We start from the raw sequence: 144179 nt of genomic DNA, 5'->3' as shown, positions 1-144179 counted from the left end.
CATTTGAAATAATTATAGTACAATAAACAGTGTTCTGGGGAGATTGATCATGTTCAATTTCCAGGTAGAAGAGAGTGTAAATATTAAATGGCACTTTGAAGGGTTTGTTACCATTAAAATATTTCAAATTCCTGTGGAAAAAAATAGTGAGTGAAAGCGCCCAAAATCTATTAATACTGTGAGTAATTATAGTTGGTCCTGTGGCACCCTGAATAGTCATTATTCTTTTTTCTCTCAGTGGACAAAGGAGATTACCGCACTAGGGTAAAAGCGTTCCCCAATGCGTTCTCACGGGCACGAGCCTGGAACGTGATGAGGACCAGAACGCTAGTTTACTGCACAGCGGAATGCCGCCGTCGCTGCCGGGCGTTCCAAATGTGTTCCCAATGTGTTCCAGAGAGGCCATTTCTGGGAATGGTAAACCGTTCCCAGAAATGGCCTCCCTGGAACATATTTGGAACACATTTGGAACGCCCGGCGGCGACGGCGGCGTTCCGCTGTGCGGTAAACTAGCGTTCTGGCCCTCATCACGTTCCAGGCTCGCGCCCGTGAGAACGCATTGGGGAACGCTTTTACCCTAGTGCGGTAATCTCCAAAGTGTTCTACAATGCTAATTCCACTTTATCTTCACAAATCGGTAAACTACATAAAGCTGAGCAATTGCCATTTGCCTATAGTTACCCAGTAAGATGCAACACTGAGCTTCAAGCAGGGCTGGGGAGTAGTAGTAAGGAGTAAGAGGTTTTTACAGGAGTAGGAATAAGGAGTAACAAAATATATTTGTTACTCCTTATTCCTGTTATTATATTGTACATGCAAACACAAAAAAACAAATTTATTATATTGCACTGGGGAAAGGACTGGGAGGCAAAGAGAGACGCTTACACTACACACACCAGCCTTGCAAAGCAAATATAGCTTTTCCTCAGGGCTAGGGAGTAGGAGTAGAAGTAAGGAGTAAAGGAATAAGAGTTTTTTACAGGTGTAGGAGTGGGAGTTACAAGAAGAAAAAATATCGTATTCTGGATTAACACAAGGAGTAACCCCAAAATCACCACTACTCCCCAGCCCTGGCTTCAAGGCCATTTAACATCAAAAACAAGCTATGCAGTTGCTGGCTGCTTTGAATGCAAACAAGGACTCTCCTGTTTTCAGCATCTGGGATGCAGAAAGCTCTTTGAAGAATGAAAGGAAGAGATATGAAGATAAGGAGCTGCTGTAGGCCTTGTCATACTGGTTCTGCCCAGTGCTCTACACTGTCTGTCCTGACTGAATAGCAATAGCTTTCTGGAGCACAGGTCAGAGATCTTTTGTTGCTATAGATGCTCTGGAGATGTCAGCCACTGAGTCTGTGTCTTTTTGCATCAAGAGAACAACATTAAAAGGAGACTTAAATGGACATGTGTTTAAAACACAGAGCACATAGTCTCCTCCCAAAATGCCCATTTCATTATTCTCTGCATAATACTCTCTGTCCCTACAGTTTAAGGGATGCATATGTTAATCTCCAAAACATTCTGTTTAGTGAACTTTTCATGCCTGATTTGACTGACTTAATAATTTGAAAGGAATGAGCTCATCATGACAGTGCCCATAACCACACTGCCACGGAGAATCCAAAAATGCAGATGGCAATGCCAGGATTCTTACCAACAAACCAGTTCTAAAAGATTTCATACCACTTAATTATTACCCAAGGTGGCTAACAACAAGAGTTTTATAAAGCTAAAAGGTCTTTGTAGAACTCTTTTCTGGCAGCTGTTGTGTGCCATCAAGTCATTTCTGATTTATTGCAACACTAAGGTAAATTTATTATTGAGTTTTCTTGGCAAGATTTATTCAAATGAGGTTTGCCATTACTTTTCCCTGAGGTTGAGAAAGTGTGACTTGCCCAAGGTCATCCAGTGGGTTTCATGACTGAGCTGGGAATCAAATCCTGGTCTCCAGAGTTATAGTCCAACACGCAAATTACTATGTCATGAATAGTCCCTTATTAGTTATGAGGACTGCAGCTAAGCTCAGAGGGGAGAGGGAAGTCTTGCAAGGACACCAACTCTGCTCATCCAGAAGTCTCTGGAGTTTATCAGCCAAGGGGAATTGGAAGTATAATCCGATGGCAATCTGAACACAATCATGGGGTTTACCATTATTGCATGATAACCCACTACACACAAATTCGGGCAATGGGAAGTCAGTCCAAATGCAATCATGTGGTTTCATGTTATTGCGTGATAGACTGCCACATGCAAATTCAGGCATTGGCATGCTATTTTCAGGCAATGGGAAGCCAGTTCAAATGCAATGTGTATTCACGTAATTGCACGAAACTAGCGACTTTAAGTGAATGTGTTCTGGCCCCACTTTCTTTTCATTCGAATTTAAGAGAAATTCCTCCTGTTTGATAAACTCCTCTGTGATCCCACCTTGAATCCTGGTGCCATTACCCCACTGTCAACATTACATGACATAGAAAGTTGATTTTAAGGCAGTTGTGAGCAAGCTCTGGGACAATTTTTAGCCCCTTTCATAGGATGCCCCAGCCTGCTAAAACAAAGCCAGAAAGGAACAAGGGGACAACACTCAGCATTGTTTTAAAGGGAAATTGTTTGAGGTGATTTTTTTTCTTTATTTCTTGTGGGGGAGAGATATCAGCCACACTGAATGGTCAAATGAGTGGGGCCACATGAGACTCATGATCCACAGAGGATATGCAATGTTTGGTCACTCAGTTGACTGAATGCTTTTAGGTCAATAAAAGAGCACCTTTCTCTTTCTGTGCATCCTGTCATCTCTTTTCCAACAAACAAGAGCTTATCTTCAACAAATGGAACTGGGGATGAGCAATTGAATTTCCTTTCATTTATTCTGCTCACTCTTTCAGAAATTATATTCTTTGACATGAGAGCTACATCCATGCTCATATTTTGTTAAAATACAGGACAACTTCCTTAAAGAATGACATATTCCTGTAAGTGGATAGATTGAAATGCACAGCTGATAACAAACTGGGTTCCATTTTTCTCTCCAGCTTTGTGCATAGTAACATTGAAGTGCTTCTTAAGAACTCTTTTCTGGCAGTTCATTAAAGTTGATGCCAGGGCAGCAAATCATTGTCAATTGTCCTTTAAGCTTGTTACAAATCACCCGGTTAAATAATACTGAGATTTATTAGAATACCCAGGGGAATAAAAAAGGAAAGATTAAACAGACCATAAAGGACAGTTTGCTTTCATATCCCTCCCTCATTGCCCCAAGCCTATCCCTTTGAGAATATTATGCACTATTTATGTGCTCTTGGAAAACAAATGATTAACAGGTTTATGTCAGAAGGTCACTTGCCTCAAAGTGCCCAGCTGAGTGACCAGACCTGGTAAAAGTTACAGAAAAAGGGCACAGGGAGAGAGCAGATTGTCATCTACTGTGATAAAACCTTATCCAAATCAAGAATTATGGGTCCTCATCAGTACTTATGTGGGAGACTTATGACCTTCTCCTCCATACCACTTAATCCCGTATAGTCATAACAAACTCTTTATCTTGGAGCCCTTTTACATTCACAAATATAGTGCTTTGATTCCATTTCGACTACTATGGCTGCAGCTCATAAAATCATGGGACTTCTGGTTTGGGGAGGCAATAGAGTTCTCCACCTGAGAATTCAAAATTCTCCTCCGTAAATTACAAATGCCGGAAATCCATTGAATGTAGCCACGGTAGTTGCAGTGGAACCACCACACTATAAAGATATAGTGCGAAGGGCCCTGGGTGCTGCTCAGAGATTGCCAAATTAGTACCACTCACATTTAAGAGGGAAATATCAGTAACTTTAGGAGAAACCTTGTATGTCCCACTTCCCATGGTAGAATTTGCTTCTGACTAGACATTAATAGGATTAAATTCCATAATGTAGTGTAGTGTATCTGGACAGAGATTTGAAGTAATATGTTACAAGTGATGACATGACTTGTAATGCATTTTTTAAACTAGTGAGGTTTCCCCAACTGTGCTTTCACAAACAACATTATGGCCAAGATTTAACATCAATTTAGTGTACAGTGGGCCCTTGGTATCCACTTGGGTTTGGTTCCAGGACCCCCCATGGATATCAAAATCCTTGGATGCTCAAGTCCCATTAAATACACTGATATAGTAAAATGGTGTCCCTTATATAAAATGGAAAAACCAAGGTTTGCTTATTGAAATTTATATATAATCTCATATATATCAGTGCCCTGACGATGCACTGCTTAAATGCCAATACTGAAGCCAATATTACAGCCAGGGTTGATTCAGGCTTGCATCCTTCCATAGGTCACTAAAATGAGTACCCACCTTGTTGGGTGCAATTAGCTTACACGTTGTAAACCACTTAGAGACTTCTGAGTTCTATATTATGTGGTATAGAAATGTAAATGCTATTGCTATTTGGTGGTCTTGGCAAAAATAGCATTTTGTTCCTCTCAAGATTTGTGGTGGGAAAATATACACCATACCTCATGCTTGTGTACCTTTGCAAAATTCACAGCTCAGTTCTAATATGTGTACAAGACAACATACATATTTTAAAAGATAAGTAGAAATGTAATTCTTCATTTTCCATTGAAATATTCCACTGGAATAATGCATATATTTTACTGTTCATATTTGTCCCTCCATTATCTGAGTAACAGAGAGTACAGCTGATCCCCTGAAGGTAATTTTCAACCAAAAATAATAAAATAAATTTTTTAAAGGAAAGGAATTTTATACTATGTGCTTTTTTTATATGTATGTTGAACTCTTTGTAATGAGCAAAAATGTAGTGCTAATGGCCTCAAACAATGAATAAAGAGTTATTGCTGCTTGAGGTACATCCCCCAAGTCCTAGAATCCTGTGTGAACCAGTGTTTCAATACTTATAGAAATGAATCATATTCATTTATGGCAGATTGCCCACAAAGTCTGAAAAAGAAGCCACAGGTAATACTGTTCTTCAAGGTTTTGCTGCTACTAAGTATGGAGATACATGCTTATCCAAATCGTCTCTGGAGAGGTACTGCAAAAAAAGCTTTTATCATGAAAATGTGATACTGCTCCTGCTATTACTACTACTAGTAGTAGTACTACTACTACCACAACCACCTCTTCTTCCTCCTCTTCTCCTCCTCTCCCACCCTTTTCTCACTTCAGGACTAAATGCTGTTTACAAAAATTAAAACAACTCTAGCTACACATACTTATCATACAAAAGTTTAAAATATCAATAACGTTAAAAACCTGTTTAAAGCATAACCCCTAAAACAAAACTTTGTTGTTGCTGTTGTTATGTGCCTCTAAATCATTTTGGAGGCACATAACAAGGTGACCCTAAGGCAAACCTATCATGGGATTTTCTTGGCAAGTTTCTTCAGAGAAGGTTTGCCATTGCCTTCCCCTGAGTCTGAGAGAATGTGATTTGCCTAAGGGCACCCAGTGTGCTTTAAAGCTCAAGTGGGGAATTGAACCCTGAGAATCACAGTCATAGTCCAGCACTCAAACTGCTATACCAAACTCTATTCCAAAACAGAAAACTACAGATAGATAATATAGCACATCTCACATGGGTATGAAATGAAATACCTGCATTTTTAGTTTTTTGTGGGTTTTTTTCGGGCTATGTGGACATTTTCTAGAAGAGTTTATTCCTGATGTTTCGCCAGTTTAATAAACTCTTCTAGAATATGGCCACATAGCCAGAAAAACCCACAAAAAACTATGGATGCCAACCATGAAAGCCTTTGACTTCACCTGCATTTTTATTTGGGTTTATGAACACAACTTTTTCACACAATTCTACAGAATAAAAACTGAACAGGGTGGATTGGGGAAAATATTATTAAATTTTAAATCCTGAAGAGATTGCTTTTGGTTTTAAATTATATAAGTTATAATAAAAACTAAATCAAATGTTCTGATCAGTTAAGAGGGACTAAAAAGGGATGGGTTCTATAATCAGTCTTCCTGTATCATCTTTCAGGAGCCAAAAATAATAACTTTAGATAGTTTGTTACATGCTTAATTCTCAGAGCTATCTCTCCCTGCTCACATTCAGGTTTTGTCACCAATTAGACAGGAGTAGAAATTCTGAATACCAAAACTTATTACCTATTTAATTGACTCACCCACTTTGCATGCAGAAAATAGTGCTGGAAACTGCAGAACAGCATGAGGTTTTAAATGACTTCATTACAACATTCAAAAGGCAATGCTCTTTCTCTTTAGTCCCAGATTCAGTCTGTTTTAACTGCTAAGGATAAAACCAGTAAGAACATGTATGTATGGAGAGAGGCATGGGGAAGGCTAGTTTGAACACTTCATGCTTTGGCAGTGTTAAGAGTGAGTTAAGTTTGCTAACATCTTTCCAGGAGCATTAACGATGTCACAGGCTAAGATGTTTATATAGTAATCATTAGGGAAAAGATTAGATAACAATGGCTATCATCCTCTTAGTGACATACATAGGCATAAGTAGCATTATGCATGCATATTGTTTTTATCGAATATTGTACAATGGCCATATCCAGCTGGCTGAGACAGAACCAGACATCTGCTAGTGGAACAGGTACTACATGGAGTAGAGTGTAGGTGATCTTAACTGGTTTCTTTTAATTCCGCAATGAGACCTGAGACCCACTGCAGAGTGTGCAGATACTTATTGTGGAACTTGTACTAATACACATTGCATTATGCTTACTACTGTGAAATGGGAAATCAGCCATATACATTTAGCAGTGATTCATATGCATTGCACTATCTTGATATTCATATAAGGATGGCACAATGTAACTCTGTTGGCACTTATTCATACTATGCTGTAGCAATGTAGGATCTCAGCCATGACCTCCAAATTATATTCTTGGCTCTTGCTGACTTCTCTTGTGACCTTCTGGGCAAGGATGTCTCATTTGTGAATATGCTATCAACATGTTTAGCAGTGAGTTTATGAATAGAAGCCTGTTACAGGTTATGCATGTTTATGTAAATGTGTAGTGTACCCTCAGGGGAAAGGTTTCAGGATAAAGGCCCTAGGACAGACCAAAACTGAGCCTCCTTGAATTAAACCCTGAGATCACACCACAGAAGAACACCCAAACAGCAAATCTGAAGAACTGAGGGGATTGATGCACATCTGTTGGACTCACTTTCTGACCCCACAACCCAGTTATCACACCTGGGATTTTAGTACCAAGAGATGTCAAAAAGCTTGAGCCAGAGTTCAGAACAGTGGAAAGATGAGACATTCAGTGTGAGATATGTGGAGGCTGAAGGACCTTTAACTTAAGAAGTGTATCAAGAATGATGGGAGGCCCAGGTTATTAACAAGAACCATCAATTCTGATCTATATTTATAAGTGCAACAAGTAGATGGACTAGCTCCTGGTTCTAAGAGTCTCCTGGACAGCTCCTCTATTATTGGTCCTTTGACTTGCCTATACTTCTGGACAGCTCCCTTACGTTATCTAGAAAATTAGGTAATTTGAAGGAAAGCATTGACGTAAATAAATAAATAAATGCATTCTTGGATTAAACTATCAGTACCTCCTCCTGAGACACGTTTTGAGACAAAGTGCATTTTGCTTTAGGAATTTTGCAAGCTTTGCAGTGTGTAATTTAGAGAAACAAAATACATACAAAGCCATGGTTTGTTTTCCAAATGAGAATGGCCTAAAATACTTACATTTGGAAACTTGTAGAGACATGCTTTAGCCAATGGGAAAATATATACCAAAATGTCTACACTAGGGAAAATTTTTATGTGAGAAGGAAAAAGTGAAGTGTTGTGACCTGATATAAAGAAAGGATAAGATCAGAATTGTTCTATATATTTCAGTTATATTCCACCTTTTCTCAAACACTGCATCCCAAAGTGGTTCACAATGGGATAAAAACACCAAATACAATTCAAAGCACAATAAATTACAGTCCAGGATCTTGTTTGAATCCAGTAGGGCAAAACATTCTACCAGGCATAATTCTACTCTGCTCACCCCCTTCCCAGGTGTGCCACCTAGCTCTATGCTGCCTGGACACCCACCTCAGCCATTAAGTGGCCAGTGATAGGCAGCTGTGTTACCGTGATTGGGTCCTTTAAGATTAAATCTTCCTCCTGGATCTCCTAAGCCTTTGTGGGAAAAGGTGCTTGATGTCCCCATCGAAAACAACCAAAAAAGGACATAGGTGAACATAATTTGGAATTTGGAATTATACTGATGTATATAAGGAATAAATTGTTCCAAAACACAGCTACACAGCACAAAAAAACACAGAAAACTATGAATGATGGCCATGAAAGCCTTTCAACTAGTTCAAATACTTACTCAGCAAAGTCGGCTCCCCAGTGAAGCTTACAGAACTGAAACTTAACATATTTTAAGATTTATTTAGGGTTCATACTTTGGAAAAGATGGAAGTCAGAAACCAAAACAGTGTATTTCCTGTGGAAAACAAGCAGGAAGGGGGACAGGGGAAGAAGTGGAGTTGAGTGAATAGCAAGTCCAGCTTCTAATCCTAGGGCTTGTTTTATGAGAGGCTCACTGTACTTTGAGGATGTGTCTTTATCAAAATATGTTTTTTGTGGGTTTTTCCGGCTATGTGGCCATGTTCTAGAGAATTTTCTTCCTGACGTTTCACCAGCATCTGTGGCTGGTGAAATGTCAGGAAGAAAATTCTCTAGAACATGGCCACATAGCCCGAATAACCCACAAAAAACCACGGATGCTGGCCATGAAAGCCTTCGACTTCACATTTATCAAAATAGCTAGAACTTCCTTTATCTCATGAGTTCACTCCTGTGTTCCATAGTAGTGACAAATGCTTCCTCTTAGTTTGGGTTTTGTGGTGTTGTATGATGGAGCTTCAAGTTCTGACTTTTCTTTGTTAATTAATCTCCTATTTTCATTCAGTCACTCCTGCTGGGGTCCTTACTTTTTTTTTGGTATAGCCTGGGGATCTGGACTGGTTAGATAAATGATAACTACCACATATATGCTAGATCCTTCCCCTTCTTGGCTTTTTAAATGGGCCAGTAGGGAACTAGTCAGTGGGATGAAGAGAATTATCAGACCTCCTTAGAAAAGGACAGGGATCCAGCATGCCTAAACAAGACAATTGTTGTAGTGAATTGTTATAATAAAAGCTATAGAAAGATGGAATCACTTTGGGTAAAAGAAAAATAGTTTTTAAAATGAGGTTTGAAAGCTAGAAAAGAACTAGAGCAAAGTAATAGGAAGGGCATCTTGACCTGAGAGAACAGCTGGCACCAGCAAGCACTAGCTAACAGACATAACATTCACACAACTTAGATAAGGAGATGCAACTGTGAAGGCTAGAAGGTTAGAAGAAAAGCTACTAAATTCCTGAAGGAGGGGTGAGGAGTGATGATGCAGTTATTAATGTATGCATATATTCCTGTCCTGATTGTAAGAATTCTGTATGTTTAAATTCTAATTAGCCACTCAGATGTATTGAATAAGCTTCTTTGTCTAAAATAATATAAAAAGAGCCATTTTGTATTATTTGGGGGCCTCAGCTTTTTGGAACTGGGATTCCACTGAGTTCATTATTCTTTGCCGGTTTAAAGAATAAAACTTTGAATTTTCAACTTTCTGGGTCCTTTGCCAATTCCTGGTTTCGTCACAGACCTGAGGCTTTATGAGAGAAGGCCCCAGGTTCCTAGGTTCCCATGGTTTTATTATCAAATTGAGAGTTATCTATAACATTGTAAGGGCTCTGTTGAAAAAAATCTTCCCTGTATCCCTCTGTACTATATAACTATTGGCCAGTGTCCAACATTCCATTTCTGGACAAGGTACTGGAACATGTGATAGCCTCCTAGTTCTTTCTTTCTTTCAATCTGGTTTCTTGACTGGTGATAGGACAGATATAGCTCTGGTCAGTTTGGTGGATACATACACTGAAAACTGGACAGGGAGAATGTGTTCCTGTTGCCCTGCTGGGTTTCCTAGTGGTTTTTGATGCTATTGATCTTGGTAACCTTCTGGGACACCTTGCTAGGATGAGACTTGGTTGCACCAGTTTACAGTGGCTTTGATCCATCCTGGAGGGATAACTCCAGCAGGTGGTGCTGGGTAATTCCTGTTTGACTCTTTGGGGGTGTTCTCACTTGCTTATACTCCATGTTACAAATTGAATCCAAGGTACATCGTTCCTATTAGAAACCGAATTAAATCTAGAACAGTTCTAGAGCAACCCGCAATCGTCCCCACTAGAAATCGAATCATACAGCGGTTTATAAATTTTATTCGTGTTTTCGTCATATAACGCTGTTTAAAAAAATAGAAGGGTCTAACCTACATTTTCCCCTTGAATCGGGATAGGAACCGGAACATTTAAATAGGAACGACAGCCTTTGAAATCGGGTTAGCTGGATGGGAGGAGCGGAGTGTGATGGGGCTGGCCTTGGGGGAGTTGCCCTTTCTGTCCCCATCCATCGTGGCTGTCGCCATTTTTGCTACCCTCACCCCTTTGTCCGCTGTGGTCTTTCAATAAGAGATAAGGATTTTTTTTTAATTTTATTTTAATGGTTTACAGGCGCTTAATCTCTTCAGCGCTTTAAGCGCCTGAAGTCCTGGCTGCTCAAGCACCTGCATCTGCCAAAGGACTACAAGGCTTCCCCCGGTGGATTGCAACCTCCCCTCTGTGTGGGGACAGCCCATTTCTAACGGAGGAGAGGCAGGAAGGGAAGCCTCCTCTTGAAGAGGCATTCCCTGCCCACTTGGGCACTGATCTCGCCCAGGCAGGGAAGGGAAGCCTCCTCACGAGGAGGCATCTGATCTCACCCAGGCAGGGAAGGGAAGCCTCCTCACGAGGAGGCATCTGATCTCGCCCAGGCAGGGAAGGGCTCTGATCAATGGGGGGGGGGGGGGAATAGAACCTTTCTCCCTCTCTTTCTCAAACGGAATCTGCCTCCTCCTCCAACCCTGGAAAGAGAATCTTTGGGAAGAGTGCTCCCTCCCTGCTTTTCCAGCAGCCTCCTTCATTGATCCCTGGGCTCTCTGAAGGGATTCTACCTGGCTGTCTTGGGAGACATGAAGAGGGGATGCTGTCCTGCAAAACCCATGCCCATAGTTTCTCTGGAAACAGCTTGGGCTCCCCAAATTTGCTTTGCCAGAAGCCTCTTCCATTGATCTCTGGGCTCTCTGAAGGGATTCTCCCTGGCTGTCTTGGGAGACATGAAGAGGGGATGCTGTCCTGCAAAACCCATGCCCATAGTTTCTCTGGAAACAGCTTGGGCTCCCCAAATTCGCTTTGCCAGCAGCTTCCTTCATTGATCTCTGGGCTCTCTGAAGGGATTCTCCCTGGCTGTCTTGGGAGACATGAAGAGAGGATGCTGTCCTGCAAAACCCATCCCCATAGTTTCTCTGGAAACAGCTTGGGCTCCCCAAATTCGCTTTGCCAGAAGCCTCCCCCAGCCTGGGGTCTTTCTTCCAAGGCAGCAAAAGTGCTTTGGGCAGTTTTCTCTCCCTCAACCATCCTTCCCCACGAATAATTGCAGGCATTTTAAGCGCCTCCTCATTGGTTCTTCTATAACAAACCGCAAAATTTAAAAGTGACGTTATGATGACGTTACTTTGATTGACAGCCCCAAAATGGTGAGTGGGAACGAAATAAGGCTAAAACTGATTTATATATACACCGTTTTATTTGAATAGGAACGAAAGCGGATCACTTAAAGCGAATCAATTGGTAAATGAGAACGAAGAAAAAAAAGCGATTTGGAACGTGGGATAAGACCAGGGTTATTTTGAATCGATTTAACTGATACCGGTGTATTTTAAAGCATTGTAAATCGCAAGTGGGAACAGGCTCTTTGCCTGCTGGCCTGTGGAATCCTTAGAGCTCTGTTTTGTCTTCTGTGCTTTCAACATGCACATAAAACCATTAGGAATGGTTATCTACAGGTCTGGGATTTATTGCCATCAATAAAATAGGTAAATTTATTTTTATGAACCAGTGTCTGGCATTAGAAATAGACTGGATAAAGTGAAGAAACAGAAGCTGAATCCAGAAAAGAAAAAGAGAGAGAGAAACGAAAAAGAGGTTCATTTTAAGGGTATATTTTTCAGACGTCAAAGCTGTTACTGGTCTGTAACAACACATAAATGTTAATATAGCAAATTCTTATTGATTCAATAACTCTACTCTTGTTAGGATTGTATTTAGGCCTGAAAGTTCTTTATCTCTCCTATGGAGTGGTCATTTCTAGTGAGGCTTTGTTATGGCCATATTTGCAGGGGGAGGAGTATTTTTGTTTTTGTTTTGTTTTTATAAAATAGACATTAATAGGCCACAAAACTGCTTTTTTGTCCAAGACACCCTGGAATGTAGAATGCCTGAAACCAGCAAGGGGCATAATTTATGTGCACGAAAAACCAAATGCTACCACCTTGAGATACATTTAGATTGCAGTCCATCAGCAATGGGTTGACTAGAGATAATTGTTTCCTGGCTCACTACACAGATTTCAACACTATCTAACCCCCATCCTAATGAGACCAGTTCATCACATCCCCTCCCTGTTTCCCACACCACATTCCAATACTCATTCATATGGTTATCTACTCTCTTTGGCTTTATGCAATAGCCTTCTTTTTGCCTCCCCCCCCCCCCGCCAAAAATGGCTATCCGTAGTTGAAACTGAACCTATCACCTCATCTCCATACCCACAAGTTTTTTTAATTTGAATTGACATTTTCATGTACAACCAGCTTATATAGGTCTGTCTCTGGATTCTCCACTCCCAACATGCATCTGAGGAAGGAGGTTCAAGTCTATGAAAACTCATGCTACCAGCTTCTTTCTTTCAGTTAGGAGTAAAGCAGATTGGTAGGAGAAAGTGGTTCAAAGCTGCTTTTTCTGAAAGCAAGTTAAAACCTAGCTGACCACACCACCCACTCCTAAGGTGGCCTCAATGCACATGGCCTGACTGAACAGCACAGAGTCAAGTCACACTGCTGGATAATTTTTTCTTGTATTTTTTTTCCTCACCATCCACTCAAAACCCCTTACAATCACACCACCAGTGACTGTCTGCTGCCTAGATGCCATCCCATTAGATGGCTGCCCCTTTGATCGCCCACACATTCACACCTTCAATCCTCCACTAGGACAAAGCATCAGAGCAGAGATGTGCTCAGTAAAACACTGGCAATGTATAACAGTGCCCTTCCCCACATGTCCCCTTCACTCCATGCTCCCTCTAGGACTCTCTGGTTTCTGTATGTTGTAATTATATCCATAGGAGATGTCACACTTTTACTTTTTTGCATTGCCACCCTGGCCACTTGGGTACGGCAACTCTGCCTTTTTTAAATTTGCACCCACATTGGTGCATTTATATGCAGCTTTAAGGTTAGGGTCAGGATATATCACTCCTTTAAAACCACTCCGGTGCTGGTATGTTTATATGCAGGGTCAAAGGTGTGCACTTTCAGGGCTAGGTTGGATTATTCTGGGTTCTTTTTAGTCTGGCTTTTTTGTGCTTAGTGAGGGTGCAGTGTAGTTTCTGGCCCCTTTGGGGGAATGTGTCATGTAAATGCCACATCCCCAAAGTGGCTGGAAACCACTTTATTTGGGCCTTAGTCTGTTTTGGGCCTTAGTCTCAAAGGTAATACAAGATCCCTTTACATACTGATTTAACTTGTAGAGTTGCTAAGATGTATTGTTGTTGATGCTGCTGTTTTAAAATGGGAGAATGGAAAAATACAATGGGCCCTTGTTATCCACTGGGGTTTGGTTCCAGGATTCCTGTGGATAACAAGATCTGTGGATGCTCAAGTCCCATTAAATACAATTGCATAGCAAAATGGTGTCTCTTGTATAAAAATGGGAAATCAAGGTTTGCTATTTGTAATTTATACTTTTTCAAATATTGTCAAGCCATGGATGCTTGAATCTGTGGATAAAAAATCTGTGGATAAGGAGGTCTGACTGTATATGCATTTCTGTGCACATACCACTTAATACTTTCCTTGCATATGCACAGATAAACAGATTAATTGCAAGGTATCAGAACTATCTAATTCCCACTGCTCCTGAAGAAAATCTGCAATACAGAGGGTGCTTCAAGATTTCAACAACCCAGGCAAGGTCACTGCAAAGCAATAGAAATTAATCAATTTAAACACAAAAGGAAACAGAAGTTTTGCAACACTTTGAGAGTCAGGGCACTACATGGGGAAATTACTGAACAATATAAGCATAAAAAGTATATCCATTACTTGTAATAATGTAAGCTGCTAAACAAATACCCTTAAATGGATGCTTCAAGCACAGGAGACCAGGAGAAGTCACTTCAGGATTCCAATCAGCAGAGAGAAAAGCTGTCTGGCAAAATCAGTAGGCCAGCTATTACAGCATCTCTGTTCTATTTATAGAAAGCTGTTCAAAGCAGGCTCTACTGCTGCCTATATTGAGTAGCAAAATTACAACTCCAGAACAAGCATTTTGTAGTATCTATGGCACTTGGCAGGAAGTGAGAATTGATTCCATGCCAAGGAGACAAAAGGAGAGAGATGGCTGCTGATGACTGAGGAGGCTGAAGAGGGGGGAAAAGGTATTAACTAGAGCTACCTCAGAATGAATGTGAAGTGAAGACTAATTACAATCCCTGAAACATGCTAGAGGCTAAGATGAGCATGACTTTATGCAGATTTTATAGGAAAGCTACTAGGTACACCATTATGTCTGTTCTATTTGTGACATATCAAGCTGAATGCAGACCCATCATATTTTGTGGCCTGTTGGAAGTTTAACAACCGCCAGGTTTTCAGAATGAAAAGCAAATGCCACAAACCTGGTACATTAGAGATTTTATGGACCATCCTTGGTAGTTACAGCCTTGGGATATAAAAAACATGCATCACTGTGAACAGATCTGACCACAGCCTAAATCCATTTGTTAGTTCCAACTAAAGTTCCAACTAAAGAATCCACAGAATTTAAGTGTTTGCCTTCTAGCCTCCCATTGATTTAGTGTTCTTCTCTAGTGTGGGTCTACTCAGTTACAAAACTGAGAAGGCTCCAGGGGACATAATTGGCCATTGTGGGCCATTTTCACCTGCCCCATACTTGTTTTATCTCCAGAGTGCTTCCCCATGCTCAAAAAACAGAAGTGACCATCTAGTTTCTTGTGGAATGCACAGATACAAACACAAAAACTCAGACTTTCTGAATTAGCCACTCTGAAGTAACCATTCTCATCTCCTAGATTAGAACATGATGGGAAAAGAGGGAGCATAAGTAGCATGTGGACCCTAGACCCCCACTTTTTTGGCCCATGAAACCCCACCAGTTCCCCAAAGTCTACCATACATCCTATTTTTTAAAACAAAATTACCCCCCCCCCCCATCACTCAAAAGCATGAAAACATACGGAAGTATCACCATTCCATCCCCACAAGCACCTCAGAACCACATACAACTCTTAAATACCCCTGTTTCCCTCTACAGTTCATCTCAAAATGGTGAGAAGAAGTGGCATCCTGGCACTCCCTTTGGTCATTTTGAGAGGGACTCAAGATGAAAATGGAAATATTTAAGTTTGGTGTGGGGGGAGACTGCAGGCTGCAGGGAGTTCGGAGGGTTATAATTGAGTCTCGGCTCCCACACAATAGCCTCCTCTACTCTATATGCATCTGAGTGTGATTTTAGTCCAAACGTTTTTTCAGAGGATTTTGCTTAGGGATTGCAAAAATGTCCTTTGGGACTGTATGCACCCCAAGGCCCCCACTTTTGTCCATGCTGAGGTAGAAGATTTTTAAAGTTTCATATTTAGTATGCATGTAAATGTAGTTTGTAGAAATAAAGGTACATGACATGCACTGAAAGGAATTTGAGAGGCCCAGGAATGTAAACAAAAGAGTAAGACTTCAGGCCTGAGAGATCAAAAGTGACCAAGGGCTCCAACCGGAGATCTGGAGTTTGTGGGCCATGAACAGAGGGCCATAAACCCTGGAGAAGAGATATCTCAGCAAGGACTAGAAGGGGGGCAAAGACAGATGAGGCTAAAGATAAGGCTAATGGGCTAGTGGGACGTGACCAAAATATATCTTTAATATATTCATGTTATCTGCACTCTGTATGAAAATCCTATATGTTAACTTTTGCCATGTCCAATGGGATATGCCAACTGGAGTCCTTTGTTTCAATGCTATATAAAGAAGCCATTTTCCTTGTTCTTGGTCCTGGGAACTTTGTTGGAATGTGAATTCCTCCCAGGGTGACAGCTGTCTTAAATAAATCTGTATTTGGCAAATTCATCTTTGGTCCCCTCCTATCTGATTCTGTCAGACCGAGGCTTGTTGTGAGGAAGGTGTGAGAACCTGCAGCATGTTGGCAGTTTCTTCTACAACAATGCCTGCATTAGAATGAATGCATATGCCTTATGTGAATTCTAGGGTATGTTCTTATCCCAGCAAGAATTCCAGTGGAGTTTCCTCCCTCACCCCATTGCCAAAGGAATTCTGTATATGAAAAATGAAGTGTGTTCTACTGAAAACACTTAGAAAAAAAGAAACAAAATTGACATAAAGAAAATTAAAAATGGAATAAAATATATCCTTTGCATACTATGCACTGTTTCCTGATTCCAATGAATTCTAAAGCCCCCATTCAGTGGAAGAAAATTAAATTTCTTCTGAATGGAATGAAACTACTACCAACCAAAGCATGCCACATCTATTATGTTGCATCATGGTTTGCCTTCAAATGGCATGGGACTTTCTCTCTTGCATTGATTAACGCTGGCTGGCAAAAAAAAGGACCTCAATGGCAAAAAATATTACTTGGGATTTGTTTTCCCAGCTGTTTTGTTTCTTTATAGAAAAAAAATGCATACATGGCAAGTGGCTGGAATTTGGTTTTTATTTACTATTGTGCAGGTGATTTATTTCTGTTGTACATTCTGCAAGACAAAAATATTTCAGAGACCAAAATGCCCCAGAGTAGTGCACTGTTATTGTCATATGTCTCCAACTCTGTCAAAAGGAAAATGTACTCAGTGTCTTTGCCTTTTTCTGAGGGTGAGACCGTGACTTACTCAAGGTCACTTAGTGGACTTCCATGGGTGAGCAGGGATTCAAACCCCAATCTCAGATAGTCCTAGTCCAATATTCAAACAAATACATGAATGAAGGTTAATCATTATTAGCTGCTTAAGTGAAATCGACAGTAAGTATTAGAAGGGCAGGCTATGTGTGTACATATAAATAAATGCATGCTCTCAGCAGGAGCATTCCTTGCTGAACAGTTGCATCAAACAGAGAACTGATATTTTAAAATGCAGGAGAATCCAACTTTCTTGCAGTCAATTTGACATTTAGCCTCCCAGGAAAAACAGGAGAGGGCTGGAGAATTGCCAGTAAGAATTGTCAGTTCTTAAGAAAAGACATATGGGCAAATTTGTAAGTCTAAGGCTTACTGCAGCTGGACTTCATACCTCCAAATAAACAGTGCTCATTACAGTGCTCTGTAGTGGGTATCTTTTTTTAAATGCCAATTTGTAGTTAACCTATCATTAGCTAAAATGAGCAAGAGAGTTGTTATAAAGGCCAGGTTCTTTGTCTCACTTTTCAGACCTCTTAATCAGGGACAGCTAAGAGGATAAAAGTTCAGAGGTGGTTGCCCCTGGCCAAAAGGGCAATTGTATAAGAGGCCACTGGACACAAGTAAATGGTGAATTACGGGAGTAAAATATTCAGTTGCAGTTTCATTGCAGATAGGTCAAGTGGAGAATCAAGATAATTTATAGTTGTGGGGAAAGGAGTAGAGGGACATTTTATTTTGCTTGGCTGGTGAGGAAATCTTGTGGCAAGGTTTAAAAAGGTCAGGTCTCAGAGATATAAATGTATACTCATAGGTACAGTGCTGGAGATGCCAATCTAGCAAAAGGGATTTGTTTTTATTTTTAGAGTATTCTTTAAAGTGTTTTGCTTATTGCCTCTCAGCCCATGAGCTTGTAGCTCCTAAAGTAATGCATAACAGAAGAAACAGTATTCAAAAACAGATTAAAACTTTTTTTAAAATCCCAGTTTTAAAATGTAAAATAATGTAAAATCCAAACAATATATGATATTAAGCCTTACTGGATATGCATTTGTAATTAAATAAATCTCCAGAGAAGTGAGGAAAATATTTTGCAGCAATCATGGGGCTTCTTAAATATCCTGGACTCACCCCAGTTTGGCTGAAGCTAAAACTGGTCTGACTTGGCCAATTAAGAGGAGAACGATAGGATAAAAGTAATAAAGAGTGAGTTATGGAAATCATAGCAATCTGATTTAGTGGGGAAATTACTGTCAGTGTCTTCATAAATGAGTAATATGGGCAGGGCCATAGGTCTGTTGGGCATGATTTAACAGCAGTGTTTTGCATAGATGGAAAGGAGAAATGTATGTCAAAGAGTTCATCAGCAGTACCTCGACTTTCTTTGTATTGTGCATAACAGTCTCCATATCTGCAGTGTGAGATCAGAGTGTTGCCATAGCAACAGATATAACAGAACACACAAAAACAGGTGAATAAAATCTAAATTATGAATGTAGCCAAACAGCTAATCACTTGCAGAATCTTATGTTCAAATGTAATGCATTTCTAATATATGTCATTTTCAGGAATAAGGAGCAAGCTGCACCCCTAAATATACTGACTTTGGAAATACCTGTTATTCTTATGTGACTAGTCTTGAGTATCTGGTCTAAGACTGGGCAATGGGGTTACAATTTTCTCTGTTCCAGTTTGCTAACCTCAATAGGCTCGAGAAACATTTACTCTGGAGAGTATTCTCCTGACCTCGAAAAACACATCTGTCATCCTTATCATTTCTACACCCTTTAGGCTTGGTAGGGTATCAGTCATTTTTCTTTGGAGGATTTCAGGGTTGCTTGTGTTGCCAAATGGGACATGACAGAGAAAATATCTTGTGAATCACATTACAAAAATTGCCATGTTGACACTGTCAGGGTCTAAGGGAATGTGACATAAATTTTATTCATAGATAGGAAGTTTGAATCAAAACTGATTCTGTTCTTAAAATATTGGCAGCATTGTTCAAAGAATCTAGCAAATCACTTGTTATCCTGTCAAGTGAATGAATGAGAGTGGGGGAAGAAGCCTCTAATTGTAATGTATGCTATAAATAAAGACAAATATCCCACCCTCTGGAAAGTATTAAAATATAATGCATAGGCCTTGCACTCAGAATAATATAGATGGAGGTTTAGGCAACATGCACTGGGTACATACTGTAATTTGATCTCAGACTTGACTTAACAGGGAATTGTCTCACTAATGTAAAAACAATGGCTAGCATTCTGTACTGCAGTTACGGATTTGTAAGCTAAAGTTACTATGTAGTAATTTTAGTAATACTAATACTTACAGCCTAAATACCCTAAAGGCCTCAGGTCCCATCTGATCTTGGAAACTAAGTAGGGCCAAACCTGGTTAGTACATAGATGGAAGACCACCAATGTATACCGGGTGCTGCAGGCTATATTTCAGAAGATGAAACTAGAGAAAAACCTCACCTCTGAGTATTCCTTACTTGGAAAACCCTATTATATTAATGGGCCATAAGTCAACAGGCAACTTGAAGGCACATTCATTAAAACTATGTAGTCATGACTGTGGCAATATTGCCACAATGGTATATATCCCCTTCCCCACCCTGTAATCCTGCTTTACTAGGCAACTGCTTCACTGAGAAAATGAGGTTAGTTCTACTGGCGATAGGGGCATGTGTGGTAATCATTTCTTCCTGCTTCCAACCCTGAGGGAGGTTGCAAGAATCAGAAGTAGGGTCCTTGCAATTCCTTGTTGTAGCCTCACTCATTTGGGGGGAGGGAGTAAAAATATCATTCTCCTGAACCCCAATTGCCAACTGAATGGATCTCCATCTCTTGGTGCAGATGCAGCCTGGTAAAGTAAGTGAGTGAGGAGTCAGGCCAGGAGACACTACTTAGTTTCACATACTTAACTAAGTAGATAGTGTAGAACAGTGGTCCTCAAACTTTGGTCCTCCAGATGGTTTGGACTTCAGCTCCCAGAATTCTTGAGAGTGGGCCAAGCTGGCTGGGGCTTCTGGGAATTGGAGTCCAAAACACCTGGAGGTCTGCCTGACAGTCTGACCCACTATGCATGGGAGGAACCTTCTAAAGTTTTTCCAAAGCTTTAGAAGGATCCTTCTGCCTCAAGTCCATTGCCTAATACATTTGCTATTCTTCTCCAAAAAGTGTGCTCCATGCTCTCGGGGCAGGCCTTGCCTGCTGCTTTAACTGAATAATGCCCACAAGTCAGTGGTTAAAAATATACAAGTCACAAGTCAAGTCAGTGCACCATTAATTGCTGAGTTGAGTCCAAGTGGAGTCACTGAAATGGCTTGAGTCTGATTTGAATCAGAGTCAATCAACTCAAGTATACATCACTGTTAAAATAAACACTGTTAAAAAACTATTTTAAATATCAATTATAGTGGGCCCTTGGTATCTAACTGCATTTGGTTCTTACTGGCCAGGCAGTTTCATACAAATAATTGTAGTGTCTATGAAACTAACAAGTTCTTGTACTTTGCAAGCCATTCCATTAAAAAGTAAAGTAAAGGTTTCCCTTTTCACAAGGTTGTCAAGTTGTGTCTGATGGTAGATAGGGGTGTTCATTTCTGTTACTAAGCCAAAGAGCCAACATTGTCAAAAACAACTCTGTGATCATGTGTCCAGCTTGACTGCACAGAACGCTGTTACCTTCCCACCGAAATGGTATTTATCTACTTGCACTTTTACATGCTTTCAAACTGCTAGGTTGACAGAAGCTGGAACTAGTGATTGGAGCTCACTCCATCACACAGCACTTGAGCCTCGACCTACCAAACTTGCAGTCATCAGAGCTGGCATCTTAACCACTGAGCCTCTTTGTCCTTTCCATTATTGACCCTCAAATTGAGATTAACTGTTTATTTATATTTTAACCCCATGTTCACTTACTAGGAGGAAATGCTAAAGTAATACCCCAGTCAGAACTCAGATTGCATCATCTTTATCTATATGCATCCCTTTATCTGTGCAGATGTGCTTTTGGGGTACTTTAGAGGTTGGTATTCCCATTCTTGCTGTGTAATGCCCAAAGTGCATCACCTGATCTATTTTAAAGCCCTGATGCTGCATCATGCAGGCATTCTGTGCCTCACAGGTAAGACTGGAGCAGCATCTGACAATTCTCCTCCCACCAGCCAAACACACAATGATTACATAAGTGCTGGGTCCTCGAGAGGACCCCTATCAATCTCAGTCCTGATGTCATCATTGTACATTAGGCTATGTGTGTGGGGGGGGGAGGGGTAACTTGACCTTCACTAATCCTGCCTGCACACCTGAAGCACAGAATGCCTGTAAATGGTAGTTTCATGGCTTTAAAGTAATTGGGGGGAAGGTATATGAGTCAACATAGTGTAAGACTCACATAAGGATATATATGTTACATGGGGCGAACCAGCATGGTATAGTGGTTTGAGAGTTAGAATACAACTCTGGAGACCAGGGTTTGATTCCCTGCTCAGCCATAAAAACTTTGGGCAAGTCATACTCTCTCAGCCACAGAGGAAGACAAAGCTAAGCCTCATTCAAAATAGATTTTGCAAAGAAAATCCCATAATAGGTTCACCTCAAGGTCTCCAAGGTGGAGGCACAAAACAACAATAGGGGATATTGAACTGAAGCCAATACCTATAAAACAAAATAAGGTGATCTAGGACATTATACACATGCCGTTTGAACTGCAATTACACCTGGAAAGAAGCGGTATTGGCTATATCCAGTGGTATCCACTGGTGTCCAATGCCTGTGGACCTCCTGTTTCTCTATTGTATTGGAACTCTCTGTAACACCAACTGTGTGTTCCAGTTAGTTTCCTAGCTCTCTTGAGCAGATGCTTAAGGTGCACAGAGAGCCTGTAGGAGGGAAGGGGATTAACTATGTTAATTAATTTTCCATTGACACAAGGCAGACCTGAGAAATATTATGCCATTACTTTTCAGCTGATGAGTGGCTAAAACCTATGGAGTTGCTGATTTACAATGAAAGACATGGAAACAGGAGTCCCACAAAGAGGCCTACACTTTCCTTTCAAAGAAGGAAACATGAGACAGAATATTTCCTGCCAAGGATTAATGACTACATTAGCATTCACTTAGGTGCTCTTAGACATTCCCCCTGTGGGTGCATCAAAGAGAGGGAAATGGTAGGTAAGATGGCTTGCAAAGCCAAAAGCTATCTCTGTGTTTGAAGCCTTCTGTAATAAAGATTTCTGAGCATGCTCATGCTTTTCATTGCCCAATGTAACTAGAATTTCATTTTTTATATATAAAAAACTTTATGTACTTGTGTATAAGTCAACCTAATATATACATCAAGAGTAGATTTGGGGGCCAAAATTAGGGCTTTTGTTATAATGCATGGATATAATCCATGGACAAGTTGAAGATAAAACTTAGGGACATATAACAAAGGATGTGAAATATGAAGCAAAGGAAGATGATGCCAGAGAACAGGTATAACTTTGTGTGACCTCTAAAGAGTGGATGAATGAGGAGGGAACTACAGTAAATGGTGGCTGTGCCATGTGTGGAAAAGGCAACCATGCATGGAAGGGGGAGCTAAAAAAACACACACATAAAAAGGAATTCAAAGATATAGCCATGTTAGTCTGTAGAATCAGTATGTAGAGATAACGTATAGCACTTTTGAGGCTAACTGAAATATGCATCTAGGGAAGTAGGCTGAAATTTACGAAAGCTCATGCTGCCACCTTCTTCATGTCAGTTAGTTTCAAAGGTGCTACAAGATCTCTCTGCATAATGATCAAAAAGAACACAAAGGCAAAGCAAACTGACTACCTTAGCAGTGATTACAGTCTTTAACTTTAAGGTGTAACTTTGCCTGATTTTAACTAAGAAAAGCTGACAAACATTCACAATGTCTTATTCAAATCCTTCAGAGCTCGATTCCTCTCAGAGCACCTTTGAGGGGAAGCACCAAAGAGCCACCGCCACCACCATTTTCTCACCCAGGCTTTCAAAAAGGCTAAAAGTAATGGGTTATTGGTGGGTCTTTTACATTCTCCCAGGACAAACAAACCTCTTGCCTTTTGCCACTTTTACCATTCTACTCAGATAAGAGGGTGGTTATTTTTTATAAGAGTTAGGGTACAGTACTTACACTAGTGGAAAATCCAACATTTTTTTTTACATTGGTTGTTTTACTAAAATTTCTATATGTACTCCTAATATATGAAGTAGGAAGAGGAATATAAAATTGCATTCCCCCAAATCCGCAATACAGGTTCCGGACATATTAAAAAATCATAGTTGCAGCACGAGTAATGGTTTGAATCTTAAAGAATTGTTAAAGTAACTGTTCCCACCCTCTGGAGTGCCCTTCCATGGGAGACTAGCCTGGCCCCCGCCCTCTTTCCTTTTGCCAGCAGTCAAAAACATTTTATTCAAGCATGCTTTTAATATAGAACCATATCAGAGAGGCTTTTGTATGGGATGTGTGCTCTAGTTATGCTTTTTAACTTTTCTATGGACTTTATCACACAGAACGCTTACTGTGGGCAAAATATTCCTGAAGCGTTTCTGAAGTGTGAAGGTGCGATCGTATGTTGTGCTTCTAAAACATCACTGGGGCATTGCGCTTCTATCCCGGTGATGAAGCATTTACAGAGAAGCCATTTTTTGAATAATAAGATTTGAGTTTTGCCCAAAATAGATAAACTCATTTGGAGTCTCCATCTCATGTCTGAGGTGTGATTTTTCAAGGAGGTTGGAGCATTTGCTAGACCATAAACCACATGTACAACCAATCTGTTATTTTCAAGTAGAATGAAGAGATGGACACATCCACAGTCTGCATTCTTGATACTAAATACACAACCAAATCTATGCCTCTTTGATGGTGATGCAAACTGGAATCATCTCTAGTCAAATGCATATCCATAGTTCCTGCTAGAAATAGGAGGAAGAGGTGTGATCTTCATCCCCTTCTATTATTTTCTTAACTGAAACAAAAAAAAGTTAATAACTAACTTTTTTATATAAAAAAGGTCTTCGTTGTCATTTATTTATAAAGCACCTAGCTCAGTGTCTATTATGAGTTTGGGTGACACATTCCATTTTTGTGTCCTTCACCCATTAGACATACTTTTTCAGAACTTTGTGGAATCTCTGTGCCTATTGTGTGGCTTTTAGTACTTCTGTCGTTGTCATGGCATTGCAAATGCATTACGCGCGCCAAACTAAATCTGGTCGCACAATATCTCTCAGGCTCCTTTTATAACCATTATAATGCTTGACTTCAATTTGCACTTCCATGGCAGAGGAAGAATATCTTGATATTTCATTGTCCTGAGAAACCTTTGCAAAGCTTCATTGTGTTAAAATTACAAGCTTGAGACCTTGAGATAAAAGAAGAACAGAATAGTGCTTCCATCCAACAAAAACACACAGCCATGTTCTCTGAATCTTGTGACTTAATTGAAATGTAGTAGTTTATAACCCAGCAACCCATCCTTACCCACCCCCTTAGAAAACTTTTCTGTTAGCCTTTGAATTTTTCAGCCTATTTGAGCTTTGCTTACAAATATATTTGATCACTTTCTAACCATAATAGTAACATTCTCAGTTGTAAGTGCTGGTCTTAAGCAGGACACACTTCACAAATGCTCCTGAATACTGTACAGTCCAAGTAGCAATGACTTCTCTGACAGTCATTGTCAAGTGGGTGTTACAATTCAAAATGTTCAATTTCTTGAGGAACAAAGCAGTTTGCATCCCACCTTTTTTAAGAGAAGAGAAAGCTATCAGTATGGATGGGATGGAGATACAGTGCATGATTGAACAAGAAAAGCAAAGTAGTGAAGCTAATAGGGAGCACAGAGGCAGAAAGGATAAAGGAAAAGTGCAGACAGAAGAATGAGAAGATAACAATATGTATAAAGCAAGGAAATGAGGCAAGAATGCTCCAATCAGAAGAGGATGTCAAGGAAGTTTCACAGTGTTTAAAACTGAAGGCTGTTTACTATTTATAGACGGGAAAGAGATGTGTTGAAGATGTTGTTCAGGGTAACTAAATGACGTAGAACATAAGCAATGGCTTCTAGGTTTTACAGCTATTGTAACTAGGTTATAATTACTGGAATTCCATTACCTGGGAACTTTAAGGGTACAATGAATGCCAAAGACATTTTGGCAGTACAGTTAAGGTTCATATGCTGATTTGATACTAATCAGCCAATATCTGAAATGAAGGCTCCTATGATGTGCTTATCAAATTTGCTCCTATGCTTATCAGATTAGGAAAAGTAGCTAATACGCCAGAGGACAGGATCAGAATTCAAAATGACCTTCACAGTTTAGAGAGCTGGGCCAAAACTAATAAAATGAACTTCAACATGCAGTTCTAGGTAGTAAAATCAATAATAATAATAAAAATAACAACAATAATAATTTATTTATATTTTCCCACCTCTCCCAATAGATCGGGGCGGGATTACAGCTCACTAAAATATACATAAAAACACATAAATAAATAGAATAACAGTTAATATTGAAACTAACTCATCATCAGGTGGAAATGTGATAGAGTTATATAATAGTGCAGAGGATAGGAAATATCTCTTACACAAGGTCAGGTGGATAAGCTCGCCAGAAGAGATCTGTCTTAAGTGCCCTCTTAAATGCCTCCAAGGAGGCAATAAGAAGGATCTCTTCAGGAAGACCATTCCAGTTTTGGAGCAGCTACAGTAAAGGCTCTTTGGGAAGTCAACCTGAGCCTAGTTCAGGGGTAGGCAACCTGCGACCCGCTGGCCGGATGCGGCCCGACGAGGCCTTGGGACCGGCCCCAGCCCAGTCCTGCCGCTGATTGCCACCAGGGCCTTTGGGGGGCAATTGTCTATAGAAGCCTCAGAAACATGCATTTATATTAACATTTTTTAAAAAATCAGCAAATTTTTTCAGGTGTCCTCCATTTTTTTAAAAAAAGTTTCTTCCATTTGGAAATTTTGTCCTACATTTGTCCTGGTTTATTTATATATTTAATTTTTTTTAAAAAAAATATTTAATTATTTATTTTTTTACTTTGCCCCGCCCAGCTGTCTGAGGGACAGCAACCTGGCCCCCGGCTCAAAAAGATTGCCTACCCCTGGCCTAGTTGATTGGTGTTCTAATACGTTCTTCCCAGTTATTCTGTGAGTGCGGGACAGATTATGTAGGGAGGGGCGTTCCCGCAAGTAACTCAGGCCCAAGCCTTATAGCCTCCAGACCAAGGGAAGCAATAGTACCACTCCATTCTGTTTTCTCAGACCCCACCTGGAATACTGTGTTCAGTTCTGGGTACCAACTTTTAAGGATATTGACAGACTGGAATGTGTTCACATAATGGTGTCTGAGATAGTAAAAAAAAAAAAATGGAAATCTAGCCCTATGGGGAATGGCTTAGGAAACTGGGTATGTTTAAACTGTAGAAGAAAATATTGAAATATGAAATGATAGCCACCTTTAAAAATCTGAATACAGGTCATGTAGATGATTGGGTAAATGTTTTTCTGCAGCTCCAGAGACTAGAAACAAACAATAGAATCAAATTATAAGAAATGAGATTCCACCTAAACATGACGAAGAACGGCTTGACTGCAAGAGCTATTTGACAGAGGAAGAGATTTCCTTGGAGTGATTTGCCTTAGGGTTGCCATGTGTTGGAAACAACTTGAAGGCACGTAGTAGCTGATTTACTAAATGAAATGGGGGAGGGGGAATCTTGCCATTGCTACAAGCTGGGATCCAAGAATCATATACTGTAGACATAGCATTTTACCAAACACTGCAGACATCTGTGGAAGCTTACCTCCAAATAACCCTGCAATGGGTAGTTAGTAATGTGGTTACCAAAGAAAGAGCATTTTCAGCTGTCGATGCCCACCTGTGAATTTTTCTCCCCAGAGAGATTCAGCTGATATATCTGATATCATAATACTCTTAAGAGTTCAGGGAAAGCCTTGTCATTCTATGGAGCCTGCTGCCACTTTTCAGAATTAATGGAGTCTGACACTGTTTTAATTGTCCTATGGAATTCTGGGATTTATAGTTTGTTTGGTATTAGAGCTCTCTAACTAAGAAGGCTAAGGCGGGTTACAGACCAGCAGAAAGTATGCGACGAGCGCGTACTAGGATTAGGAAGGGGCAGTGCTTCCGCACCCCCCTAACCCTAGTACGCGCTCTGCGCTTAGAAAATGGCGGTGGCCATTCCACACGGCCGCCGCCATCACTACGTCACGACCGCGCCACCTCCAAACGAGACGGTGCGGTTGTGACGTATTGGGGCCGCGCAAGGGCGCCTAGGGCGCCCTTTCCGTGACCATGGAAGGAGCTCCGTTTCGGAGCTCCTTCTGGGTTTGCATCGCTGGGCACAGCCTTTAGAAGGCTGTGCCAGCGACGCAGAAGAGAAAGGTCCTCTTCCCTGCCGTTGCCGGGTGTCCTTGGGGCTTGAATGGGATGGCATCTCTCCTCTAATGCCTGTCTGGAGTCAGTAATAGGCTGGATGAGGGAAAACAGACTCAGGCTGAATCCAGAGAAAACGGAAGTGCTTGTGATAGGTTCCCCGGGCCCAGGGATGGAGATTTGTCCACGTGTCCTGAATGGGGTCATGCTTCCCCTGAAGGACTCTGTTCACAGCCTGGGGGTGCTCCTGGACTTGTCGCTCCATCTCACATCTCAGATGGATGCGACAGTCAGGAGTACCTGTTATCAGCTTCGGTTGATACGCCAGCTGTGACCCTACCTGGGCTGGGGGGACCTTGAAACAGTGGTACATGTTCTGGTAACCTCTCGGTCGGACTTCTGTAACGCGCTCTACATGGGGCAACCCTTGTACCAAACCCGGAAGCTTCAATTAGTGCAGAACATGACAGCCAGGCTGGTCACTGGATGTTCCAAGACCAGCCATATAACACCTGTTCTGCATGATCTACATTGGCTGCCTATTCGCTTCCGGGCGCAATACAAGGTGTTGGTTATAACCTATAAAGCCCTAAATGACTTGGGCCCAGGGTACTTGGAGGACCGCCTCTCCCCATATAATCTGCCCCGCACACTCAGGACAGCTGGGAAGCAACTTTTGGTGGTTCCACCTTCGAAACACTCTGCGACTGGACAGAGGGCGTTTTCAGTCTCAGTCCCGCAGTCATGGAACTTGCTTCCCAAAGAGCTCCGCTCGACCCCCTCCCTTGACCTTTTTAGGAAGAGACTCAAAATCTTTCTCTTCAAACAAGCTTTCCCCCAGCTGTCGTAGCGCTTCCCTTCCCCCCTCCTTTGCACTTGCACTTTGGCTAGTTTTTGTATGGTTTTTAATTTGTGTTTTTAATTCTTGTTTTTAATGTTGAATTGCTGTACATTGATGTTTATACTTATCGTTTGTTGTTATTAAGATGTTGTAACCCACCTTGATCTCAAGGAAAGGCGGGCTATAAATAAACGATTTATTTATTATTATTATTTATTTGAAGCCCCAAGGACATCCCTTTCCAGGCCGTGGGGAAGCGGCCTTTTGCAGCTTCCCTGCAGTCTGGAAAGTGGTGGATCGGGGCCTCGGAGGCTGCCGGTCTGGCAGCTGAGGCCCCGATACAGTGGGGAAAGGGGCGGGTGCACGCCGCCCCAAACGGGCGGTCTGTAATCCGCCTAAATATCACATAAAACTATAAATCCCAGCATTCCATAGAATTGAACCATGGCAGTTAAAGCAGTGTCAAACCACATTAATTCTGCAGTATAGATGCAAGATATGTCTTTTGAATATTGTAAATATTTTAAATATTTTTGTAAAAAGTGGAATGTAATAGGAAAAGAGGGAGGCCCCATTACATATGGATTGCTTCAGCCAATAAAGCCAGACCCTTCAGTTTGTAAGACCTGAGCAGGGCTGTTGATGGCCTCTTGGAGGTCTCTCATTCATAAGATCACCCTGTCTCAAAGCCACCTTGATTGCAAATAATACCACTGCCAATCTGGTGTTATTGTTGATGTCTTGATTTCTTATTATATATGGTATGTGTGTTTTAATACAATGGCCAAAATTAAAGAAGGTTGTTAGAACTGTTTTCATCAGGGAGCTGGAAAACGGGATGATATAGCTTCTCCATTGTGCTGTAGTCCACAGATCTTCCCCCAAAATCTGCTTTAGAATCTGAGTAACTCAATGGAACAGGTTTTCAGGCTTTGTGGAAGACTACAGAGGAGAGAAAAGGAAGAAAATGGTTTTGCATGCATGGACAGCTGCTAGCACAATGATAGATCTGGGAACTTTATCGCACAGGCTCCAGGAACAGGATGAGAACGGAAGAAAAAGGGGTCTGGAAGGGAATGGAACGAGTGGGGGAAAGCATTTTACTGCACACAGGAAGTCCCTCACTTGTTCCGTTCCCTTCCCTTCTGTTCCCAATCTGTCCCCAGAGGAGGAGATTTTCGAGAACTGTTTTGAACAGTTCTCAAAAATCTCCCTCTCTGGAACGGATGGGGAATGAATGGGGAATGGAACGGAACGAGGGACTTTGCGTGCAGTAAAATGCATCCCCCACTCATTCTACACTCATTCCTGTCCCCTTCCGTACCGTTCTCGTCCCGTGCCAGCAGCCTGTGGTGCAATAAAGTTCTGGGTCTCTGTAAACACTTCACAATATTTGATCAGTGAAAGTTGGAAAATATGAACGTCATTTACAGTTCTCAAGAAACAGCTAGCAAAACTTTGGTCAGAGTTCACTGAGCTCACAGGGGTGCAGGCTTCCAATGCCTTTACAAATATGGAGGTGGTTGAAATGATTGCTGAAACGACCTTGTTTTTATGTTTAGAATAAAATTGATGGAGAAAAGAGTGGAGAAGGAGAATACTCTATCACATGAGAAATAAAGGGCTGTTTCAGCCACAAAAGCAAACATTAAGTTTCAGGCTATAAATACACATAATTGTGCCCAATAAAAATAAGAAAAGGGTAAAATAGTCTTTACTCATATTATCATCTCTTCTTCTTTAGCAGATGGTATTGCAATTACCCGACATTTATGTGTCATACTTGGCCAACCAGAAAAATTTTGTAACAATAGAAATGTTTGATAGTAGTAGAGTGATTAAAAAAACAATTTTCAGTTCACAAATTATTATATTATTGCAACTGTAGTGCAGCTGTAAAAAAATTAATTTTTTGAAGAACCTTTCACTAAAATTCCATTAGCAATAACATTTTATGAAACAGAATAAATGTATTTTCATACACTTTACCATACTTTCCTGATTAATAAGTATGTTATCCTAACTGATTTGTATACTCATCGATCTCATTATAATTTTCCCTGTTGCCATTATCAACATCTTTTGGCCTGGAGGGAGTGAGAGGACAGGTCCAACGCCATTGGGCCTGAAGAAGAAGGCCCTCTCTCCTTGCCAACTGTCATCTTCTAGCCTGGAAGGAGTGAAAGGACAGGCCCAACACCATCGGGTCTGAAGAAGAAGGCCCTCCTTCCTTGCCAACTGTCATATTCTGGCCTGGAGAGAGTGAAAAGACAGGCCCAGCTCCATTGGGCCCGCCCTAAATTAAGAAGAGCCCTCCCTCCAGTCCATCTGCCTTGGTCCAGACCTCAGCAGGACAGAAGAACCTGATCCCCTTTCCCACCACCATTCCCTTCTCCTTCTGTGTCGTGTCTTTTTAGATTGTAAGCCGAAGGGCAGGGAGCCATCTAATTAAAATAATAATTGTAAAATAATAATTGTAAGCCACTCTGATAGAGTTGCCATATCCTGCCTGTGGGTGGGACTTTCCCGGTTTTGGGTGGGTCCACACGGTCCCGCCCCGGGATTTCCCCCGCCCCCTGGATTTCCCCCGCCCCCAGGCTTTGTTGCAAAGTCTGCAACAGCGGGGGCGGGGGAAAGAGAGAGGCCTGTGTAGGCCTCTCTCCTTTGGCGGGGGGGGGGGGGGGCTTCCCTCTCTTCTTTGGTTCTGCTGGAGCCAAGGGAGGGAAAGAAGCCTCGCCGAGGCCAGACTTCTTTCCCCACCTGGGCTCCGCCGCTGAGAACGGAGCCCAGGCGGGGAAAGAAAGCCTGCCTGAGGGGAGGATTCCTTCCCTGCCTGTTCCCTTCCGCATTTATATTAACATTTTTTAAAAAATCACCCATTTTTTTCATGTTTCCTACATTTTAAAATTTTGTCCTACATTTGCTGGCATTGTCTTAGGGGCTGAGCAGACAATCTCAAAGGGGTGGCCTCCAGCTGCCCCCTTTACAGCCAGATTAACTGTTAACTGTTACAAGTGTAGCTTACACCTGCATATGTCTTCTGTTATTGTTTGAGGGGTTGGTATTCCTTTCCATTCTCTGCAGTAATCCAGTAATTCTAGGTGAGGCCTGACCAAAGAAGAGAGTGGCACTATTACTTCCCTTGATCTAGACACTATACATCTATTGATGCACCCTAGAATTGTATTGGCCTTTTTAGCTGCTCCATCTTACTGGAGCAGCAGAGACTCAGGAGACTCTTTCTGCAGAAAACAAGCTTGCTCCTTCTTCTATATGATATACTTTCATATATTTTACCATGGCTGTCACCTCTTCATCTTCTCTTACCAGGCTAAACATATCAAGCTCGCTAAGCCCCACCTCATAGGGCATGGGTCCCAGTTGTTGTTGTTAACTACACATGAGTCGATCTTGACTCATGGCAACCCTTTGTAATGAGACATCTAAAAGACTCCCTATCTTTTTACTACTTTACTTAGGGGTGAAACAGCCACAAAGACCATGCAGTCCAACCCTGTTATGTAGGAATACGCCATTACAGCACTCCTGAAATATGCCCGTCCAATCTAAAGACCACCAAAGAAGGAAAGTCCATCATTCTCTTTGCATGGAAATGCCAGTTAATGGCTGTAAACCTGTCAGTGGCATAAACTCCCATTACACCTGTGTATGTCATTTTGAGGTAACTGTACAAAGAGAAATTCAGTACACCTTTATACAATGAGCCTCCACACATTCAGTTTATGTTCCAATTCTGGAGCATACCCAATGCCATTTAGTGGCCAGAGAAGACTGAGGATATCCAGGCAATGGCTGGCTATGCTTCAACAGGTGATTCAGAAGATGACTCCTTCCAGCTGCAGAAACTCTATCAAATACTTCCTGGGTGTTCCCTGAAATCCCCTACCCATTCAATGGTTATCCGGACATGTTCCAGAGGATGAAAGGTCTCGAAAGGAGAGGGAGAGACAGTACAATATTTGGAATTTTATGCTCTATCAGGCTGCTTGTAGGATCATGGCCAATACATTCTACAGTTGAATTATGAATTGTCTCCATTTGGAGAGCCATTCCAGATGCTTAATTGAATTTGGTTGGCCCTGCTTTGATCGTTACCTTTAAAAATGAAAGTGAAAGAGCCCTGCTTATGAGATAATTGTGTATATGGCACCGTAACTATGGCCCGTTACAAACGGGCCATATAGTACTCACAGAGCACGTACTAGGGTTAGGAAGGGGCGGTGCTTCTGCACCCCCCTAACCCTAGTATGCGCTCCACACACACAAAATGGTGGCGGCCGTTCCAAACGAGGCAGCGCGGTTGTGACGTATTGGGGCAGCGCCACGGCGCCTATGGCGCCCTTTGCGCAACCCTGGAAGGAGCTCCGTTTTGGAGCTCCTTCCTGCTTTGCATCACTGGGTGCAGCCGTCAGATGGCTGCGCCCAGTGACACAAGGGAGAAAGGGGCCAAGCGGCCCCTTTCTCCTCCTCCCCACCGTTGCAGCGTGTCCTTGGGGCTTGAAGCCCCAAGGACACCCCTTTCCTTTTGCCACTTCCCTGCAGCCTGCAAAGTGGCAGATCGGGGCCTCAGCGGCTGCCGTTGTGGCAGCTGAGGCCCCGATACACCGGGGAAAGCAGCACCTACAGGCCGCCTCAAAGGGGCGGTCTGTAACGCGCCTATGTTTCACAAAATGGTGATATTACATGTTTACACCTTACAGAAGTTTTCTAATATTTGAGATGGATTCCTAACATATTTTAAGATATCACTGAGTAATGCATTTAAACACTCAGATGATTTCAAAAGAAAAAAATGAAAATAGCCTGCATTCAACATACAGATCAAGCTATAACTGTTTTGCTGGTTTCCTCCCAAAGGTCACTTGATGCTCACTGTTTTTTGCTGTACAGCTCAAGGGGAAATAAAAGCTTAAATGTGAAAAGCCAAAATGACTAATTTGCAATTGTTAGAGGCATTGCTTCACAGATTGCCTAAATTCACTCTCACCCAACATTTATTTCAATGTCTATACTATGCATTATTAACTCAAGGAAGAATATCCACTTTATGTGGGAAATGAATGGTCGTATTGCATTATTTTGTAAATGAGAAAGAAAAATCTGTTTGTTTGTTTGGAATCTACAATTACATAGGCTGCATCTACATTATAGAAATAATGCAGTTCTACACTATTTTAATTGCCATGGCTTCATGCTTTGAAATTCTGGAATTTGTTGTTTTGTGAAATGTTCAGCTTTCTCTGTCAGAGATCTCTGGTGCCACAGATCCGAGTGTCAAACTGCATTCCTTCTGTAATATGGGTGCAGCCTATGTAATTGTAGATTTCAAAAGAAAAGAAAAAGATTTTATCTTTCTCATTTAAAAATATATTAACAAATACAGTATTTTAAATGGAATCATTAAATGGATGATTTCTGTTAAGCTGATAGTAGTAGGAATAGAAGAACTTAACAAAGGTTCATTGACTCAAAGAAGCCATAGCTCTGAGTTTCCAAGATCTGATCTATTGCAGAGGTCTCCTATTGACAGGGTCATCATATAGCAAAGCCGACTTGAGAGCAATCAGCAACAATATATTCAGAAGGTTCAATGTTGTGTTCTGTTTTTGAAAAAAAAAGGTTAAAATATGAGTGCTTAGTGTCTTTTTTAAAAGTGTGTAAATATTGTTAGTGTCTAAAAGATACTTTAAAAGAAGCTGTTTTTATACTTATACTAAAATGTATAAGAATTTAAGTTGGTGATTACTTGCTTACAGACATGGATTTGTCATGCAAAGAATTTAATCAATGCAATTTTCAGATGTGATTCTCCCTTTGTTTTGTCTCTTCCATTAAGATAGTAACTGAACTCCATCCCTCATTGGCATTTGGATTGTGAAGCATTTCAGATTTTTTTAAAAAAAAACATTCTGTTTTCAATACTGTCATTTCACTGTTAGACATGTTTTCAGCCACTATGGAATCTTGCAGCAGTTTTACTTCAGTAGTTTCTGTTCTCACAGTCTATATTACTGCAACTTAAAAAAAAACACCTCACTTCAGTTAAGACAGGCAGCCTTTCAGAAGAAAGCAATAAAAGATATGCACTTCTTTAGTCCTGTATCAACCAAAAGGAAATGTGCCTTCTCACAGTGTTGAAAAGTCACCAAAGCAGCAGAGATTCTGCAGTTACAAAGGAACACAAAGCATCACTTTTTTTTTCATCCTGAGCAAATAAAGACATCATAAACATGTAAGCAATTGATGTTACTACTTTCTTTAGACTAAAAAAGAGGAAGGGAGAAGGAGGGGGGAGAGAAATGAAATGTGACAGCCCCTTTAAGACTAGCTGGTTTTTATTTGGAATGATATTTTGTGGATATAAACAATTGCAATACTGAGTGGTATTAAGGCCTCAGGTGTAAAGCATATTTATACAGTTGTGGGAGTGAGTTGGATTGCAATATGATCCAGAAAGATGCAAATCATGTCTGTTGTCCTAAATTTGAAAGGGCTAGGACATGATTTGCATCTTTTTGGAACCTATTAGGGGCAACCCTTGTACCAAACCCAGAAGCTACAGTTGGTGCAGAATATGGCAGCGAGGTTGGTCGCTGGTTGTTCCAGATCTGACCATATAACTCCCATCTTGAAAGATCTTCATTGGCTGCCTATTCGCTTCCGAGCTCAATACAAGGTGTTAGTAATGACCTATAAAATGGCTTGGAGGACCACCTCTCCCCATATAATCCGCCCCGCACACTCCGGTCAACAGGAATGAAATTGTTGGAGGTCCCAGCGACACACTATGTGAGGACCTCACAGAGGGCATTTTCTGTCATGGCCCCAAAATTCTGGAATAGTCTCCCAGACGAGCTCTGCTCCACCACATCTTTAGGTCTTTTTAAAAAGAACTTGAAGACATATTTCTTTTCTCAAGCCTTCCCACCATGAAAAATCATTCTTTTCCTTACCCCTTTTCATTGACGACCCTGGATTGTATATATTGACTTCCCCCTTTTCTCTGGCCCTTTGCTGTTAGTGTTGTTGTATTGTTTTTAATACTGTTTTTAACTGATTTTATTGGAATGTTTTTATATGCTGTTGTTCGCCACTTTGATCAGGTTTTGGAAAAGTGGGATACAAATAAACTATATTATTATTATTATTATTATTATTATTATTATTATTATTATTATTACATTCTGTTCCACTCCCACAACTGTATTTGAATGGGGAAAGGATTTACACATGCTATGAGTAGGCTGGCCATCCTCTGTTATTGAGGATCCCCCCACCCTAGCAAGACAGTGAGTCTTAGTGCTATAATACTTAGGAGAATCAACTCATATTACTGCTCTTTATAAGGTCAAATTGCTCCTCACTTTAAACCTTTTTTAAGGCTGATGGAAACACTATGGATCAAAGCAGATGATATATTTATCATGTTTTTTTCAATGTAAGACCTACCCCAAGTAGTGAAAGATCTATATTAGTCATAATGCATGATTTCCTTGTCCATATTAACATGTTTGCTTGGGGGTTGGTGATTGACTGAAAAACTATTTGCAAGTCTGGTTGCTGAGACATTATTCCCGAGGAAGTCTTGTTGTGAGGGGAAACATGTTACATGTAGGGAATACAAATTCTCCTTATTATCTGTTTTGATGCATATAAAAGGGTTACTTGTCTAAAAGCAGCACTATGACTACAATTCTTCCACATGTAAAATTCACCCATCATGGAAACAGCAGGAAACACTTAAGAAGACAACTCTGGCAAATTTAAACTACTCAGTACCATATTTATTTGAATGAGTTTAAGAGCATTAAGCACTTGAACTATAAAAATGCTTTATTTTGATTGATTGTGCAGCTGAAGAGATTGTTTGTGTGACCACAACCAGAAATGTGACTATGGATGAAACACATGGATGTTGTATTTTGCTTATTTAATCAATTTAAAAACTCTTCTGCTTTTTTGATCAATGATCAATAAAGATGTACAAGGTATTACCAAAAAATGGTGGATTGGTTTAAAGTATTACTGGGACTTGGGAGATCCGGATTCTCTTCCCACTGAGTCACAAACCTCAGTGGTCTTGGGCCAGTCAGTATCTCTCAATCTGACTTATTTATATGGTTGTTATGATGATAAAGAGGGGGTGAGGAGAGCCGCCTCTGCTACCAAAGGCTCACTGAAATAAAAATGGGATAACAAAGTTACTGAAAGATAATAAATAGCATACTAAACTATGGGAATAGAGTGAGCTGCCTTGGGAGAAAAGGTGGGATATAAAACTGCTGCTTGATTTTTCTATTTTTGCTTCAGCTCTCTTTAACTGAAATTGAAGCATTGAAACTTAGTATAAATGTTGTGCTGTAGTCAATAGAATTGGTTGTGTTGAATTGATTGCCAAAGACAATTGTGAGGACAAAGGGGAGTTGCCATTTCCATGAAGTTACAGGCTGAGATTCCCTTTTCTGGAATTCTGATATCTGAATTAACCCAAAGTCCAAAATTGTCCACATAGGTGACTGTGATAGTGATACTTTGCTTCTGATAGTTCAACGTACACAAAGTTTGTATCATGCACAAGACTATTAAAAATACTGTGTGTACAATTACCTTCAGTCAATGTGTATAAGGTGTATATGAGACATAAATGCCCCTGAATTTTTTTATTAAGGGAGTCCCAGGGAATACAATGGAACAGAATTGGGGTTTATAACAGGGCTGGAGAACATGTTGCTAGACTGGTACTCCCATCAGTCCATGCCAGCACAGATAATTGTGAGGCATGATATGAGATGCAGGCTGACAACATCTGAAGGGCCACATATTCCTGGTATATAAGGCTGCAGTATAAGCCTCTTATGAGAGCAGTCTAAGTTAATTAAACTGTGTTATGTAAAAGCAGATTAATTAACCCAGCAAAAAGTGGTGTTATGAAATGCTTATCATGCTAGTCTAGGCATACCTACTTGTCCCAGAAAATTACAGTAATTAGCATCTCCATACTCAGATTATGATACAAAAAAACCATTATGTAGGGGGAGGGGAAACTGAAAGAAAAAGAAACACCTGCTTTGTGTAACTCTCATGGCAGAGTTGCCTGGAAAATATCTAAGAACTGTCCAAGCTTGAATTAATCATGAGTATAAATTCACATGAGGAAGTTAGTGTGATATAAATGTGCTCAAGCATTCCTGAACAAATTACAGGGAGTGGGGGACAAAAGAGAATGTCATACACCCCACTCACACCTTTAAAATCAATTATCGTATTCCATTAGCCATTAACCAGGAACATTTGAAGAATAGGTCCTTACCTACCTCTTTTTCTAGAGGACAACATTGATTACAGTAATGATATGACAATGTGTCATTGTATCAAACCCCTCATGACCTTTTGGAAGAGATTCCATGTGCTTTGTTAAATTACTGACATCTAGTTCTGTCGATTCATGTTGGGCAGCATCTGACTAGGCCAAATATCCTAAAGGCAACAGAACCAATCTGATCTTGGAAGCTGAGCAGGCCCAAGCCTGGTTAGTACTTGAATGGGGGACTGCCAATAATACCAAATGTTGTAGGTGGTATTTCAGAGGAAAGCACCACTGACGATTGCAAGTTGACAGGTGACTTGAAGGCACACATTCACAGCATCTGCCTACAAAGCCATAGAAAATCCATTAGTTCAAACACTGCAGAGAAATAAATGTATACCACCTCCTCACAGATAGTTTTCAGTCTGCAAGATGAGTCACAGTAAAAGTTACATTCTTATTTAAATAGTTTCAGGTCTATGACCTCCACCCAAAAGTAGATTTCAGGTTTATTTTTTGTTTTCAGGAAGTTAAAATTACTAAGCATAACTAAATTAGATAGCTGTCGGGAATAGGAGAAAGAGCTTGGGTGTGATGAAATCTCAAGGGTACACAGTCCTCTGTGCCCCAAACTCACAACTCTCCCCTCCCCTCCCCTCCTTCCTTCAGTCAGTGGTGATGGAGCAGCACTAAACATGGCAGATGAGGTATGTTTTTCTCTTCTTTCTCTTCATACTGACATATTGGTGGCTGGTAGTCTGATCTCAGTAGGGTAGTGAATCAGCTCCAGGGTTAAGACTGAATTTTAAAGGAGTTGTCCAAGAGAGCTCATAGCACCTTTGAAACTAAGGAGCTTATCACACGAACCCTGGAGAACGGGCCTGGCATGGAATGGGAGGGGGTGGGAAGGGAACAGAATGGGGATATCACATATTTTACCACTCAGGGGAATGCTGCTGATGCTGCTGGAAGACCCCGTTCCATTCCCCATCCATCCCACAGAGGCCAATTTTCAAGAACTGTTCAGAACACATTGTGTTAGTGTCCAACCAATAATGAGTTGGACTTTTTTCCCTTCCTTCCTTCAGCCCATTATGCCACCTGAAAACATACTTTTCTTTCCTACAAAAAGGTTTGGAGGTTGCAAGGAGGTTTGCAGGGAGGAAGGGGAGTTTCTGCTTTCTAATTCTGCCGATGGAACAACCCCCATATTCATCAGTTGAATAACCCCATTGAATCCGGGGCACTATGCTAAAATAAATTTAGTGTAAGTGCCAAAATGGATCATTATGTGGTGTAATTTACAGCTAAACTGTAATTTAATAATTGCAAAAAGTGTAATTATACATAAATTCTACAGGAAGGAGATCCATTTGAAATTCCTGAATTGTTTTCATTTTAGAGCAGTTTTGTTAAACTAGTGACCATCAGAGCAAATGCAGTCCACAACCCATCTATGGTAGGAAGTCAAAGGCTTAACCAGCCTTTCAGCCTGGTTGCCTTCTGAGGACATCCAAGATATGAAGCATGGTGTTTTTAGACTGCTTTGAAAGAGTATTTTAATATTTTTTTAAACAATATTTTTATCTTTGTATTGTTTTAATTGGTTTCCATTTCTTCATTGCCTCGGAGGCTTTTGCGGACTTGAAGGTGATAGAGAAATACTTAATTAAATAAATAAAAATAAATACAGTGGTCCCCCGGGTTACGAAATTAATTCGTTCCGCTGCCCTTTTCGTAACCCGGAAGACTTTCGCAAGCCGAATTGCCATAGGCGCTAATGGGGAAAAGCCGCGATTTGGTGTGAAATCGCGCCGAAAAGCACCAAAAGTTTTTTCGTAACCCGAAAAAACTTTCGTAACGCGGAACAGTTTTTTTAAATAATTTTTTTTCGTAACCCGGGAATTTCGTAAGGCGACGCATTCGTATCCCGGGGTACCACTGTACTCCATGACTAATCAGCTGAATTGATTTTGGCAAGTGACATGTTTTTTTCCAGTTTGGTTTATATTGTTGGGAGTTTTCATCCATATTGTGCCCTGTATGACACACATTATAGTTTTATATTACACACATACATTTCCAGAATTAGTATTAAAATCACTCCATTGGCTGCCAATTAGTTTCTGGGAAAGGTACAAAGTGCTGGGTATTACCTTTAAAGCCCTACATGGTTTGAGTCCAGGTTACCTACAGGATCGCCTCCTCCCATATAATCAACCCTTTAAACTCAGATCTTCTGGAGGCCATTTATTCCAGTCAGCCATTTATTCCAAAGGATTAGGCTGGCAACTATCAGCCAGAGGACCTTTTTGTCAGCTGCCCCTAAACTGTGGAATGGTCTGCCGGAACAGATTTAACAGCTGAATACACTATTTGCATTTAAAAGAGTATTAAAGACCAATCTCTTCCAGCAGGCTTGCCCAGATGATTTTTATTGCTCCCATCCTTATCCCATCCTCTTTGCACAATCACGCAAAAGACTATCACACACATCGCACTTATCCCATCATTATCCTGTCAATGGAATGTAATTGTCCTGTCACTTTTCAATAACAGAAACTTTCATGAATGAAAAATGACAGGATAATTCCACTTCACCAATGGGATAATGACAGGAGAAGAGTGATGTTGTCTGATAATATTTTGTGTGATATGCGATAATTCCATTTGACAGACAAGTGCAATATCATCCGATAATCTCCATGTGATTACATGATAAGGACAGGAAAAGGACTGGAAAAGGATATCCTTTTCCTTGTGTGATAATCCCCACAGACACATAACGCAAAATGGAAGGCCACCCTACAGGTGAATTGATTCAATCATGAAAACTAAGGCTGCCCTGAGTTTGAAATACCTGATGACCTGGCAATTTGGAAGTGTCTCATTCATAGGGCTTCCACAAGCTGAAGTCGACCTGACAATGAATAACAACAAAACCTAATCAGAAGATGCATCAAAATTAGCAAGCATAACATTTTTTTTAAAAAAAATACTATTTTATATATGATAGATTCTATTTTCTATTCTTCCAAAATGCACTGTTCCCCATAACAACTTCGGAGTTATTCCTTACCCTCCTCACCAACAAGAAACTTGTTCTAAAATATATATCTCCATATTTTCATTCAATCTTTCTCTATTTGCTTTTCTCTCTAACTACCCTTGCTTTGCTGTCTCCACACTGCACCACAACACACACCATTGTCAGAATTCAGATGATCAAGTCTTTTGGAGAAGGACAGCAGACAAGACCAATTATAAAGCAATTATATACATTAATAATACTCCTCCTAATTTTTAAGACTTAGCTCATTACATGCACAGTGTAGCCATTAGTAATATAATGCTATAGTATTTCAGGGACAGCATATACATAGTTCATTATCACATTGTGCTGGCTCCTAGCATAAAGCCATTTTCTTTTTTTAGTTTGGTGACTGTCTGCCTACTCTCCTTCCGAAATGGGGTATAATTATTATTATTATTACTATTATTATTTCCTGAAGTGTGGCTAGAAGGGTATTGTGTCCTTGAAAATCAGGCCAACTAGTTGGGGCTTATTCTTTGTTCCTTATGGCTGATGATTTCAGCTGTGTGACACATTGTGCCCGCTTAAGTCACTGAGCAATGTGACTGATGGGAGTAGGCAGAACTATCATGGCAGCAACTAGCTAGCATGAGAATATAAAGAGCACAAAAACCTCAGTGCCACTGCTGGCTGAAGCTCAAAAAAAGCTGGATTGCTAACTTAAAAAATAGAAAGATCCCAGAGGACATCTCCTTCAGGCCATAGTGGTTCACATTTCTTTCCTTCCTAGACATAAAAACAAACACTGAAAAAGCTTTTTAAAATAAAGATTCTGGGAACTGTATTCCAGAACCATAACTTTTCCAAACTGCGGAAAATATATTGGTCTAATCACATTTCTCTTCTCTAAATGGTATGAAAACAGCTTGTGTTTTTCTTTGATTACCTGTTAAGCTGTAGTGATAACAGGATAAATAGGCATTGATTATCCTTCCAAATAAATAAATCAGTGCATATTCCCATCCTTCATAATGGGTTTGGTTTACAAATGTCTGAAATTGTACACATAAATGCTGAAAAGTGACACGAATAGTCTATTCAACAGAGGGTGTAACAGGTGAAACTTCAGTCACTTTCCTGTATAGCAAGACCAAATTAAAATGTAGTTCAGATAAATTATACCCCCTCCTCCTATTGATCATCTGCTCATGGGTATTAGTATAATACTAGTAAAGAAGAAGGGAACAGATATTGTGCTGCAAAAAGATTATTAGCATACATCATAAATAATACAAGAAGACACAAATTACAGACTAAAAGGCAAAACAAAGCATATAAATTAAAAGCACCCATCTGGATATAACAGGATGAACTGGAAAACAAAACAAATCTACACAATTTAGAATATGCCTGATATACACAGGCTGATCCATACCCTCCTATTAAAGGTAAAGGTATTTCCCATCAACAAGATTGTCAAATCATGTTTGTGCTCTGAAAAACCCTGGTTTCTGTTGCTACCTATTTTGGTTTGTAAGAACAGAGGAATTATCAAATTCCCGGCTGCATAATAGCATAGCTGGTCACTTGCTGTACAAGGCTGATCTATCAAGAGAATCCAGGACATTTAAAACAGTTTGCCAATCCAACACAGGGCAATTATTCAATGCAGAAAACCTTCCCTCCATTCCCAACACAGAATAGGCTTCATGTGCACGATGACCATAAGCATAAGTTCAGTAACTTGGGGGTGCACCAGAATGTGGGATATTCCTTCCCTATCCCACTGCTGAGAAATAAAAATTCACAGGCTAGGGTCACCATGTGAAAAAGAAAATGTGTTATCCTGACTAGAGGAATTTTCAGCAGGTGAAGCCTATTGGGGAAACTATTCCTGCTGAAATCCTACCTTCTATAGAATCATTAAAAGTGCAGGAGCCTTCACCTCCTTTTCATGTAGTCGTCCTAGTATAAGCACACCCTTCCTGCCATAGTTTTATTACTTAAATTTGATTTTTAAAAGTATAATTACAAAGAGAAAAAAAGAAGGAAAGGAAAAGGAAAAGGAAAAGGAAAGGTGAGTACATAGAATACTTAGAATATGAGTACTTGCTAGACCTGGACAGCAATATAAGCTAATTATATTTCCAAAAATATATTTTCTTGAAGTTGGCATTCATACAATACATGTCCATGCACAGCTAAAGAATTATGAACTTCTGATCACTAAATGATAAATGTGGAATGTTTATCTTTCCAGTCATGAAGTATAGGTCTTTTAGCAACAGTTAAAACATGTAGCATCCCACTACAATGACTATTGGTTAAATTCCACCTTGCAGGGATATAATTTAAAATAACACGTGGATCTATAAATACTAAAGATATTTCTAATACAGAAACAATACATCCCAATATATCTAACCTCTGAACACGCCCATGTTCAGGCCTGCATCACAAATACTGAGTTGAAATACTTTGCTTCCTATAAGAAAGTATGTGACAACCAGAAAGTCAACTGGTGAACCTTGTCCAAATAAAGATAAATGTATTAAAGATAAGATTTCTGTTGTTAACCAAAATAAAATCTGTAAAGGTTTTTTTTCCACTTTAAAATTGAAAGTTTTGTCCGGCTTACAAAGCGTTGTAATTTCATCTCACCTTCTTCATCAGCTAAGAACGGGTCTGGTTTTCATGTGATGCTACTTTGCTGCAGAGTGACTCCATGTTAAAGAAATCAGTTTTTAAATAGAAAAGTTGTAACTACAGAATCCTAATTTCCTGTGTGATACAATACCTATATGATTAACTCTGCAGTATATTTAAAAAAGAGAGATGATAAATTTAATACTGCAACCTCCACTCATTGATAGGTCAGGATCAATTATTTTCCCATTATACTGGGACCATTTAAAAACAAAAAGAATGTTCTGCTGGAACCACTTAGTTATAACTTGGAGTGCTGAAACAAAAATGATCAGTGAGCATTTCCAGAGGTTTAAATATTTAATTCCTTGTTTAAAATTAAGAAGTACCTTTAGCAAAGTTATAAATGCATCTTGTCAAAACCAGCTTCCCACATCAACTATATCCAGCTCTCCCAGTGTTGTTGGAATGCAGCTCCCAACAGCCATAGCAAGAATTGCCCATGAGGAAGAATGCTGGTAAATGTAATCTAACAACACTGGACTTTTGCTGGTGGAACAGATGAATCCTTGTGCAGCCCTAAAACCTGTTCCAGATCTGAGGAATGCTGCAGATCCAGTTTTCAAGCATGACCTTTCTCCAAGGCTTGAACAGCAAGTTTCGTCTTGCCTCACAGCTGTCTCGCAGTGGATGCGCCATCGGTGTTTGAAGCTCAACATGTCCAAGACGGAGCTTCTTGTCTTTCCTCCTAAGCCCGTCCTTCAACACTCCTTTTCTGTCTCTGTGGACAACATTTCTATTCAACCAGTCCAGCAAGCCCGCAGTCTTGGTTTTATCTTTGACTCTTCTCTGTCGTGTATCCCTCAGATCCAGACCACAGCCAAGGCTTGTAGATTCTTTTTGTACAATATTGCCAAAATCCGACCTTATCTCTCCGCCTCTTCTGCCAAGATCCTGGTCCATGCCCTAGTGGTCTCACGACTGGATTACTGTAATGTCCTCCTGGCTGGGCTTTCTCTTTCTCACCTCCGTCCTTTAATCTCTGTTCAGCATTCAGCTGCACGCATTATCACTTCCACCCACCGCTCTGACCACATCTCTCCTGTGTTGGCATCCCTTCACTGGCTCCCCCTCCCTTTCCGCATTCAGTATAAGCTCCTGCTGTCCACGTTTAAAGCCCTCCACGGACTGGCCCCTCCCTACTTATCAGACCTTCTTTCTCCTCACCTTTCCACTAGGGCCCTCCGTTCTAGTAGTCAAGGTCTGCTGTCTCAGCCCAGGATTTCCTCTGCCCCTTCCCGGATTCGCCCCTTTTCACTTGCTGCCCCTCACTCCTGGAACCTTCTTCCCCCACAAGCAAGAGCCATCACTTCTTTAACCAGCTTCAAAACGGAGTTGAAAACCATCCTGTTCAGAGAAGCGTTCCCAGGCATTGCATAATTGTCGCTCACTATTTGATGTTCTTGTGGTGCCTGTTTATTAAACCCTTTCCTGTATTGCTATGTACTGTATATGTATTATCCTACTTGTGAGTATGTATTTTCCCTGGAAAATGATTAACCATCCATTATGAAGCCTCCCCCTCCCTCCAGTCCATCTGCCTTGGTCCAGGCCTTGGAGGTAGAGAGGAACTGCTGGACCTCTTACCCTTTCCCTCCACCACTCCCTCCTCCTTCTGTATCATGTCTTTTTAGATTGTAAGCCTGAGGGCAGGGAATCGTCTAACTAAAAGATTGTATGTACAGCGCTGTGTAAATTTACAGCGCTTCATAAATAAAGGTTAATAATAATAATAATCTCTGAAAGATGGAGTGGGGGAAGCAGAGAGGAGAGGGAAAGGAAAGGATCTGGCATTGCAGTGCAGTTCCATTCTGGCCCTTAGTTCTGTCTACTTGTAATCATTATCTGTTACACAGAATAGCAACTTTCTGTCCTGAGGAAATCAAAGAACTAACTGTCTTAACGTCAAGATTAAATTCTTCACAGTTTGGGAAGTGGGGTAAAAAAAAGAAAGAAAGAAAGACTCGGCCATTCTGATAATCAGCTATATCTGGCTCTTCCATTGATAATCAATTATATCCAGCTCATAGCCCTTGAAGTGTGAAATCTAAGCCTAAACAAATATATAGATTTGTGAATAATAATGTTAGTTAAGGGATCCTTGTGTTCAGACTAATCGTGCAGGGCTAACTCAAGACACTATACTGCCTAAAATGAATGACATTCCCGTTCAACTTCAACTCTATGTCCATCAGCAGATGAAGCTGGCCACTGAGTCTTGTTTGAATACAGTGGCTATCATTTTCTGGTGCAAGGTAAGCTGAGGAGGGAAGAGGGCATGTGAAACACACAGCTCTGTTCCCCATAATCTGCCACAGGCATTCACTCCATTCTGTCTAGTAGTAGGCAGTGACATCCCTAAGGGGATGTGGGGGGTACAGACTGCACCAAGTGAGTGGGGGTAACACTACTGCTCTTCAAACATCTGCCTTTGGGTAGATATGGGCTATGGTGTTTGCCTATGTCCCTTTAAAATGCTGAAGAGATGGTGTGAGTGGGGTGACGCTCAGTGGGAGGAAGAAGGAGAGGCCCAGATTTTTTATTTTTTAAAAATGAAATACCTAATTTAAATTTAATTTTTTTTAAAAAAATAAAATTTAATTTTTTTAACATTTTCATTAAAAACATCACATTTTGCCAATTTTTCGCTTTAATCACATGAAACTATATATATGTAAACACATTTATTCTGTGTGTATGATATCATAATTTAAAGGAATAAATTTAATTTTGCTAGTTGTTTATGTCACAACTATTACCATTACATGCAGTGATATATATCAATTTTGATTCATAAGTAAATTAGTACAAAAATAATTCCTAAGGATTCTGTATGGCTGTGATATGGGAGGAGGTCATTGGGGCGGGGGAATGACACCATGAGTTACTGCACCAGGTGACACGAACCGTAGAGATGCCAGTGGTAGTATCTTCCCTTAGAGCAGTGCTTCTCAATTATTTTCTGTCATGCCCCCCCTAGGAAGAAGAAAACATTTCGCGCCACCCGCGCGACTGTAAATAGTATCATTTGTCTATATTTGCCGAGGTCAAACTAGCCCCCCTTTACGGAGCCTCACACCACCCTTTACGGAGCCTCGGGCCCCCCCTGGGGGGCGCGCCCCACTATTTGAGAAGTACTGCCTTAGAGGTACAATTGGTGCCAATGCTGGCACCATTCTGGAGCCAAGTAAAATATGATGTTTGCTAAAGTTTCAGGTGCATGATTGATTTTGTCCAAATCTGGACACATTTTTTGTTTTAATTTTTCTTAAATTATTCACCTGCTTTTCAATTCATTTGTTTTAACTTGTCAGGCTGTTTAATTTTTTAGGCTATTTAAATTGCTGCTCATGTTTTGAATGATTTTAAATTGTGAATACTGATTATATTTTATATGCTGAGATCCCCAGATACAGGATGAGAGAGAAGTATTTAAACAAGCAAATAAATAAATAGTTTCCTTAAAACAGTTTTCATAAAAAGAGATAGCAGCCCAGTCAAGTCAAAGGAATTAATATATTTTTAGGTTTATAAAGCAGAAGGTCAATATTTATCATTCTTTTTTTTCCCTATCCATTTAAAAAATCCACAGAAACTTTAACTTTTTTATTGCACATTTAAGAGGTACATTATAGTAAAAGCTCCTAATCTATGCTGTTGATACTAATGCAGATGTGAAGCAACTTGCAGACATAAATCTTCTAAGATTTTGGAACTAAGCATTTAGAAAACATTTCAACACTACTGTAGTCAGAATGACTGAATTCTACATTCATCAGATCTTTGTGCCAAACACGCTCTAAGGAAGGGAACAGCACAATAGGCAGAATTATAATTCTGTTTTCTAGAGAATGTCTCCTAATGTATATGAATTTGTTCTGAATATGGATGGTTTGTCATATTTTTTCACCATGCTTTTAACTTGCATTGAGATGCTGAGATCAGGGAAAGATGCTAGATTTTATAACAAATGCCTTGTCACTAAAGTTAAAGGTTTCCCCTTTGACATGATAGTCAGCTTAGCCAAGGGATCCAAGATTGTCAAAGATGGCTCCATGATCATGTGGCCAGCATGACTGCATGGAATGCTGTTACCTTCCCACCAAAGTGGTACCTATTTATGTACTAGAACTTTTTACATGCTTTCAAACTGCTGTGGTGGCAAAAGCTAGAGCTAGTGATGGGCGCTCACTCCATCATGTGGTACTTGGGTCTCAAACCACCAGCCTGCTGACCTTGTGATCATCATGAGTCAGTGTCTTAACCACTGAGCCACTGGTAGGGTTAAAATTCAGTTATTAACTTCAGCAGATAAATACTAAACAGCAGATAGTTGTATGAATATGAATATATGAAAATAAGTTTATTAATGTCATAGTTTTCCCCCCCCCCAGGATTGCCTGTTTTCATTAGCAACAGATCTCAAAGTCTCAGGTAAAAATCTTTCCTGAGTCTGAATTCTTTTTCACTTCTGCTGTTTTGAGATCCTTTTTTTAACTGGAGGTGCCAAGGATTGAATTGGATCATTATGCATCCCCAACAGTGTAATTATGTATGGGCCACTACAGGGAACAATGACATTTACTGCACAGTGTAGTAGCAATGTGCTGGATGGAGGAATAAAAGTTGTTACACAGAGAAGATATTGATAGCTTTTTTTTTTAAAGATCAGAGATAGAAAACAGAATATTTTGATGTGAACCTTCAACAGCCTTGCTTAACCAAGTTAATAAAATTTGTGAGAAGACAAATGGTTAAAAATATGCAATTTTGGTGTATTTCTAAGCAGAGAGCATCTAAAGCATATAAAGAATGTTTAGAGTACATAATTATCCTTAGGAAATTGATAAAGAACAGATTCGTAGTTTAAAACATTGACATTATAGTTATTTTCTCAATTAATCTGATATGATATTGGAGAGATAGCACCAAGCTCAGATATTTTGATTAACATATCTACTTATGTATAAATTGGCCTCATGTATAGATCAAGGGCAGGTTTTGATATGACCCTTGGGTACATCAAAGGTGAACTTTAAGGGCATATAACAAAGAATGTAAAGGATAAAGCAAAGGAAATGATGCCAAAGAACTTACAAAATTCAGGGGGGCATAATGGTGTTCATCCTAAGAGTGGATAGTTGATGAGAGAACTACGGTAAATGGTGGCTGTGCAATGTATGGGGGAGGCAACCAGGCAGATGGGGCTAAGAAAATGCATACATGTCATAAAGAATGTGAAGGCAAAGCAGAACAAAGCAAAGCATATGGTAGCTACCTTAGTTGTGTTTAAAGCAGGGACGTAGCTAGGATTTTAGGAAAGGGGGGGGGGGTCCAGACTAAGTGCCACCATTATAATGGGGCTTGGGTGCGGTGGTGCAGCAGCACACACCATTCATTTTTCTAATGGAAGGGGTCCGGACCCCAAGACACCCCCCCTTGGCTACGTCCCTGTTTAAAGCCTTTAAGGTATAATGTAATAATTTTGCCTGTTGCTAATCCAGAAAAGTTGACAAAGGCCTGAAGCAAATGGGCGAAATAAAGCAGCTTCTGGCCACTTCGGGGGCATGGCATTTATAAGATGCATGCCCCTAAAGTGACTGGAAGCCGCTCTGAGGCTGGCTAATGTGACTTGAAGCTGCTGGAAAAAGGAGCAGCAAAAAATTGCTCCTACTGGTGGCCCATTCAGAACTGTGACAATGGCTGGCCACAGGACCTTGGCATCCAGTTGCCATGGTCCTGGAGTGATTGGGGCAGGAGTGGCCCCTGACCACTCCTTTTGCCCTATCTGCTTTACCGCAAACATACATAAAAATCTTATTTAAGTTTTTCAATCTTGGTGCTTGTTTGCAAGGAAGCACCAAAGGAGAGAAGAACTACCGCCACCATTTTCCCATCCAGGCATTCAAAATGGCTAGAAGCAGCAGTGCAGTGGAGAGAGTACAGGCAAGTCAGTGCTTCTTTTAGGTTCTTTAAGGACAGACAAACAGCCTCAACAGACCAGTGATAAATGCCGGTCTCAGGGCAGAGTGGGGCTGTGGCGTCCACACGATGCACACCCTGACACTGCCCTGATACCACTGTCATGCTGTGCACCTGACCACATGGCGGGCGTGTCATGGTGCTCCTCTGAAGCTGCATCCAGATGATGAAGCACCAAAGGAGTGCCGAAACGCCGCAGCTATGGGTAGTAGTGTGTAGTTGCCACAGCCTCAATCCAGCAAAGAAAAAGGCAGCTGCAGGCTGCCCCTTAGGGGTGGTCTGTTCATCCCCTAAGCTCTCATCCTTAACCACTCGACACAGAGAAGGAGTTGGTTACTCTCTCTATAGATAGATAGATAGATAGATAGATAGATAGATAAGAGTTAAGGTACAGTACTTACTTTGATCCATGTATAAGTTGACCCAGGTTTTTTGGGTTGGTTTTTTGATAAAAATATAATAATAATAATAATAATAATAATAATAATAATAGATTTATTTATGGTCCACCCAATCACAAGGAATCCAGGTGGGTTGCAACAATAAAAATACATAGAAAATACAATAAAATTAAAAATTAGTCCCTTCCCAACCCCCCATCCAATAAATTTATACATGAATATGTACAGTACCTGTACATCAATGTAATGAATACTTTTCTGGTTAGGTGTATTGTTTTTCAATTGTTTTATGGTGCTATGTTTGAGATGTATATGATTTATATAAAATGATGTATTTAGATGTTATTAAAGGAGCATATTAAACACAGAGATTTAAAACACAAGTATTTTACAGAGTGCGGGTCTCTTTCCCTTTTCTTGTGATAGCATCTTGTCTGTTGTTGACTTTAAATTCTTCTGTACCAGCTATCATGCAAACCATATACAGGCAATGAAAAGCAAACCTCAATGCAAGTATAGAAATATCTAATACAATATACTGTTAAAGGGTTAAAGTCAGCACACTGGGAAATGCTTAGATGTGTGTGTGTCTGACCATGAGCATCTAGCACTGAGAAGGACAAGGCTGATCAAGCACAGCTGATGCTCATAGGCTCAAGGACAGCCTGGTGCCTGTGTGCACCCATGCCTGGATGATGAAACATCTGTCTGGATTGCACAGGAGGACACTTTACAGTGTGACACAGGAAGTCACTGGGTTTGGGAGACCGCATGGTCTGAAGGGTATATAAACCTAGGAGCTTCCAGTAATTACTTGTGGGTTGTAGTAGGACAGTTGGTATTCGTTTGTGATCTGTATTATAGCACTGTAAATAAAGCACTTCGGGAGACTTGGCTTGTCTGGTCGTTTATCAGCTGAAGCCTGGCATCGGTTGCTAAGAGTCCCCGGAGGTTCCTGCATTTCTTCAGTTCCTGGAAGACATCCAGCTGCTGTTATCTCAACTGAGGACTGAGAACCACGTTTCTGAATTTGCCAGTTTACTCTGCCATATGCCAGCATTGGCTACAGGGCTCAGACGAGTTGCTGCCATATGCAATATAACTAAAACATAGAACAATGTTTAACATAATTTCAGGTAACCAGGAAAATGCAAAGTGAGATGATGTAATTTGAACTATGGAAAGGGAGAAAGAGAAAATGAGTGTCACTTGATTTTTTTATCTTTCATTTCATATAAACATGTTCAAACAAATTCAGGTTTCTCTTTGTGAATTCCTGTGAGGCTCTGAACAATAATTCCATGAAGTTGTTCAAAAGCTTTCTACTTCATACTTCTACTTCATAACAGTCTTTCTTAATGGACTACAAAAACAGATTGGAACAATAAATTAATGTTGAGAAACATACTTCTGGGATTAGGACCTAAAATTTCCTTAACAGCTCTAGCCTGTGGAGATGTCAAGAAGTCAATTGAATCAGATTTCCTTGTATAGTTTAGCAACTATGGAAGGATTAGAGAGGGATTCCCAAAGTCCAGTTAAGCCCCAAGGCACAGTTTAGCCTGTGCTCCATTGATGTCTTCATCCTCCCCTCAGCCAATGGAAAGGAGAGGGTATGCCAAATTTTAGATACTCCAAATGCTAATACCAGCAAGACTGCTTAGTAGCTGAGCTAGGTCAGAGGTAGATTCAGTGGGTGCATTTGAGACTTCTGAGTTTATGGTATAGCCTCTTGAATCCCAGCAGTACGTAATCCCACCACTGAAAAAAGATAGTGTCATGGTGAGTCTCTATTAGTATTGTTGTTGTTGTGTGCCTTCAAGTCATTTCTGACTTACGGTGACCCTAAGGCAAACCTATCACTATGCTTTCTCAGCAAGATTTGTGCAGAGGAGGTTTGCCATTGCCTTCCTCTGAGGCTGAGAGCATGTAACTTGCCCAAAGTCACTCAGTGGGTTTCATGGAAAAGCAGGGATTTGAACCTTGATTCTCCAGAATTATATTACAGTACTCTAACCGGTACAACACACTGACTACTCTGTTAGTAAACAAGATGATCAATAACCCATAAATAAATCCCTTGGACTTAATTGTATTCTCTTTCCAGTCATAGCCTAACATACAGATCATGGCCTAGTCTACAGATGTTCATTACCTCATGTTTGATTTCATTTCTATAGTTTTAATGCTATCACTAGACCTAATTAGTAACAACAATGAAGCCAATTGACACGTAGTTTTATATTTTGGCTAGAAAATACTCTTCTTGTCAGATAATTAAAATGGGAGGATGTGTTTATCTGATTCTAATGTTCATGGGTATATGCTTTATTGCTTAATTAATGGTGTTAAGTGTCTGAACAGATGAAATTGTTCCCCCAGTACAAAGTAAACAGAATTTTAGTGTGTCATAAATTAGGAAATTAAAAACATTCAGACAGAATGAGAGAAGAATTGTAGGGGCTGCTATGAAGCAAATCCATCCATGAAATACATTCATATTTACTGGAAATGGGGATGGGGGAAAGTGCTTTATTATTCTCTTGCCTGTTTCAGAATGCGCTCACTTTTTTACCATGCAACCAGAAAATAATAATAATCTTCTTTTGGTAGTGTTGCAGTTGTCTGACAAGCTCCTCTATGAATAAGATTCATTTCTCCAGGACATTAACAAACACCTAAAGACAATTCAGACATTCACTCCGAGAATATTTGTTGTTGCCGAGTTGCATCAATTAGAAAACAGCAGGTGTTCGTCCCATTGGATGCTAACAGATGCAAAGATATGAGCATTTCACTGTGGCCATAAAATAAAACAAGCTCCATGGAATGGAAAAGAACTCTCTCGAAAATCAGCCCATTAAGCCTGACTTCACTTATTAAGGATGATTTCTGAGGACAGCCTGGGAATATCTCCTTTAACCTAGATCAAATAGGCAATTTGCTCTTTTAACTTCCCCCCTCTCTCTTTAACACAAGCTCTTTCTGCCCAGTGAGCATACATGTAACACAGCAAACATGTATTTCTGTTGCTTTAGAATTGTAAAATGTGACAGGTAATAGCCTAGCCCTCAGGCAAAAAGAAAAAGAAAACCTTTCTGCTTCTTGAAATCCTTTTCTCTCTACAAGACTGTATGAAGAGCCTTGGTGAATTAGCCAAAAGAATTGGGGCAGCTGATGTCCCAGATGTCAGTGGGCCAGTGAATTCACTGCAGTAGGCCAGTGAGTTCACTTCACTTTAGGAGGATGATTTCTGAAGATAGCTTGGGAGTATCTGAGTATGCTGAAACATTCTAATTTTGGGAAGGACAGCATGTAAAATGTTTTAAATGGAACCCCCTAATGCACCCTCTTTTTCCTCCTCCATCATTTTATCACCATGAATGCTGTCCATTCTCTTGCAATTCATATCCTTCTAATCCAACATCTTGTCCAAAAGGAATCTTCCGGATGGCCAAAAAGCATGTTCTGAAGACAATAGCCATCTCCTGTTATTTCTCCCTGTAAGTGGTATTCAGTGGTATACTGCCAATAAAAATGGAGGATCATCCAGAGTCTGGAAAATGCTTTTTTGGACTAGAACTCCCAGATCCAAGATTTCTGGTAATATGAAAAAACAATTGCTGCAGATCCCTCAACCTGCTTGTCCATGGGTCATGCTGGACAGAATATTCTGGGAGCTGCAGTCAAAAACAGTAATATGTTCAAGATCTGCAATGAACGTAGAGACTCCATCATAAGTGACAGCCTGTTTTCCAAAATTTTGCCAAATGCCCTGTTTAAAAATCAACCAAAGCTGGAGTTTTAGTCAAGGCACCTTGAGACATGGCTTGGGGTGAAAGGTGGGATAGAAATAAAAATAATTCATATGCCATCCCTGTGTTGCAGTTGAATCTATTATTGTCCTCTCTTCTTGTTCTGGTGCTTCTTTCATGTTGTGATTAAATTATATAATATTTTCCTAGTTTTCTATCCAGCTATTCATGATGAGCCCTACTAAGTGGTATAATACACAAGCTCGTAATCATACCTTCCTTAGTCTTGTTTCTGAGGAGAACCTAACAATGCATACAACAATATTGATCCATATGCACATATGTGAGCATACATGCATTATATTTGTTTTTCCCAAATTTTCAGTAAAGCTAATAAATTGAAATTCAGTGCCAAACCATCCTCAAAATACTTCTTCATTACAGCAGAAAGAGCTCAAAATTACATCTTATTGCTGGGGAAATCTATTTGGTTCCCTTACCTGCTACATTGAAAATATCAGATAACCTACGAAGTAAGGATGTTCCATTTTCACCACTTCAGAGATATCAGAAGTCCAAAATGTACTGCTGCCATTTGGGGTAACTGGAAGTGACATTTCATCATTAGAAATGGCCCTAGGGATGGCCCTTGGTAATGCCAAGGAGGAATGGCCTGGTGATATCATGAAGCACTAAGCAGCAAATATAGTTGCTCTCAAGTCACTATTCAAACACACATGCACATAGAAAGACCAATATTTTCTGGGTTTGAAACTTTGGCCTGGTACACATGGGCAAAATGTGGCGTGGTGGCGGCGGTACTAGGGTTAGGGAGTATGCACCATGCAGACACTCCCTAACCCAGGTACGTATTGGCAGCGTCAAAATAGTGGCATCCTGTCTACACGGGCACCGCCATTTTGACGTGATGAATGCTCAGCGTCCGCACATCGCAGCGCACTTGTAACATCACAAGTGCACCATTGGCGCACTTGGGTATCACAAGTGTGCCAGAAAAAGAACTCGTTCTTTTTTTGCGGGCGGGAAACTGCACGGTTTATCTGCTGTGGCTTCCCGCCGGCAGAAAAGGAGAAGCTGGCAGACCGCCCTTTTTGGGCGGTCTGTATCCCGCCTAAGTGTATTTGCAAATTGCAACATTTGATTTATATCTATTAACTTTTACAAAGCGCAGCAAACTGCACAATTAGAAAGCTCTCTAGACTAGAATTCTGCATGTAGGCTTGATTCTTGCCTGGAGCTAACCCTACAAAAACAAGAGAATTTGAACTCCCTAAAGGTGATCTATGAAAATCAGGACTCAAGGCAATGCCCTGAAAAGGACACTCAAAGCAGTGGCCTGATACCTGACAAATGTAGTGCTGTGGGAGGTAGAAAGTATTGACAAAGTGTTACAGAACTGTCTGGCTTTCCCTACATTTGCGTACTTCCTTCAGATTTGATATGGAACACTATTCCATTGTCATCACAGTTTCCACTTCTCTGTCAGTTTACTATTGCTGTTCCAACCTCACCACTCCTTTTTCAAGCTGTGCTTTGCCCTACCAATTTTAATTCAGATGTGCTCCTTGAAATAAGAATGTTATCACATTTATACTCTAAATGTAACCATTATAACCTAAATGGAAATTAGCTTCAGTTGTTAAACTCCAGATGATTCACAACAAAGCCAGAATCTACCTGAGCACAAACACTAAACCAAATTCCACAAAACAGTGATATGTTTATGGGACCAACCAAAATGCATAAAATACTAAATGTTAAACATTATGCAGCCATATATCTTGAAAATGCAGGAGCCCTCAGAATGTCTGGGTCTACATGCTGTACAAGTTGTAACACAAAGTGCACTGTGACAGAAATGTTCATGTAAGACTAATGCAGTCACAGCTATGAATGCCAAGAGAAAAAACACATCAATCATTCCATTCAGGTTAAGCCAGGCCTGCAAGCCTGCATTTTGTGACAGTTATGTATTTATTGTAAAGCAATAATTTTCTCACCGAGAACACAGCATGATTTAGATCTGTAGCTCTCTGGGTGTTTTCTTGGTATTTCATAAAGCACCACCTAAATACACATGCAATTTTCTGCAGCTCCCTCTGTGGGATCAAGTCTATCACTTAGCAACGTTTGCTAAGAAATGCATTGCAAAGGTAGCTTTGGTTTACCCTTCTTCTCTTGCTGTGAATGACGTCATTCACTTGTGGGAAATATAGCCAGCTAGACTATCATCACACGGCTGCAAAACAGTGCAAGAAATCAGTGAGGAAATGGCTTGTTACCACCAAGCTGCTACTGTGAACATGATTCTGACAGAAAACCTGCTGAATCACATAAAGCAGGTTATGCACTGTGATTGGGTTTAGCAGATCCCAAACTTGGGAAATAGTCCAATTCCAGTTATATCCACCTCAAGGTCACTTGATTCGACTGTGATCTGAATCCAAATCTCTGTGCCCCACAGTGACTATTATTGACTATTATTTTGCTTACTATCTTTGATTTCTGGTGTTGTTGTTTTTTTAAGGAATCTGAGGCCTGTTACAGACTGCCAAAATAAAGCTGCTTAGGGTCTCTTTGGAGGCATGCTTTTTAAATGATGCATGCATCCTAAGAATCTGGAAGCTGCACCAAAGCTGCACTCCAGTGCTTAGGAATGGAGTGTGGCTTTGGCGCGACCTCTGGACTCTTAGGACCCATGCATCATTTAAATAGCATGCCTCCAAAGAGACCTGAAGCAGCTTTATTTTGGCAGTCTGTAACAGGCCTGACTTTTTTTTTTTAATTTCTTGGCAGAATTGGATGAGGTGCATAGTTGCCCTGTTTGTTGAGTGGACCAGGAAGAGGTTTGCAAAATCTGTGAAAAAACTGCATTTATAGTTGAGTGTTTTCTTTAAAAGGGACACAATAATGCTATCATCTCAGGAATTTTGTAGGTGGTTGTTAGGAAAATGACATTCACAATAAAGATGGCCCCAGTTAGGTAACCTGAAAATGTTAGAAGCATTAAAACACAGCTTTGAGTGGAATGGGGAATATACACATTTGGGGATAGTGAAAGTGATTTGCTCTCCTTTATTCTGCACCTCTATTGGTCTGGATACAAACTGTATGAAAACATATAACACAAATGTTACCCTAGCAAAAAACATAAAAATGTCAGTGGTATAGAAGGAAGTACTGAGGAATGATGATAAATGAAAAACAGTTTCATATCATTTTGTCATCTGATTAACATCAGTCACAAAACACAGAAAGATGATGGATGCAAACCTTATGGAAGCTGAAAAAGTTGAACATGCAAGATTTCCCAGGTTCCTAATGTGACATCTACCTAGATCTCATAGATTCCACCAAAACAGTTTTAACATTTCTGAATTGGGGAGAGAAACCTAGCAACAATAACTGTGGATTGAGTCAGTCCTATGATATGTCACTACACCATACCACCCTCAAAGCACTGGAACTGGAAAGTGCTGGTGAAACTCCTCATTCCTTTTTGCACTCTGGAGTTCTCATATGGAAATCTTGTTAAGGATTTCTTTCTTTCTTTCTTTCTTTCTTTCTTTCTTTCTTTCTTTCTTTCGACACACTGTGACTTTGCAACCCACTAAATCCAGATGATGTAGTGATTTGAGTGTTAGACTACAACTCATACAGCCATGAAAACCCACTGGGTGATTCTTGGCCAGTCACAGACTCTCAGCCTTCAGAAAATCCTGTGGTAGGGTCATCTTTGGGTCACCATAAGTCAGAAACTACTTAAAAGGACACTATCACCACCACAAAGCAAACATTCAGAGAAGGCTAGCTTTGGGTTGCTTTAGGAGAGTTCAACTCATACATCTCCCAGAGCAAGGGTGTAGCTGGAAGAGGGGAATGAAGGTATTGCCCCAATAGGAATTCTGCCCCCAGTGAAATTATCAGTCACCAAATTTCCAGGTATTGCAGTAACTTAAAACTTAAGTTATACATTTAGAAGTACAATTTAGGGATTCTTAGAAAAGGGCCATGCAAAGTTACCAAAGGGAAAACAAAAGATATCTGGGTGTGAGTAATTTTCTCACTTTTTCTCTTCAAAAACTAGAAATTTGTAGACTGATATAAATTCATTAGGGGGAGGTCAGAATTCTTATTTCGGAGGTCTATCCTTTCTTTTTAGTCTCATAGCTAAACCCCTGGCCAGAAGTCTGTTCTAATCAGCTCAGTTCAGTTCTGGCTTTGGATTCATCTCAGTGCTGAGTATATTCTTAATAAAAGTTCCTGCTGCATAGTTCTGGCAGGAAAGAGATTGCAGCATGCAGAGCACTAAGAAAGTAAAGAGGCTTTGCATGGAAGAGCAGCTTCTGCATGTGCATATAATGCACCTTGTTGTTTGGACATGGAAGGGAGGCAGAACCTTCTTTTGTATTTCACCACCCTCATTTATTTAGTGGGATTATATGCATGCTGTTTGAGAGAAATGATAGAAAGTCCTGGAGAACATGCATAGTTCAAAACCTTGATTTTTTGAAAAGTTTATAATTCAAAGGTTCTGGTACACTAATACACACATTTTAAATGCATTATGTGGAGGCAAAGTCTACTGAAATCAGTGCATTTTCATACCCTCCAGCAGACCTGATTTGACAAGTAATCCTTTGTCATCCAGCTTTTTCAACTGCTTTCAAAATGTCCCAATTTCTCTCTCCTCTTCCCACTTTCCCTTTTTGTCCTCAGTTTACTTCTGCAATGTGAGTTAAAAGTGCAAAAAGTAGTTTGCACTCATTTATCTCACCAGGAAGGAGAGGGAAGAATCTTCCCTGTAAGTTCAAGCTAAAGCAAACTCCTGGAGCCTCTATTGGTTTGTGTGCCCTTCCTTCAGGGGTGTCACTAGGGTGTGTGTGTGTGTGTGTGTGTGTGGACAATGTCAGGTGACAGATCAGAGGGAGGGTGTCCATCTCAGCCCCCACCATCGCTATCACCCCCTGCCTCCAGCCAGGTTTCCTCTGCAATGGTTTCCTCTACCATTGCAGAGTATTGCCCAACTCTACCTTCCCTCCAATTGTCTCATATTTCTGCAGCTGGCTAGGGGGATCACTGCCTGTCCAGCCACCCAGATCTTTCCAGGTTTGGCAGGGGAGGTAGGTGATGCAGTGGAAGGGAAGGGAAGGGAAGGGAAGGGAAGGGAAGGGAAGGGAAGGGAAGGGAAGGGAAGGTAGGGGCTGTCCACTGCCTTGGGACCATTGGATCTTCTTTATTTGGGACTGATATATACATCAGCTCTCACCTTGTATCCATTCAGTGGCGACAACAGTGCACTATCCCTTGCCACCATTGCCCCACACCAGGTGATACCAACCCTAGTGACACCACTGCCTTCCTTATTAATAACATTTGCCATCTTGACCATACTCTGATGTTAGTTGACCACACGTATCATAGTTTTCATCTGTGACATGTTGAAGGGTAGGCACTATGTTTCCATGGGCTACCCAGAGTGCAAACATCCTGAATGGATACAAGGTGAAAGCTACACATTACACATCAGTCACAAGTGGTCTCTTATCCCTAGCAAAGCAGCCTCGTGATGAGACATCTTACATTTGAAAAAGGACAGGCCAGACTCCTTTTGACAATCTCCTTTCTCCCAAAACATTCCCTCTTGCACCATGTAAGCTATTCATTCACTTCTGTTCTGCCTTTATTTCAAAGTGTCACCTCCAATGGACATTTTGCACTGGAAAAGTAACTACTGAGTAGGACTGTGTGCAGAAAAATAATAGTTCAAAAATAATCTCTTCAGTCTGGTAGCAGGGCAGCTCAGGTCACAATATTGGGTCTCTGTATCTTTTCCCTTGAGGGAGAGGGAAGAGGCTGGAAGGGGAGGGAATGTTGAATGGAAAGATGCTAGCTTGAAAAGGCTTAAACAACCAATCCTCTATTTGTCCTCCACTCATTCTGAAGCCATTTGCAAATGCCAGTTGGTCATGTTGATTGGGAGCTGTAGGCCAACATGTAAATTTTCCAGACTCTGGACTTCTAGCTGCTGTTTTGCATTGAACAAAACTAGTTTGGCCCCAGGCATTATTGTGAATAACACAGAGGGAGGAAATAATCTTGATTTTTCTCCTATTGGTGTTTGCACACAAATGAGCCAGGGAAAATGAAATGGAGAAAGGAGTTTTCAAAATGTTTAGTATCTTGCAAGTTTCTTAGCTCCATATTGCTCAGCTTACATGTTTTATTGATGTTGCTTAGAAGTTTCAGATGAGAATCATTTCCATTGCCTTGACTCCTCTCCGTGTTTCTATGAGCTGCTTACCTGCAACTACCATTTATGCTAGAATCCAGCAATCAGTGGTGCCACCTTGATGCGAGATACCTATGTTTTATGATACATCTCATCTTTATGATAAACAGCCAGTTGTATATTTTCCTTTCCACATAGGAGAGGAGTGACAGAAAACTACTCCCACTTTGGAACAGCCACTACACTGAATAAAAATCTGTATTTCCCCAGCTGCAGTTCCATTACATTAAAAGAGATTTTTTTAAAGGCTCACTACTTGATATTGTAAAGTGATTTAAAAGAATTCTAGGGTCAAAGAGCCATGCAGCTAGTCTCCTATACCTGTAGGCATGTTGGACTTCTGTTTTTTAAAATAATAATAATAATAATAATAATAATAATAATAATAATAAGGAAATTACAATGATCTGTGTTTATAGCAATTCTTCTCAAAGGGGTGGTCTGTGAACCAATGCCAGTCTGGATGCTATTGGCTGCCAGTCCATAGCAAGTTTCTAGGAAAGAAAGAAACAGTTGTGGTCGATGGGCACAAATATATTGCCAGTTCTTGGAACATTCATAGAAACACCCTGATGGTCTCCTGTATCTTAAGAACCACTGTTTTAAAGAATGGTTATTCGGAGGCTCCAACATGTCTTGTGGGACTCACTCCTGGATAAGTTTGATTGCAGCCTCAGCTTTGTTACAAAAGCAAAAATGGTTGAATAACAGGATCAATAGAAGAACAGTTGCACATTGGTACAAATGCCTAAGATCCTTCCAGATGCATAAATCATATTGACAGAGAAACAGACATATAGGAAGAAAGAAACCTTTTAGGAAGTGATACACATCTTTGTCATATGCCCTTATCACACGGAGGGTTTTGCAGCTCTGTTCCGACACGACTGTGGGTCCAGTGATACGAATTCCCATGGAGGGAATGGAAAGGAGGGTAGTTTTAGATGTATATGACAGGGGTGAAGGGAATGAAACAGGGTAGATTTAGATCTAGATGACAGGGGTGGAGGGAGTGAAAAGGAGGGTAGATTTAGATCCAGATGACAGGGGTGGAGGGAGTGAAAAGGAGGGTAGGTTTAGATCTACATGACAGGGGTGGAGAGAATGAAAAGGAGGGTAGGTTTAGAGCTAGATGACAGGGTGAAGGGAATGAAAAGGAGGGTAGGTTTAGATCTAGATGACAGGGGTGGAGAGAATGAAAGGGAGGGTAGGTTTAGAGCTAGATGACAGGGTGAAGGGAATGAAGAGGAGGGTAGGTTTAGATGTAGATGACAGGGGTGGAGGGAATGAAAAGTGATGGTGGGAATTAGAGCTGAATACACCTACATCTGGAGCAGCAAATTTGGACAAAGATTGGTCTAGTTACTTGTAACGCTCCCACTCATTTTAAGGATGAAAAAAGAAGGAAGGAAAAAGAAGGTGGATATTATTTCAGTGCTTCTCAGAATTAAAAAGAAACTTACTCAAGGGTGGGAATAAAAGCATGTCAGTACCTTACTTCCAGACAGACAAATCTATCCTACTGCAGGTGACTATCAGTACTAATTTCCTAGATTTAATGCACCCCAGAGCTCATATTTCTGTATTCATTTTACAAAAAGAATTTCAGAAAATATTTCTTTTCTCTAGTGCAGCACTGAGATGGTTTTAGATATACCTATTCCATTAAAAGTTGTCTTATCCTGTGTTGAATCCATTAATCTTATGTAACCATAAACTGTTGGGGTACTAAGCTAATCAATCAATCAAGTGTGGCATGTAAAAGTTATGACAACAATTTGGGATTCAGAACAAAAATAGACATGCTGTAGCTCACTGAATGAGATACGCTATGTGTTGAATGGATATTTCATATGGAAGATTACTGTTTTTGCAAGTAGAATAACATCTCTCCTGAAGGTACCATTTGCACTGCAGGCCAAAATATAAAGGTTAAATTCTATGATACCTACAGAAGTGGAAATCACCCAGTGGCTGCACTTCTAATTCCTCCTATATTTTCTTCCTTTCCACAATCATATCAGAAATGATCAGATTCTGCATTTTAATTTTTATTGTATTTATGGTATAGGCCACTGGTTATGGAACAAAACACACCTGTAACTAGAAAAGTAACTAAAACAGTTAATGTTACATCACAAAGGAATAATCTGATTTTATTTATACTACTGATTTACACTAAATTAACATAATTTTACATAATTTTAGCAATGTTACAAGAGGAATTTAGCTTAGTTAAATTAGTTTAAATTACTTAAACCATCAGTTAAATTAATTAGTTAAACTTAGTTAAATAAGTGTCTTTAGTTACGTAGAAAAGCATTAATTGCTCATAATTCTGTTTTTGCACCCAACTGTCATGCCAGCATCTATTCTAAAATCCAGTTTGTTTCAGGGAAGCTGCTGCTCTCTTTGCAAGGATGCAAAGACTTTAGCATTTGTATTATATCCTGCCTTCCATTTATTACAATGTATATCAAATCCCAAGGTTGGCTAATGTGTTTTTTCTTTGCTTTTTCTAGCCTCTTTCTTACTGCAGCAGAGGCTGGGTGGTGGTATTGCTGCTGTTGTGGATGGAATGGTTTCAGCTCTGACCTTGAGATTCATGTTTGCATGGCTTTTATCTATTTATCCTGCAAAAGTATTCACTGTTGTTTTGGGGGAAAGAGGTCCTTCCTCATATCCTTGCTCATTTTTAATCTGTTTATTGTTTAAACAAGGAATTTAGTAGTTCTTAAGTTTTGCAGAATGAAAGAATGAATGAATGAATCATATTCCAAGATGATGTCAGCATAAGAGATGTTCATATTAATTTGTCCTTTGCTTCTTTCCTGATGTTGCCAGGCCTGATGTACTAGGAACATCCTTGGATCTTCCTGCTTTATTTTTTATGAAGACTGCTGAGAAATTTCATTGGCACAGCTTTCAAAGCAAAGGCAGTTCCATTGTTATGATGCGCAGCAGCCTACTGCTTCTATTGCGATGTCTAAAACCTGCAATATACAGTATACGTTTAATGTTCTTTCATTAATAAATGAAGGCTGATGAACATACTTAGAAACATGTAGGCAGAAGCCATTTCTGCAATAAGAGCATCAAGCAGGGGAATAACTGCTTACTAATTGTCTCTCATTGATCTTTTCCCTATTATTTATATATTTACACATTATCTTGGGCCTAATTATGAAGAGTTTGTTTATACATGCATGCATGCATACAGAGACAAGCTTGCACTATGCATTTTGCCTGCCTGGCATGTGCGCACACACACGTACACTCATCCCTCCACATTTGAGGCTCTGACTTCTGCGGATTTGAGTATTCATGGATTTTATTAATATGTTCTCTCTAGGAATCTCTAGGTCCTTAGTGCAACTCTATGGTCACCTTTAACCAAAGGTCACACTGAAGGACCTAGAAATTCCTAGAGAGAACACTCCAATAGGCATTTGTAGCTCCTCCAGTGAAATTCTATGGTCACTGTCTGGCAGATGTTGACCACAGAGTTTCACTGGAGGATCTAGAGATTCCTAGAGAGGTATTCTTTCAAGTAAAACATAGTGTTTTTATTATTTGTAGTTTTTCCACATTCACGGGGGTCCTGTGCCCCTAACTACTGCAAATGTGGAGAGACAAGTGTATACATATACACACAAACAATACAAAGCAATCTCCTTGTACTCCAAGACGCAACGTATGCTGCATCAGAATTTACTCTGCAAACTCCATTTTCAAAAGCAAGTTACAGTCCAGTACTGGGTATGGCTACCATTCAGGAAAGAAAAGTCATTTACTATGGGGATCCTTATACATTTGTCACAAATGTATAAAAGCTATTTCAAATTGCTCTAGCTCTTCTCTCTATTCAAAGCTTTGAAAAGTTATTATTTTGGATAATTCACAGAATCCCCAGGACAGGAGCATGCCCATCTGCTTAGGCCCCTAGAATTCTACCTCTGACCAATTTTTACATGATGCTAAAGAGGAATAGAAGAGGCATCCATCCACATCTGATATTTCACTAAACACTTTATTTAAATTAAAAACTACCAAAGAGGGCAACAAGTTCCATGGTGATTAACTGAAATGTATGTCCAGTAATCCATCAGACTACACATTGTACAAACAGTTTCATGTAAACTCATAAAAATAGGGGTTTTGCAATTTGCAAAAATAGGGGTTTTGCAAGGCCATGTAAGCAGGCAGTGCCATAGTAGCTGATTTCATGCATTGTTTGTGCAAAAGACAGGGATATGAGTCTGGCCCCACCCCTGAGGTTGTGAAGCACCTCTTAGCCCTTTATGTGCTATGAGATAATCCCTGTCATGGGAAACCATTTCTGACTGGGAGCCTGCTTCTTCCTGCATCACTGAGACCCCCCCCCCCCGAACCAAGACTCTTTGTGAGCAGAGAAGGATCCTCATTGCAGATGCTGTTCCTCCAAATATCAGGCTCTGTGAAGGGTTCCATCACATCAGGCTAAAAGCACAGTCCCTTTCTGACAGTCTAGCTCAGGGATAGCAGGGACGTATCAGCAGCAGAGGGGAGGGGAAAAGAGGGCATAACTCCCAAATAAGTATGTTGCCCCCTGAATAAAATTATCCTGCAATCATCAAATTTCTACCATTGCAAACAGTGGGATGTTGAAAACAGCTCACAGCTAAAACTCTTAAATCTGATACATTGTCATTCCCTTGGACACTTGCCTGTTCCTTTTGTGTGTGGAGTGTGTGTGTGTGGATGCCTAAACTACTGCTAAATGCTCAACAAAATTTTGAATTACTTCAATGCTAGAAATTTGGGGATGAAGGAAAATTTAAATGGGGGGGCATACAGGGGATATTAGGGAGTCACTTCTTTGCTCCAAAGATATCCAAAGGCTGCATGGACTATAAAAAAAATGTCAAACCAAAGCCAAGATCTGGAAATGGTGGACAGTTCATCTAGCTTTGAGGGGGAAGGTTGAACATTTTAGTGCAAGAAAACTTCTTTAATAGGTGAACTGCAATTGCAGGGACTTTTACAAGAAAGAATGCATTCTTCTTTTTGGTCTGAATGTGTGTGTGTGTGTGGGGGGGGGAAACAGCCCTGGGCACCATATTTTGCCTACTCTGGTATAGCCCCTTCACAAACACAATCAAATTAATGCATAAACTAGATTATGATGAGACTCTAAATATCATCCTCTTTTAGAATCTATATAAATAAAAATGTAAATGTTTGTTTGTTCAAAATCTTAAATCTCCAAAAGTTCTTCACCAATTGCTTTGAAATTTTGACACAATGTTCCGTTCTAATGCATGAATGTTTTTATATACATATACCTACTATTATATAGATTTCACACCTGTGACAGGTAAAAATATGTTTTTGGGGAAAACAGTGCCATCTGTTGGACGTAACAGCAACACACTCTACACTAAATATTTAATTGTGTTTGCAATCACAAAGCTCAGGGCAAATCATTAGAATTGTGCAGTTTAGATCTAGACATGGATTGCTTCCCACATGGACAATTATATGTTGCGTGTTCTAGAGTCGGCAAACCAGACAATCTCTATATCTACACAGACAATGAAACAACAAAAAATATTGTATACCCACAAGCATTGTGAAATTAAATATTTCAGAAACGTATGCTTTCTCTTTTCTTTCTTTTCCATTTCACCAGACTGAGCCACAGCAACGTGTGGCCAGATACAGCTAATATTACACATTTTTGGTAATGCTGGTACTGAAAACTTAATTCCCTTTTGTCTACCCCTTCATGCAGCCTTCCAAGACCATTTTAACAGAGTCCCCCCCAATGTTTGCTCCCCCCCAAATCTCCACCCAAAGCTCTCCCAAGTACCCCAAACCGAAACTAGATGTGGTCTTCCAGTCCCTTCCCACTGCCATTGTTTGAGAAGTAATTCCACATGCTTTGAGGAGAGGAGCAGCCCATGGTCAGGTCTCTGCGACTATGGAAGTTACCTACATCTAAGATAAGGCCTTTTATTTGTCTTCATCCTGCCATGTTCACCCTAGTAAGATTTGAACAAGTATAAGGAAGACAGATACTTTAAAATTAATTGTTTTTACTTGTCAGTTGGAAGCTGCTTGCCTTTCAGTCCCACTGAAGTTTCCATGGAGCAGGTTCTCCATTTTCCTGGCTTTGCAGTTCATTCCTCACAGCTTGTAATATGCCCTCATGAGTCATTTTCCTTGGTTGGGGAATAGTTCAGAATAGTGGAGTAGAGTGGCTTTCATGCCATGCCATTCTTATTTTTAATCCATCCATACATGCTACAAATGCTTAACTGGAGAGGACAAATGCTGTTGCTCAGCAACAAAGCGTTGGCAAGAGCTCAGAAAGTGTTTCACAATTGCTAACAGACAATGGCTCATATGGCTCAGCCATCAATAGCATTTGATTTAAAGGCACTACCCAGTTTATCACACTTCCTATCTTATAACACCAGATGTATTAGAAGCCAGCTTACATGCTGAAAGCACAGTGCTGTTGAATAATCTAGTGCAATTTTTGCCTTCAATTCAGTCTGAGCCAATCGTGTTATCGTGTTGATATGCTATTTTGTATGTATTTATATAAAACACCATAGAGCACTGTGGCACCTTAGAGACTAGAATGTTAAGTGTAGTAGAAGATTGGATGGGACACAGCAAGCTACTCCATGAAGCACATGAAGTGGTCACTCAGGTGGCCAGGTATCTATATATCCAGTGTGAACAGGAGGGGTATAGACAAAGGGAAGGAAAATTGGTTGTTTTAAAACACACACACACACACTCCATAAATTGAATGAAAGTTCATGTCTTGTGGTGGTTGCAGCATTGGATTGGGATATGGGAGATCTACGTTCAAGTCACTACTGTGTCATGAATCTCACCAGGTGACCTTAATTCAGAATATCCTCTCAATATCCCATGGATTTATTGCAGGGATAACATAGGGAGTAGTAGAAGTAGTTGTGTACTCATCCTTGAGCTCATTGGAGGAAAAATGAGTCAGAAGTGTAATTAATAAATAACTAAGAGCTAATGCTATGCATCACACGTTAGGCATCACAGATAATAAGCAAAGGACTGACCTAGCCCATTGCTGGCAAATGTCATGCACACACACACACACACACACACCTGAATGGATATTTTTGTAACCAATTACCCCAGATTTTGTGAAAGCTAGCTAAGTTCCACATGGTTGCAATCCAGCTTCAGAGGGTCTTGGATGAAACGGATTATCTGGACCCATTTCAAACTGGCTTTCAGGCGGGTTACGGGGTTGAGACGGCCATGGTTGCCTTGGTCGATGATCTCCGTCTGGGCATCGACAGGGGAAGCGTGTCCCTGTTGGTGCTCTTGGACATCTCAGCGGCTTTCGATACCATAGACCATGGTATCCTTCTGGGGCGCCTGGCAGAGGTGGGAATCGGGGGCACTGCGCTCCAGTGGTTCCGGTCCTACCTCTCTGGGAGGTCCCAGATGGTGCAGCTGGGAGACGTGCGCTCCGATGAGAGGGCCCTTAAAACTGGGGTCCCTCAAGGAGCCATTCTGTCTCCCATGCTATTTAACATTTACATTAAACCGCTGGGAGAGATCATCCGGAGACATGGGGCGCGGGGTTATCAGTACGCTGATGACACCCAAATAATCTTCTCTATGTCTCCGACTGATGCAGTGACTGAGGATGGCGTCTCTCCTCTCGTGGCCTGTCTGGAGTCAGTAATGGGCTGGATGAGGGAAAACCGACTCAAGCTGAATCCAGAGAAAACGGAGGTACACTGGTGCCTCGGGATACGAAATGATCGGGTTACAAAATTTCCGGGATACGAAAAAGTTGGATTGGCAAAAACTGTTTCGGGTTACGAAATATTTTTCGGGTTACGAAATTCATTTCGGCGCGAAATTTAAATGCTGCAAAGTGCAGCTATAGGCTTTCCAGTGCTAACGGAAAGCCTTCTCTTAGCTAAGGGGGCTGGGTTAGGGGTTAGCTTTGGCGCGAATTTTGAATTTCGTTAGCAGTATTGATTGGCTTGAGAAATCAAGCAGATCATCTGGATTGGCTAACGAAATTGGGGGGGGGGGGTGGCCTGGCTTCAGAAACAAAAGCCGGCTTCCATTGATCTGCCCCCTTTGTCTGGCCTTGTGGACTGGTGAGGAAGAGTTGCTTCTGAACTCTAACTCGTGGTTCCAGTGGAGGTTTGGACTTTTTCTGGCTTTCTGCCTTTGGACTTGTTCTGGCTTTGTACTGTACGTGTACAGTGCCAGGTGTACACTTCGGATCAAGACCTGCCATCAGGAATTTCTGTACGTACAGGTAGGTGTATGGATTTCTACCTTCTTCTTGTGGGGTGAGACAGTGTGACCATGCTTTTGCTGTGGGGTGGTGGGGTGGTTTGGTCATGGCTGTGATGATTTGAGAGTGTGGGATGTGAGTTTTGCATGTTTGGCCTTGATTTGATGTGGGCCAGAGAGTGTGACCATGGGGTTGCATTTTTAGATTTGGGGTTTCTGGCCTTTGAGTTTGGGTTCTGGGGTGGTTTGGTCATGGCTGTGATGATTTGAGAGTGTGGGATGTGAGTTTTGCATGTTTGGCCTTGATTTGATGTGGGCCAGAGAGTGTGACCATGGGGTTGCATTTTTAGATTTGGGGTTTCTGGCCTTTGAGTTTGGGTTCTGGGGTGGTTTGGTCATGGCTGTGATGATTTGAGAGTGTGGGATGTGAGTTTTGCATGTTTGGCCTTGATTTGATGTGGGCCAGAGAGTGTGACCATGGGGTTGCATTTTTAGATTTGGGGTTTCTGGCCTTTGAGTTTGGGTTCTGGGGTGGTTTGGTCATGGCTGTGATGATTTGAGAGTGTGGGATGTGAGTTTTGCATGTTTGGCCTTGATTTGATGTGGGCCAGAGAGTGTGACCATGGGGTTGCATTTTTAGATTTGGGGTTTCTGGCCTTTGAGTTTGGGTTCTGGGGTGTTTTGGTCATGGCTGTGATGATTTCAAAGTGTGGGCATCGATTTTTGCAAGTTTGGCCTTGGTCCCATGTGGGCCAGAGAGTGTGACCATGGGGGTGGGGGTGATTTCCAATTGTGGCTTTTGCTCAGTGTCTGTGCCTTTTGTCCTTTTTAGGCTTGAGCTATGGCTCCCAAGAAAGCCACAGATAAAAGCGGCGGTGACAAAAAGAAGAGGGCTCCCTTGTCCTTGGAGGACAAGAGGGAAATCATCGCCAAGCATGAGAGGGGCGTGTGCTTGGTGGACATTGCCAAGGAGTATGGAAGAAACCCTTCGACAATTGGCACTGTCCTCAAGCAGAAGGAGGCCATCAGAGGCGTTGTGGCTCCTGCGAAAGGCGTGACTACGATTGCCAAGCAGAGGACACCAAAGCACGAGGAGATGGAGCGCCTGCTGCTCCTCTGGATTAAAGAAAAGGAGCGAGCCGGGGACACTGTGACCACCTCGGTCATCTGTGAGAAGGCCACCACCATTTTTGAAGACCTGGCCAGCAAGGAGGCAGGCGAAGGAACTTCTTCCCAGGAGGAGCCAGCCACCCCGGAATTCAAAGCCTCACGTGGCTGGTTTGAAAGGTTCAAAAGGAGGACCGGGATCCACTCTGTCGTCCGTCACGGCGAGGCGTCCAGCGCAGACCACCAGGCTGCCGAAGCATTTGTCATCAAGTTCAAGGCCATGATGGAGGAGGAAGGCTACGTCCCGCAGCAAGTGTTCAATTGCGACGAGACGGGCCTCTTCTGGAAGAAGATGCCTCGCCGCACCTACATCACCCAGGAGGAGAGGAGATTGCCAGGCCACAAGCCTATGAAGGACCGCTTCACACTTGCGTTGTGTGCGAATGCCAGCGGGGACTGTAAGATCAAGCCCCTGTTGGTCTACCACTCAGAAAATCCAAGGGCCTTCAAGGCACACAACATTCAAAAGGACAGGTTGCCAGTGATGTGGCGTTCCAATGGCCGCGCATGGGTCACACGCCTCCTTTTCGTGGAGTGGATCAACAGTGTCTTCGCCCCGACTGTGAAGCGGTACCTGGAGGAAGAGGATTTGCCCTTGAAGTGCCTCCTCCTCTTGGACAATGCTCCTGCGCACCCGCCTGGCCTGGAAAAGGACATCCTTGCTGAGTTCTCCTTCATCAAGGTCCAGTTTCTGCCGCCCAACACGACCTCCCTCTTGCAACCCATGGACCAGCAGGTCATTGCCAACTTCAAAAAGATCTACACCAAGCACCTCTTCAAGCGGTGTTTTGATGTAACGGAGAGCACACAGCTGACCCTGCGAGAGTTCTGGAAGCAGCATTTTGATATCGTCGTGTGCTTGAAGATGGTGGACTTGGCCTGGCAGGAGATCACCAGGCGCAACCTGATTGCTGCGTGGAGGAAGCTGTGGCCTGATGCTTCTTCCTTGGAAGGGTCACAGACCGAGGGTGCTGAGCCAGGTGAAGAAGAGGTGACTGAGATTGTCTCCATCGCAAGGTCCCTGGGACTTGACGTGGACGACGAGGACGTGGAGGAACTCATTGAGGAGCACAGTGAGGACCTCACAACAGAGGACCTCAAGGCCTTGGCGGCCATGCAACACTCGGCCGTGGATGAGGACGTGCTCCATTTTGACAGGGGCCAGGAGGAGGAGGCGGCGGGGGCATTTTTGCCAACGGCAGAAATGAAAGACATTTTGCGGCAATTCCACAATGTGTCTTCTTATGTTGAGAAGCATCACCCTGAGAAGGTGTTCACCAGCCATGCCATTGCACATTATAATAATGTCTGCCTTAGCCATTTTAGGAACCTGCTTAAGGCCCGGCAAAAGCAGACATCCTTGGACCAGTTCTTCACAAAAGAGGGAGAACCGTCATCCAAGAAGGGCAAAGGTGCTGATGACCCTTAAAAAAAAACACCAAATTTAAAAAAAAAAATTGTTGTTAAAATGGTTAACTTTGTTAAATTGGTTGAATTGGTTAAATTGGTTGAATTGGTTAAATTGGTTGAATTGGTTGTCTGGGTTTAAATTTGGGTGTTTTGGCTGCCCCCCCTCCTCCTCCTCCTCCTCCTGCCTCACTCTGAGATGCCAGGACCAGCAAAGGTAAGAAAAAAACTTTTTTTCTTTATCCTTTAGAAACCTTTAGAATGGACCTGCAAGTCATTCTTAAGCTCTTTAGTGCCTCAGGCAACTTTGTATTACATTGTATTGTAGGGTACTTAGCTTAATAGGCCTCTATTGTGACTTTGTTTTGACTTGCAGGTTCAGTCTGAGGTCATAGAACGCATTAGTTATTTTCAATGGAAAAAGTGTTTCGGGTTACGAAATTTTCGGGTTACGAAAGGAATGGCGGAACGAATTAATTTCGTAACCCGAGGCACCAGTGTACTCGTGATAGGTTCCCCTGGTCCAGGAATGGCGGTGGTTCCACCTGTCCTGAACGGGGTCACGCTCCCTGTGAAGGACTCCGTGCGCAGTCTGGGGGTGCTTCTTGACTCGTCCCTTCACCTGACTGCTCAGGTGAATGCGACGGTCAAGAGCACCTGTCATCAGCTTCGGCTCATTCGCCAGCTGCGCCCATACCTGGCCCAGAGGGACCTTGAAACTGTAGTACACGCCCTGGTAACCTCGAGACTGGATTTCTGCAACGTACTCTACATGGGGCAACCCTTATACCAAACCCGGAAGCTCCAAATGGTGCAGAACATGGCAGCCAGGCTGGTCACTGGTACGTCCAGGGCCAGCCATATAACACCGGTATTAAAAGATCTCCATTGGCTGCCCATTCGCTTCCGGGCGCAATATAAGGTGTTGGTGTTGACCTATAAAGCCCTAAATGGCTTGGGCCCAGGATACCTGAAGGACCGCCTCTCCCCATATATTCCGTCCCGCACCCTCAGAACATCTGGGCAGCAACTACTTAGGGTTCCCGGGGCGAGACTTGTCTCTACTACCAGGAGGACCTTTTCCATCGCCGCCCCGGCCCTTTGGAACACGCTGCCCACAGAGCTCCGCTCAGCTACCTCCCTGGCCCAATTCAGACGGGACCTTAAGACCTTCCTGTTCAGGACTGCATTCCCTGAATAAGGTCCTATAGGCCTCCCCCCGCCGCACTGGCAACGGGATTGGCTAACCTGGGGCCTTTTGTTTTTATGTTTTGTAATATTGTTATGATGTACGATTTTAACATGTATGTTTATTGTGTTTTAATTGCTGTGAACCGCCCTGATCTGATGGAAGGGCGGTATACAAATAAAAATTTTATTTATTTATTTATTTATTATGGTTAAGTCTGACTATAAAACTGTCAGAGGATCGTGATTTTTCAATCTCTTGGAATAGTGGTATATGACTGTATCGTTCCCTGAATACTGTTGGCATTCTAAACTTAAATTTAGGCATGAGGAGGGGGGAAATGCTAGCCTTACTCTTCTTCTCTCCATACCTGTCTCTCTCTTACTCTTCACATGTCTAGGGCAATTTTCTGAAAAGGGGATGCTTCTTGTTCAGTAGAAGTACTCTGTGCTATTTTATGCTCTTCCCATATATAAGGGTTTTTTCCCCCTCAGAGGGAAAGTAATAAGTAGGGCAACAAGTAAGCTAACATGTTACTTTTTCCAGCATTGTGACAAGTAACAGTGTGTGGATGCTTCTTGGCTTTGTAAACAGTGCAACAAATAACAGGAACAAATTTCTTAATAGCACACATGCACACATTTCCAGTTTCTGCAACTAAGTGAGTATTATGTATACCTTGATCATATTTTTAGGTAACTTTCAGTTAATACTGCATAATCTATTAACTATGACCAATATATTTATGAGTTTATTTATTATCCAGCCTTTCTCCTGACACAGGACTCAAGTCTACCAAAACTTAGAATATAATAATTTTGCTTATCATAAGATAGACCCAGTGTCACTGATCATCAACTATACCCACACCTAAAACCTCTCCAGCGGGTCAGGAAGGATCCATGTTTCATTCTGGAAGATAAACATTACCCTAATCAGTACTGTTTTGTTTTTATTTGTTCATTGTCTCAGGCAGTCTTGTGGGCTGGGAGGTAATACAGAAATGTCTTAAATAAACCAAGGAGATATAAAGGAAATAAAATATAAATTAACTAAAACAAACAAATAAAATAAATATAAAATAAAATAAACTAAATAGATATAAAGGTAGCAAACATGAGTCTCAGGGATCATCCACACGGGTCAAATAAAGCAGCTTCTAACTGCTTTGAAGCCTGGCTGTATAGATGACAAATGAGGCAAAACCAGGTGGAAAGTGAAATAAAGCCAAATTCCAGGACTAAAAACCAGAGCAAAAAGAAACTGATACTCTGACTCAAGGTGGAAAATGTCTATCATTGCACTGGCATATAAACAGCTCAGCACCAGTGCAGGACTACAGCAAAGCCAAAACACAAAAGCATGTTAAATAGTGCAGCTCTCCAATAATGCAGTGCATGCTATTACCACATACACAAACCAGACAGTCCAATGGGGGGGGCACATGGGGTAAAGAGAGCATCTATTGGGGCCTTCCATGATTGTGCTTTGTCCCTATATCATTGGGCACACAGATGCACAGTAAAGGCAGTGCATCATACATGTCAACAGTCCGGCCAGAGAGAGGAGAAGGAGAGGAGCGGCTTGGCAGCCATTTTGAGACCGTGTGCTTGAGACCGTGTGCTCATTGCTGAAGGGGCGGAGCTTCTGTGAGTCACATCTGTGAGTCACAAGGGGGCGGAGCTAGCAGACTAGCTTTATATACCACCTTCCAGAGCCTTCCAGAACAGTCCGGCCAGAGAGAGGAGAAGGAGAGGAGTGGCTTGGCAGCCATTTTGAGACCGTGTGCTTGAGACCGTGTGCTCATTGCTGAAGGGGCGGAGCTTCTGTGAGTCACATCTGTGAGTCACAAGGGGGCAGAGCTAGTAGACTAGCTTTATATACCACCTTCCAGAGCCTTCCAGAATAGTCCGGCCAGAGAGAGAAGGAGAGGAGCTGCTTGGCAGCCATTTTGAGACCGTGTGCTTGAGACCGTGTGCTCATTGCTGAAGGGGCGGAGCTTCTGTGAGTCACATCTGTGAGTCACAAGGGGGCAGAGCTAGCAGACTAGCTTTATATACCACCTTCCAGAGCCTTCCAGAATAGTCCGGCCAGAGAGAGAAGGAGAGGAGCTGCTTGGCAGCCATTTTGAGACCGTGTGCTTGAGACCGTGTGCTCATTGCTGAAGGGGCGGAGCTTCTGTGAGTCACATCTGTGAGTCACAAGGGGGCAGAGCTAGCAGACTAGCTTTATATACCACCTTCCAGAGCCTTCCAGAACAGTCCGGCCAGAGAGAGGAGAAGGAGAGGAGCTGCTTGGCAGCCATTTTGAGACCGTGTGCTCATTGCTGAAGGGGCGGAGCTTCTGTGAGTCACATCTGTGAGTCACAAGGGGGCGGAGCTAGCATAGCTTTATATACCACCTTCTCTGCCTGAGAATTCTAAATACCCCTCCTTAAAACTGCCAATCCCAGAATGCAACAGGAGGCAGCTAGAGGAGTCAAAGTGAAATAGTAGCACTTTAAGAGTATAGTGTGATAAACATCCTGATTGCAATGAGGGAAAATGTCAATCAGTTTGAAGTGTAACCCACCAGTGTGGTGTTCTGGTGGAAGAAGACTATCATGTTTTAAGTGCTGGCTTGTGCTGTGCCTTGTGCTGCTGCTTCATACTCTGTTGTGAGTGCTGCAGCAATGATAAGGTAAATGGGAGGAGAATGTATTTTGTACCATAAGGCCAGTGGGTTGTAACACTGAGATTTTAAAAAAGTGATTGAAAAGAAATGTATCTTGGTTACTTTTGAGAAATTGGAAAGTTGCTTGTAAAATCATACCTATAAAAGTTTAACTTCTTTGATGGGGGGGGGGTAGGAACAATAACTAATTATGAGTTTCTTAAATGTAACTCTGAAGGTGCATCTACACTGTAGAAATAATGCAGTTTGAGACCACTTTAAGTGCTGTAGCTCCATCCTATGGAATCTTGGGCTTTGCACTTTTACAATGTCTTTAACCTTCTCTGGCAAAGAGTGCTGGTACCTCACAAAACTACAGATCCCAGATAAACTACCTTTATCTTTACCTTTACACCATTTTATGCAGTTTTTCTCTGTTAGATGTCACAGCTGCTATAAAACAGATCCCAGGATTCTGTCGCATGGAGACCTGGCAGTGGGGTCAAATTGCATTATTTCTACAATGTAGATGCACCCATAGTTTTTTTTTTAAATAATAACTTCTGAAACACTCAGCATGACATCATTCTTGTCCTAAGGTTCAAAAATTAGCAGATTTTCATTCTGAATAAACTGAAAATAATTAAACAACTTTACTACTGCTGACAGTTTTTGGTTGGAAAAGCAGGTTCCCTTTTTAAAGATAAGGGGTCAGGATGGGGTGGGGGTTTGATTTAGTCATTTGTATTTGGGATGTGGTTTGTTTTTTCCCCAGTCCCTCCCATGCTACACAAAAGCTTGGTGCCTTAAGATAGGACTATGGTATGGTCCCTGAAAACCTCCAAAATCAAATAGAACACTGGCACATGCCCCATTCATCTGAATAGGACCGCTGCCCCTTGCGCTCCTGCTCAGCTTGAGCACATACGCTCAAAAGCCACATATAATGTGTTTCTTTAGAACAAAGGAAAAACAGATTTAAAGATAAAGTATAAATACACCATTATTGGGGATGCAGTGGCTTAGTGGTTAAAACGCCAGTTCTAACAATCGGAAGGTTGGCAGTTCAAGACCCGAGTGCTGCATGATGGGGTGAGCTCCCATCACTAGTCTCAGCTGCTGCCAGTCTTGCAGTTCGAAAGCATGCAAATGCAAGTAGATAAATAGATACCACTTCTCAGTGGGAAGGTAACAGCGTTCGGTGCAGTCATGCTGGCCACAAGACCACCGGAGTAGTCCTTGGACAACGCTGGCTCTTCGGCTTAGAAACGGAGATGAGCACTGCTCCCTAGAGTAGATAACGACTAGATATTCATGGCAAGGGACTACCTTTATCTTTACCTTTACACCATTTTATGCAGCTTTTCTCTGTTAGATGTCACAGCTACTATAAAACAAAACCCCAGATATTGAATATGTTATTTTTCCACATATAGTGTAAATTAATTGTAAAACATTTAAGAATCAAATGTGGAAAGAAAGGTAGATTTAGGACAATTTTTATAACTAAATATTGGTGATATAGTGTAACATCTTTGATAGTCTGATATCAGAAATAGCTGCTGTTATTTCTCAATATGCTGATAAGTAAAGTTCAACATGTATTACAATTTTTCATAAGCAATGTTTTGAGATGAACAGTTCATCCAGGCATTCTGAATTCTTGTGACAGTTTAGAAACAGAAAGGTGTTTTTAAAGACACAATGAAGAATGAAATGCTTTCAAGATTGTTGCAACAACCACAGAAATTTGGTAGGTTCCAAGCATTATTATTTGATTTACACTACCATTTCAGCCACAATAGTGGCTTTTCACTGCTTGCTTTAAAAAGAGAACAAAACTAAAAACCCTGCTCGTCACTTTCTAATGTCTAATATGGAAGACCTCAGTGCTTCCCCATTTCACCCATGGAAAGTATCTCGTATGGCAAAAAGATGCTATGCAGAGCTTTGAACTGAACAAAGTACCACTTCCAGTAAGACTGATCACATTGCTAGAATGAATTGCTCACAGAAATGGCATGATGGCCTCAGCAAGTTCCTATTGCACTGCACAAGCTATTTTTTTTTTAAGAACATAAAGGGCCTAAAACTGAAATTATTAGCCAGGATCCAGTGGAGCTGTCCCATTGGAGGGAAGGAATAACTTCTCCTCCTCTCTAGTTACCTGCTCATCCTTAAACCTTCACTGGACAGATCAGAAACCTTCTATGTTAAGGCTTTTTGGAGCATGGAGGGCTGTAGAGGGAAGGGAGGAGCAAAAAGCTCTGTTACACTAAGATAATTTTTGATTTTGACCAGTGACTGAGCTTTTTCTAGGTAATTTTGTTAAATTACAAACCCTTAATTCCACATTGTGCCTTATAATAGCATTGGATCTAGTGAAGTCTGATTGTACTTATTCTTTGAACGATTGTGGGTATGTACATTATATTTTGCTGCTCAAATTCAGCTCCATGCCTCCACCCAGTGGGGTTTTGTCAACAAAGGATAAAAACCAGAAGTCTCTAAAAGAAATTAGACCACATGCAACATTTAAAGCATAAATAAAGAAGTGAAATCTGTGTCTTCCCTGCTTCTCTGCAACTGCAATTATATCTGGAGGTGTACTGCATACCATTTTTACAGGGAACCATGGGAGTGTGAATGGCTACTTCTCAAAATTAGTTAACTGTGGCTTTAATAGTTCTACAGTATTGGCAATGGTTGCTGCACACAAGCCAAGTACTTGAATGAAGAGCTTAGAGAAGGTATTTTTTCAGAGAGCAGTTACTAGAATTCTATGCTGGGGGAATTTTAGGAGTTACTGTTCAAAAATTATAAAGTGAAGTTGAAGGCTTTTAGAGCCAGTGTCCGTAGTTTTGTGGGTTTTACAGGCTATCTGGCTGCACTCTGGAAGAATTTATGCCTGACCTTTCGCATCTGTGGCTGGCATCTTCAGAGGGTGGTGGCATGGAAGTGTGTAGGGTGTGTGTGTATAACCCCCACACACACACACACTTGTGTGACCCTTGATTGGGAGGAAGTGATTTATAGGTTAATCTGTATATTGGTCTGTTGTTGAATGTAAAGGCCTCCACATGGGAGGATATGAGAGGTGGATCTGTGTCTATTTAATTCACAATCCATTGTCCCTGGGAAATTCCCCTGACCCTGGGTGGTGTTCATTTGCATGAACTGAATCTTGATTTCGGTGTTCTTCAGGACTGGTAGCCAAACTTTACTTTCAGTGTTTCTTCTTTCATATTGAAGTTGTCCAGGTATTTGTGGATTTCAATGGGCTCCTGTGCATTCTGGACTGATAGTTGCTGGCATAGTGCAGAATTGGACACTACGTTTAGTGGTCCCTACGTAGACCTGCTCACAGCTGCATGGTATGCAGTAAACTCCAGAGGCAGTGAGAGGGTCTACATAGGGTGCAGCATTTGATAGAAACACAAATCAAAGAACATGAGAGACACTGCAGACTGAACCAGTCAGAAAAATCGGCAGTTGCAAAAAACATTATAAACCAACTTGGGCATAGAATGCTATTTGAAAACACTGAAATTCTGGACTTTGCCAGCAACTACCAAGTCAGAATGCACAGGGAAGCTCAATACCAGGGAATTCTGGAACTGCAGTTTTGTCAGAGAGCCTCTGGTGCCACAATAAACTATGATTCCCAGGATTCCCTAGTACTGACCCAGGGCAGTTATAGCAGTCTCAAACTGGATTATTTCTGCAGTGTGTTTTGGACCTCAATTGAAAAAGACTTACCACTTAGGAAAGTGTGAGTGTGATTACATTACTAAGTAATAATAACCTGGACATTTTAGCTGATTCTTAAAAGTAATATTCAAAGAAAGATGCTTTAATTTTAAAACGTCAAATGGCAATATGAGATCCAGATGAACAAATTAAAATAGAAAAGGAGTTTGGCAATAGGTTTTATTCTTCAAATTTCAAGTCTTCTCATCATAATTTAACAAATTTTCAACAAAAACTCATATTCCAAAAATGAAGGGAAAAGGTCTTATGGGGGGGAGGGGGGGTTAAAAGCATCTTTGACTAAACCAGTAAAAAAGATAATAAAAGTTCATGGATTTTGCTGTATTTTCTGAAGGAGATACTCCATTTGTAAGTTTAGATTTGGCTGTCCTTTTTTGGTTCTTTTACTTAATATTTTATAAGCTTCCATTTTCTTCTGTTTGTATAGTTTCTGTGCTTTCTCTCTTTCTTCCCTCCTTTGTTTGGCTGCCTGAAACACAATTTGAAAGTATTAAGTAAGTCACTGTGAATGCTCATTTATGGGGTTGTAGAGAAGCAAATCATCAGCCAAATAGTAAATTTCTAAGCCTAAAATGAGTAATTTTAATTATATACACTCTATTTGTAGTTTACAGTAGCATTTCCAGCCACAAGGCAGCAGATGTCCCTTACCACCACATGTCTACTATTCAATGTAGTAGTTCATATTTTTTTAAAAAAGGACAAAAAATCCCATGTTAATGAAATCACAACAACTGCTGGACCCCTAAAAAATGTCTGCTTGCCCTTCAAAATATTCCATGCAATAAGCAAGCGCTGTTAAGAAGTGGTTTCTCTGGAGACTGGAAGATCATGTGCTTCCTCTATACATATGTGTATAGGCCAGCCAAATCTGGATTTGAAGCATCTGGACTGGAAGCAAGGTCTTAGGTACAGACGTATTCAAGAATCAACATCAGGGTGTGGTGATTCTTTTCCAAGTTTCACATTAAATTTCAAAGAAGTTATCCAAGATACTGCTCCTATTATGGGGGTATGGTTGATCACCCTTGATCACTCTTTTGAAGTCTGGAGTGGATGGAATCGATCCATCATCCCTGAGAAGGAAGCCATTAGCTGCTGGTGACCTGGATATTTCTCCCCCTTCCCCCTCCCCCCCCCTTCCAGGCCTCTTGTGTAGCTTTACTTGGCTTTCTGGGGACAATCCATTTCCACCTAGTAGTGGTGGCTCTTCATTCTAGTTGCCAGCCTTGTACCCAATCTATCATGTCTTACCCACCACATTCAAGTAAAAGTATATCTGATCACATCACCACTTGTTTCAATGTATCTCTGCTTTGAAATGGTAGACAACATATCAAGAGTTCTGTCATCCAGTAACAAAGTCAACTTTCAACTGGTCTTCTCACTCAAAAATAAAATAGGTATATCCGCTTTCATTCTTGCACCCATTTCCTGCATTTCAGAATAGAGCATGGCTTTTTAAAGTAGGCAACATGCTGCTGAAAGCTTCTCCTCAACGATATGTGATTTCATCTTCTTCAGAACAGTACTCTGAGATACATGCATAGTAAATCTCGAGCTCATACCAGGACCAGAAAATAGAAGAGGATAGTAAACATCATCCTCCATTCCCTAGGCCCATTTCAAAATGTTTGCTGGCAAGATCTGGTGGGGTGGGGTGACGGGGCAGGCAATGGTGACCTTTGCTCTGTCCTCTCAGTACTCCAAAGTGCAATTTCTGTGCAATTTAAGATTGTATCAAAATATATAGCCCAAGATTCAGCATAAAGTTTACATACCTCTTTTTTCTGATCTCGCTCAGCCTTTATTCTTTCATAATCTTCCTTTGCTTTCTGGTTTGCTGTTTTTGTTTTAAACTGTCTCCGAACTGTATTGGATCTGGATTAGACAAACACACTGGAGATTAAAATGAGTGCATTAACACTGTCTGGTAGATAAGTGGCCAGTATTTATGAAATGTCAGTGAACTAAGGAAGAAATAGATCTCCTTTAACCAATTAGACAACAGTACAGTGGTCCCCCGGGTTACGAAATTAATTCGTTCCGCGGTTAATTTCGTAACCCGAAAACCTTCGTAACCCGAATTCCCATAGGCGCTAATGGAAAAAAAGCCGCGGCTCCGCCGCGGCTCCATTTAAAACAGCGCCGGGGTTTTTTCGTAACCCGAAAAAACCTTCGTAAGCCGAAGCAATAAATCCCTATGGGATTTATTCGTATCCCGAAAATTTCGTACCCCGGGTAATTCGTATCCCGGGGTACCACTGTAGAGGCTGTAGGAGTGTGTGTTATTTATGGGAAAGGACAATTAATGTTTAATTATTTGGCCTCCCAATAAGCTTGACTGAAGACTGAATATTAAGGTGTATTCCAAACACTAAAAATAGCCCTCTAAAACAACAGAAAGGTTTTGCTTAGCTGGGACAAACATAAACATGAATCCTAAACAGACTGATTTGAAAGTTATTCTTTTTGAAAAACCATTGTTAGGACCAGACTGTTAAGAGAAATAAGCAACTTTTATTTTATTCTCCTCAATTATAAGTTTCAATTTGAAATATACTACCTCAGACACATGGGATCACTTTGGAACCTGATGACTGGTCGACTTTGAAAATGTCTGAGGTAGCATATTTCCTTTTCAAAATACAGTGGTTGTATTTGTACATCAAACAATCCATGGTGTGCTTTGTTAAAGTCTTGTGACGTGCACGTTTCCTCTGCCAATAAGCCATGGTTTGTTAACCAGGAAAACCCCCACAAACTGACCCTATGGCTTGCTACTGGTTTTGAGGTCTAAACGCACAGCCATGGCCTTTTCCTCTGAAACTGGAAGTGATTAAAAGGGATGTATGTATGTGAAAGATACAAATAAGAAATAACAAAGACAACTTGTGGTTTCTTTGGTTATTTATTGTGCAATCCATGGCATAAGCAACCAGTTATGGTTAATTCAAACCACAGCTTATTGTGAACATGCTCAATATGTACATAGTAAGGAGAAGTCCACTTTAGAATATACCCTCAAAACACCAGAGAGCAGAGCTAGGCTCACAAAATAAGTTTTTTGACAGGGATATATATATATATTTATATATATATATAAAACAAAACAAAACTTGTTTTATTTCTACATTCAAGAAGTGTGACAAGTGTCTAAATGACAGTTGATACACATTTACAAAAGTTCATTTCTAAAAGGCTTAAACAAAATTGTACACAATAGCCATGGTAGCTAAAATATGACCAAAAATTACCAACTGAACTATTAGTTTGCTGGTGCATGTCATTCTATTTTTTGATCCACACTTGGAAAATGATGGATTCCACTTAATGAATAAACTAATTTCACCTGCTATAAAAAATAAACTAGACTTAAATGTAAAAGGAAATAATAGTAAAATAGAAGCTGTAAGACATTTCTTACTTTGGTGTTGGAGACTCCTTTTCTTCCTTTACACCTTGACTGTTATTTCTAGGTCTCTGTTGTTTCTTAAGTATTTCTTCTTCAGCTAAATAAAGATGCTTCAAGTGCTCTGGATAATCTTCTGTGTATTCAATCCTTTTGGAATTTGCATTGCTTTCTTTTTTCAGTAATTTCTTATAATCACGTTGAATCTTTTGTTTTCGCCAAAAAGCAAAGCCTTTACCTAAAGACATCAGAATATTTGATTTAAAGAAATATGTTTCATAAAAAAGACACAACTTTTGGTGAATATTGTCCCCCCCTCTCCCGATACTGCTTGAAATAATACTACTTTGCAGAAGTCTATCTAAAAAAGGATAGCAACACTACTAGTAGTACTGCAGCCAGATAGATAAATTAAAGAAGAACCTTTACTCTACAATCCTATGTCTACAATATTTTCTGTGAGGTAAATCCCATGTACTCACAGGCAAAAGAGTTTAAGGCACATTCAGTGTTATACATAACATGTTTTTTCATTAATCTTGAGCAGTCATTGACAAGGATATTTGTCAATATCATGATGGGAACAAATCTTTTGTTACATCAAGTAAGCTGGGGTATAATAAGTAAATCAAATGCAGATTTGCGGACTATTCTGGAGTGATAATTCTCCATATTCTACTTGCTCTAAAGGAGAAACAGTGCTGAACTAACCTTTATTTTCTGACTGAAATCTGTATGTAGTGTTCATGCCACCTCAAATACGTAAGGTACCTTTTGCTTATTATTCTGTCAGTAGAGAAGACAGCCTTGAGTGGGAAAGCAGTTCAGACTACTAATAGTGAAAGGGCATCTGAGGGCCATGTGTTCATGCATTAAGAATTGCTTCATTCCAGTTCAACCATGGCTCAGTGCATGGGAGATAACTGCCATTGCAAGCTCCAGCTAAAGAAACCTTCCCTGTAATCAAGAACATGTGACAGTTTACGCTAGGCCTTCTCTTTTTGCAGACATATGCCAACCACAAAACAATAGGAGACTCTGAACTGCTTTAGAAGATGAGAGCTATGCCCCCTCCCAAAATTAAAAAGTCCAAGACATGAATTTACAGTGCAGTCCTATGTATCTACTCATGAGTGAACTCCAGCTGCCAGAGCCGGACTTATTTCAGTCATATGCAAGTGACTGGATGAGAGCAAACCAACTGAAACTTAATCCAGATTCCAGCCAAGACAGAGGTGTTCCTGGTCAGCCGGAAGGCAGATCAGAGAATAGGGACTCAGCCTGTGTTAGATGGAGTCATACTCCTCCTAAAGACTCCCTGTCCAGGGAGACCCGAATGGCCCTTCCTTGATGGCCTTCTGCCGACAGTTTAAGACTTTCCTCTTCTGACATTCTTTTAAAACAGAAAGCTTTTAAAGAAAGTCCTTTTAAAGAAAGTTTTTAAAGCATGAGCTTTTATCTTTTTAATTGTATTCTATTTTTTTTAAAAAAATGATCTGTTTTAATTTTGCGACAGTTTAATTCTATTTCAATTGTCCCTTCTGGATATTTTTAATTGTACGTTTTTAGACTGAGGGCCCAAACAGACAGATCACAATAAGGCTGCTTCGGATCACTGTGGAGGTATGCTTTTTAAATGACACACGCATCTTAAGAGGCCAGAAACTACGCCAAAGCTTTGGTGTGGCTTCCGGACTTTTAGGACGCATGCATCATTTAAACAGCATACCTCCAAAGCGACCCAAAGCAGCTTTATTTTGGCCTGTCTGTTCGGGACCTAAGATGCTTTGGATCCCAATTTTGGGATGAAAGCAGGATACAAATTAACATAATAAATAAATGAATGTGTATATGAGTGTAGCTTAACTATCAAGGAAGGAAGTAGAACTATTCTAACCTTTGGCGGAAATCAGGATTTCATTCTCTCTGGTCCCAAATGCAGAGCAGAAAGGAGACTGCTTTGACTGCTCTGGGTCATTGCTAGGGAATCCTGGGAATTGTAGTTTATTGTGGCACTAGAGCACTCTCTAACAGAAGGCTAACATGTCTCACAAAACTACAATTCCCAGGATCCACCAGCACTGAGCCAGGGCAGCTAAAGTTGGTCTCAAACTGGGATTGTTTCTGCAGTGTGTTTGGGACCTTGGTTCAACAGAAGGTTTTGTATCTGAACGGCGTTTTCTTGTACCATAAAACAATGCGTCTTAAAAAGTAGGAACTGGCAGTGGATACTGGCCTCAATAACTGGAAGACAATAATAACGGACACTCATTTAATAATGATTACCAATAATAAGTATATTTAATTATATATAATATTATATATATTATATCAGCATTATTATTAAATTATATAATTATATGCTTATTAAATAATAATAATAATAATTAATATAATATACTAATAATTATATGCAATATAATATATATATATATTATATTACATATAATTATATTATTATATAATTATATAAATATTAAATAGTAATAATATAATATATATATTACACATAATTATATTATTAGTATATTATATAAATATTAAATAATAATTACATATTATATATAATACTATATATAAATATATATAATTATATTATTGTTAAACACCAATAATCATTTAGAAACCGGGGGCCCCCTTTTCCTCTCTCACCCTCCTGGACGCTTCCCCTCGTCAGTCGGGGGTCCCTCCTCCACTGACGTTTCTGGCCCAAGCCAGCCTTCGACTTTCTCGAGCCGCCATTCCCTTTCATTCCCGAAGGAACGCTCCTCTTCCTCACCGGCGCCATTAGCCAGCCAGCTTGCCCTTCTCTTTTCCCGGCTTCGTCGCGATCATTCTACGTCATCAAAGAAGGGCTTCCTCGGCTTCGTCGCGCTCAATGTGCGTCACGGAATAAGCTCCTCCTCCTCCTTTTCGCCTCCTAGCGAACCGGCACGGATTAGTTTCGGCGCTCGATTCACCCTGCCTAGGCGCCTTGACAACGGGCAGCCCTAGCCGATCGCCGAGCCATCGTCCCCTATAAGCGTGTGCTGCCATGGCGCGACCGAGAGCCGAGGCTCTTTCAGAGGAGCGGTGCCCATTGCCTCCGGAGCCGCCTGCCGAGGTGGTGGCCGCCCGGTTGCGTGCCGTGGCGAGGTTCCTGCGCCGAGTGCTGCCGCTGTGCCGGGCCCACACGGTGGAGTTTTACACGCGGGGCCTGTGGGAGAAGATGGTGGCGCTGCCCCCGGAGACGGTGCTGGAGGCGCTGAGCGGAGAGAGGCTCCGGAGGCTCCTGGAAGCGCCGCCGGCAGAGAGGCCTTTGGAGGAGGACGCCGGTAAGACGGCGAAAGTGGTGCTGCTGCTGGTTGTCGCTGTACATCAGTGATGCTCAGAGTTTGCTCCTCCAGCTGCTATGGACTCCAACTCCCAGCAGCACGCGCCGCCAAGGCCTATAGCTAGGAATTCTGGGAGATGAAGTCCTTATTATCTGGATGTTCAGGAGCTGAAAATGAAACTACTGTAATACATTAAGAGCAAGGCTCTCCTGGGTGGCAGATATCAGGTCAGGTCAGATCCTCTGCTCTGGAATGTGAAAACCCTGAAGTGGCTTCTGGTTCAAGTTGTTAGCCCAAATAGAAAGGGAATAATGCAGAGGTAACAGAAAACATCGGCCCCATACAGACAGGCCAAAATAAAGCTGCTTCGAGTCACAGTGGAGGTATGGTGTTTCAATGATGCATGCTTCCTAAGAGTCCAGAAGTCGCACCAAAGCCACGCTCCAGCCCTAAGGACTGGAGCTTGGCTTTGGTGTGGCTTCTGGACTCTTAGGACGCATGCATCATTGAAACACCATACCTCCACTGTGACCCAAAGCAGCTTTATTTTGGCTGTCTGTAACAGGCCTATGTTTTCTGAGTGGGACTCGCACCATCATCTTGGATTGGGAAAAGTTTGTGAAAAGCCCACACTTTTGCCACTGGATCAGCAGATTCTAGCTACGTTTTTCAGCTTATTCAGCTCTTCAGCGCCAAATCTTAGATGACCTGGAAAGGTTACTGAAAATTGCTACCGCAGATTAAAGTAGTTTTCTTTTCTTTTAAAACAGAGCTGGCCAACTTTTATATTCTTTTCTCCCTCTTTCATTTTCTTGCCAACTTTTTTTCATGCATGCTTTTCTGTCAGGAACATTGTGCCTTATCTCTCAGGATACACAGGGCACCCTCACACAGATCTATTCAGAACTAAGTTCCATTGAATTCAGTGGCATTTGTTTCTGAGTAAATATGCAGAGACCTGTCTATAAACATCACTGCTGGTAAAGGCCTCCTTTTCAATTTTTCTGCTGTTTCTCTAGCAAGGGAATGGGCCCAAAGTAAATTTAGACACTGAACTTTTTCTTTTCTAGCTTTATGGATAGTATTATAGATCTGAAGTCTTCAGTGCTCTCTTATGTTTATGCCATATTTTGGCTTCCTTTTGACATAATGGTTTAACAGTAACCTTACTGTCATGATTTCTAGTCCTCTAGATGCCAGCATCCTCTCTCCTTTCTTTTGGTGAAAAACAATAATCTCTGTATGCGTAATAATTTATTGTTGCTCTTGTTCGTAGCTTACATTTCTATTTCATTCCAGCAGGCATTGTATGTGCCTCTGTTGTAACTGTAAATTAAACTGTAACTTGACCCAAGCTGGACATAGTTGAATGCAAGTCTAACTTTTAATAAAGCAAAACTAAATTTTCCGTTTAATCAGGAAAAAAGATATTAAATAATTCCTGTCATAAGTTTACCTTTGTATAATAGCTAGTTATTTTTTGGTTTAGTTCACTTATATCCTGCCTTTCTCCCAAAGTGGGATCCAAGGCAGCTTACAATAGTTTAAAAAACAAAAACAGTTAAAACATGTTGGGGCATAGAGAGACGCGCTGTGTCCACTACGACCATGTGCAGAGTTGATCCATGCAGGCAAGATGCCAGGAGAAGAAGGCTCTTGGAGAGACATCTGCAAAGGATTCAGGCTGAGAAGGAAAAATTCCTCCCACACAGGCTGACCAGCCTTGAGCTCCCAGCTTGAAGAAATAAACAATGCTGGACAGCAAGGCTCTCACTCGAACAACGAGGGCTTTAATCACTTGTTGCAAGCTATTTACAAGATCACACAAAGTACCAGACAGCCGTCTTGGATACTCACAGCTATATATACAAACAGACAAAGTGTTTCGCCATTCACCAACCACAACAACCCAACAACGGAGATTGTTACCTTCTCCCTTATATAGACAGTCTTCTGTGAAATCATGTGGTGTCTTTGTCACCAATGAAACCTTGCTGGTTTCATACTCAGTGCCTGTTGCATCATACTGTATCCCATGATGCACCCCTTCACTGATTTCACCTACTGTGCATGTTGCATCAGATGTCCCATGATGCACAGCTTCCAAATGCTGACTCATGCACACCTGCCACTTGAGCTGTAGTAACCTCTGCTCCCGTTCCACCTAGTGGCCACATCCATGTCATTTCCAGGCCAAGTGTGCTACATGGTCCTGACAGAACATTGATTATAAAAGTTAAAAAGAAAATGCTAATGGGAAGAGAGGAGGGAGGGGACCAAGTGGGCCTCCCATGGAAGGGAGTTCCGCAGCATGGGAGCAGCCATGGAGAAGGCTCTCAGGAATCCACATCAACCCTCCCTGTGAGTGTGATGGGACTGTGAGAAAGCCCTCAACCTGCAGATCTTAATGCACACCCTGGTTTATATAAGAAGATACGGTCTTTCAGATAGTCTGGACCCAAGCTGTGCCACATATTTGCATTTCATAAGTAAATACATTCTAGCAGTCTCATGCTGTGACTCTTTCTCTTATTGTCAAAACTCACAGCAGGATAAGTCAAATGTGATGAAATCTGTCTATGTGTATCCAGTTTCTGTTGGTTTACCATGGAGAGATCATTATATTTGATGGCAGTCACAGTAGACAAGAGTTTAAGTTTCATTATCTAAAGATGACTGGTCTCATTCTTGACATTCATATGCCAAGTTCATACAACAAGAACATATCAAGAAGTGTTCTATATATCTGCCTCTTAGTAAACACCAATATTGGTACCTTTTCTTGCATGAAGTAAGTTTCCGTAGAATTAATAATTTTGTAATTACGTTTCAAATAGTCCCATGGCAAGAGCAAGCTATATACCTTCTATTACACCCAGGCCAAGTGGAGAATGGGAGAAGGCAGATTTAATGCACTCACATCTCATTTAGATAGGAGTAATCACATCATTCCCTTTGCACTCATCTTAGAATCATACAGTTGGAAGAGACCACAAGGGCCATCCAGTCCAACCCCTGCCATGCAGGAACTCTCAATCAAACCATCCCCAACAAATGGCCTTCAAGCCTCTGTTTAAAGTCTTCCAAAGAAGGAGACTCTATCACTCTCCGAGGGAATGTCAAACAGCCCTTACTGTCAGGAAGTTCGTCCTAATGTTGAGGTAGAATCTCTTTTCCTGCAGCTTGCATCCATTGCTTCGGGTCCTAGTCTCTGGAGCAGCAGAAAACAAGCTTGCTCAAGCCTCCTCAATATGACATCCCTTCAAATACTTAAACAGGGCTATCATATCACCTCTTAACCTTCTGCCTTGGTGGTGCAATGGTTAAATGCCTGTATTGCAGCCACTCACTCAAAACCATAAGGTTGCGAGTTCAATACCAGCGAAAGGGCTCAAGTTTGACTCAGCCTTGCATCCTTCTGAGGTTGCTAAAATGAGTACCCAGATTGTTGGGGGCAATTAGCTTACAGTTATAGACCGCTTAGACACGGTTAGTTCAGTATGAAGCGGTATATAAATGAAGCTGTTTGTTTGTTTTGTTTTTCTCTTTTCCAGGCTAAACATCCCCAGCTCCCTAAGTCGTTCTTCATAGGGCATGGTTTCCAGACCTTCACCATTTTGGTGGCCCTCCTTTGTATGTTTAAAGTAGGGAGTGTGTTATTAAGATGTTCATGTTAGAGAGGTTGATTTAATAGTATCCTGAGTGATAGCATACATGGGAATGATTGGTTTAGTTATCTCTGTGGACTCTAAAATTAAAATTTGAAGCACTCCGACATTAGTTAAGGCAAGCAAAGTCTTACACCTTTATATCTGTTTCAAATTTTTGATGCCTCATTTTGTGACAGAGGACACTCTTTTACTAATATAATTTGTTTTCTTTCTTTTTACTACACAGGTGAGTTTTACAGTATTTTTTGTGAAAATTCTCAGAGGCTGGTCAATGTGCAAGCTTTTGCTTTAGCTGCGAAATATTACTCTGTGCCAAACCTTGGAGTGTGCATCCCATTGGAACAGATGCTTGAAATTCTGAACAGGAAACAGCAGCCAAAATCTAGTAAGTTATAACCTTGGAACATCTTTTTATTTCTCCTTAAAGCCTTCCCTTTACTAGGCAATCTTGCTTTGCATATGATATTTCTTAGTTCTATTTTCATTTTTTCCTCTTTATTGTTAATGTATTTACCCTTTTGTTCAAAAAATGAAAGTAGTGAAAGCTACACTTTGACAGCAGAATTTGTTGCATGGGTCCAAAACACACTTCAGAAATAATCCAGTTTGAGACTACTTTAACTGCCTTGGCTCAGTCCTAGGGAATCCTGGGAATTGTAGTTTATTTTGGCACCAGAGGTCTTTGACAGAGAAGGCTAAATATCTCACAAAACTACAGTTTCCAGAATTCCCTAGCATTGAGCCAGGACAGTTAAAATCCACTCAAACTGGATTATTTGTGCAGTGTGTTTTGGACCATGGTTCTAGATTTTGACCACAATATAGTGGTATGTAATGTGGCATAATGTTTTGAACATTGAACTACAATCTGTAGATCCTTTCTATTGTGGCAGGTGCTTGGGACTTTTGTTATCCTACCGCTGCCACCAAAATAGGCCCACCAAAGATTTTAAACTATAGGTAGCGTTGCTGTTTTTAACATCACCACAAGCCAAGTGATATATGAAATAGAAATAAAGGTTTATTGAAATACAGAATGGAATAAATGTAACTTATTGTCAAAGCTTGCAATAATATAAATAAATAACTGGTGTTGTCAAATCCCCTTTTTGTATAAAAGCCCACAGGCTATTAACAACAAATAAGGTACGCAATACAGCCCTATTTTCTCTAAAGTCTGTTTGCAACCCAAGTCCTTTCCTTCAGACTCAAGAGAATCCCAATTTCAAGTCCCCTCAGGACTGCTAACAACCCAAGCCCTCACTCTGGCTTGGCTAGAACCTTTCCCCAAGAGTCTAAAGTCCCAACTGAACTGTACTCCAACTGTCAGCCACCAGTTGGTTTTTCCTCTTCTCAGCCAGCACCTGATTGGCTGAGCGTTAGCTGCCTTCTCATTGGTCAGCTGGAGGTTCTATTCACCACACCCTCTAGGTGACCTTGAGAAAGTCACACTCTCTCAGCCTCAGGAGAAGGCAATGGCAAGCTTCCTCTGAACAAATCTTGCCAACAAAACCCCATGATAGGCTCACTTTAGGGTCTCCGTAGCACACAACACACATGCAAAGTTTTGTTTATTTGTGTCCCCCACTTGCAACTTACAGTCACTTTTTAACTGCCTTTTAGCCTAGCTTACCTTTCTACAGCTACTTACTTTCCCCGTATCTTAGTAGGTCGAAGCATTCCTGGAAGATGTAGCTATCAAAATGAGACAAATAATTTCAATATAATTAGAAATTACACATAAAAAGAACAGAACTGTTTCGAAATACATTTCTTACCATTTAATATCAAAAGAAGACTCATTAAGTAGGTTGAAATTACTAACACTTTCTGGAGAGGCAAATAGCAAACTTCAGAGCTGTAATGTTTTTTTCATATGATCACCGGGACTTTTAAAATTTGAATGTTTTCCAGACTTTCCTATGTACTTTTCTCTACTCCAGAAAAGAGACACATCTGTTAACAGTTGAGGAATGCTCTCCAGCAAATTTGATTTTTTAACAGTAACTTGCATATGGAGAGGAATGTTACAACATCCAAATGTACTGTTCTGAAAAATTCTCTTTCATATGTTTTTCATGATTTTACTTATCATAAGGAGAAAAATATGCCTGAGAGATTACTTTGAAGAACTACACTGCCTGCTTTAGAAGTAACCCAAATAGCTTGGAAACATGTTACCCACTTCTAGTGTTCCATTAAAAGAAATGTATTTCTTGTCTTAAAAACCAAGTTACAGCTATTTCAATATACCCTAGGCTTTGTGAAGCATCAGTGGCAATATAGAATCTTTAACTGTTGGTGAAGTTTCTTCAGTTAAAGCATCTTTATAACCGCCTCCTTCAACAATAAATTCATATTGTTTAAAATAATTTTTGAGATAAAAAGTTGATCCAAATTAGCTGAACTTAGGTCCTTTTAAAATCAGTGTGAAATGTTAGTTGTTACTTAACTGAAGTTTCATTGAGTTGACTAGGAATAAAATACAGTTCTCTTAGTCTGGTCCGAACCTAAGATTGCTCTACAGAAACAGATGGCTATATCTGAACTTTATTGCTAATTGTTTACTTTATTATGGCCATAGTATCACAGGGACTGTTCAGATCAAGATTTCAGTGTGCATTCAGACTTCATGAAAACACATAGGTTAAAATAATAACATTTCATAAGTATCTTTATCCTAATAACACTGATCTTGAAGTAGCATTACAGTGTGTAAATCCACACAATAAACAGCAATAAACAACAAACCGCAACATCACCTTTCAAACAAGACAAGCATAAAGAAAACAACCAAAAAACCAAAAATATTGTGATGTTACTTGTCTATATCCAGTATGCAGTTCACTATATAGTCACCCCTCCGTTATCGCGGAGATCCATTCCAGACCCACCCACCCACTCCCCGGTGAAAACAGAAATACTCCAATATTCAAGCCCCATTGACTTGAATGGTGGTGCACCCTTGCGGTCACGCATCCCATTTTATGTCCCTCCGTTTGCACCTCACTTGTAATCGAGGGACACGGATTCGAAGTCAGCACAAACGGAGGGACAACTGTAGTTTACCAATTCTCTTCTTTTTTTCGTCTGTAGATTTCATTCTCTTTATAGATATATCTGCCTATTTCAAACAGTATCTTGCTAAAGATGAATAGGTTGACCTGGTATCCTCTTATTTCTGTCTTTGCATTTACATACTAAACAAATGACTATCACATTTCCCCAAATTTGTCATCCATCCTGTTTTCTCCTAATGATTTAACAGTAAACTTTTCCACCATAAATTATTTTAATTTAATCAATTAAGCTAATTAAGTAAATTAATTAGGTATTAGCATTTTGCTTTGTCCCAACTGGATGAATGTGTTTAAATATGCATAGAGTCCTTAAATATGTATACTTTTAAGAAAAAGAATAACTTTCGCTGTCATGATGTGTAAACATTTGCTGATTTTTCCTTTCCAACTTTGTGTTATACCAAATGCTGCTCTGGAAGATTTCCTTAACAACTTTGCTGAAATACAAAGGGAGTGCAAAAAGAAGGGAGGGTAGGAAAGTTTTACTTCCCATACAGAACTTCATAGTGCAGCCTTTTGGGTCCTTGCCAGAGGGAAGGCAAATCTAAACATTAGTCTTTTCTCATATGGACCTCAAAAGATGGTAGCAATACATATAAAAATGGCATGGCATGCTTACTACTTCTTTGTATTTTGTTCATTAATATATTTAATGTCCTCATTTGTCACTTGATAAAATGTTTATATATGCTAACAGGTCTTAGATATACTACCAAATGTTCAAAATTACATACCTGTTGGACTTTTGCATGGAAAATGTCAAGATACTTATGATTGCGATCCAGTTCTAAGTAAAGAAGTAATATTTTCTGGGAATTATTCCCAGCATGTTGTTATTAAAGAATGAGTTAGGTTATTGCCTGATGATTGCGGGATGGCAGTAATGTATGAAGTACAAGGAGGAGATTCTTCCTACAGGAAAGACTTCTAAGACATTTCTAAATTATGAATAGCCATAGTTTGAGAAAGAGATGCTCATGTAAAGCTTATAAATTAGATAGTATATTTAGTAAAAGGCTATTAAATATGCTATTTACCTTTTAATGACATTTGATTCTGATTTTTTGAGGCTTGTGATGTACAGTATTCCTGCCTGTTTTTGTTCAAGAGTATAATAATGTGAACACTGTATCTTTATTGAGAACTAATACAAAGCAAATATGACATATATGTATTAAGATCAATAGAAATCAGCTTTTGAGAGTTGCAATATTGTTGGTTATACAGTTAACCTGTAGATCCTAAAATTTAAACATTTTAAAGTTTATTTTTTCTTCATTTTGATGAGATGCACAGATGAAAACAGATGATTTTATGAATAATAAGAAGTCGCATGAAGTGCAGCTGATGTCAGAGTTAGTTGATGGCATAGCAAAATATTGTGGCTTAAGCCAGGTAAGAATTCTTATGATTTAATATTGTGTACTTTCTTTTCCCCAAAACTCCCATTATTTAAGTCCTGTTCATGGTCACGGTTTATGGAGAAGTTGGCTCCTATTCTAGGTCTGTCAAGAGAACCTTATGTCTAAATTTAGTTTTCTGCAGAGAATGAGCAGGATGACCAAAGAGAGTGAACTGAAAACCAGTCTGAGGGACAGCAACCCGGCCCCCGGCTCAAAAAGGTTACCTACTCCTGGACTAACTTATGCAATGCGGTATATATTCATGTATAATTCTAGAAATTTTAGCTTAAAAATTGACCCAAAAAGCTTGAGTCAGTGTAAGTACTGTACTTTAACTCTTATTAATTCTTATTTATCCCCCAGTCCCCGTCCCCTTGATTATTCTCTCATGCATCCATCCTTTAGGGTGAGCACAAACAGTTGGAATTTTGTAAGTTATTTAGCATTGTTTTCCTTTGCTTCACCCTTTAGATCCTTTGTTACATGCCCCTACGTTTTGCCCTCAGCTTATCCATGGCTCATATTAAAACCCATGATCGTGGCCACAAAACATGAAAATCTACCCTCAACTTATACATGAGGTCAGCATATAGTTGAATATATATGGGAGTTAGTTGTAAAGTAAACTTGAAGAAAGGTATCAGGATGGATTGATTTAAATCATAAACTATCAATGGATTGAAAAGTCTGATTTGAGAAAAGTTCCTATTTTGAAATGGACATGCTTCTTGAACAAGTACACACACTAAATAAAAGTTCAGTTTGATACTAATCAAACAATTATACAAAATAATAACATAATGGCTAGAATCCTATATATAGGAATAACCTCAAAGTTATACATTCATGATTCCTAAATATCCCCTTGTTTAGGGGATACATAGGGAATGTGAAGGTCACCCAGTCCCCACTTTCTTGATCAACAACTACTGTGATTGAAAAGAATTTGTTCCCTTTTTGCTCAGGAAGTAACTGGCTCATGTTCTTCTCCCCCCACCCCCACCCCGCTTGTGCAAGCAATCTTCAGTGAGGGACTTTGTTTCTGCCTATTGCAGCAGAAATGGCTTGTGCAAAGGGGTGGGAATGTCAGCCACTTCCCATGCATGGGGGAACAAGCCCCCGTTGATCATAGTGGTTGTTGACCAGTAAGTGGGTATTGTGGAGGTGCTTTACATGGTTACATAGTAATGTGAATAGAGGATTCCAGCCAAAATCTTTATGAAGTCATCATGGTTTTTCCACTGCATAATTAAGTTTTGCTTAACTTTTTTTCTTTACACATGCAAAGATATTAAGAGAATGTCTGGGAGGCAAAGGCTGCAATACTGTGTATGCCTGTTTAGAAGAAAATGCTGTTGAGTAAAGTGTAAACATATGTAAGAGTAGGCAGTAAGTCGCCAGATCTTTCCAGAAGCAACATCTGGTAATGACTGGAAAAAAAGAGAAATGAGCGTTCATCCAAGTGATGGGGAGTAAATGTTCCTGAATGTTTGTTTTGGTGCAATCATAAATATTAATAACTGAGAAATAAACATTGCTCAAATAGGAAGGGTGTAAGAAAATAGTACAAGACAACCTATATGGGCTCTTTTGATGACTGTGCTGAAATATAAGGTGGCCCTCCTGAATCTTTGTGCCTCTTTCCTTGGAACCAGGAGTCAGTCCAAGCATGTCTGCATTAGGGTAAGACTGATGCAGTTCATTGGGGTTCTCTATGTTAAATGTGTTTAGAGCTGTTGCCTTATATTTAATTACTGATTGTAACCCAAAGTTTTTGTATAATGGATCACTAAACATGAAATATAGACTCCTTAATATTACATTTTTAAGTTAAAACATGAGTGGAACTGCATTATTTGTTCAAAATTACAAATCCTTAACAGCCTTCTGATTCCATTGGAAGTAATCTCTAGGGGTTTGTTAAATGAGAGAGGGGGGAAAAAGAAAATTTGTTACCAGTTACTATTTTCTCATTTTTACATAAAAGTGTGACTTTGGGCAAGTCACATGCTCTCAGCCTCAGGGGCAATACTCCTATGAACAATTTTGCCAAGAAAACCCCATGATAGGTTCGCCTTAGGGTCACCATAAGTCAGAAAGGACTTGAAAGCACACAAGAACAACAAGAATAATGCCAAATATAATTTAGGTGTAGAATTATGATGTGTTATACACTACATAGGTGTTGCATTATATACACTTTAACTGTCATGACTGCATCCTGTCGAAACCTGGGGTTTGCAGTCCTGATGATGCTCCAGAATCATCTGGCACAAAAGTTTAAATATGTCAGAGAACTATAGATCCCAGGATTCCATAGGATTGAGCCATGGCAGTGAAAGTAGTATCAAAGGGCTGTAATAGTGCAATGTGAAACAGACCTGTGAAAAAGGAATACATGTTTTACAGAAGTACACAGACTCAGGGCACTGTTTATTTAAAGCATTTGTTTTTCACCTTGACCTATTAAGGCCCCTGAATCAATGTATAACAGTTAAAAACATTCATCCAACATATTAAATTTAAATGAATAAAGCCAATAAAAATGACTGGAAAACGGACTACCATTTCTTACGAAAAATGTTTTTAAAAAACAATAGTAATATAAACAGAGTTAAAACAGCCAGAGCAGCCACCCTTGTTCTTAAAAATTAAAGATCATATACAATAATACAGTCTTAGCTGCCTGCTGGAATTCAAGAGAGAATGGAGCCAGCCTAACTGTCTTTGAATGAGAATTTCAGAGCAAGGGTGCTGCAACAGAGAAAGCCCTGCCACATGTACTTAGCAGCATCACCTTCTGGGGTAATGAAGTACTCAATAAAGCCTTTGCTGACTATCTCAATTTTCTAGCAGGTTGATATGGAAGGGTAGGCAGGCTTTTGGATCTAATGTCCCTAAGCCATTTTTTAGGAGATTCTAGTTTACCAAAAAGCTGAAAATGTTGTTTCCTGTGCCTACAATTTATAATAGATTACGGAAGTGTTGTGCTGTTGTGGCAGTTATTGTGTTATATGACAAAATCAAAGGGCACAATAGAATACTTATTTTGGTCTGTTACAGACTGCCAAAATAAAGCTGCTTTGGGTCTCTTTGGCGGTATGCTGTTTAAATGATGCATGGATTCTAAGAGTCCGGAGGTCGCGCCAAAGCCACACTCCATTCCTAAGCACTGGAGTGCAGCTTTGGTGCAGCTTCCGGATTCTTAGGACCCATGCATCATTTAAATAGCATACCTCCAAAGAGACCCGAAGCAGCTTTATTTTGGCAGTCTGTAACAGGCCTTTGAAAGCAATTGCTTGAAACATGAACCAGCTGCTATAAACAATGGCTTGTTTGTTTATTTACTGTATTTCAACCACAAAGGCTCTCAGAGCAGTTTACAGACAGTTAATTAGACATTTTCCTGCCCTCAGGTTTACAATCTAAAAAGACATGACACAAAAGGAGAAGGGAATGGCAGTGGGGTAGGGGAATAAGTCCAGCGGTTCTTCTCTCCCTCCAATGGACCAGAGAGAAGGCTCTTCTTACTTTAGGCCAGGCCTGATGGCTTAGAGACTCTTCATTCCTCAGAATGCCAGAACAGCTTACCTTACCCAGACTTAAGGAGCATATTAACTATCGAGAAAAACTCCTCAGAACAAGTTTGTTCTTTGGCTCTGTCCAGAGTCCTGGAAGATCTGGACTTTGATGGAATACCCACCTAGTACAAACCCATTGAAGGTACACATCTGCAATTTGGCAGGGTTAATTCTGTCTTTAGGTACTATCATGTCTCCAAATTCCAAGTATTGGGACTCTCCCCCCCCCCCCCCGCCACACACACACACAATGATCATTTTGGTTTTTTGGACCAGCAGTATGGATTTCTGAGTCTTGATTTGCAGGTCTGGATCATAATGTTGTTTGACTCAGTATAGGCTGAATCAGGGCTAGAGTGAATCAAAACACCCAATTATACTCTGAATTGAATCAAGCAATCCTTGTATAGTCATAGTTGTCAGTCACTTCAATCAAGTGGTATTTTTTTCAGTCAGTTCATGGGCCCAATTCTTCCTCCAGTAGCCTCTGTATGGTTGCTGGTCACTAGGTTCATGACAATGCCAGCATGGAGCAAACTCACAGCATATGTGCCCTGAGAAAGCCAAACCTATCTACTTGGGAGAAACTATTTATTTATTCATGCAAATTCACATTAAAAATTCATATGCATTTGTATTCTTATAAAATATATCTACTTCCTGTGCACTACTCAGGATGGCCTACAAACTTCTAAGATCACAGTATCACAAAATGTAATAAAACTGCATTAAAAATGCAACTGACTTTGAAACCATGGGGAGCAGTCCCATTAAGCAGTAAATACTTGGCAGGAAAAAGCATAAAAACCACCTGGAGCAAGCTGTAGGGAGGGGAGCAAACTGTTTCACAATATTGGTGTATTCATTGTGGAGTGACTGAAGAAATCAGATGATATGAATAAACTGCATCCTCCTGCAACCACCACTTGGGGAACACAGCTGCATATACTAATGACTTGAAGTAAGTTTCTAGTGCCATGTAGAGGCTAACCTGAGAGTTAGATTGCCTGAAGTACCTTCTCAGTAACCCAGCTCCAAGAACTGGAAAACAGTACTAGGTATGATAACCTGGTATGATACACTGAACATGGCAAATAACCAAGAGAGAAAGTGCTTGAATATCTGTTGATTATGCAGAAGAAAGCAATCTCCCAATCCCAAATTGTCAAACTGGTTAGGCATTACTCCCTGGTAACTGATGGAAGTGTATAGGAAGACAAATAGAAAGCATTATTAAACATTCAGCCACTGAGAGAAAAAGCCTGACCATACAACTCAGAAACAGACCCAAGCCATTTAGGTCTTTAAAGGTGATGACCAACATATTGTACTCTGCCCAGAACCTAATAGGCAGCCAGTGGAACAATTTTAAGATAGGTATTATATGATTGCTTCTGGTTTTACCAGTAATTAACCTGGCTGCCATGTTCTGAACTAACTGCAGTTTCAGAACTAAGCATAAGGGTAGCCCCATGTAGAGTGCACTGCAGAAATCGAGTCATGAGGTTACCATCGCATGTACCACAGTTTCTAGGTCCCCTGGTTCCAGGAAAGGATGCAGCTGGCGTATCAGTTATTTCAGTTATTACTAAAATATATACATTGTTGATTAAACTATGCAGATTCTTTTGTGGTGTATAAGATAAAATATTATAAATCAAAATTACAATAGCATTAAAACCATTAAAACAAAACATTTTTCTTTCAAAATTTGTCCTTAACAATATCAATTGAACAGCTGTTTTCAGAACTAAAGTCTTAATTCTGACTTCCTCTTAAAATGTCTTGCCTTGTTATTTACAAGAACTATAGCTGGATGTCATATAAAACTCAGTAAAGATTTCATTATGTCTTGGAACTTTCATTTTAATACTTTATATTTGCCCTTCCAAGTTGAGCCAGTGGTTTTTCAGCAGGGAGTAGTTTCTCTCCCCAGTATGTTTTATTTAAGTGTGCATAACATAACTTTCATTGCACTTCCAAAGGCAACACAATTAAATATCTGTACGATACATATACCTTTTTTACATTGATTAAAATGTTTATAGAAATGCCAAAGCATTGCTGGCACATTAGCAGACACTAGGGGTCAGTAGAATACAAGCAATTATCTTTTGGGGATTCAGCCTTTAGTTCCCAGCACAGAAGTGGTAAACAGCATTTTGAAGTAACAATGAAAGTGATGAAGGAGCAGAGATTTTAAATTGCATTCATGTGCAGTGCTTTCCTTTTTCAATTGTTGGTAAACCATTTCATACGTTCTTTTTCCTTTGTTTTAGATGGAGGATAGATGTTATGGATTTCATGTAGTTGAGAGAGGAGTTTAAAAAAATAAAATAAAATTACAAGAGTGTCTTTGTTGAAGGCACACAACAACTGAGTATCTTCAGAAATCTTTGTATATAAACCAAATGTTTCTGGTATAATAAGTTCAACTTTTTATATATGAAACTATCAATCAGTTTTCTGTTGTCTATTCTGCTTCTTTTGGAAAATTCATATTTTGGAATAGTACTGATGACCAATACAGATTATAGTAGTGTGCTCCAAAATTATTCTTTCTCATAAGTTTCCCAGGCTAAGATTATTATTTGTACTAGATTCAGAACTTTGTTGTGTTCAAAAGTACTTCCATTAAAATAATAAGCTATTCTATTATATGTGTATGCGTGCATTGTTGCCTTATTACATCTCTGTGTAACTTTTTGTATAACCTAAACAAATACTAGACCAAATGTTAGTTGTATTTACTCTCTTTTCAAAATATGTATGTGATGTTCAGTGCCATAATAACTGGGGGGGGGGGGGGGGAATGACTGTTCTGCTTATGTAGCGAGGTGTGGTTCACCTTAATTGACGATAACAATAATAAAGATTTGTTTATGACAAGGAAAGATTATTAATACATCTCAATAAAAGCAGGATATATATGATTGAAAATCTACTTTCTAAACAAGAGAATCATTTTCTATAGTCACATATGTTTGGCTGTTAAACCTCTTGAAAATCTGGGAGAAGCTACTACATGTAGATGAAAGCAAGGGATAAATTAGTCTGGGACTTTTAAGTTGATATTCTGCCAAAAAGAGTACACTGAAGAAAAAGTTCTTTTTCTGTCTTCTCAATGTGGGAAGAGTGGATGATGTAGAAAGCAAGAATACAGAATTGGTGATTGTGTGGAGGTTAATTGCATGTGAGCAAGAAAATCTACATTCAAAACTTTACTTGCTCATAAGCTTACTAAGCTTAGCTTAGCCTAGCCTCAGCTTCTCATCTTCAGTGCTACCCTACTTTTTTCCCAGTGCTTACTGAATTAATGTGTGTATCATCTATAACAATTAAAATATGCTGTACAAATGTCTGTTTGAACCCAGATCTCCTTAGTTCATTTGCCCACTTCATTCAACAGTGAATGAACTTATGATGTCTCATGGGCTGGAGGGTGAATAATTCATGTTTGGCAGCTGTTGAATTTTATGATACTATCATTATCTTCCTACTATGTTATACTTTAGGGTGGCATAAGGGGAATGGCATACTAGATGCTAATTTTAAAATATTTGCTCCAAATCTAGAATTTTTAAAATTCTGATTATTCAGAATTGCCTGCATTTGAAGAAGCAAATCTTGGCTTAATAAACCGAAGTATGTGGACTTAATGTGCCCCCACACAACTGCTTTATTCGGTCTTAAAACTGTCTTCATATTCTGGCTTGTTTAGAAGCCATTAACTCTAGTTTTGTCATTCAAATGTAACTGAACTCTATGGTTAAGTGAAATGCCATAATTTTTCCACTAAGGCAGTGCTTCTCAATTATTTTCTGTCATGCCCCCCCTAGGAAGAAGAAAAAATTTTGCGCCCCCCGCGCGACTGTAAATAGTATCATTTGTCTATAAAATTGGTCAAACGAGCCCCCCCTTTATGGAGCCTCGCGCCCCCCCCGGGGGGTGCGCCCCACTATTTGAGAAGTATTGCACTAAGGTAAAGGGAGGAGCCAAAAGGCTAGATGCATGAGTTTCGTTCTTATCCCAAGTTGTTAAACTGAGGTTTGGTGATTCAAATATGGCTGCCAAATGTTGGAGACAGTTTGGAGTTATGGAAACTCTTGTTGATTTCTTCATTTTATTATGGTTTGCCACTTTTTGGTACTTTGGATACTACCGTATGTACAATTTTAAAAAAATCTCCTTGTTGTCTCTAGGTTATTGACCTGGGCTCTGGTAAAGGCTACCTGAGCTCCTTCTTGTCACTACAGTATAATCTGAAGGTTTATGGAATTGATTCCTCAAATACAAACACCCATGGAGCTAATGAAAGAAACAGGAAATTGAAGAAACACTGGAGAGCCTATCAAAGAAGGGCAAGAGCAAATGTCAGAGGCCAAGTATTGGAAGAGGCAAAGGAAAGGCCAGAGCAAGATAAAGAGGAATGTAAAGCAAATATCAGTGAAAATCTCTTAAGTACTAATAACAGTCTTCAAAGTCAGGCCCAGGTGGCTGCTCCAGATTCCACTCTTCTTCAAACAACTGATGTTTTCATAGACTCTGATATGTGTATTACTAACAAACAATATGAACTTCACTCTGGGGCTCAGCTGCAGTCTGATGAGAACAACATTCCAGAAAATGTATTTCTTAATATTTTGCCTTCTGATGCTGTAGAAACTGACTGTTCACCCAGAAGTAATTGCAGAGAGCTCTGTGAAGAGGAGAAAGAACGAAGAAAGATGGCTTCCCTTAAAGCGAAAGCAAGCAGGTCAAAAGAAGCCAACGTATATTCTCCATTAACTTCATACATCACAGCAGAAACAGAACTACGAGATATTGTTGAAGATCTGGAGGTTATTTTGTTTGGTAGAGGCTACCTAAACTGATGTTTGAATTTCCCCTCCCCTCCTTTTTTTTTTGCTAGAGTGTAAGCTGAAAATTCATGAATGAAGACTCTGTGGTATTTTTTTTAACACTATAAAGGAAATACACACACAATATTGCAAAAATATAGTTTTAGCTAAGTAGGATTTGAGTCATAATTGATATTTTTTGCCATCAGTATTCCTTGATGTACTATTCTGCTGTATAGAAAACAGGATGCAGATATATCCTGTATGAACTAACATTTCTTCAAATTCAGAAACCTTTTGACTAAAAAAGTTAATTTAGTGCCTTTTTTCTCTTATCCCTTGATGATCATTACATTTTTAAGAAGGCCTATATATTGCATGACAATACAGATGTTTTAATATTAAACTTACTTAACATTTTCAGTGTACAGAGTATATAAAACTAATAAAAGCAAAAGCAGATTCTATACTGGAACTTAAAGGTTCCCTAAGTAAAGTCAAAGGCAAAAGGTATTAATGGAACCAAGCTTTGACTTTAATATAATAAAACGGAACAAAATGTAGTTTTAAATTTCTCTACTGAGTTGAAGTTCCAGTACAGAAAAATTCAAAGTCTAGAGAAATGCTGAAAGGGATGATGAAAAAAAACTTTGTATATATTGCAGAACACAGCACTCTTCAAAAGTGCTGTCTATGAATCTATCAAACATGTTACAGGGATAAAATGTTAGAAAGACTGCTATACAACTCAACTTCCCATTTTTCTTATGTGCATCTTTTGCATCACATGGGAAAAAATTAGAAGAATGTATGGACAGTTACACATAAAATCTAGAAAGACATCGGCACTTCATTAATGAACCTTGAGTGGAATTTGTTGTCTAACAAAGGGGCAGTTCTCAGAGACTCCCCTCCTTGTAATCTCCCCATGTGCTTACCTCAAAATCTGCTTGGAGATTCTCCCATCTCTTACAAATCTTGAATTTTCTAATTAAAATAAACAGTTCAGAACTATAAATATGAATGATAATAACTGTACTTAGAAATGTATGCCAGTATTTTAGTTTCTTTTTAAATAATGTTGACTAGTTCAGATTGGAACTGCCCACAACTGTGGTTGGAAATTTTGTTTTGCTAGAGATAGCTTTCGCTGTTCCAAGTCCCAGCCTTGCATACTGTTCTGTGAGTTGACATCCTTCCATCCCAGTCACTGTGGCTGATATTCCATGTACTACTACTTCCTGTTCCACCAGGCTATCATCTAATACTGTTGTTGTTAATATTTCTTACCCGCCTATCCCCATGGATCATGTTGGGAACAACAACCAATTAACATACAGCATATAACACATAACATCAGTTAAAAGCACACATCAATTTAAAAGAACAAATAAGACCAGTTCACATTAAAACAATCCATGGTTTAAAAATCACAATGTAAAAATCATCCAGATAGGCCTATCCGAAGTGATTGGTCTTTAATGTTGTTTTAAAATCAGACAGCATATCCAGCTGTCAAATCTCTTTTGGCAGGTCATTCCTCAGACTAGGGGCGGCTAAAGAAAACAGCCTCCAGCTGACAGTTGCCAACCTAGTCTTGGCTGACTGGAGTAAATGTCTCCCACAGGATTGAGTGTATAGGGTGGATTGGGAGGAGGTGATCCCTTAAGTTACCGATACCCAAACCATGTAGGGCTTTAAAGGCAATAACCAATAATTTGTACCTTCCTTTGAAACAATTGATAGCCAGTATTGGTGTGATATGATCACTCACAGATGTAGCCATAACCAATCTGGCTGCTGCATTTTGAACTAACTGAAGTTTCTGAAATTGGTGCAGAGGTAGCCCAATGTACAGTGCATTTCAAAAGTCCAGCCTTGAAGTTGTCAGCATGTACACAACCATCTTTAGGTCCTTCACTTCTAGGTAGGTGTGCAGCTGGCGTAACAGTCAGAGGGAGTGTTTATTTATTTATTTATTTACAGTATTTATGCTCCGCTCTTCAGCCCTAAAGGCTCTCAGAGCAGCATACAATTATTATCATTTTTAATTGGACAGTTCCCTGCCCTCAGGCTTACAATATAACAATATAATATAATATATTGTAATTGAGATCTAATTGCATCTCTTCCCTGGGCCAGCCAAAAAGGGCAGGGATTGAAAGGATAAGTTGTCTTCCTTACTTGGCCCAGCAGGTTGTCCACATCAGTGGTACTCATCAATTGGAACTGATATAATGTAATCCTATAGAATTGCTGCATTTGACAGACTAGTCTCAAACAGGATGTAGAAATTGCCCAAGGTAACATGTCTGGGTGATGCCAATTCCAAGATCAGATCCATGAGCTTGGCCAAACAGTCTGTTAAGCAACTGGGTATATGGTGCACTAATCCCTACTCTATCCCTGGTCTTCAAGCTTGGGTATGCACACTCAGTGTGGTTCAGCTCCCTAACAGATACTCTATTCAGGCTAAGGGCCCAAACAGACAGACCAAAATCAAGCTACTTCAGGTCACTTTAGAGGTATGCTATTTAAATGATGCATGCTTCCTTAGAGGCTGGAAGCTGTGCCAAAGCTGCGCTCTAGTCCCTAGCACTGGAGCATGGCTTTGGCGCGGCTTGTGGCCTCTTAGGACGCATTCACCCTTTAAACAACATACTTCCAAAGTGATTTGGAGCAACTTTATTTTGGCCTGTCTGTTCAGGTCCAAAAATGGTTTTTATAGACTACAGCTACTCTCCATCTTCCTCTACTTCTGGTGCTAGGGTAGGAACATGGCAAATAACCTCTGACTTAGAGTGCTTGGGCTAGAATTTGTCCATAGACTATCATTTGCTGACCTCTAACCCAAAGTTACAAAATTTAGTGCATTTGATAGTGTTTTGCTTTTAGAGTTTCTGTAATCCTGCTTGCTCAGTTCTGAACTTGCTTTTTTTATGTCTGTTCCAGGACTGTATGCTTGTGGGTCTTCATACTTGTGGTGATCTTGCTTCGAGCACTCTACGACTTTTTAATGCTAAGTCTGAAATCAAGGCAGTTTGCAGTGTAGGTTGCTGCTACCATCTGCTATCAGAAGAGCATGAAATTCAGAAAGGTACAACTTTTTTCTACCTGAGCCAAGGTTTTTTTTTTCCTTTAAAAATGAGCTCTAATTAATAAATAGCTTTTGTTTCCCTCACTGACTCCTTTCCTACTGGTTTTAATTATATTTTGCAGGAGACTGACTTCTTAATGCCCCATGGCTTTTCCTGTTTTGCCACTCTTTTTCAGTATTTATACTTATCATAGGCTTGTTAATATAAAATGCTTTAATGTGGCTACAAAGGCAGCTGTTTTTATTCCACCTCAGTAAAAAATATGTGTTTGTTCATCATTATATTTCCATCCCCATAATGTTTATATCAGATTTTGCCCTCAGCAACATACACATAACATCTCTCTAATTCATAATACAGTAAGTTGTACATAATATGGTGCTGTTTACAATCATTTATGTATAAAGAAGTAACTAAAATTTAAAGGAAATGTTTGAAGTTCACATGGCTGCAAAAATGATTGCTCAGGCTGATTTACTCTATTCGGAACTGACCCCATATATGTATGTGTGTGTGTGCGCGCATGTGTATGTGCAGAAGTTTAAGTGATTAAATGTCTAATAAGGGAGTGTACAGTTTTACAGGATTTCATTCTAGAAAATATATTTATTTTAGAATGGAAAGAAAAATTATTCATGCCTAAAAGGGATCTGAAGTAGAAAAAATACAGAATATTTCCAGAATTTTCTTGCAGTTTACTACATGATTTCTTTATTAATAAAACAGGTTTGCTTTCATCTCTGCAGCTTTGCTTTGATTCATGCTGCAGAGAATCATATATGCACATTTTAGGTCTAGTTTTATTATACTACTGTAGAAAAAACAGATAAAAGACAAATGTTAGATTCACTAAATACATGGACATGTTATTTTGAAAAACTTCTTGGCCACAATCCAACATATTTGAGCACTTTCAAGCCCATTAATTTCAGTTAACGTAAATATTCTTAACTTTACTTTATATTTCTTTCCTTGTTTAGAAAGGGTCATATGGGTTCTGTGGGCATTTAAAGAAGCTACATATCTCTTGATTGGTTTTTGTGTCTGACCCTCCTGGTGCAATGAAAGAATCTTTTTCAGTTTCCCCTAGTATCCATATTAAAAAAATGCCTTTGATGCCATGGCAACTTCCAAAATGCTCCAAACGAAAAGATCAAAGCACTTGATTTCATTTCCATACCTTCTCTAAATGCAGCTATATGGGGGAACATGTTTGTAGTGTTTGAATGAATTTGTGAGATATCTGGCACATGGTGGTAAAGTATATAACAGATGTTCTTAACCAACATGAATGTTGAAACATTTAAAAATCATTATCTTAACTGAATCTCACTGACAGTTTTGTGGCTCTCTGACAGTCTCCCCCACTAAGTGACCAATTGAACATATAGATGGTGTTTGTTGAAGAAAGTACACAGAAGAAATTCAAAATTCTGGTTTTAATCTGTGTTTTTCCTCCGTTGAAGCACAAAGGAAAGCAGAAGTGTTTCTTTGTTGCTTAAATGAAAAACATTATTTCTGTTATGCTGTGAAAAGGTACATAAACTATCTTGATTCTTCTGTGTGCTGTAATGGGCAATGGGAACTGTATTTGTCTGTGGGCTCCCCTGTATACTCTGATATCATGATTCTAGATCTTGTTAAGAAATTAAAAGTAAACAAATTACTAGGTCCAGATTAAACCCATTACAAGAAAATCTCATGTGAAATTGCTGCTTTTTTAACAAGCAGTGTCCCTAAGTTTGGCCTTTTTATAGAGGAATGGAAAGCATCCAATGCAGTACCATTTCTAGGGATGTGGTAGTCCAGGAACGTAATAGACCAGTTTAATTAGTGTCTGTTATGCGTAAATTGGTGGAAAACATGATTAAAGATGAAATAGTCAACCTTGGGGAAGGACAAGTGATCCAGCAAGAAGGACTTCCAGGTACAGAATGGCCGATTGACATCTTTTTCATGGTGATCCACAAAGGAGAGAGTAGCAGTAGCTCTATTATTGATCTGGAGACAGGCTCCAACTGGTGATTTATCCCTCTGGACAAGGACAGTGGGAGGAATGACGACAAAGAGATCATCCATAAAGTTACAAAACCCTGGTCAAACTTGTGGGGACTGACATTCGACCACTACCAAAGTGGTGGGAGGGACTATGGGACCAATTTCATCAGCTCTTCCCACTACATGAGAGCCTTTATGGACACTAAGGCAGAAAACAGATGGGCAAAATGACGCAGTTTCTGCCCGTGACATTTAGATGATGCACACCCCAAACGTGGCCAGAAACCGTTCTGATGCCACGTCTTCCCAAAAGAACTTGTCCAAAAAGGAGTGGAAAAATCCAGTCCTTTTTGGCGGACCAATTCAAGACAGTGCTGTTGGCCCAAATCAGCCAGGTGCATGCAGTTGTACTAACAGCGCCGCAGTGGTCCTGCAGTGGTTCTTTTGGTCTGTCTGTTTCAGGTCTAAGCAACCATACTTTCTTCTTTTAAACTATATTTGTAGTAATAATGGTATTTAATGGATGAAAAGAAACCTTCAAACCTGTGGTTGTTATCAATTCCTGGGTAAGTGTTCTGCCTTTCGTATTACTGGATGAAATTTGGAAAATTACTGCTAAAAAGTTTTTTTTTTAATTAATCTTTATTACTTTCATTATCATACAAAAGGAAAAAGAAACACAAAACAATTCACGTACAAACAACTACCATAACATTAACAACAACAACACTAGCACAACATCTGACACTAAACTACCACATAAAAGTAACATATAACGAAAAGTGACTTCCTTGTCTTATGGGTTCTTCCTGTACGATGTTCCAAAAAGTAAATCTTAAATGCCTTCTGCATGATTATAATATCAAGTCACGTGTATTAGCCACATCATCCTAATTTTATTACACGGACGAAAATCCCAAAGGCCAATCTAGTCCAATTGTATAACTAGAATTTTTATGTTTCTTTAGATAAGTTATTAGAGGATTCCATATTGTTTGGAATAGGTCTATAGATTCTCCTTTCATTAGTTTAGTTAACTTATCCATTTCCATATATTAGTACAGCTTAAGATACCATTCGGATATTTTTGGACATTGTTCCCTTTTCCATTTTGAAGCAAACAATATTCTTGCTGCTGACACCATGTATAATAATATGGTTTCTAAACTGCTAAAAAGTTTTAAGATTGTAGAAATGGGAGCTTAATCAATGGGCTCTGTCACTGTTACACTGTATCAGAGGAGTTGCTGTGGAGAGAACAGTTAACTGCTTCCATGTCAAAATCTGGTTTTATAAAAGGACAAAGATTCAACCTGGGCAAGAGGATCTTGATTCAGCAATATGACAAGAATTTTAGCTGGAATGTAAATTGTTGTTCAATGATGTTATGAATTATATAATGAGATTTTAGAAAAGGAGATGGGGAAATGGAATTTTCAGGGGAAGAAATGGATGATGCAAGGAGCCAAGGAATGGAAGAACACAGAAAGTCAGCTTGAACTGTGACAAGAAAATCATAGTTGGAAGTTTGTGGTCAGAGCAGAGAGTTTTTGACAACCCAGAGGTGATCCTAGACAGAATTCAGATGATTCTGAAGAAGATTGGGGAACATTGGTTGTGGGGGGGGGGGTTGGGGGGACGGATCAAATTAAGAACGTTTTCTTTGGAGGAATTAGTTTTCCCTTAGGTACTGGTAATTGGATGAAAGGTGCCACTTTGTTTGACTAAGGTGATTTGGTAAAATGTTGTGGGTGAAATTCCAATAGGATAGAAAGAAATAAAGGCTAGGTTTGTTTGGATTTAAGACGTTAATATGGTTCTCATATGATATTGTTTTAAGATTTCAATAAGGGTTTTGCTATATGTGGTTGATTTAATGTAAAAAATAGGTAATAAAATAAAGTCTGTTGATTATTTACAAAGATTATCAAGACTGATCTATATGGGTTTTGAGTTCTTAAATGCCTAGAAGGGATAGGAATTTGAGTGGGGATATATAAAAAATGAAATTAAAGAAAGCCATAGAAAATAGAAAACAACAAATTTAAAAGGAGGTGAGATTTATATTTAAAATAAAGGAATTAAAGTAATTTCCTTTTTCTTTTTGTGGGGGATTGGTTGGGAGACACAGTTGATGATGCTATGTCAGAGTAGTGGTAAATGGGAACCTGAGTGGGTAATTTGACTAGCTTAATAGAAGTATTTGCATTTGAGATATAAAAGTACAGTATTTTATTTAGTTGAGAGAAAGACTAATAGTAATATATTACAAAGATTATTAATATGTAATAATAAATACATATTTATATGTTTGACATTCTGCTAGAGATTATATCTGATTGTAAAATACTTAATTTGGAAAGATGAATATTTGTAACATATAAAAAGAGATTGATTTTTTTAATATGAGAGAGATATTGATGAATCTTATGGTTTAGTACAGTTTAATAACTGCTGGGGAAAAAAGTTTGGCAATCACTTTCATCTTTCCTAGTTTCTAATTTTCTTTTCGTTACTTCTCTTATATTTATATTTGCTTTTCCCTTTTTAGATTTATTGCATTTTTCTTTGTATATTAGGCACTGTTGTTATTCTGTTTTTCTGTATCTGGAAAACTTTTAAGTATTTTTTTTAAAAGAAAAGGAGTTACCCAGTAGACAAGGGATAAGCAAAGTGTGGCCCTAGTGCCACATGGAGACCCCTGAGGCAGACCCTGTAGCTCCAAACTCCCTTGAACTGCCCTTTATAAAAATAGGCCTCAGGGATCCCCTTTTACTATTTAACATTAAAAGATGCTGTTTGTACATTTGTAGATGTACATTTCTAACCGTTTCCAGCTTTCTTCTGTTATTCAGTTTGGGGCATTTTTGTCCTTTTGTGTAGTTACCAGAGGGTCTCAGGAGTGACGTGCAACAGATGTGAAAGCTTCCTATGCCAAGGAGCTTTATTCTAAAAGAGAGAAGGAAAGAACAGATGTGGAGTAAGCAAGGGAAGAATAACACTAAATGGTTCAGCTAGGGTTGGACCTTGGCTGTGAAGTCCAGGGCCCTACATTTCATGGGACACACAAATGATCAATCAGAAGGTGGCAATGGTCAAAAGGTCTGGAGTTAGTATTAGCATGCCAGGGTTGCTGGGACTACCTCTGGTCATCAAATCTTACTTTTGAATCTTACTTTTAAACTTGTTTTATAGTTAGGGGCAATCCATTGAAGTTTGCACATGTTTTCAGATGCTCGTATTGTTAAGTTTTGTAACACAATGGTGCTTGCTGCCAAATATGTTTGCTGAGCAACAGGATAGCAGAAGTAAACTCTATTTTTCATCATAACGAGTGTAATCTGGAAAATTATACATACATGCTCAAATTAATTCCTGTTGCCAGGGTTGAATAGTTACTGTGTGTGTGTGTGTGTGTGTGTGTGTGTGTGTGTTCTAATGCATTAGGAATGTAGAAGCAGCTGTGAAGCATGGATTGGCATTGAGGATGGGGAGGAGAAATGTTAACTGTACACAGCAAAACTACTTGGTTGTCTAAATCCATTTTTTTCCACCCTGACCTTACTTCCAGGGTCTAAAATGATATAAGTGCACCACTGATGGCACATATTAGTTACAGTTGGGTTTTGCAACTATGTGAGCAGACATTTCAGAGGCTTCCCAGGAAATAATAAGATTTGAGTGCAATTTGAAGTAAGTAAGGGAGGTGATCAGATGGGGCTTGGAGACAGTTCCAAACAAGGGGCAACAGAGGAGAAAAGTTAGTATCATATTAAGGAATAGGAGACCTATTGTCCTATTGAGGATGGTGAATGCTTTAATAGACGAGAGCAAACAGATAGGGGAGTGGACATGGCACAGCTACGGAAATAAAGGACAAAAAACCTGGAGGATCCAGGAATATGAAATCTTTTTAGGGATTGCATTACATGGTCACAGTAATGAGAGAGTTGCGTCATTCTGGAGTAGAATGTTAAGCGTACATGAGTGGAGGAAGGTGCTAAGCAGACAGCTATTTAATGGTGGTGGGATTGAGTTCATGGCACCATTTTAATTACAAATATACTGACCAGTTAATGAAATCCCTAAACAGTTGAATTTGTACAAATAAATAACATCTGTCTTCTTTCAAAATTCATATTTTTTTCTTAGTTTTAAAGTTTAAAACAAGTTTTTCTGAGTTTTGAATTGGAAATAAAGACAGTAGCATTTTTAAGACAAATTGTGTTGGTTATTATTATTTTGCAAAATAGGGAGTTTTGATTAGCTAATAAAAAAAACAGGAAACCATCTACTCATTTGAACTTGTGTTTTCTGGTCTTGACTGTGTTAGGGAATCAAATACTTTTAATTCTGCACCCATAACAACTCTTGTGGACATAGGGCATTCTTGAACCCTGCAAGATTAGAAAATATGGTAGAAACCAATCTGCAAGTTTTTTTTCATCTGCTTGAAGAAAGGTTAAAGCTTTGTCAATAATATGCCATGAATACTTGAAGCATGAACACAATTTTGGTTTGCTACCTCTCAGTTTAGTAATCTTTATAATTAAATAGCTGATAAACTGTTGGTGCCAACCTTGTGAATTTAGCTGCTTCTGAGATATAGGTACCTTATCATTCACTGTTTATCTGTGGCCTGCATCCCTGCTAATAAGTGTATGATTAATTCAGAGAATTTTTAATATTCTTGGTAGGCTTTGGGTAATTTACATGAACAGCTGTATCTGATCTTCAGTCAGTTGTTTATATTTTGACAAGTTTGGCACAAATTTTATTTTCTGCCTTGGGACATTCCATCACTTCCCAGAAATGTCTGGAAATGGAAGTCTGAATACACTTTTGATTCTTAGAAGTCTGAAGATTTTGAAAATGCCGATTTATATATTGTTTTTAACCACCCTCAAGTCGATCCCAACTCATGGCAAACCTGTGGCTGAGACATCTTTAAAGAGTCCCTGTCCTCCACTGCTCTGCTTAATTCCTGAAAATTCACACCCATGACCTCCCTAATAGAGTCTATCCATCTAGCTTGCGGTCTTCCTTTTTTTCTACATCCTTCTATCTTTCCTAGCAAAATTGTCTTTTATAATCAGTCATGCCTTCTCATGATGTGTCCAAAGTACAGCAGTCTCGGTTTGATCATCTTGGCTTCCAAGGAGAGTTCAGGCTTGATCTTTTCAAGGACCCATTTATTTTTCTTTTTGGCTGTCCATGATATCCTCCACAGTCTTCTACATTAATATATACGTATTTTAAAATCATGAATATTTGACTTTATGTTGAACAACTAATATGTTAGAATTTCTTTTTATTCCAAATTTATTCCACATTTGTGCTGCTTAATATTTACTGTTTACAAAGTAGCAAATTGATATTACTTTAATTTATATTATTCATTTTGGAGACATTATTTTTAGAAATACAGAGCTTTAATTTGTATGTGTTTATTTATTGGTCAGTAGCATTATGAGTAGCAACAACACTAAGCAGTTTTTTTAAATCATTTGTATGGCTATCTGTGGATTAGATACTGAAACAGTTGGCCATGGTCCTGTGTCACATTTAGGATTTTCCCTCCCTAGTAATGCATCTAAACATGAGTATTTACTTTTTCCATTCATATTGATAGCTTCAGTACAATTTACATTGTGGGAAGTTTGGGGTTGTGCTTGCTAGTATCACTTAATAAATGATGTTGATAGCCTTCCTTCAGTAACAATAAATAGTACTCTGGCACTTTAAAGACTCATTAATTTATCCTAGCAGAACCATTTGTGAACTATAGACTAAAGGAGTTTGTATAATTTTCTGTTTTTCCGTACAAATCCATTTTCAGAAGGTTTCTTGAATGTTAAATGTGTAAACATCAATATATATTGAACCAATTCTTACAAAATAGCCTCTCCCCACATGTATTGCGGCCAATTGATTTGCATTGTAATTAGCTTGTGGCAAAGGGTTTTTTTTCAGGGGGGGAGGGTTGGTTATTGCTTTTTACAGTGCAGTGAGACTTTTAATTGTTTTAGAAAGGCATAAATTATTCTTAGGACCTGAATTTTTGAACTATGTAAGAAACATCTTTTTACTGTACAATAACATTCAACATCTACAAAACAGTGGCACCATCTTTCTACTGTAATATTCTAAACATGTTTTCCATGGGCACAGATTCCTCTTGACAGAAAGAAAGGAGAATATTGGGAAAGGGTACTATGTATCACTACTTTTTTCATATCTCACATTTAAGATGTTTTCAACTTCCAACAAAGGTAAAACAAGCTGAATTTGGTTGTAACTGGCAAGTTTTACCTGTTAAGTCCTTAAACCTATCTCCAGATATGACAGTGCAGAGGCCTGATAGACTCAATACAATCACCCTACAGAATAGCTTGACGTCTTGTACAGAACAGAGGTGGCTTAGATCTCAGTAATAGTTACTTGCCTGCTGTTAATGCATAAAGAACGTTTTATTGCCTGGCTTCTACTGCCCTTTTCCTCAGTTCCCTCATAGCTGAGAAAGGGATATGGCCTTTACTTGCATTGATCCTCCCTCAAGACCAACTTAAACACCAACTTAAGCAAACATTTCAAACAAGCTCATTACTTTAGCACTGCCATTTTTCTTCTCTTGTGTGATTTTTTAGCATCTTTGCCTGATGAAGAAGCCAGTGAACATTGAATGCTACTATCATTATGTATTTTGCACTTTTTGGTGTGCCTAATAAAGGTATCATTGGGCTGTCTGTTTTGGATTTTGTTATATTTTCCTGTATGCTCAACATCGTTCGCTCTGAATACTGTAGGTTCCTTTCATCTAACAAATTTTCCTGAAAGATCTTTGCTGTGAATGAAGCAAGATAGAGGAGGCAATTGAACCTCTGACATTTGTTCCACTGGTCTGTTACATCAGTTTGTCATGAGCTGTCTCTTTTTTAATCCAGCTTTGCTCAACTTTCCAAAGAACATCCCACTTTGTGGCTCCAGAGAGTGCTTCTGAAACTACTACTTTAATCAATTAGGTGCTGTAATTTATCAAGACAGTGTTTTAATTGGAAAGTGAAATGTGCCTTGATTAATGGGTGAGGTTGGCAAGAAAAACAAAGTTTGAGGAACTTAAGAAGAGCTTGGCACCATGTAGTATACAGATGGACTGGCTGTGTCCCCCCACCACCACCACTACAATCACAAATACAGTAAAAAGAAAATTTTAAAAAGGATGCTTCATCCAATTTATATTCATCATGAATATGTAGTTTGCCTTTTAGGAAAACAACACAAACCAAAACTGAATGAAGGTGATGCTCTTCAATTGAAATCAGGGTCACTGTCTTTAAAATGCATCTTTCACAGTATTGGTGGCCTTTTAAAAAGTCATTCGACTTTGTTTAAAAAATGACATGGCATGCTAGTATAATAGGGAGTTTTCTGTACTCCCATGCTCACCGAGGAAGGGAATATTAATGACAGTGTTTCTTTCAGCAATTTTTATTATCTTGCAAGTAATCTTATACTGAAGATGTACTGCCCCTTTCACTGCTTTCTAACCTACAGTTATACCTGTGAATAAAGAAGCAGGGGAGGAAAGAGGAGAGGAAAGGAAAGAATCTAGCCACCAAATGGCAGAAATCATTTTCTTAGACAGTGCTCGAGGTACAGTCTGGCATTTTCTCTTTTCTTTGAAAGGCTTTGAAGTGATGAGGTTAGAAAAGAAATGTTATTGCAGTGTGGACAAGAGGTATGGGGCTTAAGAGGCTAGGACAGTAGGTTTTATGGAAAAGGGTAATGAAGCAGAAATAGACTTTTGCTGTTGATATGAAGTTTACTGACTGGTCTCTTCAATATGGTTCTCTCTAAATCTCTGCCAGGAATGTTTGGGCTTAGTCCATAAGCGTGTTAAGAAACAGAAAACACCTATTGTATTAAACCACAGCTGTTACTGCCAGCAAATGTGTTGAAACAGTATTGTAAATTGTGTACTGAACAATGTTGATAATGTATCCACTACAGTGCAGGCCCTTAGACAAATGTTTTTTGAAAATTCCTTGAAAATTATTTTTTCTTTTCCATACTGTTCTTTTGTAGTATTAAGATAAATGACATTTAAAAAAACCTTAGTGTTTTAGTGTGCTGTCGAAAATTTATTTAGGTTTTTGTTTTGTTTTGTTTTATAACACATTGTTCCTCTTTCCTCTGCAGATGATACTCAGGGAACGTGGGGTTTCCCCATGAGCCAATATTTAAAAGAAGAGGGATGGTTCTGTGGTCGCAATGCCAGAATGGCAGCCTGCTTGGTACAGTTTCTTCTATTCCTTTCTGATTCACTTGCAAATCTAGAGCTGTGTGTTATACTCCACACTGTACAGAATAGGGATAGGAATCATCTGGCCCTCTAGATGATGTTGGGCTGTAGTAACCAACAGTCCCAGGCCCATAGCCAATTGTGAGGAATATTGGGAGGTGCAGTCTAGCATCACATCTGAAAGGGATCAATGATTTCCACTGCTGGTACAAGATAATGTTATTAATGGTGTATTCATGATCACCTACAAGGAATTTTCAAAATCATCCAGTTTCTCACAATGTGTCACTGTTACTGGTAGGAAATACTGGGCATAAGTAAAAATTTAACCACAGTTTAGTTAGATTAACTAACAGTCCTAAATGGACTGTTGACACACACAAAAAATATGAATGTAACTTTTCACCACAAAAAAGAGAAAGAAGACATAGAAAATAAATTTGCTAAAGCTTTGAGTATAACCATAAGAAAACAAGGTATTTACAGTGTGCATTCCAGTAAGAAAATTAAATGTAAAGCTTTATGTATGGGAGAAACTTTTTTATGTTTTATTGAGGTTATGTGTTAACAGGTTATTTTACTGAGGTTATTTGTTAGGAAGGAGTGCATATGTAAAAATCAATTACTATCCTGTTTCCAACTCTGTAACATTTCTGTTTTCATTTTCTCTTTCATGGTTTGTAGACATGAATAACAATCCACTATCACTACAAGGTCTGCATCTCCTCCCTCCATACAATTTTATTTATACATACACTGCCCAGGTTAAGCTTTGTGTGCAGACCTACACATTCAGCTTAATGTACATTATTCTGTGTGAACTATAAATTCAGTGGAGACCAAAATTGTTCATTAGATTAAGAAAAAATACTTCAGAATATAATGTCTAGTGTCATTTTAGCTATTTGCAGTTGTAGATGGTATACATTTCATTATAATTGTAAAATCTAGATCACCGTCTTAAATAACATGTGGTGATGATAACACATTTCAGCCCAGAGTCTCATTTTTATACCACATAATCTGTCAATAGGTTATTTTTCCTTTATGAAGTCTGTATATAATTTTTTTAGGTTTTTTTAAAAAACAAAACCCACAGTACCTTTTTTTTCTGTTTAAAGGCTTTGGAGCGAGTTGCAGTTGGACAAGTGGTGAGTAATGCTGTGTATTTAACCTTCTAATGACAAAGCCACTTTCTCTCCTTGAATACTTTGAATACATGACCTTGTGCTGAACTTGTAGTTTGCTGGAATCGAAGAGCTGGGTAATAGCAAAGCTTGCATCAGAGGCAGATTGATATTCTGCATCAAGACCGTGAAATTGCACTTCTATTTTTTGCTCTTCATAAAGTGAAGATAAAATATAATTTTCCACAGCTAATTAACAGTGATTGAAATAGAAACAGCATATATTAAAGTACTCTGAATATCTTGCACTTCACTCTTAACTTTATTCATTGTAGTAGCTTCCTTTAAAGTGAAGAGGAATTATTTGAGGCTACTGAATAACCGCATTGGGACTTACTGTAAACTGTTTTTGTTCTTCCTTATGTAAATGTAAAATAAAAACACATTTTCTGAGTCAGAAGATGTATCAATAATATGGTAATTTTTTTCATCTAAGAATCTAATGGAAATTTAACTGAAGTATGTGACCTAGTTGCAGCCCATTTTCTATTCATTTCTCTTTTTCCAAGAGTTCATTTGGATTTCATGAACGCCCTTTTTGAGCTTCCCACTTCTGTAATAGTCTTGCTTCCACTAGCTCACTGTTGTAGGCCATAGAACTTTTTCAAAAGAGACCCTTGGGTTGACCAGTGACTTTCACCAACCTCCACTTCATATCCTAAAACATAGTGCATAATTTTGTAAAGAACACAAGATGTGCACATAATTGCTAGAAACATTTCCTGAAAATGGAGTGTAAGCATTCATATTTTTGTGAAATACATTTAATGAGACACATTGTATTATTGAGCTACAAAGTGTAATGATATACGACTGAGCAATAAAGTTAGAATCATCCAACCTGTTGTATTACCCATCACCATGTATGGATATTAGGGTTGGACAGTGAAAAAAAGGAGATAGGAAGAATATCAACTCATTTGAGATCTGGTGCTGGAGGAGTGTTGAGGATACTGTGGACAGCTAAAAAGACAAACAAATGAGTTTTTGAACAGATCAAGCCTGAATTCTCTCTGGAACACACGACAACAAAAATGAGGCTGTTGTACTTTGGCCACATCACAAGAAGGCATGACTCTTTCAAAAATACAATAATGCTAGGGAAGGTAGAAGGCAGCAGAAAAAGAGGAAGGCCAAATGGATACACTCAATCAGGGAAGCCACAGGCCTGAATTTGCAGGACCTATGCAGAGCAGCAGGGAACAGGAGGTCTTGGAGATGCCTATCCACAGTCACCATGAATTGTGATTGACTTGACAACAACAAACAACAACAGCAAAAGAGTACAGATTAAGGCTCAATGCAGACCCCCTTCCAGATTTTTGCAATGGCCTGTTTTAGTTGATACATTACCACATGGAAAAAGCAAACAGACACCACTTTGTAGGCACTCAGCTTCTATTGCTGCAATTTGAGCTACTTAAAGTTGCACACTCCAATCAATATGGTCTTTTTTCCACATTGCTGTGCATGCATATGTTTGGTGTCTGTTGATGGGGGGAAAATTGGGCCTTTTGTGTTCACAGGGTGGTGGAAATCTGTTGCTTCCTAGGGTAGAGATTTTATTCCCTTTAGTTGGGCATAATTTTGCATACTTTCTATGTAAAGTAATCAGAATTCATAAAACCACATTTAAAAAAAAAAGCAAACATACCCTTCTGTTTTCATTTTTTTTATAGTTGGGTAGCTGTGTTGTCTCATTGCTGAATGTTCAGTTCTTGCCATAAGAGTTACTTGTTGCTGAAATGTTATTTCTCAGTTTATAGCCTAATATTGAAATAACTTAAAAGCCATATTGTACATCATAAAATTAATTTTCTGCTATTTGCCAAGGAACATAGTGGTCAGATTCAAATGTCTTACCACCCTGGACCAATGAACAATCTCTGGATATGTTTCTTAACATTAGTCTTACAGATCTGAAGATATAAAAAGGGGAGAATACTGAAAGGATTTGCTTTGATTTATTGCAAATGTTTGGTTTTGGCAGTACTCCCAATATTCTTTGTTTTCAAATCCCCATCTAATTTTTTTTCTGTGGATACTTCAAATAATTGCAGTGCTATTTATCAGCTCTTTGGGTATACATACACAAACTGCACAGCTACTCAGCACACCAAATTTACAAGTCACTGTATCTGTTAACCTGGTGACTTTGGCAAAGATTACTTGAGGGAGATAAATTTTCCCCTACATTAAAAAGACATGCAAAAAAAAACACATGGTTCATTCTTAAATGCATGAAGTCCTTTTAACACACTACAGTCTTTTTAAAGTCAGAATGTGTATATCAGGAAAGGAAAGTGAACTGTGTGGAGGGGAGCATATGCAATTCTTTAAAAAAACGTTTTGCCTCTGACTTTAGAAAAATATTACACTAAATGGGTACATTCCTACTTTAAACCAACATAACAAAGATTAATTTGGCCTGTAGGGCTTTTTTCTTTTAGCCTTTGTTCCAGTTCCCCTCAGTGTTTGCGGTTTCCTGTATTCCCCCCCCCCCCCCCCAGTAATTATGGTTACTTCATTATATTTCTAAAGAACAACACTTTAAGATGGAAATGAGAAACTTGCTAGTAACTTATTGGGTGGAACAAACCAGTAATTAGTTGAAACCAGCCAACTATTTTCACTGTTCTAGTTGTGGTGTCTGATTCCAAGTAAACTTCCTGCTGTTTGATTCCTTGCAGCTACCTACAGAATCATTGTTTTATCGAGCTGTACTGCAGGTTATTGTAGAAGAAGAGTATGGAGTCAAAAGAAGGTAGTGTGCTGTAATTACACATATCGTTAATGAAAGACCTTTCCCTCCTTTTATTCATGTTGTTGGTAGATCCCAAAAGTCATGCACATATTGAAAGAACAGCAAACTTTTAATATCCTGGTTAGATGAAAGTGTCTTTTTGACTCTTCAGGTATATAAATCCAATTTGAACTCTGCATTTTCTGTTGAAGCTAGCTCATATTTTAAATTACCAGTAGCTTTTCATTAAACCAATTAGTGGTAAGGAACTGGCGAATTAGAATCATAGGCAGGTTACAGACCGCCTGTTTGGGGCGGGCTGCACCCGCCCCTTTCCCCGGGGTATCGGGGCCTCAGTAGCTAGACCGGCAGCCGCTGAGGCCCCGATCCGCCACTTTCCAGGCTGTGGGGAAGCGGCAAAAGGCCGCTTCCCTGCAGCCTGGAAAGGGGTGTCCTTGGGGCTTCAAGCCCCAAGGACACCCCGCGGCGGCGGGGAGGAGGAGAAAGGGGCCGCTTGGCCCCTTTCTCCTTTGGTCCGCTGGGCGCAGCCGTGTAAAGGCTGCGCCCAGCGGACCAAACGGAGCTCCTTCCTGCTCCGCGCTAAGGGCGCACTAAGTGCCCTGGCGCGGAGCGAGGACGTCACGTCCACGCCGCCCCATATAGAGGCGGCGCGGTCGTGACGTCCTCATGGCGGCGGCCGTGTGGAACGGCCGCTGTCATTTTGTGCGCGCAGAGCGCGCACTAGGGTTAAGGGGTGCGGAAGCACCACCCCTTTCTAACTATAGTACGTGCTCCGCGCGTACTTTCCTGCCCGTTTGTAACGGGCCATAGACTCTTAGAAGAGTCGGAAGAAACCACAAGGGCCATCCAGTCCAGATCCTTGCCATGCAGGAACTCACAATCCAAGCACACCTGACAAATGGCCATTCAGCCTTTGTTTAAATTACATAGTCTTTTCTGTACTAAACTTGGCCAAGCCAGCTCTTCAGAATGAAGATGGTATATGCAGTGCCTGCTTGAAAAGCAGGTAAATTTATATGAAAGAATAAATAATTATACTACTATGATACAGCCAGCGTGGTTTAGCAATTTGAGCATTTGGCTACCACTCAGGAGATCATGGTTCGAATCCCCGCTCAGACGTGGAAACCCACTGGCTGACCTTGGGCAAGTCACATGCTCTCAGCCTCAATGGAAGGCAAAAGCAACTTTCTTCTGAACAAATCTTACCAATAAAACCCTGTGATGGGGTTTTCTTACACTTGCCATTATTTGGAAATGACTTGAAGGCACACAACAAGAATTCATTGTAAATCATCATTCAGATAGCACTTGAATCTATCAAATCTATCAAATGCTTAGTTGTTCATCATCTTAATTAGAAGATAGTACGCCATCCCAGTCTTCATTTAGATATGTTTTTGGTACCAAATAGATCTTTATTATTATTATTATCTTGATTTCCACGAATGATTACCTTTATTGGGAGAGGGGGAATGTAACCAATTTACTGTTGATCAATCTTTCAGTGACTTTTGATGTCATTGATAATTATTGGACTATTTCATAGGCCTGGCAAAGTGTTTTATGATGGTACTTCCACCGTTAACATCTTCATACTTACAGGGCTGGTTGTATGGAGTAGAAGGGATGATTATTTGTTGTAACTCTGACAGTTTTCCAAGGAGTGCCACAAGGGACTGTCTTGTTCTCGGTGCTATTCAACATCTATACGAAGCCATCGGGAATAGTCAATAGAGCACTGTGCAGTAAGTATGCTGGTGCTACTTAACTGTTTTGCTGTCACAACAGAATCAAAAGAGACTGTGCAGGTCCTATACCAGGGGAAGGAATATTACTGCAGGGTTCAGTGTAACTTTGGGGACCAGCCCATAGCAAATGGTTGCAGAAGGTTGTTTTGAAATGGCAATGGCTACACTCTGGAGTCTCAAAAGGAGATGGAAGTTCTGAGACATCACTTGTAGTTTTCCAGATTGACAACCATTATGTGTTGTGGCTCTGCAGAGTTCTGGAGGAGCCAAAGGTCACTTAGTAGCACTCCAGAGCATTTCTATCCAATATCAACATTTGGGTGCAGTGGTAGACTAGATGGCCCCAATAATTTGAGAGTGAATTTTGTTAAGGTGGATGTCTGATGGGTGTGGATTTTCCAAATCCATGAATAGTTTGGCTGTTCTGGCTAGGTATTCACTCTTGAAGGAACTGGCATATAGGTTGGGGCTTCTTATAGAACCATCTTCTAGAACTATTACTGCAGGCCTAAGCAACTGAATTGAGAAGGATTGCCTTTAAGAAGTTTTGGCTGATATGTTAGCTGTTGGACTTCCAGGTCAAGAGTATGGTAGCTGTGTTCACTCATGTATTGATAACCTCACATTTCAACTATTGTAGTGTGTTTTATGTGGGATTATCCTAATTAATGTCATGCATGTCACTGTGTGACATATACAGCTACTACATTTTATTTTATTTTATTTTTTCGCATCTGCAGTGACACTCAGTTTGCTTCTGGGCTAAGTTTAAGATTTAGCTATTATTTCTAAAGTTCTAAGCAAGCTGGCTCTGGAATAGCTGATATAATGCCTTTTTTCATACAGACCTATGTGGATGCTCCATTATCCATTGTGTGTGCCAGGAAAGTAACAAGCAGAAATACTTTTTTTGTGGTAGTATCCTCTATCTGGAATATTCTATCCCTATAAATTAAACATCTACCAACAGTAAAGTACTTCAGGCAAATGTTTACTTTTAAAAAAAATATACTTCAATATTTGATTTGTGATTCCTTTCATTTTGATTTGATTTAATTTATTGCCTGCTGAATATGTTCAGTCTTTTTAGTTAACTTGTCTGTCTCATTTATTTATATACTTATATTATATTGTAAGTATTGTACACTGCCTGGATGTGCTACATATGACAAAAGATATGAAGATGTTTTTAAATAAATGGAATAAACAAATAGTCCTTATGGACTTTAAAGTGAAGTTCAGAGCATGTGACTTTCCCATGATCAATCATAACTGAAATAGGCTTTTAAGTTCTTCCTGTCTCAAATGTTTCCTTCTGGCATTTAAAACTAAACTGCTTATGAACAATTCATTTGTGGACCTTTTCATTTGCACAATTGTAACTGTTCCAGTTACAATAGAATGCATTTTGTTTTATTTGAATTCCTGATGTATTCAAAAACATTTGCACAGTTCCTTAATCATTCAAATATGTTTCAGTCATAGAATCATAGAATTGTAGAGTTGGAAGAGACCACAAGGGCCATCCAGTCCAACCTCCTGCTATGCAGGAACTCTCAATCAAAGCATCCCTGACAGATGGCCATCCAGCCTCTGCTTAAAGACCTCCAAAGAAGGAGACTGCACCACACTCCAAGGGAGTGTGTTCTACTGTCGAACAGCCCTTACTGTCAGGAAGTTCCTCCTAATGTTGAGGTGGAATCTCTTTTCCTATAGCTTGCATCCATTGTTCTGGGTCCTGTTCTCTGGAGCAGCAGAAAACAAGCTTGCTCCCTCCTCAATATGACATCCCTTCAAATATTTAAACAGGGCTATCATATCACCTCTTAACCTTCTTTTCTCCAGGCTAAACATCCCCAGCTCCCTAAGTCGTTCCTCATAGGACATGGTTTCCAGACCCTTCACCATTTTAGTCGTCCTCCTTTGGACACGCCCCAGTTTCTCAATGTCCTTTATGAATTGTGGTGCCCAGAAATGGACACAATATTCCAGGTGGGACCTGACCAAAGCAGAATATAGTGGTACTATAACTTCTCTTGATCTAGAGACTATACTTTTATTGATGCAGCCTAAAATTGCATTGGCCTTTTTAGCTGCCGCATCACACTGTTAACTCATGTTCAACTTGTAGTCTATTTGGACTCCTAGATCCCCTTCACACGTAGTCTCGTTCAGCCAAGTCTCCCCCATCCTATATCTGGAGGGTTTTGCAGTCCTTCAGATGAGGATTTTGGGGTGCAACGGGGCCCATAAAAGCAACCCCACTATATCGATACAGGGTAGAAGTGCAGCACTGGCTATATTCCATTATAACCATAATATTATTAAAAGAAAAGATTATTAAAAGAAAAGAAAGAAGACTATCTCCTGAAACACACAGGCAAATTGATGCAGTATCAGGCCATGTTGGGAGTGTGCCATTTACATGATGTATGCCCTGAACGCGGCTTGAAACTGCACCAACACCACACCAAACCAGAAGAGCCAGGCCAAAAAGGAGTGGATAGAATCCTCTTCTTCCGGCAGCCTGGTTCAGGACCATGGCAAGGGCCCGGATCAGGAGTGTGACTATGCAGTTGCCACGGTCCTGGTGCAAAGAGCGCCGGTGCAGTCCTGGCACAGTCCTTTTGGCCCATTTGCTTTGGCCCTATGACTAGGTCAGGCCTGCACAACATATGGCCTGTGGGCTACTTGTGGCCTGCCAATGGATTTTGGGCAGCCTGCTAGGATCTCAGGGCTTCACCTGTCAGATTGTCAAGGGTTAAAGTCAGCACACTGGGAAATGCTTAGGTGTGTGTGTGTGGCTGACAAAGAGCATCAAGCCTGGGAAGGACAAGGCTGATCAAGCACAGCAGATGCTCATAGCCTCAAGGACACTTTGGTGCCTGTGTGCACTTGTGCCTGGCTGATGAAATACCTGGCTGGATTGCAAAGGGGAACACTTTTGGATGTAACACAGGAACTCACTGAGTTTGGGAGACCACATGGTCTGAAGGCTATATAAACTCAGGGGCTTCCAGTAATTGCTTGTGGGTTGTTAGTAGGAGTTGGTATTTGTTTGTGATCTGTATTATAGCACTGTAAATAAAGCACTTTGGGAGACTTGGCTTGTCTGGTAGTTTATCAGCTGAAGCCTGGCATCGGTTGCTGAGAGTCCCCGGAGGTTCCTGCATTTCTTCAGTTCCTGGAAGACATCCAGTTGCTGTTATCTCTACTGGGAGCTGGAACCACGTTTCTGAATTTGCCAGCTTACTCTGCCATAAGCCAACATTGGCTACAAGGCTCAAATGAGTTGCTGACATCACCACCACCCAGCTTTCTCCCAGGAAAGAGCCAGGCTATGGAGGATGGGCGAATGCACACTCCTCAAGCTAGGCTTTCTCCCATGGAGACGGCCAGACAGAGGAGGAGGAAGATGGAATTAATATTAGTAATATTAATTATAATTAAAATCTGTCCATGGCCCGGAGAAGTTTAGCCTTTTTCAAGTTTGGCCCCCAGCTATGGCCACGTTGTGCTGGCCTGGTCTAGGTGAAACAAAGTAAGTGGAAGGAATATTTTGAAAATTTATTGAGTATAATAGTTACAGTCAGTCCTCCATATCCATGGATTCCGTATCCACAAGTTCAACCATTCATGGCTTGAAAATATTTTTAAAATATATAAATTCAATAAAGCAAATCTTAATTTTACCATTTTATATAAGGGATGCCATTTTACTATTGCACTGTATTTAACGAGATGACCAACCATGGATTTTGGTATCTACAGGGAGTCCTGGAACCAAACCTCAGCAGATACCAAAGGGCTATTATATATATTTAAAAAGACCACTGAGGTAAACAATTATCACAAAAACTTCCATTTTTTTCTGGTAATAATTAATTAGTATCATGAAGTAATATAAATATTATTTTATGATTTAAATGTTATACTAATGCCTTTAGTTGATGTATAACAGTTGTACTCAAGCTTTTTAGCCTTAAGATCCCCCCTTTACATCTACATGCAGACACCGTGCCCCCTGCCACTAAGTGTAGTGTCTGAATAAAAATATTTTGTTTATTTAGTGTGCATATTTTCACTTGTACATTCATGTATATTCAAAATTTAACATTTTGTAAGTAAAAAACATTGTTCAAATTAGAACGGTTTTATTTAAGTAAATTCAGTATCTAACTCAACATATGTGTAAATTTTACACAAAGAAAAGTTTGAGAAGAGGAGGAGGAGGAAGATGGATCAGATCCTCCAAGTCCTGTGCCCCCCTTGAACAACTCTCATATCTCTCTGGAGGTCCCGCCCCACTGTTTGCAAGCCATGTATAAAAATGCACATCGAGGAGTTACTATATAGCCTATTAGTGTAATAAGAAAAAATAAATAAATAAATAATTTTATTATTTCAGTGATCGCAATATTGGGAAAGTGTATTCCAAAACATCTTCCTTCTTGGATTATGTTAGGAAATCTTTAAAAAAGCTTGAACTTGACGAGTCAAAGGTAAGTAGCTGATTATTCAGTGTATGTGACTCTAATAAAGTGCAGATTGCTTCCATGTATTGTTTGCTAGCAAATTTAAGCTTTTGAAATGAGACAGGTGATTCTGTTTTATGGGAAGTAATAATGAGATCTATTGTAGATCTAAGTTACAGATCAATGCCAAATTATAGCAAGTTGAATATTTATTTGAGAGACAGTCCTACATTCCTACAATGGTTTCATTATCTATTATAACTATATTTTTTTAAAAAGTTATCCACTCTTAAATTTTTTTAATGTTTTTGAAGTGTGAAGGCAGGGAGGACAGATTGAAAAGGGACCTAGGCTATCAAGAGCTTTTTGCCACCTCATCTTAAAGCCTAGAGAGCAAGTGACAAGTTAGGAGCTACAACAAGAAAATTTCTGCTTTTCATTTCTCTTCTGTTTTTAGCCCACAAGTAGCTGCTAAGCAGCTTAGATAGTATTTGGCTTCATGTTTCTTTTGACATGCTCCTTTGAGTATGTAATTTTAGCAGGTTTTTGACTTGCACCCACAGATGAATGTATATAAAATCTACAGTAATTTTATTTGAGATTATATATTGGCAATGTTAGAATAAATAGTAAATATGAACAGTGTAATCAAGGTGTGGGCAGAGTGGAGCCTCTCATTGCAGCCTTGAGCTATACTACTCCAATAGCCCACATGCCTCCACTATTTTTTTTCAGCATGGCTAACCAGTCAGTCCCCCCCCCCCCCCAAAAGGCTAGTTTTAACCTTTAAAATGCAGGGAGCACACAATGCCCTCTGAATTGCCGGTGGTTCCAGTGGCTGCTGGAGGCATAGTTAGCCATCTCAAAGGCTGCATCTTCCCATATAAACCTCCCAGAGTTTTAAGATGTACAGGAGAAGACTATGGCGGGTTACACACCACCATTTAGTACGTAATGAATACGTACTAGGGTTAGGAAGGGGCGGTGCTTCCGCACCCCCCTAACCCTAGTACGTATTCTGTACGTACAATATGGCGGCGGCCGTTCCATACGGCCGCCGCCATATTTATGTATCGGACGCTGTGTGTCCGCACGTGTCGTGGCGTCTATGACGTCGTGAGTGCGCCCCTGGCGCCTTGCGATGTCATAGAGGTGCCGCTTAAAGAAGCACCATTTTGGAGCTTCTTTTTCGGTCCGTGCGGGAGCCGCGCAGTATGGCTGCTGCGGCTCCCGCACAGAGCAGGCGGCGGTCTGTAACCCGCCTATGTCTCAGTCGCATCATTCTCCCACAGAAGCGAACTTCTCAGTGTCTGCTCCCACCCTCTGGAACTACCTTACACGAGAGTCTAGGCTGTCTCCCTCCTGGCTTTCCTTTTACCATCAGGCAAAGATCTTTTAAAAGTAGGCTTTTAATGTGTAAGTGGGGATGCTTTTTTAATGTATATATTTTTTAAATAGTTTCAAACTGTGGGTGCTTGAATCTGTGGATGATGATGATGATGATGTTATTAATGTTTATTTATATAGCACCATAAATTTACATGGCACTTTACAGAGATTAATTGGTTAATTAGACATTTCCCTGCCCTCAGGCTTACAATCTAAAAAGACATGACACAAGGAGAGAAGGGAATGGCAGTTTGGCAATCTGAGGAAGGGTAATAAGTCCAGCGGTTCTTCTCTCCCTCTGAGGCCTGGACCATGGCACATGGACTGGAAGGAAGGCTCTCCTTCTTACTCTGGGTTAGGCCCAATGGATTTGGGCCTGCTTCTCTCTGGGATGGTATCAGATGGACTGGATGGTATCAGATGGATAAAAAATAATTAGTGGAAATGGAAGGCTGACTGTATTTATTTTTAAAACTTTTGTCTGTCTTTTAAATGATTTTGTACTGTTTAATGTGGGCTTTTTAAAATTTGTTTTTAAATTTTATTATTAAGGGGTTTTTAATTGATTCTCTTTCGGACCCACCTTGGGTCCTACTCTGGGAGGAACGCAGCATGCAAATGAAACAAATAAAATAAAATTTAAAATAAAATTTAAATAAATTAATGCCTCCCCATTGCTTTGACATTGGGCATCAGGGGTCCAGGTGTGGCTTGCAGAGGTCCGTGGGAGGGCCAAAATGGCTCATAGGCCCAAAAGACTTGCCCATCCCAGAATAAATAATAGCAACAAGGACTTTCAAATACTCTTGTTCTTTGCAGTAGCAGAAAATCTGCCACATTAATGGCATGGCTTGGGTCCAGACTATTTGAGAGACTGTGGCGGGTTACAGACCACCAAAAAATACGTATTCCATACGTATTAGGGTTAGGAAGGGGCGGTGCTTTCGCACCCCCCTAACCCCTAGTATGTATGGAATACATACAAAATGGCAGCGCCCTGTTCATATGGGCGCCGCCATCTTTACGTCTTGGACGCATAGCGTCCAGACATGTTGCGGCGCCTATGACGTCGTGAATGCGCCAGCGGCGCCTCGCGACGTCATAGAGGCGTCGCAAGAAGGAGCTCCATTTTGGAGCTCCTTTTTTGCTCCGCGCGGGAGCCGCGCGGTGTGACTGCTACGGCTCCCTCACGGAGCAAGCGGTGGCGGTGGCAGACCGCCGCAAAGCGGCAGTCTGTAACCCGCCAGTATCTCCCCATATGAACCTTCAAGAGCTCTAAGATCTGCAGGAGAAGGCTTTCTCTCGGTCCCATCAAAATCACAAGCTCGCCTAGTGAGGAAATGAGAGAGGGCCTTCTCAGGGGCTGCCCCCACCCTCTGGAATGGCCTTCCTCAGGAGGCTAGGCTGGCCCCCTCCCTGCTGGCTTTTTGCCACAAAGTAAAAAAAATTCTATGCCGGCAGGCTTTTTGCACATAATGCATAGCAGGGTGGTTTTATGGAGCAAGTGGGGTTTTAGTCTGTTTTTAAGTTAACTATATTTTATGTGATTTTATATTATATTTTATTGTTTATATTTTATGTGATTTTATATATAGATGTTTTAATTGTTTGAATTTTATAATTTTAAAGGTTTTATCTTGGGTCTCTTCAGGGAGAAAGGAGGGATATAAATGAACTAAATAAATAACTATAGAAGCTCTTGATCTATTAAATCATAAGTTTAAAAAGGAGCATTCAAGGAATTTACGGAGTCCAAAGGGTATTTGTTCATTTGTAACCACCTACTTGCAAGTTGCTCTCACTGGACGTGTACCAAACTTCATCATTAACAAGGATAGAGCAACGCATGCAGCTAATTCGATCTAGTTGTTTTGCACAAGAGATTACCACATACAGTTAGAAAACACAATCACCCATGTTCATTTCCAGAGCAGATGAACCAGCATGGTCATTTCCAGAGCTGATGAACCAGATGATGAAATGTCTGTAAATAGCTTTACAGATTTGAAAGATTCCATTTGTATCAATAAAATCATTCATATATGAGTAGCACAGTCCTTCACATATCTATTCAGAAGTAAGTCTTGCCAAGATCAGTGACAGCTATTTTGAACTTTCACAGCTTGAGTGTGAACCTTTTGGCTCACATTTAGGGTTGAGTGCCCCTTTTCTTATTAGCTTGAGTTATAATGTATATAGGTCATCTGTAATAAGAACTTCAGTAGAAATAATCACCAGCCAATTGTTGCAAGACAGATATAGTTCAACGTGTGTAGTTGAAGGGGATTATGAAAGGCTGATAGTGTAACTGTGTAAAACATGTATATTTATGCTATGCTTCAAAGCTAGCTGTACTTTAAATATAAACTAACATGCAATCTGCATGATGCCAGTGCTAAATTCCATCTTAATCTGACAAAGAGTTTTAACAGCAGTAATATCTACAAAAATCACCTGACAAACCACAGGCTTCAGTTTAATATAAGCAAACAGGAAAGCCCCCACATTAATAAGGTGCTGGAAGAAATAGAAGGAGTCTGTTGCAGATAAGAGTTCAGAGTAAATTAAGTATGGGATTTCATTAGAGGCATTTCATCACTGTCACACAGAGTTGATGACCCCTTTTATGTGAGCATTTGCAGTGGAGCCTTGATGAAGATGGCATACAGTATTTGCATTTTAAAGATGTAGTAACTTAGGGATATAAGAGTCTCTTACAGAAACCATCAAGCAGGGATTGCTAGAGAACTTTCTTTTATTGGATTTTCCTTTTCCTGGTTCAGACATAATAGACAATCCATAGTTTGGCTATTATTAATTGGCCTCCTCTCTTTGTATGGTCTGATTCACTACATCGATTCTTGGTTTGAGCATATGATAATTTGCCAAATTATCATTATATGATAAAGTCATAACTTGTAAATACTATGGCGTATACAAAAAACAGTTCACTATGAAACCAGAGTTAGAAACCAAATTGTTACCTGGTAGAGGTGGAGGATGAAACATGGAAACTTCAAACTTATTCAAGATTGCCAAACCATGCTTCAACTTTTATGTTTTAACTAGTCCAAAATATGTTTGTCTTTTCTCAGTTCTTCTTTTTAAAATTTGTCTTGTGGTTCACAATTATGCACTGAAAAAGAGATCTAAAATCCATATCACATATGCAGACATTTTGGATACCCTCCTTCCTCTTTTCCAGATCCTTCATTCTCAGTTCTGTACTCCCTAAAAATCTGTTTACAGGAATGGTACACCCTCTAGAGCAGTGTGGGAAGTGGCATAGGGGAGTTGCAGGGAAGATAGACCACTCTTCATCGGTGAAAAGATTTGTTGCATCCTTGTCCCTTTCTGTTGTAGAAGAGCACGTACGGATCCAACTCAATGTTTCCATGTTTGTTCTTTCATCTGATCTTTATACAAGCTTACAGAATCTTACCAAATTTGTTAGCTCCAAATTTATACTCCACTGAATTCAGCAGGATCTATTCCACAATATAAACATCCCCAGGATGGCAGACTTAGAGCTGTTTTCATCTTTTAACATTATAAGTATACAGTCACCCCTCCGTTTTCACGAACTTGAAGTCCACAGTCTCGTAACCAACTCTGATCTTTATTATTCATGGAGGGGCAAGCCCCACTGGCTAAATTGGAGCATGCATGCAGGAGTGTGCAGCTATTCAAGCCAATGGGACTTGAATATATATGAATTTCTGTTTTCATGGGGGGGAGTCCCCCGCAAAAATGGAGGGGATGACTGTAGTTACAATTCTATAATATTGTCTAAGATATACTGAGGTAACTTGGGCATAAACAACCTTAGAAGTAGAAAAGTACATAGTAGAGGAAAGTCATTATAGCAAGTTAGAAAAATATTGATTGTAAAATGAAATTTTTGTTGGTTCTGAACTATGTTTAATTAGAGAAAATAATTTTAGCATCTGCCTCAGGTAGGCTTTAATTGCTATCATCAATTTTCTTGCAGATTTCAGACAGCTGTATAATGGAGTACTTTGAAAAATACAAGCACAGAATGAATGAGATGGAAGCTTTTAATATGGTAAAAATCACAGCATTGGAGAAGATGTTTTTTAGGTTTATGCTAAGCTACAGTTGGGTTGTGTTAAACTTTTATAATGGGGTGGATCCATTTATGTTTCTATACCCTCTCCATAGGAATCAAAAATGGCTCTTAACAGACAGCACACTCTTTTGCAAAATTATGAGGTGTGAGTAAAATAATAACAAGAGCATATGGAGATTCTTTTTTCAAGTATAATAAATGTGAAAAATGTCAGTCTCCTTTTGAACCCATATTAGTCTCTGTGCATTCTTTTTAATACGTTTCATGGTTGGTTTCCCTTTTAACAAGATTCTTACCACTTGGAGTGTTTTTTGTATACTGATTTATACCTTTGCGCTACTAAATCAATTGATACCAGGCCTAATGCTTTCTACCAACTTTGATCTTTATTGCACTGATATTCCAAAGATGTACAGGAGAATAGAATTGGCAAGGTTGCATTGGATTTTCTCAAGAAAACTGCTTAATTGTTTTGGTAAGGAAAGGGTTTTAAAAAATCTGTCTGGTAGCCAGTGCTCAGTGCCAAGGCCCGTTTTGGAAACTTACCATGAAGCAAGGCATTTTATAATTTATAAAGATAAGAGTATATTACTAACATAATTTATATGCTTTTGAATGTTAAATGTCCAGTAACTGATCATGGCCAAATCCTCTTTTGGAAAATATATATTTTTATAAGCTGGGTTTAAAAGCTGCTGACCCATTGAATTCAGAATCACAAGAATCCTTTGAAATAATGAAATATAAAATTTATAATAAAAGTTTCTATTAACTAACTTGGTCTCTAAATCTTTTAGCTAAAAGTTGTCCTGGGACCTTGCATAGAAGTACTGATCCTTCTAGATCGTCTCTGCTATCTTCAAGAACAGGTAATTATTAGGTGTATGGCCTCTAGAAGTGGTTATATCAACCATATGAGGTTTATTTAAATTAGTGAAACAGTAGCAGAGGAAATCTTTTTCATATTAAAGGGAACAAACCATGTGGTTTTTACATATTTTCCAAAGTTTTAAGTATTCAATCCATCACTCCCATCATTGCCTAACAGCTGTTTTTACTTTAGAATAATCTGTTGCAGTTAAATTTTTATTTTCTATTAATTGCTTGGTAAATTACTGGTAATAAAGAAACAACATTGCTTAATACAGATATTTTAATTGTTAATAGTTGAACTGCTAAATAGTTTTTACTTTGTGTATAGTACTGTTCTGTCAGGTCTATTTTTGTCACATTGAGATTTGAACTATGATAGTAATTTACCTGGGATAATTTTTATAAAATTATTTTGGGAGTTCAGTGCAAAAGGAATTTGCTGCAGAAATGGTGAGTGAGTTTAGGACCAAATAGTTTGGGGGTTTTGGGCTGGTACATTGAACCAGTTTCTGCTATTCCACACATACTTATGTGAAAAATGTTTTGCCCAGGATGCAAGTTACTTCTAGCAACATAGTTATATTACCGCCATTCTAGACATCATGTATATCCTTCACCTGTGCAGCTAAGGTATCCTGTCGCAATCCATTATATTCATTTACAGGGTGGCTTGGCACCATCATTTCATAACCTCAGAGTCTGCATTGGTCACATGAGTGGAAAACATACTAATGTAGTCTGCAGAAATAACATGTCAATAGTTCCCTGAATCAGATTATCATTGATATGAACAACAGCACTGTGATTGTGGCATGGTTCCATGATTCATGAGATTTTTTCCATGACCAGAACTGCTTCATGCATTACATTTGAGTAGCACCAAAATTCTGCTGTCATTCTGCTGTCTGGCAGGTGATTGCCAGCTGTAATCTTTAAAAGGAAGATGGTTGAAGATATTACTCATATGTTATTTCATAAATTCATCAATTCCCATGCAGTTGCCTGCAGGACCATAAACAGCCCATGAGTAGGAGCTGTATGGAGCTAAGAAGTCATGTAGTCACCAAGCTATATAATTAACAGGCTTCAGAAAATCCACTGATCAATGAGCTGGGGAAACAAAATCTTGGATTCAGGCAAGCAATTTAAAAAAAAAATAGAGAACATGTGTTACGTTAATCACTTGTGGTATCAAAAAATCTGGTGTGGATTTTTGGTAGTGTTTCTATTTCTAAGGTCCAAAACACACTTCAAAAATAATCCATTTTGAGACTGCTTTAACTATCCTGGTCTAAAACACATTGCAGAAATAATCCAGTTTGAGACCACTTCAACTGTCCTGGTTCAATGCTAGGGAACGCTGAGAATTGTAGTTTATTGTGGCTGTCATTGCACAAGCTCATTCTTGTCTTTGGTTCTTAATGCAATGTGTTGATAGTTTTAATATAGCTAGTGGTTACCTTGGCAGTAAATGCATTTTTTCAGTCCCTCAACCTGGGACAAGCCTGTAAATAGTGCTTGCATTTTACAACTGCAGTGGTTTATGTAGGATGGCTGAACCTTTGGAAATAATGAAAGAAAGGATGAAGACAGTTTCATATTAGAAAGAGATCTTATTTTTGTGTCTCTGTGCACACATGCATGTGAGCATACATATATACATGCACACAATGCTTTTACAGCCCTTACTTTGGACTGTGGTTGAAATTTTACAATCTTTTTCATATTAGGAAAGCATCCATGTGAACTGCTCTGGGCTTTTCCCCCCCATGAATAAGTGCTTTGAAGATTTTTATCCTAAGATTTTATATTTTTTTAAAACTAAGTCTGCATTACACCACTCAGAATGACTGATTTCTAGTAAACGTTTGCCTTTGTTCTTACTGGCTATTTTTAGAGAAACTACTGAAATATTTAAATAATTATGTAACTTTCCCCCCTAAAAGCCAACAAGTTTTGATTTATAAAAGCTGCAATTCCAGGGACCACTTTCATAAGATGCAAATTTCATGAGCATACCCACAGTGTATCCATTTTCACTCTTCTTCCCCCATTTCTTTTTCTAATTTGATTATCAAATTAAGCACAAGTACAGTTGGGAGTCAGAAATCCCACACAATAGAAAACATTTACTACGGGTGTTATTCCACAGTAGTATTCAGGATTTTCAAGAAGAAAAGGAGACCTATTGCATTGAGCTCTGAACTGCCTTTTAGCATGTAGTGGCATTTCCATCACAGCATATCTGGCTGTGATAGCAGCAAAATAATTCTGTGCCATTATGCTGGTATGTGTATTGGTACAATATTCGAATTGGTCATTCCAACTGGAAATTACTTCAGTGGATGTCCTCTTATTGGGAATAGCAATTACAACTAGTCTGACATTTTTATTATGTCAGAGGCAGCACAAAATACTTTGTGCTTGAAGCAGAAAAGCACAATGACAGCATTCAGGTGTTAGCTATTAGTTAATGAAATAATCAACAATTGTATGCTATTTCTTGAAACACCAAAAAGTTTGTGGTCACTACTGTACAGTACTATATCTGTTATAGCTGCCGTTTCAGAAAAGAAATGACGTAATCAAAGCACTTTGAATGCAGTGGTCCAACTTATACCTGCTAACCTTGTTTACAGAAGTTGCTGTTGGCAACTCCAAATATGTAAAACACAAACACACACACACCAGCTCCTGAGAGTAAACCAAGGAAAATATATTAAAAGGGCAATGAGAAAAAACTTCTGTACACATCTGGTGGCCTCTTGGATGGATTAACATGGATGAAATAAAAGTTTTTCATGTGGATTGAGAAAATAAAATAGTCAAGAATAATAGGAGGACAAAGGTCTTTTAAAATCATAGTATTTAACAATGTAATCATTAGCACTGAAACTGCCAGGAAAAGATACTGGAGGATTAACTGTTGTTTATAGTTGGCATATAAATTACAGAATTTGTTTAATGTCTTTAAATATGAATGTGTTATATCTGAGCTTTCAAGTCAAATGCCTTCTTCATATAGTCTGATCAAATATCATTTTACAGGACAACATTGCGTGGTCTGGACTGGTAAAGTTATTTGATCCCATAAAATCCCCCAGATGCTATGCGGTTGTGGCTCTGAAGAAACAGGCATTTCACATGCAAGGAAATTGCTAAATTGATCCAGACCTGGAAGCTAGTCTTGCTGTTGGACTTTAAGTTCAGTTTGTTTTCTACAGTTGTTCTAAAATTATTTAAAATTCTGTTGATTGATATTTTTAAATGGTTTGATGTGTTTACAATTCATGGCAAATTTGGCAAATGAATCAGAAAAATAAAATTTACTCTATGTTTTGTATGCTAGATTATCCTAAATTATTAACAAAACATGAAACATGAAATGTTATCCTTGTCTTACATAACTAATGGGTTGGTGTTGTACAATTTTTTTCATGAAAAATAAGTAAACCGAAGGCCAGAAAACACATAGCACAAGGTGTCTGTGAACAGATTTCCCAATTAAAAATTAAAAACTAGCTATGTATGGTTCTATGTAGCCTTTGTGCTCAAATTTTGTTCTGATTGAGCTCCCCACAACTCTGTCCCCAGAAAATAATGTTCTCCTTTGTCCCAATGAAAAGAAGTCCAGCTTTTGGTGGGACACACAAAAATTCTGGCTACTCCAAAGGAATTCAGGTCTCCGGGGCTAAATAAACTTGATCTAGTATTAAAAGATTAAAAGGGTATTTTAAAAACTGGCAAAAGTAATCAGAACCACTGGGAATAATCTTTGAAAATTCCAGGAGATGTCCCATCAACTTGGAGGAGAACAAATGCTGTCCCCATCTTAAAAAACAATAGGGGGGACCCAAATAATTATTGTTCAATCAACCTGTTCTAAATACTAGGAAAGATTCTAGAACAGATCATTAAACAGACAGTCTATAAGCACTTAGAAAGGAATGCCATGATCACTAAAAGTCAACATGTGTTTCTCAATAACAGGTCATGCCAGACTAATCTTATCCTATTTTTTTGATAGAGTTACAAACCTACTAGATGAAGGGAATGTTGTAGATGTAACATATCTTAATTTCAGTAAGCCCCCCCAAGCTAGGAAAATGTGAGCTAGACAATGTGACTGGATTTGTAACTGGCTGAATGACCAAACCTAAAGGGTGTTCACCAATGGACCTTATCACACAGGGGAAATTTGGCAAAATTGGGGGTTGACACAGCAATTATCCCACGCAAAATGTGATATCACAATTAAGATTTTCACACAACATCACTATTAAACAGGCAATAAACAGCAGCAAATCATTCACAGGGAAATCCCAAAAATGATTTGTTGCTATTTATTGCCTGTTTAATAGTGATGTGTGTGAAAATCTTAATTGTGATACCGCATTTTGCATGGGATAATCACTGTTTAAATCCCCAATTTCCCCCCGATTTTCCCCGTGTGATAAGATCCTATGGCTCATCCTGGAGAGATGTAACTAGCAGGGTGCCAAAGAGTTTTGTCCTGGGCCCAGTACTATTCAGCATCTTTATAAATTATTTGGATGATGGAATTGAAGGCATGTTTATCAATGGGAGAGATAGTCAATACCTCAAAGGACAGGATCATAAATTAAAATGAGTTTAACAGATTAGAAAGCTGTGCCAATACTATCAAAATGAATTTCAACAGGGTGAAAAGTAGAGTGCTGCACTTGGGCTGTTCCAGAGACAGACATGGAGCAATGGATTCAAACTACAGTGGGCCTGGGAGTAGATCAGAGGATCCCTGTGAAAGTGGAAGCACCTCAAATAAAAAACCCACTATTTTTTTTACCTGAGATAACATCTGTCTAGGCAAGTCTAGGTCCACCAGTGCAGTGCAACTCTGTGGTCAATAGCCACTAGAAATTGACCTGCAAATGCCTAGAGAAGTGTTTTCTCTAGGAAGCTCTAGATCCTCCATCATGACTTATGGTCAACCTCTGGTAGAGTTATGCTGAAGGACCTAGAGATTCCTGCGGAGACCATATTACTCAGCTCTGAATAATCAAATCCACAAAAGTAAAAGCTGAAAATGTGGAGGTCTAACTGTACAGGAAAAGAGATTCCACTGTACATTTAGGAAGAACTTCCTGACAATGAGAGCTATTCAACAGTGGTATATGCTTCCTCCAACTGTGGTGGAGTCCCCTTCATTGGGGATTTTTAAACAGGCGGGTTACAAACCGCCACTTACGACGCACTCCGTGCGTGCTAGGGTTAGGAAGGGGCGTGGTAGGGTTAGGAAGAGTCGCCCCTTCCTAACCGGCCCTGGCCCCAAAACGTGCAGAGCGCATCGTAAATGGCGGCGCCCATCCACATGGGCACCGCCATTTTGACGTCTTGGATGGATAGCGTCCAGACGTGTCGCGGCAGAAGTGATGCCACGAGGGCGCACTTTGCCCCTCACGGCGCCACTTCCGCGTTTTGAAAAGGAGCGCCATTTCGGTGCTCCTTTTTCACTGCGCTGGGAAGCCTCGTGGTCTGGCCGCTGGGGCTTCCCTCCGCAGAGAATGGCGGCGGCAGGAGAACGGCCTCTTGAGGGTGGTCTGTAACCTGCCAGAGATTGGATGGCCATCTGTCAGGAGTGCTTTGATTGTATCTTACTGCATAGCAGGAGGTTGGACTGGATGGCCTTTGTAGTCTCTTCCAACTCTGATTCTTTGCAGTCAAAAAGAAGGAGAACTCTCAAAGGATGAGAGAGGAAACTCTTCAAGCAGCTAAGAACAGATGAGGAGCAAAAGTGAAAGGTGACAGAAAGAGTCAGAACCCTGAGTACAACTACTTGTGTGCCCAGACAAAGAGAACTGATATAATAATCAGTGCAGAGAAATAGAAAGTGATGACAAAAAAAAGGAAGAAGAAGAGACTTCTTGTATAATATCTGAAAAAAATCAAAGGAAAATTCAAACCAAGACTAGGGATATTGCACAATCAGCAGGAGAAGCTCTCCCCGACACTGGTTAACACCCGATTCCAGAATGCCTTTGAGTTTGGGCACTTGCTCCCTAAAAGGTTTGCCATCACTGCCGTATAGAGTCACTCAGGAATAATTTTCAATTAGATCATGAGATGTAAATAAGCATGCATAGATTATGCTGTGAAACTATTACAGAAGTATTTAGTAGCAACAAGTGAATGGGAGGGATCTAATCAGTAGAATAATACTGGTTGAGCAAATTCTGTTTCTTAAGCAAACTGAGACAGACTATCATATGTTCATCTTAAGTCAATATAATATAAATATGGCATCTAATTGATTGCAATGAATCTTTAACATTGTAAGCATCTACTGTCCTAAGAGTAGATAGGGAGTGTAGATACTAAGCATTAGGTGAAGTTTTCCGTATGTGAATAGGTGACAGATAGCTTCCATTTTGCTTGACATCAGTTTGTGTAACACAAACACATAAAAGTCTCCTCTGAAAATAAAACATTGAGATAAAGTACATGGATGTGAAAATTATGTTTTTGGTCTTGTGCTCAAACAGTTGATGAACTGGTAACTATCTGAGCTGTACCATTTCAGAATGCAGATGGGAATCAACATGATGAATTACCTTTCAGAAACTAATTCTCTGCAGATACAGAAAAATTAGCATGCCAGAGAGAAATCTCAGCTTCTCCTTGAAATGTAGGTTATATATATTGAAGATGATGATGATGGTGGTGGTGGTGATGATGATGATAATAACACATATTATTTTTTGTGTAAAGGAAACAAGTGACCATCTCAATATTGTTGGACTGCAACTATCAGTCATAACCAGGATAGTGCATGTTTATGGATTATGGGAGTTGCAATCCAATAGCATCTGGAAGGTCACATCTTCCCTGCCCTTGGTATAAAGGCCCATTCAATCACATTAGGAACTCCCACCTGCAGTCAGTTCAGGCCAGGCACAATGCTGATGTCTCAGCTGTTTTTTCAGAGAACAATGCTATAGACTATTTCCTGAATAGAGAAGGCAGAGCCAGTGGGAGAATAAATTAATGCAACACTACACAGCTTGGAAAGCTCAGGAGTTTCCATTTTCTCATATAGACAGGAAGTATTGAACAGAGAAAGCAAATAATCCTTTTCTTAAAGGAGGATCTTTGAATCTAAGCCAGTGCAGTTTGAATTTGTGTTGATAAAGATGTTGTTAGGAACAGCTGTTTTTGAGTTCTGTGCCCCCCTCCAAAAAAGACCTGATAAATCTAGTTAGCTACAACCCAGATAGGTAGTATGATCTTCAAAGTGCCTTAATTCACAAGCTGCCAACTGCTACAGAAGCCAAAGATGAAAGAGAAAAGTCACCTGTTCAGAGAATAATTTGGAAGTGGCAGACACCCTGAGAGGAAATTCTAAATCAGCAGATGCGATGCTGATGCCTTTCGGTTTATTAAATCATAGTGAACAATAATCAAAATGTGAATGTTAAATCTACATTTGCCAGGGCCTTGCATATTCTTGGAATGATGAATGAAAGTTGACAAGCCCACAATTCACAAGAGACTTTCAATCATAAATCATAAAACACTCATTGATTTGAAAGACTAAAGTCATCAAGAGGATACACAGATGTTTGAAATGCTTAATACAGGTTGCTCTTGCACTACTGGTTTCTACATGGATGTAGACTTAATGAGTAAATGATAATATATGCTGCTCAGATAAAAATTATCTCCTTGTGTTGGTCCTGCTCATATCACTGAATTTGTATTAAGGCAACAGCAAGACCACAGCTGAACTATTGAACTCAGTCAAGCTGTTCTTGGACTAATGGGTTACAACAAAAACGCTTTAAACATTCTGTCTCTTTTTTTGTTAAGTTTTGAAAGACAACTTCTGTTAATCAACATAATAAATCTTTCCCTTTTGTTAGACTTCTTTTCATGCTGTTTATATTGTGTGTTGCAGACATATTGTCAAACATAAAACAGGATTTAGCTCCAGTTTAAATCAATGTTGTGCTTTCTACCATTAATAATTACTGTTGTCAGCAGTTAGAACATGTAATCCTGCATTTTATTTATGTAATATTACTATTATTATAAAGGAAAATGCATTAAACGATATGTACTTTATGTACTTTTCAGAAACTCAATCCAGAACTCATAAATGTAGAATATGAGCCATAAATTTTGATAGATTTTTTTAAAAATTCCATTTTAGATGGTATTGCTCAGAAAAGATTGCCATGGAAAATACTTCTGAAAGATTGTTTCATTGAAAATTGTTTCCACTGAGACTTGAAAGTCATGAACTAGAGGAAAGTTTTAAAAAATATCACAAAACAACATTTCAAAGTGTCACAATTAGGAAAAGGTTTTTTTAATTACATTGATACATTTTTGTTTTCAATAAGCAATAAATTACTTGCAAGATGTGTAAAACAATATCATCATGCAATATTTGTTTTTTAAATGCTGACTGTTGCAGCCATTTAGTATTTTGGGCAAAACTCAGCCTATGTGAGCACTGAGGCTTTGTTTCCTCATCAGTCTGGCTGAAGCATCATTTCAGAGAGTCTTTCCCTGTTAAATAGCTTAGAGAGTTGCATATGAAATCAAAGTAATCTGCCTTCACATGTATATGACTTGCAAGTGCACATCAGATGTTCAGTTTCTATGCCAGCCTAGTTTTTCAACATAGGTACAAGCAGAATAATAGAATAATTTCACCAGCAGTGGCATTTGAACCAATGTAGGCAGATCTGGTTTAATTTGAAGGACTGAGTGGGTCTTGAAAGAGTTTTAATACAGGCTTCCTTTTGAGCTTTGCTCAGGTTATTTTCACTTAAATGTTGATGACTGCTCATTAGACTCAAAACTCAGCCCATAGAAAGCTGTCTCACCTGTCAAAACACTGGTGCATCTAAGTCAGTATAGTCAATGCCAACTACTAGCAGCAGCTCTTCTGAGTGTGAGAGAGGAATTGTTTTTTGCTCTACCTAGAAATGTCAGAGACTGAACCTAGGACTTGTTTCCCTATGTTGAGCATGTATTGATGGTGGGCACAGGCAACATTCCTTCCTTGTTGTTTTGTTGGGATTTAAAGATTACATGTGGTCTGTAGGTCCTAGTGATTTCTTTAAACAGCTCTTACGCTATTTTTAAGGGTTATCTTTCATGTTTTCTGCATAATTTGTGTGGCCTTTCCTGCCTTTAATAAATCATGCTGAGTTGTCTTCAACAGAACAGATTGGAAGGAAGATGCCCAGTTTACAGTAGTAGTGTGTAATTTTATATGTCCTATAAAGAGCTTTACAGTGTAAAGGAACTGAAATGTTAACACCACTGCACTGTTATGTACATTTCACTTTTGTATTAGTTGTAATAAATCCAAGATAGTGTTTTAATGGTATCTTCAGTGGTTAACCACGAGCTCAGAATTTTAAGGTAAATGGTTCCTACACCTACTGAAACAAAAACAGTTACTGATGGTGAAAATGGTCTACTTAACAATTTTGTTTTCCCATCTCTGTGTCCCACTAGGTAGCTTGACAGGAACTCTTATTTTCCTACAAATATCTCCTCCATATCATTTGTTTCATTTGTTCAAATATGTTTCTGTCCCTCCGTCACTGTATTATAATCCACCTGTTGGTACTGATCTGATTTGATTTTTGTGGAATGTCATGTTCACTGTAATGAACAAAATCAAGAACCTGAAAACAATCCCCAAAATTTTAAAACAAGATGTCTTGACACAGCATTTTATGTATATTTGGGTGTGTGCATGTGTCTATTGGCCGAATTGGGTCCCCATTCATTTCAGAGTAAGGAATAGGTCTATATACCTGGGAATGCACACGTGAATTGTTGAGTTCATTAGAGGAAAGGGAATAAGCAATAATAAATAATAAATAAATTCTCTTTCTTCACTGAAAATTAATTCTCCCCTTCATTTAGTAGACTTCTTTACATCACAGTCAGAGCCCAGGGTAGTAAAGTGTTAAACCTCCTAATTACAGGTATACTGCAGTCCTGCTTAGTATTCCTTAAACCATACAGAGATGCTGCCAATGGATACCTGAGTGAAAGAGTATGCATATCTATATATTGTTACCTTGATAATTGTAGCTGAATGTCATATAATACAAACAGTGATGCTGGTGGAGAAAAGTCAACAAGGTCTATTTTCACTTACTTTAAAAATAGCCATACCCAGGATGTCTATGTACTGGAAGATGTTTTGGAAAAACAACAACACTCAGTCTAATGAGTAGTAAACAATGGCAAGGCCAACATAATTAATGGAATCCAGGTGACAGCCATTGGGGGAAAATGTCAGCACTGACCACACCAACTGCCAATTGTGGGGAGAGAGCATAAAAATTATAATCAGTACCAGTTAATAAACATTGGTTAAAAACTTCACACATGTACTCTATTTTGTATGCTACTCACTAATGAAGGGAAAAAAAACCTTCATTTTTTCCTTAGGTATTGGGGGATAAATTGCACATTCACTATAACTATTCCTTATATAGAATTTTCTTGCGTGTTCCATATAGTATGCTTTTTAATAGCTGTGTCAATTTAGCAACAGATGGTGGATTTATTTCTTCTCTAAGCAGAAGTATTTTCAAATGGGTACAGTACTGTGTACACTTTACACAATAGACATTTTAAAAGTAGAGTTCATTTCTAAGGTATAGTGGGCATTCAAGAAATTGTTAAGTAGTAGGATGTGAATACAATTACTCTCCATTTTACCTGATGGAGAGTATAAATTGCCTTGTTTAAATGAAACACTAGTGGTCTACTCAGCCAATGAAAGCTGCTAGCCCTTGTAGTGAGTAGAAATTACTACTAAATAGTGTACAACAGAATGACTACTAAAAGCCACCTTTTGCCTCCATGCAAAAGTTACATATCGACAGGCTAATGTAACTAAATAAAAGCATCAGAATTCAGGATGTCTTTCATGTGATTTCTGATCGGCCAATAAAGGACTAGCTAATAAATGTTTACACCTTCCAAAGTTATCTTCAACATGGATAAACTAGTTAAATCAAGAAATGTTACAGTATGTAAGAAAAAAGAAGTAAGAAGAAATGTTATTAATATTAGGTAGCTTTTCCTTCCCTTTTCATGATAGAACCTGGGATTACCCAATGAATGTAAATCATGGTAGATTTAGGACAGATAAAAGGTGGTAATTCATACAGTGTGTAAATTATGGGATTAACTGCTATTAATGCAGTTATGGAAACCAACTCGGTCAGCTTTAAATTGCAATGATACCTGATATCTTTGGAAGTAGCAGGTAGCACTCAGCAAATGATTCTGGAGGAAAAATCCAGAAACTCCTACATAACAGAAAGGCACTATTACACAATGAAATTGAAAAAGGTTTAGAAAATGTACAATGGTGAGCTGGGGATAGGAAAAAAAGGGGGAGATGGTGGCAGATCATATCACTAACAAAATATTGGAGAATGGAATACTCCTGGCACAGTTTGTGATGATCACTTGTTCTTCCAAGACACCCTACTCCATCCTCAGTCTTCAGGAATCAGTTACCATGTGGTATACACACTGAGTCTACATTGGTCTGTTCCACCTTCCCATTACTACAGTTAGAGATTTCCCCCTTTTAAAAATGGTTGGAAATCTTCAAACCTTAGGATTTTCTAAGCAGACTAATACTCCCCTTTGTGCATGAATGGTGACCCTTTGGCTGCCTATAGAATAGATCCACATCCAGAGTTTGCTAAACACACACCAGAAATAGGCAGGTTTAGACTTTGCAGGTTTACAAACCGACGAAGAAAATCCAGCAAATCTTTCGCTCAGCCAAGGACCAGAGAGACCCTCTCACAGCTGGAGGAGTTTACTGCATACCATGCAGCTGCGGACAAGTTTACATAGGGACCATCAAACACAGTGTGCAAACAAGAATCAAGGAACACGAGAGACACTGCAGGCTGGGTCAGCCAGAAAAATCAGCAGTAGCAGAACATGCCACTAACCATCCTGGGCATAAAATACTGTCTGAAAACACTGAAATTCTGGCCCATGCCAACCACTACCATATCAGGATGCACAGGGAAGCCAGTGAAATCCACAAACACCTGGACAATTTCAACAGGAAAGAGGAATCCCTTAAAGTAAACAAAGTCTGGCTACCAGTCCTGAAAGATAGCAAGATAAAGACAAATGCAAATGAGAAATCTCCCAGGGTCAGGGGTTTCCCAGCAGACAATGAGCACTAATCAAGCAGACATTAGTCCTCTTGTGCAGACCCTCACACCCTGAGGACTGCCATTAACAACCAACAATACACAGGCAAATCACTCCTGCCTTTCCAAGTCACACAATATATATAGCCAAGTCCTTTCCAGGCAAACATTCTCTGAAGATGCCGGCCACAAATGCTGGCGAAACGTCAGGAAGAAACTGCTAGAACATGGCCACATAGCCCAAAAAACCCACAAAATACGGATGCCGGCCATGAAAGCCTTCGACTTCACAACATAAATTATTTGGAACTGAAAGCGATCAGACTGGCACTGCACAGATTTGCAACAATAGTGCAACACCAACATGTATTAATAAGGAC

At 39.8% G+C, this 144179-nt stretch overlaps 2 protein-coding genes across 8 annotated transcripts; one reads left to right on the top strand and one right to left on the bottom strand.

Annotated features, from left to right (window-relative positions):
• Positions 1-78512: 78512 nt before the first annotated feature.
• CCDC59 (coiled-coil domain containing 59) lies at positions 78513-84661 on the bottom strand. Of its 2 annotated transcripts, XM_089524023.1 has the most exons (5): positions 84432-84511; positions 82491-82736; positions 81795-82017; positions 80149-80248; positions 78513-78836 (listed from the first exon to the last, which is right to left on the bottom strand). In XM_089524023.1, the coding sequence occupies exons 2-5, from the start codon at positions 82525-82527 to the stop codon at positions 78675-78677; spliced, it is 522 nt and encodes a 173-aa protein (XP_089380149.1). In that variant the 5' UTR covers positions 82528-82736; positions 84432-84511; the 3' UTR covers positions 78513-78674. The 2 variants fall into 2 exon arrangements, with proteins under 2 accessions (XP_089380149.1, XP_089380148.1); XM_089524022.1 differs by lacking the exon at positions 82491-82736 and having other exon boundaries at positions 84432-84661.
• Positions 84662-84781: 120 nt separating this feature from the next.
• Positions 84782-135824, top strand: METTL25 (methyltransferase like 25). 6 transcript variants are annotated; one of them, XM_089524016.1, is made up of 13 exons: positions 84782-85093; positions 88991-89149; positions 93133-93239; positions 101031-101669; positions 104622-104766; positions 114320-114418; positions 114965-115059; positions 116189-116218; positions 118945-119018; positions 125178-125271; positions 130625-130699; positions 131521-131592; positions 134645-135824. In XM_089524016.1, the coding sequence occupies exons 1-13, from the start codon at positions 84814-84816 to the stop codon at positions 134756-134758; spliced, it is 1983 nt and encodes a 660-aa protein (XP_089380142.1). In that variant the 5' UTR covers positions 84782-84813; the 3' UTR covers positions 134759-135824. The 6 variants fall into 6 exon arrangements, 5 of the variants coding, with proteins under 5 accessions (XP_089380142.1, XP_089380144.1, XP_089380145.1 ...); XM_089524021.1 differs by lacking the exons at positions 84782-85093; positions 88991-89149 and adding exons at positions 89957-90806; positions 92264-92315; XM_089524018.1 differs by lacking the exon at positions 114320-114418.
• The last annotated feature ends 8355 nt before the right edge of the window (positions 135825-144179 follow it).

The sequence above is a fragment of the Sceloporus occidentalis genome, unplaced genomic scaffold (genome assembly GCF_023333645.1).
Source record: "Sceloporus occidentalis isolate IW3139 unplaced genomic scaffold, rSceOcc1.0.p SCAF_5, whole genome shotgun sequence".
NCBI classification, from domain to species: domain Eukaryota; kingdom Metazoa; phylum Chordata; class Lepidosauria; order Squamata; family Phrynosomatidae; genus Sceloporus; species Sceloporus occidentalis.
This window is presented reverse-complemented; position numbering and strand designations above follow the sequence as displayed.

Excerpts from the sequence above, each read along its gene's own strand:
- CCDC59 (XM_089524022.1), bottom strand. The coding sequence starts at position 84,567 with ATGGCGCCGGTGAGGAAGAGGAGCGTTCCTTCGGGAATGAAAGGGAAT. Across the intron at positions 80,249-81,794 it reads AAGGAGTCTCCAACACCAAA|ATCCAATACAGTTCGGAGAC; the intron begins GTAAGAAATGTC and ends TGTCTAATCCAG. Across the intron at positions 78,837-80,148 it reads AGCGAGATCAGAAAAAAGAG|GCAGCCAAACAAAGGAGGGA; the intron begins GTATGTAAACTT and ends ATTGTGTTTCAG.
- METTL25 (XM_089524016.1), top strand. The coding sequence starts at position 84,814 with ATGGCGCGACCGAGAGCCGAGGCTCTTTCAGAGGAGCGGTGCCCATTG. Across the intron at positions 115,060-116,188 it reads CCAGAATGGCAGCCTGCTTG|GCTTTGGAGCGAGTTGCAGT; the intron begins GTACAGTTTCTT and ends TTCTGTTTAAAG. Across the intron at positions 119,019-125,177 it reads GAGTATGGAGTCAAAAGAAG|TGATCGCAATATTGGGAAAG; the intron begins GTAGTGTGCTGT and ends TTATTATTTCAG.